The 121,896-nt window shown below is 45.6% G+C and overlaps 2 protein-coding genes across 2 annotated transcripts; both read left to right on the forward strand.

Annotated features, from left to right (window-relative positions):
* The first annotated feature begins 13,895 nt into the window (after window positions 1–13,895).
* Window positions 13,896–33,432, forward strand: LOC123725648 (uncharacterized). Its single transcript, XM_045692120.1, has 5 exons — window positions 13,896–14,100; window positions 24,643–24,862; window positions 27,160–27,304; window positions 28,817–29,835; window positions 33,339–33,432. The coding sequence occupies exons 1-5, from the start codon at window positions 13,896–13,898 to the stop codon at window positions 33,430–33,432; spliced, it is 1,683 nt and encodes a 560-aa protein (XP_045548076.1).
* Window positions 33,433–36,808: 3,376 nt separating this feature from the next.
* LOC106565300 (ERC protein 2) lies at window positions 36,809–121,159 on the forward strand. The gene is made up of 23 exons (XM_045692121.1): window positions 36,809–36,960; window positions 48,010–48,849; window positions 78,460–78,624; window positions 78,897–79,163; window positions 81,094–81,168; window positions 83,499–83,654; window positions 84,968–85,135; window positions 85,695–85,862; window positions 87,864–88,001; window positions 88,097–88,237; window positions 88,457–88,597; window positions 94,133–94,168; window positions 101,295–101,536; window positions 102,338–102,496; window positions 108,528–108,734; window positions 109,306–109,438; window positions 109,621–109,781; window positions 110,264–110,411; window positions 110,825–110,901; window positions 111,414–111,483; window positions 115,830–115,897; window positions 116,043–116,251; window positions 116,492–121,159. Exons 2-21 carry the CDS (start codon window positions 48,169–48,171, stop codon window positions 115,854–115,856), a joined length of 3,360 nt encoding a protein of 1,119 aa, XP_045548077.1. The 5' UTR covers window positions 36,809–36,960; window positions 48,010–48,168; the 3' UTR covers window positions 115,857–115,897; window positions 116,043–116,251; window positions 116,492–121,159.
* The last annotated feature ends 737 nt before the right edge of the window (window positions 121,160–121,896 follow it).

Here is a 121,896-nt window from a genome sequence, read left to right on the forward strand (position 1 = left end):
TCCAGAATAGCCTACTCTCTCACTTTGACAGTTGGGGCTGCTATCCTTTCATCCTCCTCCATGGCTGTTAGCTAGCTACCTACAAATGCATTTGGAGTTAGTTTTCTTACAGTGATAAATACATCAAGATAGCTAGCTAATATGAAGTTAGGTAGCTGATGATATTTAATTCACTTAGCTAGCTATCTATACAGTATGTGAAGTTGGCTAGATAGCTAGCTAGCCAACTAGTTAGCTCATTTAGCAGCTTATTTGAGTTAGCCTGCGCCTTAGCTAGTTAGCTAATAATACATCTTTTTTTTACATTTTCGAAATATATTTACTTACTTGAATAGGTTCTCCCAGCCATGTGGAAATTGGAAACAGGGCAGCAAAGTTTGTTTGTCATCAGAGCGTTTTACAGGTTATTACTATTGAACTATGTACCCATGTAATAACCAGACCGTCATACAAACTTGCTATGCTGAATTCTTGACACACAATCGAACGTGCTGCTATATGCTGCCAGCACGCCCACAAACAAGTCACAATGGGTGGCCTAAGCGGCACGCGGAAATTTACCGCAATCTAGTGTACATGCACCGTGAGGTCTCTAACCTTCTTACTGTCAATGTTTTTCTTGCTGAGATCTCCTTGGATCGGATTCTGCACCAAGAGGTTTCGAAACGTCTATTTCCAAAGGGGTGCTTTTGACAGATACCCCTCATTGTCTCTAGAGACAAAACCTCTCTCATCGTCACTCAATGCCTAGGTTTACTTCCACTGTATTCACATCCTACCATACCCTTGTCTCTACATTATGCCTTGAATCTATTGTTCCATACCCAGAAACCTGCTCCTTTTACTCTCTGTTCTGAATGCACTAGACGACCAGTTCTTATAGCCTTTAGCCGTACCCTTATCCTACTCCTCCTCTGTTCCTCTGGTGATGTAGAGGTTAATCCAGGCCCTGCAGCGCCTAGCTCCACTCCCATTCCCCAGGCGCTCTCATTTGTTGACTTTTGTAACCGTAAAAGCCTTGGTTTCATATATGTAACATTAGAAGCCTACTCCCTAAATTTGTTTACTCACTGCTTTAGCACACTCTGCCAACCCGGATGTCCTAGCCGTGTCTGAATCCTGGCTTAGGAAGGCCATCAAAAATCCTGAAATTTCCATCCTAACTATAACGTTTTCTGACAAGATAGAACTGCCAAAGGGGGCAGAGTTGCAATCTACTGCAGAGATAGCCTTCAGAGTACTGTTATACTATCCAGGTCTGTGCCCAAACAATTCGAGCTTCTACTTTCAAAAATCCACCTTTCCAGAAACAAGTCTCTCACCGTTGCAGCTTGCTATAGACCTCCTTCAGCCCCCAGCTGTGCCCTGGACACCATATGTGAATTGATTACCCCCCATCTATCTTCAGAGCTCATACTGTTAGTTGACCTAAACTGGGACATGCTTAACACCCTACAATCTAAGCTAGATGCCCTCAATCTCACACAAAATATCAATGAACATACCAGGTACAACCCCAAATCCGTAAACACGGGCACCCAAATAGATATCATCCTAACTAACCTGCCCTCCAAATACACCTCTGCTGTCTTCAACCAGGATCTCAGCGATGACTGTCTCATTGCCTGCGTCCGTAATGGGTCTGCGGTCAAACGACCATCACCGTCAAACACTCCCTAAAACACTACAGCGAGCAGGCCTTTCTAATTGACCTGGCCCGGGTATCCTGGAAGGATATTGACCTCATTCCGTCAGTAAAGGATGCATGGCTATTCTTTAAAAGTGCTATCCTCACCATCTTAAATAAGCATGCCCCATTAAAAAAATGTAGAACCAGGAACAGCTATAGCCCTTGGTTCACTTCAGACCTGACTGCCCTTGACCAGCACAAAAACATCCTGTGGCATACTGCATTAGCATCGAATATCCCCCGCGATATGCAACTTTTCAGGGAAGTTAGAAACCGATATACACAGGCAGTAAGGAAAGCAAAGGCTAGCTTTTTCGAAGAGAAATTTGCATCCTGTAGCACAAACTCCAAAAAGTTCTAGGACACTGTAAAGTCCATGGAGAATAAGAGCACCTCCTCCCAGCTGCCCACTGCACTGAGGCTAGGAAACACTGTCACCACTGATAAATCCACGATAATTGAGAATTTCAATAAGCATTTTTCTACGGCTGGCCATGCTTTCCACTTGGCTACCCCTACCCCGGTAAACAATGGCATACAACTCTCCTTCCGTGGACTCCAACTGCTCTTAAATGCAAGTAAAACTAAATGCATGCTCTTCAACCGATCGCTGCCTGCACCTGCCCTCCCGTCCAGCATCACTACTCCGGACGGTTCTGACTTAAAATATGTGGAGAACTACAAATACCTAGGAGTCTGGTTAGACTGTAAACTCTCCTTCCAGACTCACATTAAGCATCTCCAATCCAAAATTAAATCTAGAATCGGCTTCCTATTTCGCAACAAAGCATCCTTCACTCATGTTGCCAAGCATATCCTCGTAAAACTGACTATCCTACCGATCCTTGACTTCATCAATGTTATTTACAAAATAGCCTCCAACACTCTACTCAGCAAATTGGATGCAGTCTATCACAGTGCCATCCGTTTTGTCACCAAAGCCCCATACACTACCCACCACTGTGACCTGTACGCTCTCGTTGGCTGGCCCTCACTTCATATTCGTTGCCAAGCCCACTGGCTCCAGGTTATCTATAAGTCTTTTCTAGGTAAAACCCCACCTTATCTCAGCTCACTGGTCACCATAGCACCACCCACCCATAGCATGCGCTCCAGCAGGTATATTTCACTGGTCACCCCCAAAGCCAATTCCTCCTTTGGCCGCCTTTCCTTCCAGTTCTCTGCTGCCAATGACTGGAACGAATTGCAAAAATCACTGAAGCTGGAGACTCATATCTCCCTCACTAACTTTAAGCACCAGCTGTCAGAGAAGCTCACAGACCATTGCACCTGTACATAGCCCATCTGTAAATAGCCCATCCAACTACCCATCCCCATATTGTAATTGATTAGTTTTGCTCCTTTGCACCCCAGTATCTCTACTTTGCACATTCATCTTCTGCACATCTATCACTCCAGTGTTTAATTGTTAAATTGTAATTTCTTCACCACTATGGCCTATTTATTGCCTTACCTCCCTAATCTTACATCATTTGCACACACTGTATTGTGGCGTACAGCAGGTCAGCCACCAGGGGGAGACTCGTCGAGGCCTGGTGACAGACGGTGTATACATCACGAGGCGATGGCTCCATCTGCTGGACGTGCCAGGTCTCGACGGGTTCTCCGGCCAGGACTAATTGGGGCTGATTGGGAGTTGGTGAGTAATCAAGGGCTGATTGCAAGGCCCATAAAGCTGCCAGAAGGGCAGCACACAAGGAGAGCGGGGGAAGAAAGGACTCCCATATAGTTGGGGATGGTTACAGAGGTAACAGGAATGAGTGCAGTTGTGATCCCGACAGGATACAGCAAGACCCGGAGCCCAGGAGATGGTATCCCAGAGAGTGTCTCATAGGGGAGACCTATCCTTTTTTTCTTTTGATTTATTATTTAAGTAAACACCCCTGAAACCAAGTTCGTCCGTGTCTGATCTGTGTAAACGTCTTGAACAAACCCCCTGGTCTGCCACAGTATATAGACTTTTCTATTGTGTTATTGACTGTATGTTTGTTTATTACATGTGTAACTGTGTTGTTGTTTGTGTCGCTTTGCTTTATCTTGGCCAGGTCTCAGTTGTAAATGAGAACTTGTTCTCAACTGGCCTACCTGGTTAAATAAAGGTGAAATAAATAAAAAATAAATGGATGACTGCATTGCAGCTAGCGTTGGGGGAAAACTGTGTTGTCAGTGGAGAAGGCACTGTGTTCATATAGCGAACAGCACAAAAATAAACACATCTATACACTGAGTCAATGAAATTGAACATTGGCTACATAACTGCAAGTACAAAAGCTTTAACTCACAGCAAATTTTCTTTCACCCTTGTCAGCCTGTTAAGGAAGAGTCATAGCATAGCTACTTCAGAGTAACCAGTAAGTAATTACCACTAGTAAACCAGTAGGCGGTGCAGTAACTCACTGCTCTCTGCCATCTTGTCAATGATGTCATCTTTGTCAAGTCCCAAAAGGATCTCCTTCTCTGTTGCCATCAAAAGGAACGCTTAAAGGTTCTCTTGAGTGAGGGAGGATCTTAGGTGGTTCTTCACGAATTCCAGGGTGGAGAAGGTCCTCTCACAAGCCACAAGTACCTCTCACAAGTGATGGATAGGGTGAGGAGGAACTTGTAGCCCAAACCAATGATGTGATACGCATCCGTGAGCAGATTGTACTGAGACAGGAGAAGATAGCAGCATATCGGGCAGTTTTTACATGTGGAACAATTTCTGCTCATCACCTCCACACTTTCATCAGGATCCTCAAAGCCTTCCCCTGATTCATCACTGGTGGCGGAGGCCCTGGTGTTGTAATCCTCCAATGCTGAATGTTTCAGTCTTTCCCACTATTGTGCAAGGCTGATCAGTTCAGCCTGCAATACCTCAACAGTGGAATGTTCATCAAATTCCAGTAAGCATTTGCTGAGCTCCTTCATGGCTGTCTTTGGAAGGCCCTTTTCTCTGATCTCAGGAAAATGCTTCGGATTCATGCAGGAGACATCTGCACACAGCACTGCATTTGCTGCATAACGGCGGTGAATACTTTCAACAACAGTGTCCAGTACCATATTGTGGATCTTGATTTTGTAGTCCACGTCTGCATTAGCAATGTGCTCATCTTCTGCCAACTCACCTGGCTTTCTCTTCTTTTCTTTTGTTCTCTTCTCTAGGAGAACAGTTGAGCTTCGGCATCACAGTCCTGCTGCTCCTCCAGAATGCCATTGGCCCACTCAACAAAGTCCTAAGCTGCCCTCTTCACACCCTCAAAGTCTCAGGCACACTTTCTCAGGTTATCCTCTGTTCCCGTCACCAAGTGCTGTGCTGTTACGATATCCATGCCACTTGTTTGCAAGTATTTAGTGAGAGGGGACATCTGCTCAAAAATCCTGAGAAAAACCTCAGCTGTAAGTAAGGTTTCATACTTTAGGAGAGCATCCTTGAACCCTTGGGCCTTGCTTCAGATGACAGGTTTTATAGTCACATCCTTTTCAATTCTTTCCATGGTGATGACCACATCCGGGTAAAGTGCACGGTCAGGCTTAGCAAAGCTTCCAAATACTTTCCTCAAAGCCTCATCTTTGGTCCACCAGCGCGTTTCACCAATTACATCAAGCCGTCTGTGTCTCCTGTCCTCACTGGTTTCCTCCCATAGCTTCATGCGGTTGTAGGAATCTTGAACGAACACTGCAATGTCATTCAATAGTGAGAAAAGGGATTCACTTGCCACAACAACCTCAGTGGTGTCAGTTAGCACAAGGTTGAGGACATGTGAGAAACACCATATGTGTACTTGGTTAAGAGACTCTCCTGTGAGCAATGCAGAGAAGCCCCTGTATTGTCCCTGCATGTTAGCTGCTCCGTCTGTTGCATTACCAACACACTGTTTGATATCTATGTCCATCTTCTCAAGGGTCTGTTTCACAAGATCCACAACGTACTGTCCAGTCGATGACTCACAGTCAATGACCACAATGAGTCTCTCGTGGACAACGTCAGTGACATATCGCAGAACTACTGCACACTGGTCTTTAAATCCTGTGTTTTGTCCATTTGTATTGAGAACATCCCTGCCTTTCTCACTTCAACAGCAATTGTCTGCTGTATCAACATTCTGATGACTTCAATGACCGTATTTGCTGTTGTATTGGACATCATGGTTACCAAGGACCCTCTTCCTTTACTTCCCATCTTCTTCTTGCTCTTCTCAATGCAATCTCTTGTAGGCAGACATCATATTTGCTTAGCAACAATAGAAGCTCAAGAAACTTGCCATGATTGATGGCCATGTTTTCCAAATTATATGTCTGTGTCCTCTGTAGCTGACGTTTACCAATAACTTTAAATTCATCAATCACACATTCCATAACCTGCCTCCTCTTTCTGACCTGGTCTCACTGAACTGACATTTGCTTATGACTCAGAAGGGTACAGATGTCTGCTTTACTGGCTCTGATGAAAAAGGCTTCTGCACTTTCTCAATGGGTCTTGCTTCTCTCATGTTCCTGTACTCTCTGATGGGCATGTTTCCAGGCCTGCATGCCTCCTTTGACAAATGCACTATCACTGGCTGAAGGTTTTGCGAATGCAAGACGTACTGAGCAGAACAAGGAGTGAGTTATTTCATTGAATGTCAGCCATTTTCTGTTTCTGCCATCTTTGGAGTGGAATACATTGGGAATGACTCTGAGGGATTTGTTTTGGGTGGTACTGAAAAGACAAGTCAAAATCCTTGGACTGATGACGGGCAAAATAATCAAATGGATTTTTAGTGCTTTCGCTGTACCTTTCTATTTTCCCTGTACTGGGCTCTGAACCTCTCTCTCTGCACATCTGGTTGCACTGCAGAATGAGATTAACATTGTAAATAACCTAAACCTAAACTTAAACTTGTATTACTTGTGCAGTCATCGATTGTATGCTCCCCGATTACAGTCCTACTGATAATCTCATAAATAAAGCACATATTAATCTAAAATCATAGCCTACATGTTTAGGTTTGTGCTCTTAAGTTGCACCTGAAGGTTCCTGCTCTGAGTCTGACTCTGAACTGACCACCATCTCCAGTTCTGCAGGAGCACCTGAAGCTCTAGTGCTGCTGCTGCTTCCTTCTCCACCTTAGCAAATTATCATACTCACTCTCATTAGTGTATCAGTAGGCTACATTAATACAGCTCTGGAAAAAATTAAGAGTGGTCTCTTAATTTGGAGTGGTCTCTTAATTTTCCCAGAGCTGTATGTTATTGTAGTAACTTGTAATGCTGGTACTAATGGTGCTAATGATCTTTGTCATTGCCTGTGCTGTGTCACACAGGCTACGTTCATGAATGTATTATGGTTACATACTTTCCCTAGCTTATGTGGCATGAGTCATGACCGAATGCTGGCAAGTCCATAGTCTAGGTTTACTATTTTTTACTAGTTGAAACGTATTGCCTTCAATGCCATATTATGATCGCTATGTTGCACTCATTGCTATGATATAATTCCTCCACGAAAATGTAAGACGTGCAAACTGTTTAGCCTACCGGTCGTTGTGTCACTATTATTAGCTAGGCTACTTAGCTAGCCATGATGGGTGTTGTGTGTGTGTTTGTCAGTGTGTGTGTTTTAGCTAGTGTTTTTGACTGACCTGGTCCCTACTGGCGAACATGTCGCTTATTTTGCAGCATTTAGCTGCGTCTGTGGCAAGGGCCATTCTCTTTTTCATTCTCTCCCTCTCTGCTCCACCTTTCCTTTTCTGACCGTCCATTTCGCCGTGCGACTTGTCTAAAATGTTATCGGTAGAGAAGCAGGTAGACGGTTGATATGTGCGTCGCGGAGAGACCTGAGGTCATTTTCGGCGCACGCACCCTCGCGCGGCGACGCTGCAGCGAGAGAGTGAGAGTCGCGCCTGGTGCGTGGATTCTCTGTCAACTCATTCCTGCTTGCTATAGTATCGCTGGTCAAGTTGACTATTCACGGCAGGCCAAAACGACCCTCAGGCCACCGGGAAACGTAGTGAACAGGTCAATTGTAGCGGTAGTCGTTTCGATGGCAACGTACTTTACAGTTATTTCAACTGTGGTGGTTATTAGAGTTGTGGTTTCGTGGTAGAAACAGTTGTTGTGTGCCATCTCTCAACGCTCCAATACCTGATAATGCACCCTCTAATTGGAGTGAGTGCTCCTGGTCAAACTTCAAAAGCCATCCAATGCGTCCTCTATATCAGCTAGGAACGTCTCAGTATCGTTTGGCTGACCTGGAACGTGTTCAAAGTTTGGGACATTTTTGACGAGTTTGTCAAGGCATTCCCTGCCAAGCCGGTGGAGAGGGTTGGCTTCATCCTGTGGGGAAATTGTGGCCGAAAGGCCAAGAGGAGAAGCAAAGCTTTGGCACTGTTGGCGAAGAGGCGCCATATTATTCAGTGCCTAATGGCCAAGAGGAGAAGACTGAGGGACACATGATGGAGGCAATGTCTGAAACCTTCTATCGTATTCACTCCTTTGAGTACCGGGCTCCGGTTGCTTGGTTGGTGACCGTTCTGGAATTCCACCAGATGGTACCTAAGGGTGGTATACTGGTGCATAGCAGAGTCCACTTGAGCGCTTAGAGTACAGATTTTAGACACGTGAGTGTCGCACTTGCTCCATTCGGTCTCATACTTATCTGTCATGGTTTGCAGATAGAGGTCTTGAGTACGGAGTGAGCGATTCAGTGATGAGATTTCCTGCGCTTGCTTAGAAATCAATATTTCCATCTCCATCACTTGAGTTGTCTCATCATTCATTAGGTCAGTGACTTCAATGAGTTCTGCTGATTTGTCATCCAACTTAGTCATTGTGTTCATTAACTGATCGTCTTTGGTTTGCAGCATTTGGATTAGAACATTATTGCTTTGAATAACGTCCATCAAAACTGCATGCATGTTATCAAATTGAACGCTCCTGTTTGTAGATAACTTGACAGATTTATCTAGTTTGGAGAGGACTACATCGTATTTAGTTTTGGCTAAATTTAGTTGTTCATTAAGAAAACAATTTTGTTGAAGAGTTTGTGCTCGTTCATCATTACAAGTATTTGCAATTACTTTTAATTGTTCTGATTTCAAACGCAGTTCCTCGGCTAGCAGAATGTTTTCATTTCCTGCTTTTGTCAATAGTTGCTCGGTTCTCTCCACCTGTCCCTTCATGTCAGCCATGCCATGCACGTGCTTCTGCTGAGCACTGTGGTACTGGACCGATGCCCATCTTTGATGGTGATACATAAGGGCTAAAGTGAAGAGAACCGTTACAAAGCCTGCGTTCGATGGTTGATTTAGGAGTGCGTTGTTTGCAATTTCTGCAGTTTTTCCGCTAATGGCATAATTAGGGTTTGTATTGCTGCTGAGGTCAATGATCAATCCTTTTATGGGTGAGGATCCACTAATTAGCGGGGGAGTGGGGACCACTCCCTCTGTGTAACGGTTGTCTTCATGAATGGACCAAGGCGCAGCAGGTATGTGAATACTCATGGTTATTTTATTACCAAAAAAAGAGTAAAGCATCCACTTGAAAAAAACAATGACGGTGACAACAGTAGCAGTTTTACAGGCTATACACGCAGTGTAAAAACAACTACCCACAAACCCAAGTGACAAACATACTCCTACATATATGACTCCCAATCAGGAACAACGATCCCCAGCTGTTCCTGATTAGGAGCCACAAGACCAACACAGAACACAAGACTGCCACGTCCTGACCCCAAAACTACAACAACAGCTCCATCTGCTGGTCAGGACGTGACAGTACCCCCCCCTCAAGGTGCAGACCCCGGAATGCACCTAACAATGAAAAAACACCAACAAACAAAAATCCCCAACAAAACCCATAAACAATAACCCCTAAACAATAAGGGAGGGAAGGGAGGGTGGCTGCCGTCACCGACGGCACTGTGCTACACCCTCCCTCCCCAACCCACCTATCCTGGAGGTGGCTCCGGTGCAGGACGTGGACCCTGCTCCACCCTCGGCGTCGCCCACTTTGGTGGAGCCGATAGCTGCACCAGGCAGACGGACCCCTCGAGCCGGGCCGGAGGACAGGAGGGCCCCTCGGGCTGAGCCGGGGAACAGGAGGGCCCCTCGGGCTGGGCCGGGGGACAGGAGGGCCCCTCGGGCTGGGCCGGGGGACAGGAGGGCCCCTCGGGCTGGGCCGGGGGACAGGAGGGCCCCTCGGGCTGGGCCGGAGAGCAGGAGGGCCCCTCGGGCTGGGCCGGAGAGCAGGAGGGCCCCTCGGGCTGGGCCGGAGAGCAGGAGGGCCCCTCGGGCTGGGCCGGAGAGCAGGAGGGCCCCTCGGGCTGGGCCGGAGAGCAGGAGGGCCCCTCGGGCTGGGCCGGAGAGCAGGAGGGCCCCTCGGCCTGGGCCGGAGAGCAGGAGGGCCCCTCGGCCTGGGCCGGAGAGCAGGAGGGCCCCTCGGGCTGGGCCCGAGAGCAGGAGGGCCCCTCGGGCTGGGCCGGAAGGCATGCGGGCCCCTCGGGCTGGGCCGGAAGGCATGCGGGCCACTCGGGCTGGGCCGGAAGGCATGCGGGCCCCTCGGGCTGGGCCGGAAGGCATGCGGGCCCCTCGGGCTGGGCCGGAAGGCATGCGGGCCCCTCGGGCTGGGCCGGAAGGCATGCGGGCCCCTCGGGCTGGGCCGGAAGGCATGCGGGCCACTCGGGCTGGACCGAAGGGCAGGAGGACCACTCGGGCTGGACCGAAGGGCAGGAGGACCCCTCGGGCTGATCCTGATAGGCCGGGCACCCTGGCAGATCAGGGCAGGCGGGCACCTCTGGCAGAACCGGGCAGTCCGGCCACTCTGGCAGAACAGGGCAGTCCGGCCACTCTGGCAGAACAGGGCAGTCCGGCCACTCTGGCAGAACAGGGCAGTCCGGCCACTCTGGCAGAACAGGGCAGTCCGGCCACTCTGGCAGAACAGGGCAGTCCGGCCACTCCGGCAGAACAGGGCAGTCCGGCCACTCCGGCAGAACAGGGCAGTCCGGCCACTCCGGCAGAACAGGGCAGTCCGGCCACTCCGGCAGAACAGGGCAGTCCGGCCACTCCGGCAGAACAGGGCAGTCCGGCCACTCCGGCAGAACAGGGCAGTCCGGCCACTCCGGCAGAACAGGGCAGTCCGGCCACTCCGGCAGAACAGGGCAGTCCGGCCACTCCGGCAGTTCAGGGCAGTCCGGCCACTCCGGCAGTTCAGCGCAGTCCGACCACTCCGGCAGTTCAGCGCAGTCCGACCACTCCGGCAGTTCAGCGCAGTCCGGCGACTGTTGACTGGCGGGCAGCTCCGACGACTGTTGACTGGCGGGCAGCTCCGACGACTGTTGACTGGCGGGCAGCTCCGACGACTGTTGACTGGCGGGCAGCTCCGACGACTGTTGACTGGCGGGCAGCTCCGTTGACGACTGTTGACTCCTGATGCGTGGGGCAGGTATTGGACGTACCAGCCTGGAGACACGCACCTCCATGCTAGTGTGTCTAGCGGGAAACACCGGACCGAAAGGGCGCACTGGCGGTCTTGAGTGCAGGGTTGGCATCACCCCTTCCGGCTCGATGCTCCCCTTGCCCTGGCACCTGCGGGCGCTGGTACTGGGCGCACTGGGCTGTGCGTCCGTATAGGCGAGATGGTGCGCACCTCAGCGTAACATGACGCCCTCCACCTCGTACGCACCGCCCTGTAGTCACGGGTAGCTGGCTTACGGCTCTTCCCTGGCCTGGCCAAACTACCCGTGTGCCCCCCCCAAAAAAAATCTTGGGGCTGCCTCTCGGGTTCCCTTAGCTCCCTTAACTTGTCCGCCCAGAATTTTCTTTCGTCCTGCCAGGTCCATTCTTCCATTTCCTTCTCCTGTGGCTTCCTCCTCTTCTGCTGCTTGGTCCTTTGGTGGTGGGTAGTTCTGTAATGGTTGTCTTCATGAATGGACCAAGGCGCAGCAGGTATGTGAATACTCATGGTTATTTTATTACCAAAAAAAGAGTAAAGCATCCACTTGAAAAAAACAATGACGGTGACAACAGTAGCAGTTTTACAGGCTATACACGCAGTGTAAAAACAACTACCCACAAACCCAAGTGACAAACATACTCCTACATATATGACTCCCAATCAGGAACAACGATCCCCAGCTGTTCCTGATTAGGAGCCACAAGACCAACACAGAACACAAGACTGCCACGTCCTGACCCCAAAACTACAACAACAGCTCCATCTGCTGGTCAGGACGTGACACTCTGATAGAAAAATTGTCCTATTTTTTCAAAGTTTGGGTTTGGATTTGTCGGAAGCTGCAAAAACGATTTTAATCTATTTATGGACGCTAATGAACCATCAATAGTGTATCAGTAATGTGGGAGCTGGACGTGAATGAATTTGCAAAAGCAAATCGAAATGATTAATCAATGATAATGATTAATCATACCTGGATAGGCTATCTGGGAATTAAACTTTAATTAACCTGAGAAGTTGGTTCATCTAGGCTAATATGGGAAAGTTGAAAATGTCTCATTTAACTAATTGGAAGAACATGAAAAGGTATGTTTGACAATTTAACTTATTAAATTGAATGAGACAATGACATCCAATCAATTGAGATTGGCTGGATCATCATGAGTGTAACCAGTAGTTTAAATGTGAGGGTACATTCACCACCAGGGTCACTTATCCCTAAGGCCGAAGCCACATGGGATTCCCGCGCAGGCGGGACTTCCGTTAGTACTGGGTAGTACTGGGGGTTTGTACTCAATGAGCTCTGCAAAAGCAACATTTATTGATTAATCAATGTTAATGATAAATCAAACATGTTTAGGCTATTTGGGAATTAAACGTTAATTAACCTGAAAGCGTAGCTGTATCAAGGTTCATGTGGAAAAGTTTAATTTGTCTCATTGGTTAGAACAAATCAGTTTGTGTATTATCCCAATAAACGACCTGAAAAGGTAGAATGGCAATTTAACTTATTTATTAAATTGAACGAGACAATGAAATACAATCAGTTGAGATTGGTTGGATACCATACAGTGTAACCTGAATTATTTAAAACAATTACTGGTGATTCTTCACCACCAGAGGTCACTGATAGCACAAGCTGAAATCACATGGGATTCCCGCCCGGCGCGGGATTTCACTTTGAACAAAGGGGGAAACAAAAATGTCTGCACCCCCTTTGTTAGCTTAGCATCTGGTGCAATGCTTAGCTTCACTTGTGCGGGAATTCCACTTCCCAGCACAAGGAAAGTTCCCTCCAACAAGGGAACAGGTTTACTAAGTGACGTCTCACATGCAGAATGCGCGGAGAACAAAGAAATACACCGTTGGTCTGGAGAGGTAATTAACCGCTTCGGTGAAGCAATATATCTACTCAAATTTAAATCGGCTGGCCCTTTGTCCTTGCTCGAAATTAATTATGACCGAGTCTACTCGCTCCTGACTGCGATAGACAGAAATAACACTACGTTGTGGCCCAACGCATCTATTCTATTCGAATACCTAAACATCGGCCGGTTCATATGCCCTGGCTCATAGTATTTGTTAAATCCCCTACAAACTGACTTTCGTCAGATATAAAACACGGAGGAAACCTCTGTATTGTTCAAATGGAAACACACACATCAACAAGTCATGTCAACGACTCCCATGGTGTATAACAATCTGGGTGCATGATGTAATCTGCTTTTCAATTTTATATATGCTGAATCAAAAATGAATGCCTCTGCCATGACTCCTACCGAGGGTTTGCTCCTCTCCCTGTTCGGGTGGCGCTCGGCGGTCGTCGTCACCTGCCTACTAGCTGCCACCGATCCCTTTTCCTTTTCTGTTTGTTTGGTCTAATGAGTTTCACCTGTTTTGTATTAGGCTTGTTAGTTGGGCTATTTTAGCCCGTAAGCCCGCCTGCTCTTTGTGCGGGCTTAATTCTTCCTTCCACGGTGTTCTGTGTGGTGGATATTATTATTGGGCGTTTGTATTTTGGTGCGCCCAGCATTTTGGGCAAATTACTTTTGTGCGTAATTAAAGCGCTACATTGAACTTTTCTGCCTCCTGCGCCTGACTCCGCACCCACTACGCCCAGACCGTTACAGAAGCCCGCACCCTAGAGCATGGAGTCAGCAGGAGCAGCCGCCACCCCTCTTCCATCAATGGAAGAACGTGTCCTCCATCACACCAACGTCCTCCATCGGATTGGGTCGGCGATGGACCAGATGATGGAGAGAATGGACCGATGAGAGAGGAGTGGTCTCCTCACTTCACCTCCGGCTCCCCCTACGAGTCCACCTACTCCTCCCCCCTCCACGTCTGGCTCCGGCGCACTTCGTCTTGCTCCCCTGAGGGAGTACGATGGAGCGGCGGCTGGGTGCCAGGGATTTCTACTCCAGCTCGAGTTGTACCTGGCTACCGTGAGGCCAACTCCCTCGGGGGAGGAGAGTGTGAGCCTCCTCGTCTCCTGCCTGACGGGTCGAGCTCTGGAGTGGGCCAACACTGTCTGGAATGGCCCAGACTCGGCGAGGGCCCACTATCCAGAGTTCACCTGCCATTTCCGGGCCGTATTCGACCACCCCCCAGAGGGCAGAGCGGCGGGTGAGCGACTATTCCACCTTAGGCAGGAGACGAGGAGCACGCAAGACTTTGCGTTGTAGTTCCGGACCTTGGCCGCTGGGGCCGGGTGGAACGACAGGTCCCTAATGGACCACTACCGGTGTAACCTCCGGGAGGACGTCCGCAGGGAGCTAGCGTGTCGGGACACCACTCTTTCCCTCGACGAACTGATAGACATGTCAATCCGACTGGACAATCTGCTGGCTGCCCGCGGGCGTTCAGACAGGGTCCTGTCAGTTCCACCTCCTAGCCCTCCCGCGCCCATTCCTATTGAGTTAGGGGGGGCTGCGTCGAGGGGAACCGGAGGAGGGCGCTCCTCCTGCACCAGCTGTGGTCGGAGAGGACACACGGCCGACCGGTGCTGGGGGGGCTCCTCTGGGACTCGAGAGGGCAGGCAGAACACTTCTCGGTCATTCCAGGTGAGTCAGCATCAAACTCACCCAGAACCCCCTGTTGGTCACGTTTGTATTAATTTTTTTTCTTGACTTTTCTCCCTCTTCCCAGCATACGGCGCTAGTCGATTCAGGCGCAGCTGGGAACTTTATGGATCGCGGACTCGCCCTCAAGCTGGGGATTCCGCTGGTGCCAATAGATCCCCTTCCCCGTGCACTCCTTAGATAGCCGGCCATTAGGGTCAGGGCTGGTCAGGGAGGCCACGGTTCCACTGGACATGGTAACACAGGGGAATCATAAGGAGCGGATTAGTCTCTTCCTTATCGATTCACCTGCGTTTCCAGTGGTGCTGGGGGTGCCCTGGCTGGCCAGTCACAATCACAGTATTTCGTGGAAACGGGGTTCTCCAGGGGTGGTCAGAGGAGTGTTCAGGTAGGTGTATGGGAGTTTCCATCGGTGCCACGTCGGTGGAAAGTCCAGACCAGGGTTCCACTGTGCGCATTCCCCCTGAGTATGCCGATTTGGCTCTCGCCTTCTGTAAGAAGAGGGTGACTAAATTACCACCCCATCAACAGGGGGATTGTGCGATAAATCTCCAGGTAAATGCTGCGCTTCCCAGGAGTCACGTGTACCCATTGTACCCACTCAGGAGGAGACGTTGGCTATGGAGACATATGTCACGGAATCTCTGGGACAGGGGTACATTCGGCCCTCCATTTCACCCGTCTCCTCAAGTTTCGTGAAGAAAAAGGAGGGAGGTCTGCGTCCGTGCATTGATTATAGAGGTCTCAATTCCATTACAGTGGGGTTTAGTTACCCGCTACCTCTCATCGCTACGGCGGTGGAATCATTTCATGGAGCGCGGTTTTTCACGAAACTGGACCTCAGGAGTGCGTATAATCTGGTGCATATTCGGGAGGGAGACGAGTGGAAAACCGCGTTTAGTACCACATCGGGCCAATATGAGTACCTCGTCATGCCGTCTGGGTTGAAGAATGCTCCAGCCGTCTTTCAATCCTTTGTGGACGAGATTCTCAGGGACCTGCACGGGCAGGGCGTGATTGTGTATATCGGCGATATCCTGATCTACTCCGCCACACGCGCCGCGCATGCATCTCTGGTGCGCAGAGTGCTTGGTAGACTGCTGGAGCATGACCTATACGTCAAGGCTGAGAAGTGTGAGTTCTCCAAACGTGCCGTCTCCTTCCTGGGTTATCGCATTTCCACCTTGGGGGTGGTGATGGAGTGTGACCGCGTTAAGGCCGTGCGTAATTGGCCGACTCCAACCACGGTGAAGGAGGTGCAGCGGTTTTTAGGGTTTGCCAATTACTACCGGAGGGTTATCCGGGGTTTTGGCCAGGTAGCTGAAGGGGGGGCTGGTGCGTTTACGGTGGTCGACAGAGGCGGACAGAGCCTTCAACCAGTTGAAGGCGCTGTTCACTGATGCTCCTGTCTTGGTGCACCCGGACCCCTCTTTACCGTTCATAGTGGAGGTGGACGCATCCGAGGCTGGGGTGGGTGCCGTGCTATCACAGCGCTTGGGTATGCCACCGAAACTCCGCCCCTGCGCTTTCTTTTCAAGGAAGCTCAGTCTGGCGGAACGCAACTATGATGTGGGGGACCGGGAGCTGTTGGCTGTGGTAAAAGCTCTGAAGGTGTGGAGACACTGGCTTGAGGGGGCTAGACACCCTTTTCTCATCTGGACGGACCACCGGAACCTGGAGTATATCGGGACAGCTAGGATACTGAATCCGCGTCAGGCTAGGTGGGCCATGTTCTTCACCCGATTTAGGTTCACCATTTCGTATAGACCAGGTTCCCTGAACACGAAGGCCGACGCACTGTCCCGTCTCTATGACATGGAGGATCGGCCCATCGATCCTTCTCCCATCCTTCCAGCCTCTAAGCTGGTAGCACCAGTGGTATGGGAGGTGGACGTGGACATTGAGCGGGCATTACAGGTGGAACCCGTGCCTCCTAAATGTCCTACAGGCCGCAAGTACGTGCCGCTTGGTGTCCGTGATCAACTGATTCGGTGGGCTCACACACTACCCTCTTCGGGTCATTCTGGTGTGGCGAGGACAGTGTGGGGCCTTAGGGGGAAGTATTGGTGGCCCACCTTGGCTAAGGACGTGAGGTTCTATGTCTCTTCATGTTCGGTGTGCGCCCAGAGTAAGGCTCCTAGGCACCTTCCTAGAGGGAAGTTACAACCCCTCCCCGTTCCACAAGGGCCGTGGTCTCACCTGTCGGTGGACTTCCTTACGATCTTCCCCCGTCTCAGGGGAACACCACGGGCCTGGTTGTTGTGGATCGGTTTTCTAAGTCCTGCCGTCTCCTTCCGTTGCTCGGTCTCCCTACGGCCCTACAGACTGCGGAAGCTCTATTCACCCATGTCTTCCGGCACGACGGGGTACCGGAGGACATCGTCTCTGATCGGGACCCCCAGTTCACGTCCCGTGTGTGGAGGGCGTTTATGGAGCGTCTGGGGGTCTCGGTCAGCTTGACCTCCGGTTATCACCCCGAGAGCAATGGGCAGGTGGAGAGAGGGAACCAGGAGGTGGGTAGGTTTCTGCGGTCATATTGCCAGGACCGGCCAGGTGAGTGGTCCAGGTACGTCCCATGGGCAGAGCTGGCACAAAACTCACTCCGCCTCTCCTCCACTAACATGTCACCATTTCAGTGCGTGTTAGGCTACCAGCCGGTCCTGGCACCGTGGCATCAGAGTCAGACCGAGGCTCCTGCGGTGGAGGATTGGGTGCAGCGCTCCAAAGAGACCTGGAGGGCTGTCCAGGAATCCCTCAAGCAAGCAGCTGGATGGCAGAAGAGGAACGCTGACCGCCACCGCAGTGAGGCCCCCGTATTTGTACCGGGGGACAGGGTCTGGCTCTCAACCCGAAACCTGCCCCTCCGCTTGCCCTGCCAGAAGCTGGGGCAGCAGTGTGTGGGCCCTTCAAAGTCCTGAGGAGGATAAACGAGGTGTGTTACAGATTACAACTCCCTTCCTATTATCGTATTAACCCCTCGCTTCATGTGTCTCTCCTCAGGCCGGTGGTAGCTGGTCCCCTGCAAGAAGGTGAGGTGCCGGAGGTCTCTCCGCCCCCTCTGGCCATTGAGGGGTCCCCGGCGTACACAGTACGTGCTGTTCTGGACTCGAGACGCCGGGTGAGGGGCCTGCATTACCTTTGTGGACTGGGAGTGGTACGGCCCGGAGGAGAGGTGCTGGGTACCGGTGGGGGACATCGTGGATCTGTCACTGTTGAGGGATTTCCATCGCCTCCACCCGGATCGCCCTGCGCCTCGCCCTCCGGGTCGCCCCCGAGGCCCGTGTCGGTGCGCTGCGAGAGCCGCGCGTCAAGGGGGGTACTGTCACGACTCCTACCGAGGGTGGCTCCTCTTCCTGTTCGGGTGGCGCTCGGCGGTCGTCGTCACCTGCCTACTAGCTGCCACCGATCCCTTTTCCTTTTCTGTTTGTTTGGTCTAATGAGTTTCACCTGTTTTGTATTAGGCTTGTTAGTTGGGCTATTTTAGGCCTTAAGCCCGCCTGCTCTTTGTGCGGGCTTAATTCTTCCTCCCACTGTGTTCTGTGTGGTGGATATTATTATTGGGCGTTTGTATTTTGGTGCGCCCAGCATTTTGGGCAAATTACTTTTGTGCGTAATTAAAGCGCTACATTGAACTTTTCTGCCTCCTGCGCCTGACTCCGCACTGTCACGTCCTGACCAGTAGAGGGTGTAGTTGGGTCAGGACGTGGCAGAAGGGAGTAAGTGTTTTATTGTTTCATTTAATTTTGGCCGTGTGACTTCCAATCAAGCACAGCTGTAGAGGGTTGTGGTTGATTGGGAGTCACACATAAGTTGCCTACGTTTCCGTTGTGTGGTGTGGGTAATTGTGCTTGTCACTGTTGTTGCACCTGACAGGACTGTGTTGGCTGTCAGTTTTGTTGTTTTGTTAATTGCATAGTGTTCGTAACATTAAAAATGACGAACCCTAACTCCGCCGCATTTTGGTCCACTTCTTCCGTAGACAGCCGTTACAGAATTACCCACCAAACCAGGACCAAGCGGCGGAAGAGGAAGGAGCAGCAGGACTACTGCGTTATGGACAAATGGACATGGGAACAGATCCTGGACGGAGAGGGACCATGGACTCAGGCTGGGGATTATCGCCTCCCGCAGTGGGAGATTGAAGCGGCGAGAGCGGAGAGGCGATACTACGAGGAGAGAGCGCAACGAGCGCGAGAGGCAGCCCCAATATTTTTTTGGGGGGGGCACACGGGACAGTCGGTGGAGCTGAGGTCGGAACCAGAGCCAGTCGGGATGACATTGGAGGTGAGCGAGGGCTATGAGACAGAGACTGTGACGGGGTTAATGGGAAAATTAGGAGAGAGAGAGATGAGAGAGCTGCTAGTGTGGTGCATAAAGTACGGCATTCGCCCTAATGAGCGTGTCGTGGGTATGATGTCACCTGAGGCAGCTCTCCATACTCGTCCTGAGGTGCGTGCTGGTTGTCTGGTAAAGACTGTGCCTGCGCCCAGAAACAGGCCTCCTCCATGTCTTCCCAGCCCTGCACATCCTGTACCTACGCCCAGAACCAAGCCTCCTGCATGTCTCTCTATCCTGGTCAAGCCCGTGTCTCCTCCACGGACCAGTCCTCCAGTGGGTCTCCCTATCCTGGTCAAACCCGTGTCTCCTCCACAGACCAGTCCTCCAGTGGGTCTCCCTATCCTGGTCAAGCCCGTGCCTCCTCCACGGACCAGTACTCCAGTGGGTCTCTCTATCCTGGTCAAGCCCGTGTCTCCTCCACGGACCAGTCCTCCAGTGGATCTCCCTATCCTGGTCAAGCCCGTGTCTCCTCCACGGACCGGTCCTCCAGTGGGTCTCTCCACACTGGTCTCTCCTGTGCCACCTCCTCAAGCCAGGCCTCCGTTATGTCTCCCCAGCCTGGTGAATCCTGAGTCGGAGCTGCCCGCCAGTCAACAGTCGTCGGAGCTGCCCGCCAGTCAACAGTCGTCAGAGCTGCCCGCCAGTCAACAGTCGTCAGAGCTGCCCGCCAGTCAACAGTCGTCAGAGCTGCCCGCCAGTCAACAGTCGTCAGAGCTGCCCGCCAGTCAACAGTCGTCAGAGAGGTCAGACTGCCCTGAACTGCCGGAGTGGCCAGACTGCCCTGAACTGCCGGAGTGGCCAGACTGCCCTGAACTGCCGGAGTGGCCAGACTGCCCTGTTCTGCCGGAGTGGCCGGACTGCCCTGTTCTGCCGGAGTGGCCGGACTGCCCTGTTCTGCCGGAGTGGCCGGACTGCCCTGTTCTGCCAGAGTGGCCGGACTGCCCTGTTCTGCCAGAGTGGCCGGACTGCCCTGTTCTGCCAGAGTGGCCGGACTGCCCTGTTCTGCCAGAGTGGCCGGACTGCCCTGTTCTGCCAGAGTGGCCGGACTGCCCTGTTCTGCCAGAGTGGCCGGACTGCCCGGTTCTGCCAGAGGTGCCCGCCTGCCCTGATCTGCCAGGGTGCCCGGCCTGTCAGGATCAGCCCGAGTGGTCCTCCTGCCCTCCGGTCCAGCCCGAGTGGTCCTCCTGCCCTCCGGTCCAGCCCGAGTGGTCCTCCTGCCCTCCGGTCCAGCCCGAGTGGTCCGCATGCCTTCCGGCCCAGCCCGAGTGGCCCGCATGCCTTCCGGCCCAGCCCGAGTGGCCCGCATGCCTTCCGGCCCAGCCCGAGTGGCCCGCATGCCTTCCGGCCCAGCCCGAGTGGCCCGCATGCCTTCCGGCCCAGCCCGAGTGGCCCGCATGCCTTCCGGCCCAGCCCGAGTGGCCCGCATGCCTTCCGACCCAGCCCGAGTGGTCCGTCTGCCAGGGTCAGCCCGAGTGGCCCGTCTGCCCGGCGCAGCGATCGGCGCCAACAGAGTGGGCGACGCCGAAGGTGGAGCGAGGTCCACGTCCTGCACCTGAGCCACCTCCAGGATAGGTGGGTTGGGGAGGGAGGGTGTAGCACAGTGCCGTCGGTGACGGCAGCCACCCTCCCTTCCCTCCCTTATTGTTTAGGTGTTCCTTTTGTTGGGGATTTTTTTGTGTTTTCCTTTTTTTAGGTGCATCCCGGGGTCTGCACCTTGAGGGGAGTACTGTCACGTCCTGACCAGTAGAGGGTGTAGTTGGGTCAGGACGTGGCAGAAGGGGAGTAAGTGTTTTATTGTTTCATTTAATTTTGGCCGTGTGACTTCCAATCAAGCACAGCTGTAGAGGGTTGTGGTTGATTGGGAGTCACACATAAGTTGCCTACGTTTCCGTTGTGTGGTGTGGGTAATTGTGCTTGTCACTGTTGTTGCACCTGACAGGACTGTGTTGGCTGTCAGTTTTGTTGTTTTGTTAATTGCATAGTGTTCGTAACATTAAAAATGACGAACCCTAACTCCGCCGCATTTTGGTCCACTTCTTCCGTACACAGCCGTTACACGCACCCACTATGCCCAGACCGTTACAGCCTCATTCTTAGATTCCTCACAGGGGGCACTAATATGTCGTAACTTGACTATCATTAAATGTGAAGACTGTTGTATTATCAAATCAATTCTCTATGTGTAGTTATTCCTTACATGATTAAACTAATCATGTAAAGTTTAATTAACTAGGAATTCAGGGCACCACGGGAAAATGTTTAAAGATTCCCTATTTCCCGAATTAACTCTTCAGATATATTTATATATATTTGATTTCAGTCACTTATTAATGTATTATTACCTCATCAGTCTCATTTTACCCTTGGATATCTGCATGAACCCTAACATAAATCATGAATCAGCGATATACAAATTAGATTAATTATTTATTTACTGACTAATTAATCACACAATTACATAAACACACACAATAGGTCATACATTGGTTACTAACATGACACAAAGAAAAAGTCCCTAGTGTACAAAACCGATATGACAGCTTGGTAGACAAAGGAAAGGGGCGGGACAGATAAGAAAGAGTGGGAGAACAGAATGGACCCACTCATACATAGTGTTGAATACGTTCATCACAAATATGGACTTTTAGCACCCTAACAACCGCTCATTTGGATTTTAGAAATGCAATTTACATATTTACGAGTGTATGCCTTTGTTGTCCCTCTCTGTGATCGCCGGTCCGTCTGCTGGATAGATTGTCGACAGAAAGTCTCTGGTTTGTCCACCAGAGATCAAAGTCTTTCATAGTTTTAGCGTGTTATAATGGATACGTCAACGTACCTTTGGTCGTTTGATTTCATAACCATTTCAGCAAGTAGCTCCCGCTACATGCTCTCTGGTCTTGTCCTTTGGTAGGGTAGTAATTTAAACCACTTTGCAACATCCGGCTCTGCTTGGTCTATAGAGTGGTAGCCATTTCAACGTGGAGACCCATCCCTGCGTTATCTTGCCTAAATGTAAATTTTGTCACAAGTCCTTTTATTAACTCTGTGGAAAGGGGCGTTCCATGACGTTTGGGTATAATGTCTGTGCGCACGTGGGCGTAGCCACTGACTGATCATAAGTTACCAGGAAAACTATTCTTATTTAGAAGACTAAGATCACATTGTTGTCTTTCCAAAAGTATTCTTATGCGTAATCATTTATTTTATACAACATTCAGACATAAACCCCATAACTGAGAAGTGTATACTAACATAGAGACGGTAATGTGTGTCTCCTGTCCTTCATGAGGTCACCAAACTCAACATGACTGTTCCTTGATTTCCCACCCACCGGTTCCACATACTCAAAAGTCAATTTTGGGGATGTAGGAGATTTGGCAACTCTCTCTCTGTGTCCCACGGTCACACATTCCAATCCCAATACTACAGAGCCCAGAGGCAGAGTATTTATGACCGCCATAAAGCGGCCTCCTCCACCTCTCCCCCTCTGCGGGAGAGAGAGGCGCTGCAGAGCGGACCCACTGTAACCTGATCATTCAGATCACAGGAGAGTCATGACAATGTATATGAGTAAGTATGAGTTTGCCTGGAGACAGTGGCTGAGTGTGTCTAAATGTGTGTCATGGGCAACATGTGTGAGTTTCTGCATACATCTGTGTTTTTGCTATCTTTCTCTGTTGGTCTCCCAGTCCCAGTCTGTCCAAATCAAATCAAATCAAAGTTTATTTGTCACGTGCGCTGAATACAACAGGTGTAGACCTTACAGTGAAATGCTTACTTACAGGCTCTAACCAATAGTGCAAAAAAGGTATTAGGTGAACAATAGGTAGGTAAAGAAATAAAACAACAGTAAAAAGACAAGCTATATACAGTAGCGAGGCTACATACAGACACCGGTTAGTCAGGCTGATTGAGGTAATATGTACATGTAGATATGGTTAAAGTGACTATGCATATGATGAACAGAGAGTAGCAGTAGCGTAAAAGAGGGGTTGGCGGGTGGTGGGTGGGACACAATGCAGATAGCCCGGTTAGCCAATGTTGCGGGAGCACTGGTTGGTGGGCCCAATTCAGGTAGTATGTACATGAATGTATAGTTAAAGTGACTATGCATATATGATAAACAGAGAGTAGCAGCAGCGTAAAAAGAGGGGTTGGGGGGGCACACAATGCAAATAGTCCGGGTAGCCATTTGATTACCTGTTCAGGAGTCTTATGGCTTGGGGGTAAAAACTGTTTAAAAGCCTTTTTGTCCTACACTTGGCACTCCGGTACAGCTTGCCATGCGGTAGTAGAGAGAACAGTTTATGGCTGGGGTGGCTGAGGTCTTTGACAATTTTTAGGGACTTCCTCTGACACCGCCTGGTGTAGAGGTCCTGGATGGCAGGCAGCTTAGTCCCTGTGATGTACTGGGCCGTACGCACTACCCTCTGTAGTGCCTTGCGGTCAGAAGCCGAGCAGTTGCCGTACCAGGCAGTGATGCAACCAGTCAGGATGCTCTCGATGTTGCAGCTGTAGAACCTTTTGAGGATCTCAGGACCCATGCCAAATATTTTTAGTTTCCTGAGGGGGAATAGGTTTTGTCGTGCCCTCTTCACGACTGTCTTGGTGTGTTTGGACCATTCTAGTTTGTTGTTGATGTGGACACCAAGGAACTTGAAGCTCTCAACCTGCTCCACTACAGCCCTGTCGATGAGAATGGGGCGTGCTCGGTCCTCCTTTTCCTGTAGTCCATAATCTCCTTAGTCTTGGTTACGTTGAGGGATAGGTTGTTATTCTGGAACCACCCGGCCAGGTCTCTGACTTCCTCCCTATAGGCTGTCTCGTCGTTGTCGGTGATCAGGCCTACCACTGTTGTGTCGTCTGCAAACTTAATGATGGTGTTGGAGTCGTGCCTGGCCATGCAGTCGTGGGTGAACAGGGAGTACAAGAGGGGACTGAGCACGGACCCCTGGGGAGCTCCAGTGTTGAGGATCAGCGTGGCAGATGTGTTGCTACCTACCCTCACCACCTGGGGGCGGCACGTCAAGAAGTCCAGGATCCAGTTGCAGAGGGAGGTGTTTAGTCCCAGGATCCTTAGCTTAGTGATGAGCTTTGAGGGTACTATGGTGTTGAACGCTGAGCTGTAGTCAATGAATAGCATTCTCATGTAAGTGTTCCTTTTGTCCAGGTGGGAAAGGGCAGTGTGGAGTGCAATAGAGATTGCATCATTTGTGGACCTGTTTGGGCGGTATGCAAATTGGAGTGGGTCTAGGGTTTCTGGGATAATGGTGTTGATGTGAGCCATTACCAACCTTTCAAAGCACTTCATGGCTACAGACGTGAGTGCTATGGGTCTGTAGTCATTTAGTCAGGTTGCCTTTGTGTTCTTGGACACAGGGACTATGGTGGTCTGCTTGAAACATGTTGGTATTACAGACTTAATCAGGAACATGTTGAAAATATCAGTGAAGACACCTGCCAGTTGGTCAGCACATGCCTGGAGCACACGTCCTGGTAATCCGTCCGGCACCGCAGACTTGTGTATGTTGACCTGTTTAAAGGTCTTACTCACGTCGGCAACAGAGAACGTGATCACACAGTCGCCTGGAACAGCTGATGCTCAGGCTGAGGTGGTGACTCGCAGGGTGCTAAAGTGGAGGCCTCAGTCCTTGTTCATAGCTGTCCTCGCCATTACCGGAGCTCTGCTGATGGGCAGCCTGAGACTGCTGCTCTGGAAGTGGAGGCCTCAGTCCTTGTTCATAGCTGTCCTCGCCATCACCGGAGCTCTGCTGATGGGCAGCCTGAGACTGCTGCTCTGGAAGCTGTACATATAGTACCAGTCAAAAGTTTGGACACACCGACTCATTCAAGGGTTTTTCTTTATTTTGACTATTTTCTACATTGTAGAATAATAGCGAAGACATCAAAACTATGAAATAACAAACCAAAAAAGTGTTCTTCAAAGTAGCCACTCTTTGCCTTGATGACAGCTTTGAACACTCTTGGCATTTCCTCAACCAGCTTCACCTGGAATGCTTTTCCAACAGTCTTGAAGGAGTTCCCACATGCTGAGCACTTGTTGGCTGCTTTTCCTTCACTCTGCGGTCCAACTCACCCCAAACCATCTCAATTGGGTTGAGGTTGGATGATTGTGGAGGGCAGGTCATCTGATGCAGCAGTCCATCACTTTCCTTCTTGGTCAAATAGCCCTTACAAAGCCTGGAGGTGTGTTGGGTTATTGTCCTGTTGAAAAACAAATGATAGTCGCACGAAGCCCAAACCAGATGGAATGGTGTATCGCTGCAGAATGCTGTGGTAGCCATGCTGGTTAAGTGTACCTTGAATTCTAAATAAATCACAGACAGTGTCACCAGCAAAGCACCCCCACACATCACACCTCCTTCTCCATGCTTCACGATGGGAACCACACATGCGGAGATCATCCGTTCACCTACTCTGCGTCTCACAAAACACGGCGTTGAAGCCAAAAATCTCAAATATTGACTCATCAGACCAAAGGACATATTTCCACCGGTCTAATGTCCATTGCTCGTGTTTCTTGGCCCAAGCAAGTCTCTTCTTATTATTGGTGTCCTTTAATAGTGGTTTCTTTGCAGCAATTCAACCATGAAGGCCTGATTCCCGCAGTCTCTTCTGAACAGTTGATGTTGAGATGTGCCTGTTACTTGAACTCTGTGAAGCATTTATTTGGGCAGCAATTTCTGAGGTTGTTAACTCTAACTTATCCAATGCAGCAGATGTAACTCTGGGTCTCCCTTTCCTGTGGCGGTCCTCATGAGAGCCAGTTTCATCATAGCGACTGCACTTGAAGAAACTTTCAAAGTTCTTCAAATGTTCTGGATTGACTGACCTTCATGTCTTAAAACCTCTTATGGATCCCTTCACACGCCAATCCCTTTAGCGGGATTGATTTGACAACATCCAGTGAAATGGCAGCGCGCCAAATTCAAAACTACAGGAATATCAATATTCAACATTCACGAAAATATATGTGTAATACATCAAAATAAAGCTTGACTTCTTGTTAATCCAGCTTCATCATAGAGCTTGTTGGTTTTTGCGACTGCACTTGAAGAAACTTTGAAAGTTCTTTAAATGTTCTGGATTGACTGACCTTTGTGTCTTAAAGTAATGATGGACCGTCGTTTGTTTTTGCTTATTTGAGCTGTTCTTGCCATAATATGGACTTGGTCTTTTACCAAATAAGGCTATCTTCTGTATACCAACCCTACTTTATCACAATACAACTGATTGGCTCAAACGCATTAAGAAGGAAATAAATTCCACAAACTAACTTTTAACATGGTATACCTGTTAATTGAAATTCATTCCAGGTGACTACCTCATAAAGCTGGTTGAGAGAATGCCAAGAGTGTGCAAAGCTATCATCAAGGCAAATGGTGGCGACTGAAGAATCTCAAATATAAAATACATTTTCTGATTTGTTTAACACTTTTTTGGTTACTACATGATTCCATATGTGTTATTTAATAGTTTTGATTCTTCACTATTATAAAAACCATTGAATAAGTAGGTGTGTCCAAACTTTTGACTGGTACTGTACGTATGTACACATACACACGCAAACACACACAGACAGACAGACAGACAGACAGATAAACACCTAACTGCCTATTACAGCTTCTATTCTGTCTCTCTCCGTAGTTTAATGTCTCTCTTTCTATTTTTGTCAGGCTCTCCTTCTACACACACACTCCTTTTAAACATGACCCCAACTCTCTTACTAAACATGTGAGCAAAGGTATTTTGTTATTGTATATGTTGTGGTCTATGGACCATTCTGGCTTGGACAAGGCTTACTAACTTATGTAGTAGAATAATAATATATTGTCCAAATTGCTCTATCAGAGTTAAGTGTTCTGGCCCAGAGGTTTGACCCAGGTATGACCCAGGTTATGGGCATACAGTAAGTGTTTCTGAAATGCCTTAACATGGTGATGTTTGAGTCATCATAGCCAGTTCCTGAAACCCAAGGGACACAATCAGGCTCATGTTTGTTACCGATCAGCCCCCCCATGCTCTGTGCTGATAACCCCACTGGGGGATGTTGTTGATGATGTGTTGTGTTCTGACTCGCCCTGTCTGTAGTGATGATGGGAAAGGTGACCTCGGACAAGCAGAGGAGGCAGAGGAGAAGCCCAACATACCCTCAGAGAAGGACCCCGAGGAGGAGGAAGCTCTAGAGGAGAACCCCTTTACCATGTTTAGTCTGACAACGTCTAACTGTCTACCCGTCAGTGATAACACTTCACCAACCATGAAAAATACTTTTGCAGGTCTCACCTTCAGGAAAGAGGTCTTCTGACACAAAATAAGAATGTGTCATAGCACACACAATCTGACGTTTGATTGATTGTAAATGTGAGGCCACGGTTCCAAGCATCTCACTGCCTGGCAGTAATGATGTCACTTTATTGATTTACTGACGGATTTACTCATCGAAATGGAAAGATAATTCCTTTTAAGTCTATGGATTTACTGGTTATGACTGAATGACTAAGACAATTATTTTTGTCATTCACGCTCAGCGGTTCAACAGCAGAGCTCACGATCCAGGTGATGATTTGTCTTTAGATTCCGTTAGCCTGGTCCCAGATCTGTTTGTGCTGTCATGCCAACTCCTATGGTCATTGTCGTGTGACAGCATAAAAAGATCTGGGACCAGGCTAATAGCTACACCCTTTCTCTTTATATGTCTCTGAGGTACCATCTCTAACATTGTCTTTCTTTCCTGTCTGTTTGCTTGTTATTTGCTCAGACACTGGGAGAGCAGACCTCTTTATCTCAATCTCTTCGTTCAAAGACTCAATCATGGACACTCTTACTGACAGTTGTGGCTGCTTCGCATGATGTATTATTGTCTCTACCTTCTTGCCTTTGTGCTGTTGTCTGTGCCCAATAATGTGTGTACCATGTTTTGTGTTGCTACCATGTTTTTGTCATGATGTGTTGCTACCATGGTGTGTTTTCATGTGTTGCTGCCATGCAATGTTGTTGGCTTAAGGTCTCTCTTTATGTAGTGTTGTGGTGTCTCTCTTGTCGTGATGTGTGTCTTATATTTTTATAAAAAAATTATTTTTAATCCCAGCCCCCGTCCCAGGAGGCCTTTTGCCTTTTGGTAGGCAGTCATTGTAAACAAGAATTTGTTCTTAACTGAACTGACTTGTCTAGTTAAATAAAGGTTGAATAAAAAATGTAAAAAACAACGAGACGACGGAGAGATGCTGGCTGGGATGAGAACAGATGCATAAACAGAAACCAGGACGATGTGTGACTGTTTGTGTGTGTATCCTATCATTATCACTGATTAATGAAGATAATTACTACCCAAGAGAACCTGCTGAGAATGTTCTGTGAAGAACGCTGTATTCAGGGGAGCTCATCGTCAACCACCAGAGGCCAGCAGAGAGCTAATTGAAACAGTCACAGACATTGAATCAGCCAGCAGCCCTAAATATGTCCACATGAATTACACTAACTTTAGTAAGCAAAAGGGAGGGGATGATAAATGAAAAAGTGGACGAGAGAAACAAAGGTTTGTCTCTCCCGCCTGTCAATCACAGACCCCGGCTCGTCCGATGTGCTTGCCTTGCGTGAGATTCCTTTAGACTGCATAATGTCTGTGCCTCGACCTAGGTTGGGCAAACCTAAACATGGCGGTGTTCGCCTTAGCAATCTCACTAGAATAAAGACCTCCTCCATTCCTGCCATTATTGAAAGAGATCGTGATACCTCACATCTCAAAATAGGGCTACTTAATATTAGATCCCTCACTTCAAAGGCAGTTATAGTCAATGAACTAATCACTGATCATAATCTTGATGTGATTGGCCTGACTGAAACATGGCTTAAGCCTGATGAATTTACTGTGTTAAATGAGGCCTCACCTCCTGGCTACACTAGTGACCATATCCCCCACGCATCCCGCAAAGGCGGAGGTGTTGCTAACATTTACGATAACAAATTTCAATTTACAAAAAAAAATATGTTTTCGTCTTTTGAGCTTCTAGTCATGAAATCTATGCAGCCTACTCAATCACTTTTTATAGCTACTGTTTACAGGCCTCCTGGGCCATATACAGCGTTCCTCACTGAGTTCCCTGAATTCCTATCGGACCTTGTAGTCATAGCAGATAATATTCACATTTTTGGTGACTTTAATATTCACATGGAAAAGTCCACAGACCCACTCCAAAAGGCTTTCGGAGCCATCATCGACTCAGTGGGTTTTGTCCAACATGTCTCCGGACCTACTCACTGCCACAGTCATACTCTGGAACTAGTTTTGTCCCATGGAATAAATGTTGTGGATCTTAATGTTTTTCCTCATAATCCTGGACTATCGGACCACCATTTTATTACGTTTGCAATCGCAACAAATAATCTGCTCAGACCCCAACCAAGGAGCATCAAAAGTCATGCTATAAATTCTCAGACAACCGAAAGATTCCTTGATGCCCTTCCAGACTCCCTCTGCCTAACCAAGGATGTCAGAGTACAAAAATCAGTTAACCACCTAACTGAGGAACTCAATTTAACCTTGTGCAATACCCTAAATGCAGTTGCGCCCCTAAAAACGAAAAACATTTATCATAAGAAACTAGCTCCCTGGTATACAGAAAATACCCGAGCTCTGAAGCAAGCTTCCAGAAAATTGGAATGGAAATGGCGCCACACCAAACTGGAAGTCTTCCGACTAGCTTGGAAGACAGTACCGTGCAGTATCGAAGAGCCCTCACTGCTGCTCGATCATCCTATTTTTCCAACTTAATTGAGGAAAATAAGAACAATCTGAAATGTATTTTTGATACTGTCGCAAAGCTAACTAAAAAGCAGCATTCCCCAAGAGAGGATGGCTTTCACTTCAGCAGTGATACATTCATGAACTTCTTTGAGGAAAAGTTCATGATCATTAGAAAGCAAATTACGGACTCCTCTTTATATCTGCGTATTCCTCCAAAGCTCAGTTGTCCTGAGTCTGCACAACTCTGCCAGGACCAAGGATCAAGGGAGACACTCAAGTGTTTTAGTACTATATCTCTTGACACAATGATGAAAATAATCATGGCCTCTAAACCTTCAAGCTGCATGGACCCTATTCCAACTAAACTACTGAAAGAGCTGCTTCCTGTGCTTGGCCCTCCTCTGTTGAACACAATAAACGACTCTCTATCCACCGGATGTGTACCAAATTCACTAAAAGTGGCAGTAATAAAGCCTCTCTTGAAAAAGCCAAACCTTGACCCAGAAAATATAAAAAACTATCGGTCTATATCGAATCTCCCATTCCTCTCAAAAATGTTAGAAAAAGCTGTTGCGCAGCAACTCACTGCCTTCCTGAAAACAAACAATGTATACGAAATGCTTCAGTCTGGTTTTAGACCCCATCATAGCACTGCGACTGCACTTGTGAAGGTGGTAAATTACCTTTTAATGGCATCAGACCGAGGCTCTGCATCTGTCCTCGTGCTCCTAGACATTAGTGCTGCTTTTGATACCATCGATCACCACATTCTTTTGGAGAGATTGGAAGCCCAAATGGGTCTACACGGACAAGTTTTGGCCTGGTTTAGATCTTATCTGTTGGAAAGATATCAGTTTGTCTCTGTGAATGGTTTGTCCTCTGACAAATCAACTGTAAATTTCGGTGTTCCTCAAAGTTCTGTTTTAGGACCACTATTGTTTTCACTATATATTTTACCTCTTGGGGATGTCATTCGAAAACATAATGTTAACATTCACTGCTATGCGGATGACACACAGCTGTACATTTCAATGAAACATGGTGAAGCCCCAAAATTGCCCTCACTGGAAGCCTGTGTTTCAGACATAAGGAAGTGGATGGCTGCAAACTTTCTACTTTTAAACTCGGACAAAACAGAGATGCTTGTTCTACGTCCCAAGAAACGAAGAGATCTTCTGTTGAATCTGACAAATAATCTTGATGGTTGTACAGTCGTCTCAAATAAAACTGTGAAGGACCTCGGCGTTACTCTGGACCCTGATCTCTCTTTTGACGAACATATCAAGACTGTTTCAAGGACAGCTTTCTTCCATTTACGTAACATTGCAAAAATCAGAAATGTTATGTCCAAAAATTATGCAGAAAAATTAAGCCCTTCTTTTGTTACTTCTAGGTTAGACTACTGCAATGCTCTACTTTCCGGCGACCCTGATAAAGCACTAAATAAACTTCAATTAGTGCTAAATGCGGCTGCTAGAATCCTGACTAGAACCAAAACATTTGATCATATTACTCCAGTGCTAGCCTCTCTACACTGGCTTCCTCTTAAGGCAAGGGCTGATTTCAAGGTTTTACTGCTAACCTACAAAGCATTACATGGACTCCTACCTATCTTTCCGATTTGGTCCTGCCGTAGATAGCTACACATACGCTACGGTCACAAGACGCAGGCCTCCTAATTGTCCCTAGAATTTCTAAGCAAACAGCTGGAGGCAGGGCTTTCTCCTATAGAGCTCCATTTTATGGAATGGTCTACCTACCCATGTGAGAGACGCAGACTTGGTCTCAACCTTTAAGTCTTTATTGAAGACTCATCTCTTCAGTAGGTCCTATGATTGAGTGTAGTCTGGCCCAGGAGTGTGTAGGTGAACGGAAGGCACTGGATGCACGAACCCCACCTACTGTCTCTGCCGGGCCGGTTCCCCTTTCTCCTGTGGGATTCTCTGCCTCTAACCCTATTACAAGGGCTGAGTCACTGGCTTACTGGTGCTCTTCAATGCCGCCCCTAGGAGGGGGGCATCACTTGAGTGGGTTGAGTCACTGACGTGGTCTTCCTGTCTGGGTTGGCGCCCCCCCTTGGGTTGTGCCGTGGCGGAGATCTTTGTGGGTTATACTCGGCCTTGTCTCAGGATGGTAAGTTGGTGGTTGAAGATATCCCTCTAGTGGTGTGGGGGCTGTGCTTTGGCAAAGTGGGTGAGGTTATATCCTGCCTGTTTGGCCCTGTTCAGGGGTATCATCAGATGGGGCCACAGTGTCTCCTGACCCCTCCTGTCTCAGCCTCCAGTATTTATGCTGCAGTAGTTTATGTGTCGGGGGGCTTGGGTCAGTCTGTTATATCTGGAGTATTTATCCTGTCTTATCCGGTGTCCTGTGTGAATTTAAGTATGCTCTCTTTCTTTCTTTCTTTCCTTCTTTCTCTCGGAGGACCTGAGCCCTAGGACCATGCCTCAGGATACCTGGCATGATGACTCCTTGTTGTCCCCAGTCCACCTGGCCGTGCTGCTGCTCCAGTTTCAACTGTTCTGCCTGCGGCTATGGAACCCTGACCTATTCACTGTGATTACTATTATTTGACCATGCTGGTCATTTATGAACATTTGAACATATGGCCATGTTCTGTTAAAATCTTCACCCGGCACAGCCAAAAGAGGACTGGCCACCCCTCATAGCCTAGTTCCTCTCTAGGTTTCTTCCTAGGTTTTGGCCTTTCTAGGGAGTTTTTCCTAGCCACTGTGCTTCTACACCTGCATTGCTTGCTGTTTGGGGTTTTAGGCAGGGTCTCTGTACTGCACTTTGATATATCAGCTGATGTAAGAAGGGCTATATAAATACATTTGATTTGATTTGATAATCAATGCCTATCGCTATGATAATTAAACAATCCTTAACCCCCGTTCTCCCCGTTTCTCTATGCTTTCTTAAGAGGCTTGTTTTACCCCAGAAATGGGAATCATTGCTGTCTGGACTGCAGGGGGGTTTAATGGCCCTCTGCAATGTATTGATTGTCAACTCTGGGAAGAGAAAAATAACTGAATTAACGGGGCCGGTGACAGAATGTGGACGGGGATACATTGCAAAATCTCACTGTCTACATCCCAAATGGCCCTATGGGCCCTGGTAAAAAGTACTACACTATATAGGGAATAGGGTGCCATTTGGGATGCACACACTGAATTACTCCATAGGGCCTGTAATAGATTGGAGCTAAATAAAGTTCTGACCTGACTATATACAAACAGTACAATGTTATTACACTATGTTTCCTGATTAAGATTTCATTATAGATTGTGACCAGCGTGCCTTTTACTGTCAGCCTGTGAGCTGTCAGCTCTGTTTTGATTAATTGGTTCTAATAGATTAATGAATGTGTGATTAATGAACAGGTCCCTCTCCACTTCTGTGGTGTGTGTGTGTGTGTGTGTGTGTGCGCGTGTGTGTTTGCATGCTCGCATGTGTGCGTGTGTACGTGCATGTGTGTGTGTGTGTGTTAAACTCTGATGCTGCTGATGCTCCTCTCTCCTAGGCCTGTCCCTGTCACCGCCATTCATCATCAATGTTTGCATCACAGCTATAGCCCTCGCGCCTTCCAGGCCCTAGCATATCGGGACAGCTCATAAAGAGAGAGAGAGACAGAGAGAGTGTGTGTCTGTGAGTGTGTGAGTGTGTGAGTGTGTGTGTGTGTGTGTGTGTGTGTGTGTGTGTGTGTGTGTGTGTGTGTGTGTGTGTGTGTGTGTGTGTGTGTGTGTGTGTGTGTGTGTGTGTGTGTGTGTGTGTGTGTGTGTGTGTGTGTGTGTGTGTGTGTGTCTGGCTGTATAGGAGGGGTGAAGGTGGTTGTATTTTAGGCTGTATTTTGTTTTCAACATCAACATATCTCACATTGTCCGGAGAGCCAGGAAGGTTCAGTTATAGTGATGTCATTATGTGTGATGTAAGTGTAATGCACTCAGATTGATTTAACGTGTGCTGGGTTGCCGTGGCGAAGGCAGCGTCGTTTCTCAGTCAGTCCTGGATGTACACAGGAAAGAAGGAACCTGGGCTGACATCACCATGACGATGGGAGAAGCCATCATGTGATTAACGATGCCAAGGCAGGGCTGGGAGAGAGAGGTACTGGCTGATTCACTGGCTTAAAGGACAAGGACAACCACAGACAGGAACAACCTCCAACCCAACCCATGAGGAAGAATCTATTTAATCATCCTATTACACCTTGCACGCACGTTAACGACCACCCATGCCTCATAAACAAACAACCCGATTCTATTGTGTGTTGATTGTGATTCCTTGGCGTCGTAAAAAGATAATCCTCCTATCCCAACAAGATGTTTCATCTCCTCCAAGCAGGGGTTGCTTTGAGAACATTCCTGTCCTTCACCGCATCTCTCTCTTCTCCTGTTCCATTTTCTCTCTCTCTGCTCTCCCTGCTAAAGTGGGTGGCCAAACATCTGTCTTCGCCCCACCTCCATCCATTCCCAGCACAACTGAACAGTTTCCCGAAGGGACATGGCTTATTCCATTCACTGAGCAAAAGACTCATATCTCCAGAGGCATTTTCCCACCGTGAGGATTCGCCCAAAACCTCCACACAGAGCCCCACTGGAGCACGTGGGTTTGGACCCTAAGGGCCCTGGTCAATAGTAGTGAACTATATACAGTTGAAGTCGGAAGTTTACATACACCTTAGCCAAATACATTTAAACTCAGTTTTTTTTACAATTCCTGACATTTAATCCTAGTAGAAATTCTGTCTTAGGTCAGTTAGGATCACCACTTTATTTTAAGAATGTGAAATGTCAGAATAATAGTAGAGAGAATGATTTATTTCAGCTTTCATTTCTTTCATCACATTCCCACTGGGTCAGACGTTTACATACACTTAATTAGTATTTGGTAGCATTGCCTTTAAATTGTTTAACTTGGGTCAAACGTTTCCGGTAGCCTTCCACAAGCTTCCCACAATAAGTTGGGTGAATTTTGGCCCATTCCTCCTGACAGAGCTGGTGTAACTGAGTCAGGTTTGTAGGCCTCGTTGCTCACACACACTTTTTCAGTTCTACCCAAATTTACTATGGGAGGTCAGGGCTTTGTGATGGCCTCTCCAATACCTTGACTTTGTTATCCTTAAGCCATTTTGCTACAACTTTGGAAGTATGCTTGGGGTCATTGTCCATTTGGAAGACCCATTTGCGACCAAGCTTTAACTTCCTGACTGATGTCTTGAAATGTTGCTTCAATATATCCACATAATTGTCCTTCCTCATGATGCCATCTATTTTGTGAAGTGCACCAGTCCCTCCTGCAGCAAAGCACCCCCACAACATGATGCTGCCACCCCGTTCTTCATGGTTGAGATGGTGTTCTTCGGCTTGCAAGCCTCCCCCTTTTTCCTCCAGGCAAGTTGAGAACAAGTTCTCATTTACAACTGCGACCTGGCCAAGATAAAGCAAAGAAGTTCGACACATATAACAACACAGAGTTACCAGTAAGATATTTTTCCCTATGTGCAGTTGCAAACCTTAGTCTGGCTTTCTTATGGCGGTTTTGGAGCAGTGGCTTCTTTCTTGCTGAGCAGCCTTTCAGGTTATGTCGATATAGGACTCGTTTTACTGTGGATATAGATACTTTTGTACCTGTTTCCTCCAGCATCTTCACAAGGTCCTTTGCTGTTGTTCTGGGATTGAGTCGCACTTTCGCACCAAAGTACGTTCATCTCTAAGAAACAGAATGCGTCTCCTTCCTAAGCGGTATGACGGCTGCGTGGTCCCATGGTGTTTATATTTGCGTACTATTGTTCGTACAGATGAACGTGGTACCTTCTTGCGTTTAGAAATTGCTCCCGAGGATGAACCAGACTTTTTTTTCTGAGGTCTTGGCTGATTTCTTTTGATTTTACCATGATGTCAAGCAAAGAGGCACTGAGTTTGAAGGTAGGCCTTGAAATACATCCACAGGTACACCTCCAATTGACTCAAATGATGTAAATTAGCCTATCAGAAGCTTCTAAAGCCATGACATCATTATTTGGAATTTTACAAGCTGTTTAAAGGCACAGTCAACTTAGTGTATGTAAACTTCTGACCCACTAGAATTGTGATACAGTGAATTATAAGTGAAATAACATGTCTGTAAACAATTGTTGGAAAAATTACTTGTGTCATGTACAAAGTAGATGTCCTAACCGACTTGCCAAAAATATAGTTTGTTAACATGAAATTTGTGGAGTGGTTGAAAAACGAGTTTTACTGACTCCAACCTAAGTGTTCGTATTCTTCTGACTTCAACTGTATATGTATATGTATTGGGAATAGGGTTCCATTTAGAATGCAAAAGGTAGCCAAGCCAATCAGAACACTCACAATGCAGGAGCTTAGGATAAAATGGGCCTGAGATCCTTCAGCCAATCACCACAGATTATTCTGCGACATTTAGAAAAGGTCATATAATTAAGCACACAAATGATAAGAGTTATAGGGGATGGCACGCCTTGATGAATTGCAATCTCTGGTTGAACACAGTTAATGATGGTGCTTAATGGTAGATGATGGCACAGTGGCTGTGAAATTAGACTAGAGGATGACTTACTAAGACTGTGATATGTGATTGTCTTACCTATAGCTACCTTTATGCACTAACTGTAAGTCGCTATAAATGAGAGCTTCTGCTAAATGACTAAAATGAAATGTAAATGTAATCATGAGGGGTGTTGGGGGGGGGGCAGATTTTGTCACATTTTCCACCTCTCAGATACCTAATACCTCAACCAATTAAACCTGAATTTAGGCTGGATTTATTTTCAATGCTGAAACTCCTGAAACCTACACCATCCATACAAACGTGAGGACTGTGACCACAAGGAGCGAGGACGATAAGGATGGAAGTCTGAGTTTGTGAGTTGAATTATGAGATTTCGATGTTGTGATTCCACACTCAAAGTCACGTTTCTAGGATTGATTCCATCCATTCTGCTCGAGACCCTCTTGGCTGTCCCTTTAACAATCAGACTGTGCAGCTCCCTAGCGTGTAGGGGGAGAGATCGCGTGTCCGCTACCCAATGACAGTGCAGGATGCTGAGACCGGTGTGAATGGAGGCTGGAAGACGCTGCTGTCTCTGGATGGTGATGGAGAGGAACTAATGGTAGAAAAAGGTACATTTATATTTTTGATTAATTCAAGATCAACGCAAATACGTATGATAGAGAACGGCACCGAATCACCTCATGCAGAAATAGTGAAGTGTTTTCGATATTATGGGGTTGGCCGTTCTCTTTCGATTAGACGGATTGAGGGAATGCATCTGTGCGTAAAATATCACTCCCAATTCATTCGTTGGATTGCATAGTAGATGAATGCATGGGGAAAACATACTGTAGACTAATCTGTAGAAGTCAATATGTGTTTGTATCTTGTATATTTCAGTCATTCGATTCGGTTGAAAATCGAATTGGTTTTTGAGTTCATTTAGAGTAGAATTGGTATCAAGGAAAGGTGAAACGAATTACATATCTCTATTTAATTTTCAATATAAAAGATTTATAGGGCTTTAGAGTCGTATTTCATCCTAAAAGCGCCTAATCCTCTGGAATGTATGTGATGTTATCTATAGTGGCTAGCTGTCATAGATTCTCACATTGCATTGGAGAAGAATGATGTATTCCCATGAAACACGAGACATCAAGGGCACTAACAATTCGACATAAGAAACGTCTGTAATGCCTCAGGCTTACATTATGTCATATATTTCCTTATTAGGGGAATTCAAGAGGAACATTTTGGGAGATGCTGTCATTATGAATAAGAAATATTAAGCAATATCGACACCATGATCATATTTATAAATAACTGAGGCTATTCGGCTACTAAACATTAGCGTGTTATGTTCCAATAATTTCAATAATCGATTGAGAAGAACCCGAAGAACCCTCTCAGCTACATGTGTCCCCCTCAAACGAACGAAACCCCCTTCAGAAATTGACGTTTCATTTTGGCTAACTGACAGAGGCGACAGCCACTAGGAAACGCGTGTTTGTACTATCTGATCCTCTCAACCAATCATGAAAGGCAAGGGGAGGGATTTTAATTGTGGGGTGTCTTGTCAGCAGCAGGGCTGGAAGATGGTCATTCAGTCTTTTCTACTTAGTAAGTGGACCATATGCATCATTTCGCCCCGCGTTATTATGGTCAAGCGACAACCTGCTGCACTGTCTCATTGGAACGATTGATCTCCAAACATGTCCCTGCCTCCGCTCAGATAGGATTTCTTTCATGACCGTTCTGCACACTTGCCAATGCAGCTGACCTTTTGCCGCAAGAGTTGTGCCGATGTGGAGTGAATTCGAAATTATGTTCAGGTGTGCGTGCTCAAGTTTGTTTTCGCACTCTAGCCCATGACACTGTATTGATGTATGAAAGATTGACCATTTGTGACTGCAGCGATGATGCCACATTGATGTGTATAATTGACGTGTATAATTATTGATTTAAAATGACATTTAGAGAGACACTGCTATGATCTTATGTGGATTTCGATTCCAATCAAGATGGCAAAGATAAAGGACACTGTAGGCCTAATAAAGGGTTTCTAAGGGATGGACTTAAAGGTTGCATGTGGGTGATTAAAGGGAAATGACATGGACTTATGGAAATGCAGCCAGCACCAGAACCTAAAGCACTATTAATCGGCACAGAAAGGGCGAAAGTCATGCTTTCAGAGCACCTGTAAGGCCTATCTGCGCGAGAATGTCCATGCCGCTAGGCCTATCTAATAGTTATGTTGCCCCTCCCAGTCACAGCTGCTTGCGCTTATCTGCCCCATATTTAGGCCTCCCACGTGCATTTACTAGTCTAACAATATTATCCTCATTGGGCAGGTTGATTGAAGCCAAAAAAAGTTGTAAAGATACAAATACCAGTAGGCTAGTGGTGCGCGGATCAGCTGTTTTTTTTCACCAACAGCTGCCCGCAATTGCAAGTAACCCATCTGCACCGCCCGACTATACACTGATCATATAGGCCTACAAAACATTAGGAACAGCTGCTCTTTCCATGACATAGACTGACCAGGTGAATGCAGGGGAAAGCTATGATCCCTTATTGATGTCACTTGTTAAATCCACTTCAAGCATTGTAGATGAAGGGGAGGAGACAGGTTAAAGAAGGATTATCGAGACTATTGAAATATGGATTTTGTGGGGTGGTGGGAAAAAGTTTTTGTCCCCGCTGAAGACATCTATATCGGTCCGCTCATAGAGCACTATTAAAGGCCCAGTGCACTACTTTTGTTATTTTTTATTTTTTTATGAATTAAAAAAACAAACAGATTTTTCAGTGGATGGTGCAGCACCCTCAGCACCCATACTTCCCGTGGCTATTCATATTTTATGTGGTTGAAATACTATCAGACGGTATCTAACTGCGCAGTCGCATTCTCTCAAGATGCTGAAAGAATCTTGATCCCGAGTATCATATTACTGCAAGAAATGCTTATTTTTGCAAGAGTTAATGCTAAGGCTATGTGAGAGGGTATAGACCTAGAGTCAGTGTCCAGATTTCAGTTTCCATTTAAACCATCTGAACAGTAGGCTACAGTTCTCTTAACGTGCCATAGGCCTATTTGAGGCCCCCATCCTGTGACTGTCGAATTTGTATAGCGCTTCACAATCATCACACATAACATATAATCCTCTTTTACCACTTCACCAACTCTTTCCCAAACATTACTTTTCTGGCCCTCCCTTCTCTTTTATTTTCAACTCTCAATTTCGCAGCTTTTCTCTTATTGAATTTAACTCCAACATTGTCCTTTTTGCCTCCATGGATCAACTTTTTCTGCCCATTCCAAAAAAAAATTGACGATTGGCCTGTAGGTTGTTTGACGGAGTACCGTTAGGCCCTGAAGTTTAGGCTCGCGCCCTAACGCCAGATAGCCTACAATAAAAACCTCAATGTAGCCTATAGATATAAATTACACAAGAATGATACATTTCTGGATCTTTTAAGGTATTGTTATGAAACAGGCAGGGAGCAGGTCTCGAACCCTCGACCTTCTAGCCCGAAGTCCAGCGTGCTATCGACTGTGCCGCAAAAGCATGCTCGTGCGGCAGAGTCAATATCCGCGCTTATAAACCCAGGGTGTTATGTCTTTATTCAACCGACCCGCCCTTCATCCACAAAATGTATATAAGCGCGGGGATGGCGGTTACTACGGTAGGCTACTATGCAATGTGTTGATTGAGTCTTACTTCAGCACCATGGACAGCACCACAATTGGTGGATTCAGCACTATTTATTTATTTTATTTTACCTTTATTTAACTAGGCAAGTCAGTTAATAAAAACAAATTATTATTTTCAATGACGGCCTAGGAACAGTGGATTAACTGCCTTGTTCAGGGGCAGAACGACAGATTTGTACCTTGTCAGGGCAATTCAGCACCACAGCCCTGGACAGCAATACATGAGAGAGGATGTATGCACCAAGGGGCAGACCAGCCATCCAGCATTTCTTGAAAATGCCAGATGGGCTGGTCCATTTTTTTGCCAGGTGGGCGGGTCTAACTTTTTTGTTGTTTCGCAAAATGATAATTATCTTGCTAATAATGGGGGCCTCGAGGGGAAAAAAAATGGGCCAGTGTGTTAGAAATGCCAGGGCCAATTTATGGTCCCAGTCCATCACTGTGTTGGTGTGGCTTCACAGACAGAAAGCCTAGACTCTTAGAATTTGGGGTGACTCGAGGAACCCTGGAGATTCTCAAGGAACCATTGCAGTCAATGGGTTGATTTTTGCACTATTGGTTAGTCGAGGGGTTCTTGGAGGAACCTTTCATGTTGTCAATGTTTCCTGGAGGAACATTTTTACTGGCACATGCAAAGCACTGACTATAAATCCATATATACTGCTCAAAAAAATAAAGGGAACACTTAAACAACACATCCTAGATCTGAATGAAAGAGATAATCTTATTAAATACTTTTTTCTTTACATAGTTGAATGTGCTGACAACAAAATCACACAAAAATAATCAATGGAAATCCAATTTATCAACCCATGGAGGTCTGGATTTGGAGTCACACTCAAAATTAAAGTGAAAAACCACACTACAGGCTGATCCAACTTTGATATAATGTCCTTAAAACAAGTCAAAATGAGGCTCAGTAGTGTGTGTGACCTCCACGTGCCTGTATGACCTCCCTACAATGCCTGGGCATGCTCCTGATGAGGTGGCGGATGGTCTCCTGAGGGATCTCTTCCCAGACCTGGACTAAAGCATCCGCCAACTCCTGGACAGTCTGTGGTGCAACGTGGCGTTGGTGGATGGAGCGAGACATGATGTCCCAGATGTGCTCAATTGGATTCAGGTCTGGGGAACGGGCGGGCCAGTCCATAGCATCAATGCCTTCCTCTTGCAGGAACTGCTGACACACTCCAGCCACATGAGGTCTAGCATTGTCTTGCATTAGGAGGAACCCAGGGCCAACCGCACCAGCATATGGTCTCACAAGGGGTCTGAGGATCTCATCTCGGTACCTAATGGCAGTCAGGCTACCTCTGGCGAGCACATGGAGGGCTGTGCGGCCCCCCAAAGAAATGCCACCCCACACCATGACTGACCCACCGCCAAACCGGTCATGCTGGAGGATGTTGCAGGCAGCAGAACGTTCTCCACGGCGTCTCCAGACTCTGTCACATCTGTCACGTGCTCAGTGTGAACCTGCTTTCATCTGTGAAGAGCACAGGGCGCCAGTGTCGAATTTGCCAATCTTGGTGTTCTCTGGCAAATGCCAAATGTCCTGCACGGTGTTGGGCTGTAAGCACAACCCCCACCTGTGGACATCGGGGCCTCATACCACCCTCATGGAGTCTGTTTCTGACCATTTGAGCAGACACATGCACATTTGTGGCCTGCTGGAGGTCATTTTGCAGGGCTCTGGCAGTGCTCCTCCTGCTCCTCCTTGTACAAAGGTGGAGGTAGCGGTCCTGCTGCTGGGTTGTTGCCCTCCTACGGCCTCCACGTCTCCTGATGTACTGGCCTGTCTCCTGGTAGCGCCTCCATGCTCTGGACACTACGCTGACAGACACAGCAAACCTTCTTGCCACAGCTCACATTGATGTGCCATCCTGGATGAGCTGCACTACCTGAGCCACTTGTGTGGGTTGTAGACTCCGTCTCATGCTACCACTAGAGTGAAAGCACCGCCAGCATTCAAAAGTGACCAAAACATCAGCCAGGAAGCATAGGAACTGAGAAGTGGTCTGTGGTCCCCACCTGCAGAATCACTCCTTTATTGGGGGTGTCTTGCTAATTGCCTATCATTTCCAACTGTTGTCTATTCCATTTGCACAACAGCATGTGAAATGTATTGTCAATCAGTGTTGCTTCCTAAGTGGACAGTTTGATTTCACAGAAGTGTGATTGACTTGGAGTTACATTGTGTTGTTTAAGTGTTCCCTTTATTTTTTTGAGAAGTGTATAATATTATTTCGTCATTGGATTTGTTGCGCTGCCAGACTCAGAAGAAAATGGAAATATGTGGCTTTTGGCGATGGCTTTATGGGATAGCTAGCAACTTGTAAACAATAACCCATTCCTATTTGAGTACTATTTTAATAGCAATGTTGAATAATACAACATTGGCTGTCAAGCCAATTGTATTATATGATTGTAGCCTCCTGTTTTAATTCCGAAAAGTTTATTGTGATGGTAATGTTGTTTGTTTATGATGATAATTATTAGGTGTTGGCTTAGGTCACCAGTTAGCTACAATATCTTCAACCTAGCCTACACACTTAAAAATGCTTGGTTGTTTGGATGACCTATCTGGGTTGCAGGCATTGTTTCACTTAGTTGTGTTGTTTTCTTTAAAAATAGCCAGGTTGGGTGGTTGATGCTGGGTTATTGATGCTGGATTATTAACCCTGCATTCATAACCATGTGGGAAGGTGGTATTTACCACAAACGACTGGAAAACATCCACTTGAACGCCCCTCCAACTGGTAATCACTAGTGGGAAACTGACCTTTGACATCACCTACTAAGGAAATTACCTAGAAAACAGCATATTCGGCAAGCAATCTATTAATACAGTTTTTTTAACATTATAATTTGTTTGCAAGCATGATAGCTGTACTTTTAGTTTATGGTTGACACAGCTTGTTTTCCATTAGCAAATCGTTGTATATCATCAAGTTCAAAGCACGTGAATGCATCCAACTTGTATTTACTACTTCACAACTGGAAATTGCCACCTTCCCACTTGGCTATAAACAGCATTAGATATGACTCAGCGGGTCAGATGAGAAGAATGGGGTGTTGCTTAGTAAGGGCGTGGCATTCACATAATTACGTTTGGCCACCGGTGAGAGTAACCATCATTCCTGTTCATCTTTTCTGTTGTATTGTCATCTCATGTTAAGGTTGAACACTGATATTTTTGTAGCTTCAATGAGGCTTTTAGACATGTATGAGTTCTTCAAGAGCCTATGCAAATCCCAATGTTGGATTTGTTAACACTTTATTACTATATATAGAAGTTATTGCGTTTGGATGACTGTCAATGCTCTATATGATATGTAGTCAGCAATGTTAATATTAGATTATGTAATATGCATAAACATTCAAGGAAAATAGACATTTGTATTGTACGAAATTTCAACTTTATATGATAAACAGAAATGACATTTACTCTTACCAGTAGCCAAAAATAACTATCTGAAAGCCGTGCCTCTAATCTTCTGATAGGCTGCTGCTGCAATATTTTATTAAAAAGGTAAAACATTTAACTTTTCCCATCACAAAAAGGTTCCTCTTTGAACCTTTACAAAGGCAGCCCAGTATCAGCATATAAACGTCAGTCTGTGACATTTTAGCGAAAATATATGCATCAAGTCACAGGGGTTCCTTGTGACCGGAAAAGGTTCCCCCCTGAGTGGCAATTTACCGATTCACGAAAGGTTCTTCCAGGCTCCTTCACTTCTAAGAGTGTTGGCTTTAGCTCAGCGGGATTGAAAAATCCTGTTGGGCCCAGGAGATCCGGTGTCTAAACTCAGCCGGCCACATGCAGTTCTTGCTTTTCCAACATTTTCACTCCGGACTTCACAAGCACTGCAGCCATTGCCAACCAATTGAAGATAATAATTGCAGAACTTCCTGATACAGTATGTGTGTTGTATAATTCGTTTGAGTCTAATTAGCTACAGTCTCTCAGAGGGACTGGCTACTGAAAAAGCAACTTGTTTGGCTAATGTTACACCCGCTCCACTTCTTTCAGCTAATGTAGGCTGTAACACTCCTGTCCCATTTTAAAGTTTCTTGTTGCAGCAAACTGAAATTATAGTTATTACTGAACTCCCTGTCTGCTCTCGCCTGTCATTGTATCATTGTAATTGCTTCTGTTGAAGTGTTTTCTCGCAGGTATTTCTTCAGCATTTCTTTCTTGTCCCCAAAATGCTTAGCCTGGTCCCAGATCTGTTTATGCCATCTTGCCAACTCCCATGGTCATTGTAATTGCCAAACACCAGGCTACAAAATGCTTTCCTTACCTCAAATACCCTTAATAGACCGGCGTGTTGTCCATATCACAAAGCTATCTGACTCTGAATGGTGGCAGATTGTTCCTGTAAAGATATTGTCAGGTATTGTGTGAGTTCATAGACAGCCATTCAGCCATGTCACATAGTTGATTCTGAAAGGGAAAGGTGGCACAGTGCTATAGGCAAAGTCAGGTCTGGCTGTAGGGCATGCGGATAATGGCTCCAAAAAAGCTAGTGGCCATCTTGTCCCCACCCTCACCCTCACCCTGGTCCTGGCATGGAGACAAGAGTGTATGGCACCGATGAGCAGACCATCTGTTGTCAGTCACTCATCACTTTTCCTTTTAACTTCCTCTATCCACCCGCACCGGAATTCACAGGAATACATTTTTTTTCTCCCCTTTTGAAACTTAAGTTAGAGTTATGTAAGAGGACTGCCAAAACCAGGTGCTTTATCTCTATGAGCCCAGACACCGCAGTCTCTATGGAAACCGTGTCTTCTGAGAAGGCGATCCAAGGGTGGCCCGGAAGGAAGGAAGAATACAGCCCAGTTTTCCCCTAGACACACTGCACCACCACTATCCGTTTAAAAACAGCCGTTCATCTTTAGGTTTCTTTCAACAGAACCCTCCTGTACTATCCCCGTACTATCCTGTACCATCCAGTACCATCCTGTACCCTCTTGAGTCCTCCTCTGATAACACTGGGGTTTTATCCCAAAGGGCAGCTATTCCCTATGTAGTGCACTACTTTTAACCAGGGCCAGGTTAAAAAAAAACCCGAAAGAAAGTATTCAGACCCCTTGACTTTTTCCACATTTTGTTACGTTACAGCCTCATTCTAAAATGTATTAAATTGTTTTTTTCCTCATGAATCTACACACAATACTCCATAATGACTAAGCAAAAAACTTTTTTATACATTTTTGCAAATGTATTACAAATAAAAAACGGAAATATCACATTCACATAAGTATTCAGACCCTTTAATTCAGTAATTTGAAGCACCTTTGGCAGCGATTACAGCATCGAGTCTTGGGTATGGCGCTACAAGTTTGGCAGACCTGTATTTGGGGAGTTTCTCCCATTCTTTTCTGCAGATCCTCTAAAGCTCTGTTTGGTTGGATGGGGAGCGTTGCTGCACAGCTATTTTCAGGTCTCTCCAGAGATGTTCAATCGGGTTGAAGTCCAGGCTCTTGCTGGGCCACTAAAGGACATTCAGAGACTTGTCCTGAAGCCACTCCTGCGTTATCTTGGCTGTGTGCTTAGGGTCATTGTCCTGTTGGAAGGTGAACCTTCTCCCCAGTCTGAGGTCCCGAGCACTCTGGAGCAGGTTTTCATCAAGGATCTCTTTGTACTTTGCTCCATTCATTTTAGCCTCAACCTGACCCTTCTGCCAACACCATGCTTCATCGTAGGGATGGTGCCAGGTTTCCTCCAGATGTGACGCTTGACATTCAGGCCAGAGAGTTCAATCTTGGTTTCATCTGACCAGAAAATCTTGTTTCTCCGTCTTTAGGTGCCTTTTGGCAAACTCCAAGTGGGCTGTCATGTGCCTTTTACTGAGGAGTGGCTTCCGACTGGCCAATCTACCATAAAGGCCTGATTGGTGGAATGCTGCAGAGATGGTTGTCCTTCTGGAAGCTTCTCCCATCTCCACAGAGGAACTCTAGAGCTATGTCAGAGTGACCATCGGGTTCTTGGTCACCTTCCTGACCAAGGCCCTTCTCCCCTGATTGCTCAATTTGGCTGGGCAGCCAGCTCTATGAAGAGTCTTGGTGGTTCCAAACTTCTTCCATTTAAGAATGATGGAGGCTACTATGTTCTTGGGGACATTCAATGCTGCAGACATTTTTTGGTACCCTTCCCCAGATCTGTGCCTCGACACAATCCTGTCTCGGAGCTCTACGGACGATTTCTTCGACCTCATGGCTTGGTTTTTGCTCTGACATGCACGGTCAACTGTGGGACCTTATATAGACAGTGCCTTTCCAAATCATGTCCAATCAATTGAATTTACCACAGGTGGACTCCAATCAAGTTGTAGAAACATCTCAAGGATGATCAATGGAAACAGGACGCACCTGAGCTCAATTATCGAGTCTCATAGCAAAGGGTCTGAATACCTATGTAAAATAGGTATTTCTGTTTTTATTTTCTATACATTTGCAAAAATTTCATTTTTTTTTCTCACTTTGTCCTTATGGGGTATTGTGTGTAGATTGCTGAGGATTTTATTTTATTTAATACATTTTAGAATAAGGCTGTAATGTAACAAAATTTGGAAATAGTCAAGGCTTCTGAATACTTTCCGAAGGCAATGTATGTGATGGCCAGAAACGTGAGTGCCATTTTGAAGTCTCTGGTGTTTAGTGACTCCACAGGGAGTTGACTCCTACTGGGCAACACAATCTGGCCATCCTTAGCAGTAGCCTACACAATAAGTATTATACACACGCTGCTCTGTACTGTTTCCTGGATGGGAATTACAATTTATTTGCAATACACATACATGTAGCTATATTAGCTGTAACATAAGAGGTGGATGCTATATAAGGCACACCTGTATGATGTAGGTCTATAGATGGACAATGAAAATGCAGTTGTTCTGCCCTTTGATGATAAGGAGTCAATACAACAGCATAAGTTCCATTTGTATGTACAGTATACTTTCTGCCTCCCCTTAGGTCATATTCATTAGTGCAAAATGTAGCAAAGCGTTTTGAAACGGAAAATGAAAATGAGTGTTTCTTATTGGACATGATCAAGGTAGTCCCTCCCTGTTTCAGTCCCTTCGCTTCCTTTTGGGGTCTAGTGAATATGACGCTGGTGTCTGGAGTGATAGGAGTGATTACATGTGGCTGAGTGCTCCAGAAGAGGAAATGGAAGCATGCACAGCTGAACTCTGGGGGATGTATTCTTGAACCAATACCCATTCCGGAGGTTCCTGCTTATTGACATGTATAATATATGAATATAGTGTTTGTATTAGTGTATTGGTAGAGAGCAATCCTGGGATTTAATAGTACTGCATTTGAAATCTCTTCAAATACTTTGAGCATTTGCTTTGGCATGCCAGATGGGCATGATACTTGGTTCTATGCATAGAGTATATGTGATATTGTGGTTGCTATACTAGATGTACTAAATACTATGCACAGTGAGGTAGGTGTTCTCTGCTTCCTGATGGGGTCAGCACTAATAGGACTGGGATGAGTGCCTGGGCCGGGGGAAGCCAGGGCGATGCTGCGATTCCCAGTGGGTTCACTTAGAATTGGAATCCCTCCCTGCAAAAGAAGCCCACAGAGCCACAGGCTAGTGTGACTCATTCACCCAGCTCTCAATGTGAACAGGAGGAGAGGAGCTGCTTCTTATGACACTACACCTACCAAACCCTGTAGAAGGAGTGTGGGATGTGTGTGTGTGGGTGGAGTGTGTGTGTGTGTGTGTGTGTGTGTGTGTGTGTGTGTGTGTGTGTGTGTGTGTGTGTGTGTGTGTGTGTGTGTGTGTGTGTGTGTGTGTGTGTGTGTGTGTGTGTGTGTGTGTGTGTGTGTGAGAGAGAGAGAGAGAGAGAGAGAGAGCTGTGTGTATGTTTTTGGCAGATAAAATATGCAGCATATTTCTTGTCATTATTACAAATTCCTCTTTGACAAATTCCTCTTTCCCCAGATCTATCGATGTCGAGGTCCTTCACCCACACAGGCATGCAGTGAGCCGCCCATGTGTGTTGCAGAGTGAGGGTGCACTGTGATCGTCGCAGCGTGCCCCTGGTAAGGACCCCGTGGCAAGCGTCCGGCCGGCCCAGGCCACACCTCCCACACCCAGGACATGTACGGCAGCGCCAGAGCGGTCGGCCACATCGAGAGCAGCCCTGCACGGTCCCCGCGCCTGCCTAGGTCCCCCAGGCTGGGCCACCGGAGGGCCAACAGTGGGGGCGGGGGCGGTGGAGGGGGCAAGACGCTCTCCATGGAGAACATCCAGTCACTGAACGCTGCCTACGCCACGTCCGGGCCCATGTACCTAAGCGACCACGAGGGAGTGGGCTCAACCGCCACCTACCCTAAGGGCACCATGACGCTGGGGCGCGCCTCCAACCGGGCCATGTATGGGGGCCGCGTCACGGCCATGGGCAGCAGCCCCAACATCGCCTCGGTGGGGCTGGGCCACCACGCTGACCTGCTGTCCTACAGTGACCTGGGCTCCCTGTCCATGCTGCAGCACCACCACCACCACCCTCAGGGGGTGCCGTCGGCCCTGCTGCGGCAAGCTGTGAGAGGCAGTGGGGGGGAGCTCCTGGAGATGCAGGCCACACTCCGGGACATGCAGCGGGAGAACGATCTGCTGAGGAGAGAGCTGGACCTGAAGGACAGCAAGCTGGGCTCGTCCACCAACAGCATCAAGAGCTTCTGGAGCCCCGAGCTGAAGAAGGAGAGGATGATACGCAAGGAGGAGGCGGCGCGCACCTCCGTCCTCAAGGAGCAAATGAGGGTGACTCACGAGGAGAACCAGGTTAGAACACAACATGTTTTCTCCCCTCGTCTCCCCTATGCTGCTACTTGATAGTGTACACTTCGTAGTGCACCATTGATAGTGTGTACTTGGATTAAAGGAAAATCTTTTGGTATTTGTTTCATTAGTCCATTGTTGATTGTCCATTGTTGTCAGCAATCAAGTTTTGAAGATATATAACTTTCAAAATACAGAAATACAGCCGGTATGATGCTTTTTGCATCATATGATGCAAAACGCAGCATCATACTGGCTGTATTTCTGTATTTTGAAAGTTATATACACTACATGACCAAAAGTATGTGGACACCTGCTTGTCGAACATCTCATTCCATAATCATGGGCATTAATATGGAGTTGGTCCCCCCTTTTCTGCTGTAACAGCCTCCACTCTTCCGGGAAGGCTTTCCACTAGATGTTAGAATATTGCTGTGGGGACTTCCACTCAGCCACAAGCGCACTAGTGAGGTCGGGCACTAATGTTTGGTGATTAGGCCTGGCTCACAGTCAGCGTTCCAATTCATCCCAAAGGCGTGGAGACCAGTCAAGTTGTTCCACACTGATCTCGACAAACCATTTCTGTGTGGACCTCGCTTTGTGCACGGGGGCATTGTCATGCTGAAACAGGAAAGGGCCTTCCTCAAACTGTTGCCACAAAGTTGGAAGCACAGGATCGTCTAGAATGTCATTGTATGCTGTAGCATTACAATTTACATTCACTGGAACTAAGGGGCCTAGCCCGAACCATGAAAACAGCCCCAGACCATTATTCCTCCTCCACCAAACTTTACAGTTGGCACTATGCATTGGGGCATGTAGTGTTCTCCTGGCATTCGCCAAACCCAGATTCATCTGTCGGACTGCCAGATGGTGAAGCGGGATTCATCACTTCAGAGAACGCGTTTCCACTGCTCCAGAGTCCAATGGCGGCGAGCTTTACACCACTCCAGCCGACCCTTGGTATTCCGTATGATGATCTTAGGCTTGTGTGCAGCTACTCGGCCATGGAAACCCATTTCATGAAGCTCCCGACTAACAGTTCTTCTGCTGACATTCCAAAGGCAGACGATTTTTACGCGCTTCACCATTTGGCGCCGTTCTGTGAGCTTGTGTGGCCTAACACTTAGCGGCTGAGCCGTTGTTGCTCCTAGATGTTTCTACAACAACGGCGCTTACAGGGCAGAAATTTGACGAACTGACTTGTTGGAAAGGTGGCATCCTATAACGGAAAGTCACTGAGCTCTTCAGTAAGGCCATTCTACTGCCAATGTTTGTCTATGGAGATTGCATGGCTGTGTGCTCGATTTTATACACCTGTCAGCAATGGGTGTGGCTGAAATAGCCAAATCCACTAATTTGAAGCCATGTCCATATACTTTTGTATATGTAGTGTATCTTGAAAACTTGATTATTGACACGCAAAACATTTTGGGACAATATCAACAATGGACTATTGAAACAAATACCAAAAGATTGTTTTTGGGTGGAGTTTTCCTTTAATGTCCGCTACTAGTCAATCTCCCTTTTACAACTCACACAGACATATGTCTCCTCTCTCTCTATCTCTCTCCCTTCCTGTCACAGTCTCTCACTGTTCTCCCTCCTGTCTTGTCACTCTAACTATTCTATTTTCCTCCCAAGGTACTGTCTCCACTCCGTGATGTCGAAGAATTATCCCACTCTCATGTTTATTTAATACATTTGGAAACCTTTTTGGAAAGAGGTGTTGGTGGTCATAAATGTTTCATCATCCACTCGTACTATACCTCATTTCTAATAGTCCCCAGAATGAAAGGGAGATGGGGAGGGAATGAGGGATGGAGGAAGAGAGGGAGGTTGAAAAGAATACCGTAAGAAGCATACATGAAATATTCATGGAATTTTTCAAATGATCTAGATTCTACTGTGTCTTACTGTGGTAAAAATCATCATTCAGTACAACTTCGCAACTCTCCCGTCTTAGTGCGGCACACCGCACAGTGTATTAACTGTATTAACACATCAAATGCCGCCCTTTGTAAAAGCGTAATGCTTACCCCGGTTGATCCTTTAGGTGGCTTATTTAGATTGTGTCCCCAAGTGATATGTGAATATTACAACAACAATATTACAAGTGATTTGACAACAAGTGGCTGACAGAAAGGCCAGAGGTGATTTCAGGGCTATGGCCACCTCAGTGGTGGTTGGTGGGCGAAGATATAGGAAGACATGCTGATTGTAATGGAATGAATGGAACAGTATCAAACACATTATTTTCAATACATTCCATTCCAAGCCATTACGATGAGCCTGTCCCCCTGTATCTTTTCCCACAAGCCATCACTGGGCCACAGGTCGATCCTGTTCGGACTGTGTCCACAGTCACATGCAATTTCATTTTGTTTCTGTGCCTTTCCCCCTGCGTCTCTGTTTGTTACTTGTAAGGGGGTGGAGTGAGCGGCCTAGTTAAATCACTCACACGTCTCCAGTCTGCAGTCTGCAGGAGGTTCAGGGCCTGGAGAGGAATGTCAAGGACAAAGCACTGTCTGAGAGTCTCTCTCTCTCTCTGTCTCTCCCTGTCTGCCCTTCTCCCTCTCGATCTATTTATCGTACTCTCACTCGCACTGTCTTTCATTTTCTCTTCCTGTCTACCCCTATCTATCTCCCTCCCATTCTCTTCTGTCTCCGTGTCTGTCGCTCTCTCCCCCTCTCTCTCTCTCGCCCCCTTCTCTCTCTGTCTCCCTCTCTTTCTCTCTCTCGCTCTACCACTCTATATCGCCCCTTCCCCTTCCCCTCTCACTCTTTCTTTTCTCTGTGTCCTGCAGGGCACCATATGGGATTTCTCTGACATACATTATCAAATGAAGGTTGATTAGATGGAAATAGATAGATCTGTATACCTAATTAGGCAGGCAAAGCTAGATGGTAATTACATAATATCTACCATACCGGATAGGATGTCTTGTCTTGATACAGTGCTTTGAGGATGGACATGGTGACCTTGTCAGTATAGCATTAAAATGCAAGTGGACAAGGGAGGCACACTTGTATGCTGTATAGATTTAACTCATACATAAGGCACAGTATAAGATGAATGGGGTCCATTATGGTAGAAGTTAGGCTTACATACAATGTGTGCTGTATAGTTAAACATTAGTAACATCCACAATGTGTGACGTGTAGTGTGTGTGTGTGATGTATAGTATGTGTGTGTGTGTGTGTGATGTATAGTGTGTGTGTGTGATGTATAGTGTGTGTGATGTATAGTGTGTGTATGTGTGATGTATATTTGTGTGTGTGTGTGTGTGTGTGATATATAGTGTGTTTGTAATGTATAGTGTGTGTGTGATGTATAGTGTGTGTTTGTGTGTGTGTGTGTGATGTATAGTGTGTGTGTGATGTATAGTGTGTGAGTGTGTGTGTGTGTGTGTGTGTGTGATGTATAGTGTGTGAGTGTGATATTTAGTGTGTGTGTGTGTGTGATGTATAGTGTTTGTATGAGATGTATAGTGTGTTGGTGTGTGTGATGTATAGTGTGTGTTTGTGTGTGTGTGTGTGTGTGTGTGTGTGTGTGTGTGTGTGTGTGTGTGTGTGTGTGTGTGTGTGTGTGTGTGTGTGCGTGCGTGTGTGTGTGATGTATAGCGTGTGTGTGTGATGTATAGTGTGTGTGTGTGATGTATAGTGTGTTTGTGTGTGTGATGTATGCCTATTCACTATTTCATCTGACTGCGCAATCCACTGTCCCATCAGCCCAGCCAGGCAATTTATAAACTTGATCTCCACTTTAAAAAGCATCTACACATTTTCTCACATTTCTTTTAGTCTGGCGTTTGGTTTTCAACATCAGAGATTTGTATTAACCTGGCTGTCTGTCTCTCCGACCTTTGTAACATTGTTTCAATATTGAAATTCGATCTCCAGCTTTCCCATAGTAATGAACGTGTAAGGAGTTGGGACGAGACAGACAGGCAGGCAGCATGAATCAGCATCATTTTATTGTATATTTTCAAAGAAATGCCAATAGAAAAACCCAAAATGCGGCTAGATTTCTGTCATTCCAGCTTCAATTTGAAGTGATTGTGTTAGCTGTGTAGTTGGCTAGCTCCTTTGAACAGTGTCCTGGCGAGAGAGCAAATGTTCTATGCCAGTCGAAATCGCGAATCATTAGCTCATTGTTTGTGGATGTACAGAAAAAAATCACTTGAAAACAGCTGAAACAAACGCAAAGGCAACAACTTTTCTGTTATTCAGGCTGCACTGTTTGACGTGACCCTGTTAGCCGAAGATGGCTAGCTAGCAAGCAAGGGATAAGAACGTTGCCAGCCATCATGGTAACGGAACATTTAGAACAAACGTCTGTGTCACGTCCATTGATTTATAACAAAAAGACTTAACGACTGGGTCACGGCTCTGGCAACTGAACCGATAGAATGAACGACCAGCCGGCTTGGGTAGCAACCCTAGATTTCTGTCGGGACTATATTTTATGGAAGGATGAAATAGTATAAATAAATTCATCAAAATAACAGGTTTAATGAAAATATGTAAATCATTATTTGAATATGTTGGTAACCCGTTGTATAAAAGTGATAATGCCCTTGAAGCCGGTGTTTGGAGGGTATATTTGCCATACCAGAACAACGCCCGTGCCAATATATCCTCCAAACACCAGCTTATCACATACTAGTGAGGCCCACCTGGTCTTGTCTGTGGTCAGTCAGTCAGTTAAACGGCACCTTATTCCCTATGAAGTGCACTACTTTAAAAATGGCCCATAGGCCTCTGGTCAAAAGTAGTGCACTATGTAGGGAGTAGGTTGCCATTTGGGACGCAACCCTGGGTGACCACGTTTAAAATACCCAAATGTGGGAAGAATTGATGATTTTGCGGGACAGCTTACATACATCTTTTGGGAAGCACCCCCTCCACCACACAAATATCTCCTTCTCTCTGCACCGAACAAGCTAATTGAAGTGCTCCGATAGGCTATTCTTTTGCCTTACGACAAATTTGTGATGCAGAAATGAGAGACCCAATGTGTTTTCTGATAATCTGGGAATCTTTGGCCAAGGAAACATTTCTGGTTGGTCTCAGGGAAGGTAGAACAGTTCGGAAGGGAGACTTTGAAAACTGGATTGAATGAAGTAGCAGCAAACATGTTGAATGACCAATGAGCATGGACAGCCTCACAAGTTTGACGAAATCACCTTATATCTTACAGTCTAATACAGCTATTTACTTACTTTTGTATATCTCTTCATCAGAAGCACGCTTTTTGTGAGTAGTTAACTGTCCTCTCCAAGTTTAGCTGAAATTTAGCCCGAAAGGATTTTACAAATGTGATTGGTTGCGATATGACATTGGCCTACGTCTCATCTTGCCCTGCACAGAATATCAGATCTCAACAATGATTGGAGAAGTGCTTAACTTCCCCAGTACCACATTCATATGATACATATCTTGTCAAAAGTGCAAGATGACTGAAAAACAGACAGGTTGGAATGTCTAACTGAAATACGGGACATATCAACCTTTTTTTGTAAATGAATGGTGTTTGAATTTGTTGATAAAATGCGGGACATGATTGTTTGGTTGCGGGACAAAGGGCCCGCACAATCCAGGACATGTGGTCACCCTAGACGCAGTGTGTGTCATTGTGAGCTCCTTTGATGCTCTCTCCTAGCGGCCAACAGGTCCCTCCCTCATCATTACTCACAGACAGGATACAGCCACACAGTCTCAAGGTTACAGCAGGACGCTGTCTGCATGTCTCCCACTGGCTGGGGCTCCAACCTGTGTGTTTGTGTGTGTGTGTGTGAATGCGCGTGCTTGTGCGTTTCTGTGTGTGCCTTGTGCCCAAATGAGTTTGCGTTTCTGTACCCATTTAGTTTAACCTCTAGTGTTGTGTGATTGTCTTGTGTGTGTGTGTGTGTGTGTGTGTGCGCGCGTGCGTGCGTGCGTGTGTGTATGTGTGTGTGTGTGTGTGTGTGTGTGCTATAGTATCCCATTGAGGTTGAGATTGAAACTGAAGGAAGTCTCTTTGTGCTGTTCAGTGGAGCCAGGAGAGTCTGCAGTGCCCTGGCTCAGTGGCTCCATGGTTCTCTGGAGCTGTGCCACGCTGCCACGCTGCCTGGGGGAGAGATACCCAACATCCTGGCCTGATGGTATCACCACCCTCCACCTTCAGTCTGGGATCACTAGAGGGGAACTGGAGGGGAGAGGGGGTAGGGGGTAGTTGAAGATCTTTTCATTTGACCCACCCAAGTATAAGAGGACCATGTCTGTGTCCCAAATGGCACCCTATTGCCTACCGAGTGCACTACTTTTGACCCCAGGGCCCTATGGTGAGAGGGGAAAGTCCCGCTGCACCTTCCATAGAGAATGTGAAGAGAATGGAGCACGTGTGGTAATATCAGGTTTGGTCGGTGTGACTGAGTAACACGAGAGAAGAAATACAGTGTGGGGGGGACAGGAGTCCATTTTGATTCTCTGCCTTGCCCTCACGACAGTCAGGTCTTGCTCTGATTGCTGTGAATGATATCTCCCACCCTAGAGGCAGAACAAGCCTACATGAATACATGTGCGTTTGGCTAATACAAAGCAGCTGTGTCTTGCCACTCTAGCTCTTACTGTAATTGCTCACTTGTATCTCGATTCACAGGGTTGTCGTCGGGGCATCATTTGGGCGTAGCTAGGGCGTTGTGAGGCAAACACCCACTCAGACACACGTGCACGCGTATGTGCATAGGAGGAATGCACAGGAACATGCCCACACACACGCACACACACAGACACACAGACACAGAGTACGTTTACATGCACACTAATAATTGGATATTAAAATTAGATTATAGCATTAGGCAAATTGTGTAATAGACATATAAACACCATACTCTGCTTATCGTAATCAGTGTAAGGTCATAATTGTAAGTAAGCACGCGTCGATTTAAACTCCTGGTTTTCTGAGCAATCTTTTGAATTATTAGGACACGTACACGCCCTCATCGGCGTTCCGGCGGCGCATTTGACCTGCGCGCGTGCCAGCGCCAGCCGAGCGAGCCTCTCTCTTTAGCGCGCGTGAAGTGTGTTCGGAACAACTGAATGTATGCGTCTTAGCAGTCGTTTTCACAGACTCATTTTATATGTCCTGACCCCAAAACATCATGTTCGCTGTGGTAGAACGTTTATTTTCAATGTGGTTTTTCTACCATCAGGTAGCCGGATTTCAGATGTGTCCATGTAAACAGGATTATTAGGGAAATTGTTCTTGCCAATCATGTGCATGTTTTCATCAAACTATTATATTAATCTGACTATCCACAATAGTTGTGTTATTGTGTGCATGTAACTGCGCTCACACACGCACCAATCCGATGGTTCTGGAGAGGGGAAGGTTTCCTCACCCCAAATAATGATAGGCTTGTTGAGCCTCTGACTGAAGAGAAAATTACTTTATTAATCATGAAGTATTCATTTCTGACCCGTCTGCGTCTAGCTCAGTCTGTCTACTCTGGCAGCAGCCCACTGCAATCGCCCCAGGTGCCGACAGCCACTGTTAGCCGAAGCAAATATCCGACATTATTTATATACTGAAAATATAGCAAGAGTGTGTTCTCTCCTGCGTGACGGTTTCAGTGGAGAAAAGCCACTCAAACGACTTAGCGCAAGGTTCAAACCGACTCAAACGACCCGACGCAAGATTCAAACCCCCTTAAACGACTCACAATTAGCCTACATCTGTTTCTTTGAGCTGCTAGTTTTCTACTAACGGTATCTTATCATTAAAACATGCAGTTGGCTGATGGTCTTAGCTGACCTGAAGGCACTGCTATTGTAGCTGCTTTGGCCACGGCATTTTGAACACTGACCACTGTGGTCGTTGTTTAGCAGCGGCTTGGTTGACTGTCATCCAGTTGAGTTGAGCACGCTGTCAAACACTGCCATCCCAACTCATAACGGTGTGTGCGTGTTTTTGTGTGCGCGTGTGAATGTGTGTGTATGCGATGTGATAGCTGGGCTGGAGGCTGCTCTCGGCCTTAGCGTGTGATATCCGACTGAGTCAGGAGCAGTCAACAATCATCACCACAATCCCCGAAAATGGAGGCATAGACTCACATCCCCATATCACTGCTGTGTTTATGCTCAGACATGCCACAGAGACGCGGTTTCCACAGATGTGAGATTGTTGGTTCCTGCTAAACAGCCATTTTTCTGATCTCTGATCTTCTGTTAGTTGTCTCATCTCCACACACGCACACGCACACGCACACACACACACACACACACACACACACACACACACACACACACACACACACACACACACACACACACACACACACACACCTATCCAAAACCCTATCCAAAACCTTAACCCTTACCTTAACCATTTGGAATGAGTGCCTAAACTTCACCCCTAACTTAGAAATGTGGTGTTTGGAGAAATGGAATGATATAGAGCAGCAGGAGCAACAAAAACACTTCGAAATTTGGAGCAACTTTAAAATGTTGTGTTTGGGGAACGTGGATGAACGTCTAATTCTGTAGTGAAACTGTGAGAGCTTGTTGGTTCTCTCACTCCTGTTGGGAGTTCTGCATTCTAATGGCCAGCCAGCCCCCTAGCACAGCCTCAGAGCTCCTTAGATCCAAACAGCCTGTATCCTCCTCCCAGGCTGTGAGAATGTGTATCTGTGTGTGTGTGTGTGTGTGTGTGTGTGTGTGTGTGTGTGTGTGTGTGTGTGTGTGTGTGTGTGTGTGTGTGTGTGTGTGTGTGTGTGCGTGTGCGTGTGTAGGAGCAGGTTGGTGACAAATGTGTTGCTGTGCCCACTGTTTGCTTGGGAAATATTATGTGGCCAATTTCTCTCTGAGCTTTAGAGGAGAGGCCTTATTAGAGTAACATATTGGCCCCATATCACAGACAGGGTTTTACTGTAGATCAGAGGAGTGGAAGATGGATGGAGGAGTGGAGGGGAGGGGATGAGTGGAGAGGAGGGGATCAGTGGAGAGGAGGGGAGGGGATGAGTGGAGAGGAGGGGAGGGGAAAAAGTTGACAGTTCACTAAGGATGATATATGAGAAGAATGGAAATAGGGAGAGAGAGAGAGAGGGGGAGAGAGAGAGCGGAATGAGAGATATACGAGATAAATAGGCTAGATATATAGACTGGATATAAGACAGATTAGTCCAAGCAGGCCAGATCAGCTTGTGTTAGCTGTACAGCATCTCCTTGTCCATCTATCCAGTCAGTATAGCTGAGACATGAGAAAATTGGACTGAACAGTATATTCCTAGAGCCAGTAATCCCGGTCTGGGATTATCAATCCTGGAGCGGCACTCGGCGTTCCCAGAGCTCCCTGGCTTAACGAGGTGGAGTGGAGCTGTCAGTGTGTTCCGGATGGTAACGTTCTCCGGTGTCTGGTCCAACGCTCTAGTCGGCTCCTAGCGAATGATCAGCCAGCCGTCGCCACAGCAACGCGTGTCATGGCTTTTAGGCTAATTCAGCCATTTGTGTGTATACAAAATGTGTCATCTCACTGATTACAGATATCTAGTTTTAGTCAATTTCTTTGAGCTGAGCCAAGGCAGGGAAATTACTTGTATTTTTGATTCCTTCCGCTGGCGAGGATTATACTGCTGAGTAGGACGTCAAGTGGTAAGCATGAATAGCTATGTGGAAGCAGATGACTGTGTCTTTCACCTGATCCTCAAAGGCCTCTGCTTCATCACACCTTCCTCACATCAATGACGTAAATGAGGTGGGAGCCGAGCGCTCGCTATAGGTGTCGAGGGATGTGTGAGTGAGATGATGATTTTACACTTAGTGGGAGGCAGAGATATTAGTGTTTGTGTATGCATTCGTCTAGTATGACAGTGTGTGTACGTGTATATGTGCGTTTGTGTGGTATGACAAACGGTTAACCCGGTCTGCCCAGAAATGGAGTGTAGATGATGGCCATGTCATGTAGCATCATTTTTCTGCTACAGTATATCCAGGACAGGAGTCTTCAACCTTTTCTAGCATCAGAGCTACTTTTTTTAAAATTCAACATGTCGCGAGCTATTCATTTTTTTCCCTAGCTTTCAAACAGGCACATTCTTGTCACGTCCTGACCAGTAATAGGGGTTATTTGTTATTGTAGTTTGGTCAGGACGTGGCAGAGGATATTTGTTTTATGTGGTTCGGGGTGGTGGTTTGTTTAGTAGGGTATTTGATTTATGTATTCCGAGGGTTTTTGGGCACTGTTCTATGTTAGGGTATTTCAATGTTCTATCTAGTCTTTTGTATTTCTATGTTTTGTTAATTGGGGTTGGACTCTCAATTGGAGGCAGGTGTTTTCTAGTTGCCTCTGATTGAGAGTCCTATATATAGGTATGTGTTTGTTGTGTGCTTTGTGGGAGATTGTTCTGTGTATAGCCTTGTGCCTTATTAGCATGTATATAGTCGTTGTGGTTTCTTTGTGTACGTGTTTATTTTGGTTCTCCTTCTTCACCAAATAAAAGAAGATGAGTGCACATAACCCCGCTGCGTATTGGTCCACTTTCTCCGACGATGACTTATCTATATCTTCAGATGAAGAAGAGTTACAATTCTTCTCTTCTCCTCTCCCCTTCAACTCTTCCCGGGTACTTAAGGTACAAGAGGAAGTAGTGCACTATGTTTTCTGTCAATATACCTGGTCAAATAATGCTTAAAAAGCAACTCAAAAATTCTGTTTGATATTTTCCCAAATGTTTTCTCTGTTTTATTCTTCCTGGTTTTTCGATTGTTTTTGTTTTTCACTCTCAAAATTACAACTGTGAGTGGAGAAACAACGGAATTGGATGTTCTGAGTCCATGTCAATGGTTAAATCACATCAGAAGGTCTGGAAGAAAACGAACACATACATTTCTTTTGTGTAATATCCCTTTAGTTGCGAATCTGGCCCTTTAATTGTCTAGTGAGTGAGGAATGTGCTGTCTAATGGGCCAGTCGAGCGATGGTTCTGTACTGCTGCTGCTCATTTCATGGTAAAGATGCAAATAACGAGTAATAGATACAAATGATACACTTCTGCCAGCCTACAATGCAGTTAACATTTAATTGAGAAGGTTTTGGGGGAAAGTATTACTGTCAACCCACAAGACGGTTATCACATCAACTGGCTACACACACAGTGATAGACAAATGTGGGCACCACACAGAGGGACAGGGGCCATATTGCTGAAAATGAATTGGCAGATATTGTGTTATGTCTTTTTAATCCAATAATGGCTAATCGGGGGTGGGATAATGACAATGCTAGATACTAGCCGGGAGCTTGCGTTGTCGGATACTTGTGAGTTTTGTTTATGACAGTTTGCGATGGAACACATGAAAAATTGCATATACCTTCGGAATTGATTGGCGAGCTACTTATTGGTGGGCTGCGAGCTACTGGTATCTCGCCATCGACCTGTTGGAGACCCCTGATCTAGGACATATAGGCCACGATCCCTTCAGTGTGAGTCCAACAGCCAGATTCCGAAAGGGATGCACATTTTTGTTTTTGCCCTTACACACCTGATTCAAACCAAAGGCTTGGCGATGAGTTGATTAATTGAATCAGGTGTGTTAGTGCTAGGGCAAGAACAAAAATGGGCACCACTTTGGGGCACCCGGACCAGGGTTGAGAAACACTGTCCTACATTATGGTTTAGGTACAGTGGGGCAAAAAAGTATTTAGTCAGCCACCAATTGTGCTCCCACTTAAAAAGATGAGAGGCCTGCAATTTTCATCATAGGTACACTTCAACTATGACAGACAAAATGAGAAAAAAAAATCCAGAAAATCACATTGTAGGATTTTTAATGAATTTATTTGCAAATTATGGTGGAAAATATGTATTTGGTCAATAACAAAAGTTTATCTCAATACTTTGTTATATACCCTTTGTTGGCAATGACACAGGTCAAATGTTTTCTGTAAGTCTTCACAAGGTTTTCACACACTGTTGCTGGTATTTTGGCCCATTCCGCCATGCAGATCTCCTCTAGAGCAGTGATGTTTTGGGGCTGTCGCTGGGCAACACGGACTTTCAACTCCCTCCAAAGATTTTCTATGGGGTTGAGATCTGGAGACTGGCTAGGCCACTCCAGGACCTTGAAATGCTTCTTACAAAGCCATTCCTTCATTGCCCGGGCGGTGTGTTTGGGATCATTGTCATGCTGAAAGACGCAGCCATGTTTCATCTTCAATGCCCTTGCTGATGGAAGGAGGTTTTCACTCAAAATCTCACGATACATGGCCCCATTCATTCTTTCCTTTACACGGATCAGTCGTCCTGGTCCCTTTGCAGAAAAACAGCCCCAAAGCAGGATGTTTCCACCCCCATGCTTCACAGTAGGTATGGTGTTCTTTGGATGCAACTCAGCATTCTCTGTCCTCCAAACACGACAAGTTGAGTTTTTACCAAAAAGTTATATTTTGGTTTCATCTGACATTCTCCCAATCCTCTTCTGGATCATCCAAATGCTCTCTAGCAAACTTCAGATGGGCCTGGACATGTACTGGCTTAAGCAGGGGGACACGTCTGGCACTGCAGGATTTGAGTCCCTGGTGGCGTAGTGTGTTACTGATGGTAGGCTTTGTTACTTTGGTCCCAGCTCTCTGCAGGTCATTCACTAGGTCCCCCCGTGTGGTTCTGTGATTTTTGCTCACCGTTCTTGTGATCATTTTTACCCCACGGGGTGAGATCTTGCGTGAAGCCCCAGATCGAGGGAGAATATCAGTGGTCTTGTATGTCTTCCATTTCCTAATAATTGCTCCCACAGTTGATTTCTTCAAACCAAGCTGCTTACCTATTGCAGATTCAGTCTTCCCAGCCTGGTGCAGGTCTACAATTTTGTTTCTGGTGTCCTTTGACAGCTCTTTGGTCTTGGCCATAGTGGAGTTTGGAGTGTGACTGTTTGAGGTTGTGGACAGGTGTCTTTTATACTGATAACAAGTTCAAACAGGTGCCATTAATACAGGTAACGAGTGGAGGACAGAGGAGCCTCTTAAAGAAGAAGTTACAGGTCTGTGAGAGCCAGAAATCTTGCTTGTTTGTAGGTGACCAAATACTTATTTTCCACCATAATTTGCAAATAAATTCATAAAAAATCCTACAATGTGATTTTCAGGATTTTTTTTCTCATTTTGTCTGTCATAGTTGACGTGTACCTATGATGAAAATTACAGGCCTCTCATCTTTTTAAGTGGGAGAACTTGCACAATTGGTGGCTGACTAAATACTTTTTTGCCCCATTGTACATATGGTTAGATTACTTGTTAGATATTACTGCATGGTCGGAACTAGAAGCACAAGCCTTTCGCTACACTCGCATTAACATCTGCTAACCATGTGTATGTGACAAATAAAATTTGATTTGATTTGAGAACATGTACATACCAGAGAGCGTATATTGGAGAGGGAGAGGATGAGGGAGTGGTGGAACGAGAAGGAGGAGAAGGAGAGGCAGAGGGAGAGAAAAACGGAGAGAGAGAGTAAGAGAGAGAGGGGGGATACTATAGTATTCAAATACTTACAGTACAGTACATCTACAGCTGAAGTCGGAAGTATACATGCACTTAGGTTAGAGTCATTAAAACTCGTTTTTCAACCACTCCACAAATTTCTTGTTAACAAACTATAGTTTTGGCAAGTCGGTTAGGACATCTACTAAGGGGCACGACACAAGTAATTTTTCCAACAATTGTTTACAGACAGATTATTTCACTTATAATTCACTGTATCACAATTCCAGTTGGTCAGAAGTTTACATACACTAAGTTGACTGTGCCTTTAAACAGCTTGGATAATTCCAGAAAATGTAATGGCTTTAGAAGCTTCTGATAGGCTAATTTACATAATTTGAGTCAATTGGAGGTGTACCTGTGGAAGTATTTCAAGGCCTACCTTCAAACTCAGTGTGTCTTTGCTTGACATCATGGGAAAATCAAAAGAAAATCAGCCAAGACCTCAGAAAAAAAATTGTAGACCTCCACAAGTCTGGTTCATCCTTGGGAGCAATTTCTAAACGCCTGAAGGTACCACGTTCATCTGTACAAACAATAGTATGCAAGTATAAACACCATGGGACCACACAGCCGTCACACCGCTCAGGAAGGAGATGCCTTCTGTCTCCTAGAGATGAACGTACTTTGGTGCGAAAAGTGCAAATCAATCCCAGAACAACAGCAAAGGACCTTGTGAAGATGCTGGAGGAAACAGGTACAAAAGTATCTATATCCACAGTAAAACGAGTCCTATATCGACATGACCTGAAAGGCCACTCAGCAAGGAAGAAGCCACTGCTCCAAAACCGTCATAAAAAATCCAGACTATGGTTTGCAACTGCACATGGGGACAAAGATCGTACTTTTTGGAGAAATGTCCTCTGGTCTGATGAAACAAAAATAGAACTGTTTGGCCATAATGACCATCCTTATGTTTGGAGGAAAAAGGGGGAGGCTTGCAAGCCGAAGAACACCATCCCAACCATGAAGCACAGGGGTGACAGCATCATGTTGTTGGGGTGCTTAGCTGCAGGAGGGACTGGTGCACTTCACAAAATAGATGGCATCATGAGGTAGGAAAATTATGTGGCAATATTGAAGCAACATCTCAAGACATCAGTCACGAAGTTAAAGCTTGGTCACAAATGGACAATGACCCCAAGCATACTTCCAAAGTTGTGGCAAAATGGCTTAAGGACAACAAAGTCAAGGTATTGGAGTGGCCGTCACAAAGCCCTGACCTCAATCCCATAGTAAATTTGTGGGCAGAACTGAAAATGCGTGTGCGAGCAAGGAGGCCTTACAAACCTGACTCTGTTACACCAGCTCTGTCAGGAGGAATGGACCAAAATATACCCAACTTATTGTGGGAAGCATGTTGAAGGCTACCCGAAATGTTTGACCCAAGTTAAACAATTTAAAGGCAATGCTACCAAATACTAATTGAGTGTATGTAAATTTCTGACCCACTGGGAATGTGATGAAAGAAACGAAAGCTGAAATAAATAATTCTCTCTACTATTATTCTGACATTTCACATTCTTAAAATAATGTGGGGATCCTAACTGACCTAAGATAGGGAAGTTTTACAAGGTTAAAATATCAGCAATTGTGAAAAACTGAGTTTAAATGTATTTGGCCAGGGTGTATGGAAACTTCCGACTTCAACTGTATCTTTCGTACTTCCCTTGCCTTCACTCTACTGGGCCTCCACTATCTCAGTACCCTTTATGTCATTCAACATTTCTTCTCTCCTTAGCTCTCCCTCACTTCACTATCTCCTCTTCCCCATTCCACTGCCATTCCCTGTTGGCCAACGCAGGCTGAATGATTATTCATGCAATGCTTACATGGCAGGGTTGATGGTGGGTGTGAAACACACATGCATGCACACGCACACACGCACACACACACACACACACTGCTGTGAGCGGTTTATTTGTGTTTCTCTCTGACTCAGCGCTTTAGCTCCAGTCCATGTGTCAGATATGAACAGAGGGAGAACACACACACACACAGACACACACACACACACTACCCCCCCACACACTCTCAGGGGGACGCAGCTGCTACTGCCTCTGATGCCTGGCACAACCATGTCAGTGTGTTTATGTGTGTCTGCCCCCTTAGCCCATGTGCAAACTTTAACCAATCATTTACACTCCATTGCCAATTATACGCAATCATCAGCCGTTTTTAAGTAGAAATGTTCTATCTCTATTTTTGATGATCACATTGGCTCAAAAAGGTGCTATAGAAAAGCACCCAGACCCAGTAAAGTAGTAATACTAATAATAATAATAATAATAATAATAATAATAATAACAATATATGCCATTTAGCAGGTGCTTTAATACAAAGCAAAAACACATTTTATGGGTGGCCCCAGTAGGAATCGAACCCACAATCCTGCTGTTGCAAGCACCATGCTCCACCAACTGAGCCGTAGTAAGGTGTTTGTTGATATGCCTCCTCCCTGTCCTTTGCTCCTTGGGGTATTTATGAGAGGTATGGACAGCCAATATTACTCCCTGACCCCAGGACCCCAGACCTCAGAATCTCCCTCACAGACTTTTCTGCAGTGAAACAGAAGCCCTCTCTGGAGACAGACAACCTCCCCCTTCAGCCTACCCCCAAACCTCCCCGTTCAACTGCCCCTCCACATCCTTCTCCCTCCCCCAATATCTGCTGAGTCATGACTGACAGGCCAGGGCCCCTGTGTGTAATCAAAAGAGGACCATTGCGCCCTCCCAGAAGCTTGGCTGGTTCGTAAAACCTCCAAATTCAGACAAATAACAGGTGTAATGGGTCTGCACTCAAAAGTATGTTGCATAACGCTTACATCATTCTTTTTATTTTTTTTGTGTGATTTTCCCTGCATCAGGGATAGCGTACACAGACATTTCGGCTTTGCATCCTGCTTCAGCGTGTAGGTACACATTTTCATTCAAAACAGCATATGTATGGAACACAGATGAGCAGCAGGTGCTTCTAATCAGGTTTGCCACTCATCTGCCAATCAGGGATGTGGCTTCTCTGGTCTACCTGTATTGAAGTTGGCCCTAAGATAGAGCCCGGAGTAGAGAGGAAGATGGGGACAGGAGAGGAGGATGGGGACAGGAGAGGAGGATGGGGACAGGAGAGGAAGATGGGGACAGGAGAGGAGGATGGGGATAGGAGAGGAGAATGGGGATAGGAGAGGAGAGGAGGATGGGGATAGGAGAGGAGGATGGGGACAGGAGAGGAGGATGGGGACAGGAGAGGAGGATGGGGACAGGAGAGGAGGATGGGGACAGGAGAGGAGGATGGGGATAGGAGAGGGGATGGGGATAGGAGAGGGGGATGGGGACAGGAGAGGAGGATGGGGATAGGAGAGGAGAATGGGGATAGGAGAGGAGGGGAAGGGAAGGAGAGGATGGGTGGAGTAGAGGAGTGTAGGATAGGATGATGAATGGAGGGGAGAATGGGTATAGGAAGGGAGGATGAGGAGAGATGAGGGGGGGAGGATGGGGAGGATGGGGAGGAAAGGAGAGGAGGTTGTGTATGGGAAGGGATGATGGGGAGAGGAGAGGAGAGGATGTTCGTTTTAACCCTGTGTGTAACCTTAATTATGAAAAATGTTTTATTGGACCGCATCCTCCAATTCTGTTCCAACAGGTCAGAATATTGATCATGAGGGAGAGAGATAAGTAAAGAGAGCTAGAGAGATAAAGAGCAAGAGAGAATGATATTGAATGAAATAAGAAATTACAAAGTGGAGGGAGGGAGGGAGGGAGAGCGAGCGAGGGAAGGAGAGATAGAGAGAGAGAGAAAGATAAATGTGCAATGGCCCTGCTGAACCCCCTGACAGAGAGAAATATAAACTCTTCTGGCTTTCTGTGTTTCTGTGTAGTTGTGTGTGTTTATTTGAGAATTTCTGTGTGAGTCTGTACTTGTGTGGTAGGAGAATCATGACTCTGTGTACAGAGGAGGTCTGCGTCTTTCAGTGTTCAGGTGGATGGGAGTGATGTTCATCCAATATAGTATGTGAATGTGTAGTCCATTGTTCAGCTTGCTTTCGTAACAGCCTGTGGTATAATGCATAATCAGAGAAAGCAAATGGTCACAGACAGTCATACTGTACAGTCATAAGTGATGCACATAATGTGTGTGTGTGTGTGTTTGTGTACGTGTGTGTGTGTGTGCGTGTCATAGATTATGATTCACATTGCTGCTGCAGTGACTCCAGGCTTTGTTGCTTCGCTGCAAGGCCACGACTTCATCAACCTCTTTCCCCCACTAATACATCATGTTACTGACTAGCTGGGAATATTAATATGAATTAAAAAAACGTCATAAATCAGGAGAAATTAATTTCAACTCAGCGCGTGAGTGTTACTTACCATGTATTTGGAAAGCATTCAGACCCATTCACTTTTTTCACATTTGTTACGTTACAGCCTTATTCTAAAATGTATAAACATTTTATTTTTCCTCTACAATCTACACACAATACCCCATAATGACAAAGCAAAAACAGGTTTTTAGAAAATTTAGAAAATGTATATAAGAAACCCCTTGAAATATCACATTTACATAAGTATTCAGACCCGTTACTTAGTACTTTGTTGAAGCACCTTAGGAAGCGATTACAGCCTCAAGTCCTCTTGGGTATGACGCTACAAGCTTGGCACACCTGTATTTGGGGAATTTCTCCCATTCCTCTCTGCAAATCCTCTCAAGCTCTGTCAGGTTGGATGGGGAGCGTCGCTGCACAGCTATTTTCAGGTCTCTCCAGAGATGTTTGATCGGGGTCATGTCCGGGCTTTGGCTGGGCCACTCGAACATTCGGAGACTTGTCCCGAAGCCACTCCTGTGTTGTCTTGGCTGTGTGCTTAAGGTCGTTGTCCTGTTGGAAGGTGAACCTTCGCCCCCAGTCTGAGGTCCTGAGCACTCTGGAGCAGGTTTTCATCAAGGATTTGTCTGTACTTTGCTTCGTTCATCTGTCCCTCAATCCTGACTGGTCTCCCATACCTGTGGCTGAAAAACATCCCCACAGCATGATGCTGCCACCACCATGCTTCAGGGATGGTGCCAGGTTTTCTCCAGATGTGACGCTTGGCATTCAGGCCAGAGAGTTCAATCTTGGAGTCCTTAAGGTGCCTTTTGGCAAACTCCAAAAGTGGCTTCCGTCTGGCCACTCTACCATAAAAGCCTGATTGGTGGAGTGCAGCAAAGATGGTTGTCCTTCTGGAAGGTTTTCCCATCTCCACAGAGGAACTCTGGAGCAGAGTGACCATCGGGTTCTTGATCACCTCCATGTTCAAGGCCCTTCTCCCCCGATTGCTCAGTTTGGCCGGGAGGCCAGCTCTAGGAAGAGTCTTGGTGGTTCCAAACTTCTTCCATTTAAGAATGTTGGAGGCCACTGTGTTCTTGGGGACATTCAATGCAGCAGAAATGCTTTGGTACCCTTCCCCAGATTGGTGCCTCGACACAAACCTGTCTCGGTGCTCTACGGACGATTCCTTCGACTTCATGGCTTGGTTTTTGCTCTGACATGCACTGTCAACTGTGGGAGCTTATATAGACAGGTGTGTGCCTTTCCAAATCATGTCCAATCAATTGAATTTACCACAGGTGGACTCCAATCGAACTGTAGAAATCTCAAGGATGATCAATGGAAACAGGGTGCACTTGAGCTTAATTTTGAGTCTCATAGCAAAAGGTCTGAATTCTTATGTAAATAATGTATTTCTGTTTTTTATATTGTATAAATTTGCAAATATTTCTGAAACTATTTTTGCTTTGTCATTATAGACTACTGTGTGTAAATTGATGAGGAAAATATATAATTTAATTTATTTTAGAATAAGGCTGTAATCTTACAAAATGTGGAAAAAGTCAAGGGGTCTGATTACTTTCCGAAGGCATTGTAGTTAATAACATGCAGCATTTTGATATGTTGAATATTCAATGGATGATTATTGAGCACATGACTACATACATAAATATAAATCTTATTTACCACTCTCTCTACATATTTACTTTAATTGTCCCCTTTAATTGGCATTTTAGCAACAATATAGAATCCATATTACGTCTATTATGGTGTCTGCTGCCTTGTGTGTTTGTGTATCAATGTTCAAAAGAGAGAAAAAAGAACATAGGGAGAGAGAGAGGGAGGAAAAGAGGGTGAGAGAGATTGGGGGAAATAAAGAGAGTGAGTAAGAGAGGATGGCAGAACGCAGGGTGAGCGTGTGTGAATGTGGTTTTGTGAGCATGAGTAAAGATTTGAGAGGCTTTAAGTGGTTTGAGCGTACTGGCCCAAAAAGACTGTGATGCTTACATAAGTGAGTGTTGCCCAATGCAGTGGAAGTAAGAGGCACTGGCACAGTCCAGTAGAGACAGACTAAGAGACAGCACCCTGCTAGAGTGATCACTGCCCTCTGCTGGGTGGAAGAGCACACTACCACAGCACAGGATATAGGGGCTGTTGCCCAGACACAGATTAAGCCTAGCCCTGGATTTAAAAGTACTTTCATTGAGCTTTATTTTAATCCAGGGCTAGGATAAATCTTTTCCCCGGAAACCGTGCTCCATAGTACCACACCTATTCTTTATAAATCACAGTACTGTGTAATGATTCACCTGGTGTGTGGTTACTAGTGTCAATTTGCAATGCCTTGTATGTGTTCCAGACTGGAATATGTTCTGGGATTCATCTCATTAATAAGTGCATTGACGACTTCGTCCCCACAGTGATCGTACGTACATATCCCAACCAGAAGCCATGGATTACAGACAACATCCGCACTGATCTAAAGGCTAGAGCTGATGTCGTTGATATCAGTACTGCTGTACTTTCTGTCTGCTGTACTCTGTTTTATTTATTTTTATAAAGCTGCCGCTTTCAAGGAGTGAGACACTAATCCGGACGCTTATAAGAAATTCTGCTATGCCCTCTGATGAACCATCAAACAGGCAAAGCATCAATGCAGTACCAAGATCGAATCCTACAACACCTGCTCTGACGCTCGTCGGATGTGGCAGGGCTTGCAAACTATAACGGATTACAAAGGGAAACCCAGCCGCGAGCTGTCCAGTGAAGGGAGCGTATTAGACAAGCTAAATACCTTGTATGCTAGAAACACTGAACCATGCATGAGAGCAACAGCTGTTCCGGACGACTTTGTGCTCACGCTCTCCGTAGCCGATGTGAGTAAGACCTTTAAACAGGTTAACATTCAGACAGATTACGATGACGTGTACTCAGAGCATGCGCTGACCAGCTGGCAACTGTCTTCACTGACATGTTCAACCTCTCCCTGACCCAGTCTGTAATACCTAAATCAAATCAAATCAAATTTATTTATATAGCCCTTCGTACATCAGCTGATATCTCAAAGTGCTGTACAGAAACCCAGCCTAAAACCCCAAACAGCAAGCAATGCATGTGAAAGAAGCATGGTGGCTAGGAAAAACTCCCTAGGAAAAACTCCCTAGAAAGGCCAAAAACCTAGGAAGAAACCTAGAGAGGAACCAGGCTATGAGGGGTGGCCAGTCCTCTTCTGGCTGTGCCGGGTGGATATTATAACAGAACATGGTCAAGATGTTAAAATGTTCATAAATGACCAGCATGGTCAAATAATAATAATCATAGTAGTTGTCGAGGGTGCAACAAGCACGTCCGGTGAACAGGTCAGGGTTCCATAGCCGCAGGCAGAACAGTTGAAACTGGAGCAGCAGCACGGCCAGGTGGACTGGGGACAGCAAGGAGTGCCAGGTAGTCCTGAGGCATGGTCCTAGGGCTCAGGTCCTCCGAGAGAAAGAAAGAGAGAAAGAGAGAATTAGAGAGAGCATATTTAACCTCTTACATCTAGACTTTCCGCTAGCGGAACACCTGCTCCAATATCCAATGATAGGCATGGCGCGAATTACAAATTCCTCAAAAATACAAAAACTTCAATTTTTCAAACATATGACTATTTCACAGCATTTTAAAGACAAGACTCTCCTTTATCTAACCACACTGTCCGATTTCAAAAAGGCTTTACAGCGAAAGCAAAACATCAGATTATGTCAGCAGAGTACCCAGCCAGAAATAATCAGACTACCCATTTTTCAAGCTAGCATATAATGTCACAAAAACCCAGAAGACAGCTAAATGCAGCACTAACCTTTGATGATCTTCATCAGATGACACACCTAGGACATTATGTTATACAATACATGCATGTTTTGTTCAATCAAGTTCATATTTATATCAAAAAACAGCTTTTTTCATTAGCATGTGACGTTCAGAATTAGCATACCCCCCGCAAACTTCCGGGGAATTTACTAACAATTTACTAAATTACTCACGATAAACGTTCACAAAAAGCATAACAATTATTTTAAGAATTATAGATACAGAACTCCTCTATGCACTCGATATGTCCGATTTTAAAATAGCTTTTTGGTGAAAGCACATTTTGCAATATTCTAAGTACATAGCCCAGCCATCATGGGCTAGCTATTTAGACACCCGGCAAGTTTAGCCTTCACCAAAATCAGATTTACTATTACAAAAATGTTATTACCTTTGTTGTCTTCATCAGAATGCACTCCCAGGACTGCTACTTCAATAACAAATGTTGGTTTGTTCCCAAATAATCCATTGTTATATCCGAATAGCGGCGTTTTGTTCGTGCGTTCCAGAAACTATTATTTTTTTTATTTTTTTTTTGTCATTTTAGCAGACGCTCTTATCCAGAGCGACTTACAGTAGTGAATGCATACATTTCATACATTTTTTTTCCTGTGCTATCCGAAATGGTATATCAGGGTCGCGCGCATGCCGCAATTCGTGACAAAAAAAATCTAAATATTGCATTACCGTACTTCGAAGCATGTCAACCGCTGTTTAAAATCAATTTTTATGCAATTTATCTCGTAAAAAAGCGATAATATTCCGACCGGGAATCTCCTTTTCGGCAAACAGAGGAAAAATCACAAAGACGGGGGCGGCCAGGGCACGCGCCTAAGCCCACAGTCCCTTGATCGGCCACTTGAGAAAGGCGATAATGTGTTTCAGCCTGGGGCTGGGATGACGACATTCTGTTTTTTCCCGGGCTCTGAGAGCCTATGGAAGACGTAGGAAGTGTCACGTTAGAGCAGAGATCCTTTGTAATTGAATGAGATGGCAAAGAAGTTCAAGAAATGGTCAGACAGGCCACTTCCTGTAAAGGAATCTCTCAGATTTTGACCTGCCATTTGAGTTCTGTTATACTCACAGACACCATTCAAACAGTTTTAGAAACTTTGGAGTGTTTTCTATCCAAAGCCAATAATTACATGCATATTCTAGTTAGGGCAGGAGTAGTAACCAGATTAAATCGGGTACGTTTTTTATCCAGCCGTGAAAATACTGCCCCCTAGCCATAACAGGTTAAATTCACACAGGACACCAGATAAGACAAGAGAAATACTCCAAATGTAACAGACTGACCCTAGCCCCCCGACACATAAACTACTGCTGCATAAATACTGGAGGCTGAGACAGGAGGGGTCAGGAGACACTGTGGCCCCATCCGATGAAACCCCCGGACAGGGCCAAACAGGCAGGATATAACCCCACCCACTTTGCCAAAGCACAGCCCCCACACCACTAGAGGGATGTCTCCAACCACCAACTTACCGTCCTAAGACAAGGCCGAGTATAGCCCACAAAGATCTCCGCCACGGCACAACCCAAGGGGGGGGGCGCCAACCCAGACAGGAAGACCACGTCAGTGACTCAGCCCACTCAAGTGACGCACCCCTCCCATGGACGGCATGGAAGAACACCAGTACGCCAGTGACTCAGCCCCTGTAATAGGGTTAGAGGCAGAGAATCCGTACATGTTTCAAGCAGACCAGCATAGTCCCTGTGCCCAAGAACACCAAGGTAATCTGTCTAAATGACCAACACCTCGTAGCACTCACCTCTGTAGCCATGAAATTCTTTGAAAGGCTGGTCATGGCTCACATCAACACCATCATCCCAGACACCCTGGACCCACTCCAATTTGCATACCACGCCAACAGATCCACAGACGATGCAATCTTTATTGCACTCCGCACTGCCCTTTCCCAACTGGACAAAAGGAGTGAGAATCAGTGGCGGTCGGTGCCATTTAAGATGTGGGAGGATGATCATTTTTTGCATGAGCATGGCCTTATTTTTATTACAGTACATTGGATGACTGTCATTCATATTCGATTCACCCAGCTCAGTGTAAATTCGATAGGTTTGGGCTAGGTGCAATGTAAGTGCACAGGTCGAGAGAAATTTGAGTAATCAAGGTGACAGACATTGACACATTCAGTACCACCTTGCACAATCTTGCCTGTGTCTAGTTGATCTAGGGTGTAGTCATTAGTCCAACAGTTGTAAACAAGAGTTTCTATTGGACAAATTCAGGTATGTTTATTCATGTTTTGTTCCGTTTGCTTTCAATTAAGAAAATGTTCGACAGAATCAGCGTAATGATCACTTGCAAACATAGTTCCCTTTCATAGCAGCCACATACAAACAGCTCGTTGTACATTGTGGCGGATGAATCAGAATTAGTTGGGTAACATAGATAATTAAGATGTTTTATTTGCATAATATGCTTATGTGAGATAATTGTCATTAGAATGTATCCCTTTGGACACTGGTGTCTTTCAGTTGCACTTTTCCCTCAGCTGGGGCTCAGTCACTTGGGGCCAGAGAGGGGAGAGGTCGGAATGGAACATTGTCTTCATATGTGAATGTGTCTTTACCTATTCTTAAACCATGTGAAGGGATGGCGTGATTAATGGGGAACCAATTACTTGTCTCCACAATGTCTGTGCGCAAGTCACTCCCTCCTTTTCCATTTTGTGGGGAGGTGTATGGCAGTGTCTTTAACCATGTATGTGTGTGTCCTCTCTTAGATCTTGCACTTGTCCTGGGATAGTGTATAACCTAGATGAGCTTGTCCAGGAGTGGGGTCAAGAGGGGGTTTGCTTGAGATGGGAGTATCTAGAGTTGACAATTGATATATGCCATTGGATGAGCTAATGGTTCTGTTCTATACCGTACCAGGGAGAGACGGTTCCAGTTTGGGGTAGGAGGACCAGACACTGGTCTACACAATGAAAACTGTTGACACAGCAGTTGCTGTCTGCTATGTTTTATAGATGTCTTTCATACAAAACGTAACCTTGTGACCCATTCTATGTATCTGTGGTTTGTCATGTACATTGAGAGGGGTGTATCTTGGCTATAAAAGATCTTTGTACTTTTGTGTAGTCACTTTTCAATGGTTCATTGAAAGTCAAAGTGCTTTTGAAAAAGCATCTTAATTATTAAAGATGTAGTTTTAAGTATAACTCTGACTGATGTGTGAAGTTTGTAACTCTCCTAATTTGGTAATGCAGAAATTAGCCACCACCACATATAATTCCTTATCTCATTTATCTACGCCCTTTCCTCCTCTTACCTTTTCCTTTCACTTGTGGACTTCAGTGCACAATACACCAGCTGTCTGTGACCAGGCAAAAAAACCTTTCCAAGCCAAACTTTCATTTCCTAACCGCTAATTGCTACACACAGCCTACATTGTTGTCATCATGTTAGCTAACGTCAAGTCAACACAGCTACTAGAACTAACAAGTAAGTCAACCCCGCTACAATCATTAAATGCTTGTAACATAAGTAAACCTGTTACAAGCATTTCGCTACACTTGCAATAACATCTAAGAACCATATGTATGTGACCAATAAGATTTGATTTGATTTGATCATGGAGTACATTGTACAGTTATAAAGCAGTTTAGCAGTTACGCCGGCGGGCCCCGGTGGTAATCCATTTATAAAACCAAAAGCTTACCTTGACTTGGAAGAGTTCCAGTGTTGGATAGCCATAGCCCGCTAGGTAACATAGCATCCCTCTCTGTTTGAGCCATGTGTTTGAGTAGGCTAAACTAGCTAGCTGCATTCACTAGCTAAGTAAGTGAAAGCAATTCAAAATCTAGCTAGCTCTCTCTCTCTCTTTCTCTCTCACTCTCTCTTGCTTCTCCTTTATTTTTGAAGACATTTATTTTTTCAGACTACCCATTTTTCAAGCTAGCATATAATGCCACAAAAACCCAGAAGACAGCTAAATGCAGCACTAACCTTTGATGATCTTCATCAGATGACAACCCTAGGACATTATGTTATACAATACATGCATGTTTTGTTCAATCAAGTTCATATTTATATCAAAAAACAGCTTTTTACATTAGCATGTGACGTTCAGAACTAGCAAACTTCCGGGGAATTTACTAACAATTTACTAAATTACTCACGATAAACGTTCACAAAAAGCATAACAATTATTTTAAGAATTATAGAACTCCTCTATGCACTCGATATGTCCGATTTTAAAATAGCTTTTTGGTGAAAGCACATTTTGCAATATTCTAAGTACATAGCCCAGCCATCACGGGCTAGCTATTTAGACACCCGGCAAGCCTTCACCAAAATCAGATTTACTATTATAAAAGTTTGATTACCTTTTGTTGTCTTCGTCAGAATGCACTCCCAGGACTGCTACTTCAATAACAAATGTTGGTTTGGTCCAAAATAATCCATCGTTATATCCGAATAGCGGCGTTTTGTTCGTGCGTCCCAGAAACTATCCGAAATGGTAAATCAGGGTCGCGCGCATGGCGCAATTCGTGACAAAAAAATTCTAAATATTCCATTACCGTACTTCGAAGCATGTCAACCGCTGTTTAAAATCAATTTTTATGCAATTTATCTCGTAAAAAAGCGATAATATTCTGACCGGGAATCTCCTTTTTAGGTAAACAGAGGAAAAAACAGAAAGACGGGGCGGCCAGTGCACGCGCCTAAGCCCACTGTCCCTTGATCGGCCACTTGAGAAAGGCGATAATGTGTTTCAGCCTGGGGCTGGAATGACGACATTCAGGTTTTTCCCGGGCTCTGAGAGCCTATTGGAGCCGTGGGAAGTGTCACGTTACCGCAGAGATCCTAAGTTTTGGAAAGAGATGTCAAAGAAGTTCAAGAAATGGTCAGACAGGCCACTTCCTGTAAAGGAATCTCTCAGGTTTTGACCTGCCATTTGAGTTCTGTTATACTCACAGACACCATTCAAACAGTTTTAGAAACTTTGGAGTGTTTTCTATCCAAGGCCAATAATTATATGCATATTCTAGTTACTGGGCAGGAGTAGTAACCAGATTAAATCGGGTACGTTTTTTATCCAGCCGTGTCAATACTGCCCCCTACCCCCAACAGGTTAAACACCTCCCTATCTGCATTGACCCTTTTGTATTGACCCTCATCATGTATGCTGCTGCTACTGTTTATTATCTATCCTGCATAAACATTGTATCCCTACCTATACAATCATATCGACATCATTTACTTCGTACCACCGCACATCGACTCGGTACTGATACCCCATGTATATTCCTTCTGTTATATATATTTTTTTAATGTTTCTATTTTTTATATTTGTTTTAATTATCTTTGCATTGTTGGGAAGGGCCCGTAAGCAAGCATTTCACTGTTAGTCTACACCTGTTGTTTACGAAGCATGGGATAAATACAAATTTGATTTGATTTAGATTTGATTTGGTGAGACTTAATGCCGAAAGTGTTCACCACTAAATAACCTCACCTTCTTTTCCCACGAAGGTTTCCATTATGTTTTAGACTGATTAGACTGATATGTCTTTGTGTGAGTTTGTGAGGGTCCTCACCATACCATGAGGTTCTCTACTGTACCATGAGGTTCTATACTGTACCATGAGGTTCCTTACCATACCATTTCCATCGGAACAGATAGTGATAAATGATTTGAGGGTTGGATGGATGGATAACCAGACACATCCTCACATGTTCCTCACACATTTTTTCTCGTGTTCTTCACGGGAGCTCTCACTGTAGCTCACGTTCTCCACGTGCGCTTCGTGTTTTGTACTGTTCTGACGCTGTGTTCTCCGTGCGCTATGTCTTTCTTCTGTTGGTTCCGCCCGTGCTACCGCAGCTGCTGGATGCCAGGAGAACCAAGGTTTGTCCCTATGTTTGCAACCGCTGCCCCTGGCTGCCGTGTCTGCACAACATAGAGTCACCACCAGAGTGACGTCGTCGTGTGTCTTCGGTGCCCCCAGAGACCTGGCAGTCCTGTTCCTCTGCCCCCCCCACCCCCCCACCCCACACCCCCCTGGGCTGTGTCGGAAATGCACCCTATTCCCAATATAGTGCACTACATTTGACCAGAACTTGTGTGCTCTGGCTAAAAGTAGTACACTAGGCCTATGTTAGGAGTAGGATTGCCATTTTGGACACACTCCTAATTGGACCCCCGTACACACAACAGAAAGGAGTGTGATTGGTTTAGCCTGCACCGTTCCCTAAGCCCTACCCGCGTCCGTCAGACCCTCTCCCTGCTCTTACACACTGCCAAGTAGAATTCTTCTGTGTTCTCCCTTTACTGGGTGTGGCTCTACTATAGGGGTGTGGCTGCTGTGTGACCCTTGTGACCCTATAGTATACTCTAAAATAGGCTGTGTTTTGTTCAATTTCCCCGCCCCCTAAACCTCAACACCCAGGCTACGTTCCAATATACATACTAGTGTACCACTAAGAATGCATGGCCCAATCAGTGTATAGTGGCATGCTAGGGTGGATATTGGAACAGAGCCACATTCTCCTTCTTATTTCTTCCTATAATGGGTGTGTGTTTTTTTTCTCTCAAGTAATGTATTTGTCTCTTTGTATGCACACACATGCATATGCCACAGGAGGTTGGTGGCACCTTAATTGGGGAGGACGGGCTCATAGTAATGGCTGGAAGGGACATAATGGAATGGTATGGAACTCCATGTTTGACACCGTTCCATTGACTTCATTGCAGCCATTACTATGAGCTGTCCTCCTCTCAGCAGCCACCAGTTGCACACGTACACACGCGCGCTCACGCACGCACGCACGCACTCACTCACCTCCCTAACACACAGCATAATGGATGGGCATGGACCCAGAGGTCCACTGAGTCTAGTGCTGTTGGTTGGCTTCCAGCTCTCAGTGGGAACACTGTTTACTGCGCTGTGCACGGATCTCTGCTGCTCTCCACTCAGCAGTACGGACAGCATACACCCTACAATAATGATAGATAATGATCCATAATGCTGCAACAATCATACACGATGACAGCGCAGCAAAGCAGACTTTTGAAAGTGCAAGCTGTTGAACGCAGCCATCCAACTTTGAACACTCGACAGGGATCGTCAAACTGTTATCGAAGGATCACGGTTCTACAAGTTCGTCACATTCCTACTATACAGGGAACAATTGTGCACAATCGGTTTCTCCCAGCAACACAACGATTCAGTCATTCACCGGATGGCTTTGTTTAAATGTGTCTCTCTTAGTATTCCTACCGTCAAAGCTTCAAGGGAGATTCCTACAGATTAGATTGCTGATGCACGGTACTGCACATAGATAACCATTTACAGTACACCTTACTCACCCTGAAAATAGTTACAGAAGATGGAAAGCAATGGGCCGTATAGTCGATCACGAACAGTTTGTAAAAACACTTGCCTTTTATTTAACTTCTTCTCATACTGCCATACTTTGTGTCATTTGCATTTTCTCTATTTGTCTTTCATGCCATAGTGAGGTAAGTCCTCAGATTCCTCTCCAAGTTTGTTTGGCAGGAACTGTATTTCCCCAGAGGATGAATAGATTACGGTGTGTGTTTCTGAGTTTGTGTGTGTTCTTCGTAATACACATCTCCTTTCCGCAGGGCCGCCTTCAAAATGCCCCTCCCCACCCCCTCTCTGTAAGATGTATTGGTGTCTGTGAGTTTGCGTGTGTGTCTGAATATGTCCCTCCATATGTACATATTCAGTGACCCATCCTAGTCTGATCTGTCATTTAATTGAATCCACCCTAGACTACGTGCTGTGACCCTACCGGATTGAGACCCCTTGATGTGTGGGTGTGTGTGTGCGCGCGTGTGTGTGTGTGTGTGTGCGTGCTTGCATGTGCTTTTGTGTGTGTGTGTGTGTGTGCGTGTGTGTGTGCGTGTGTGTGCGCGTATGTGTGTGCGTGTGTGTGTGTGACCCCCCACAGCACCTGCAGCTGACCATCCAGGCCCTACAGGACGAGCTGCGGACCCAAAGGGACCTGAACCACCTACTGCAGCAGGAGAGCGGCGGCCGCTCTGGGGACCACTACACCAACATCGAGCTGACCGAGGAGAACTTTAGACGGCTACAGGCCGAGCATGACCGCCAGGCAAGGAATCTTAATAAATTACTCATGATAAACGAGTGATTAAGTCAATGACTTTGGCGTTAGTTCCAGGTTCTTATAACCAGGGTGTTGGTTGTAGGATTTTGAATTCCCTGATGATTCCCTCTGGGAATTTAGAGAATCTTCCAACCGGGATTTCTGTATCTTCTTCCGTTCTGGACATTTTGGTAGTTCTGTAATTTTAGCTACCGTAATAATGACCCAATTGACACTTCCTTCCTTTAAATTCCTTCAAATTCCTTGCGTTCCGGCAGGCCAAGGAGCTGTTCCTCCTGAGGAAGACCTTGGAGGAGATGGAGCTGCGGATCGAGACCCAGAAGCAGACGCTGGGGGCCAGGGACGAGTCCATCAAGAAGCTGCTGGAAATGCTCCAGAGTAAGGGTCTGCCTGGGGGGCCAGGCAGGGTCAACGAGGAGGAGGAGCAGGAGAGAGCCAGGCGCATTGCTGAGGCCGAGGCTCAACTTGGACACCTGGAGGTCATCTTGGACCAGAAGGAGAAGGAGAACATCCACCTCCGAGAGGTACAAGAGTATATATGTCTGTCCCAAACGGCACCATATTCCCTTTATATTGCATTACTTTTGACCAGGGCTCTGGTCAAAAGTAGTGTACTATGTAGGGCTTATGGTGCTGTTTGGGATGCATATTATGTAGTGCTTACGGTTAGTATATGCCCTTATACTACTGTATAGCTACTGTAACTGTATGGCCACAGCAGACTCAGAGTATATGTAGTGCTATTAAATGGCTACTAAATGTCAAGTCCTCAGAAATCCCACACTGCGTCATTTAAATACAATACCGTAATACCGTAATATATGCTATTTCTCGGAGCAGACACTTTTATCTAAAGTGACAAGAGACCACACATGTTGGTATGTGACCCCAGTGGGAATTGAACCCACAACGCTGTGGTTGCTAGTACCGTGCTCTTATGAACTGAGCCACCCACAGGATGACTACAATACCTAACTACAATAGAATACTGCAAAATACAATGCACAATTACAAAACAGGTGGAAGATGTAGGATTGCCATCCCTATGAGCGTGCCACCCTCCTTCAGGCCGTGGATGAGGCATGCAATGATTTCAATCCAGACCTATGTCAGGCTTGGATTCGCCATGCCAAAAGTTTTTCCCCAGGTGCATGAACAATGAGGACCTTTGGCCAAATGCTCAAGACAGGTTTGATGCAAACTAATGCCTGCTAAACATGCTGTTTCTTTCATTTGATTACATTATGAAAGTTGTCTTCAATGAACACACCTTTGATCACACATGGGATAGAAATGATGGATATTTTGCATTCCTTCAATTTGAATGGGTAGTGCAAGTGTGTTGCTTGCTGTTTGGGGTTTTAGGCTGGTTTTCTGTTTAGCATTTTGTGACATCGGCTGATGTGAAAAGGGCTTTATAAATACATTTGACTTGACTTGAATTGATTGCCTAATGTGAAAACAGTGTAATGTACTGCAATTTACAGTACTGTAGCATACTACATTCAAAGGACAATTTTAAAATATGTATCTTTAATATTTTGCTATTGGATTAACTGATTGTTAAAATAATGACATTGAGAACATATCATTATGTTGTTTTTTGGTGATTAAACCAATGTACTCAATACATTTCACAGTAAAATGTTGGACCGATGGTTGTGTGTTAAAAGATGTCTACAAACAAAATGAATGCACAATGAAAAGTTTTGAATGTAAGATTGGCTGTGTTACAAGTGTTACCAGTTTGGAGTTTAGAAAATTCACGAAATACTACCAATGTGATAAAAAAAACTGGAAATAGCCAAAACTATATAGTTACTATATGGCCACAGTAGACCTGGTCTACTTGGCCAGGTAGGCTCTGTAGGCACTGGTCTCACCTGTGTTTGAGGTGTTACTGATACCGCCGAGTCATGTTGATTGTTCGATTCTGGTTTTAAAGCATACGTTTTTTTGGACTTCCAGGCAATTTCCCCAATTTTCTTCTAACCTACAGTGTATGCCCATCAACACTAGAGGGCAATACTGGCCTTCTCTTTGTGTACCTACTGTGCTCTGACTGCAGTGAAAGGAGCAGTGTTCAATCTGTGTACGGTATTATTGCCAGGGGAGAAGTATATGACTGATGTAATGGTAGTGCAAGTAAATGTAACTCATTTCAATGCTGTCGCTCTAGCATTGAGCTAAGTTAAGCCAAGTCATTACCCGTGCATTTGGAGAGATTCAGGGCTCATATTTATAAAGCATCTCAGAGTAGGTGTGCAGATCTAGGATCAGGTTCCTCCTGTCCATGTGATCTTATTGATTGTGATCTAAAAGGCTAAACTGAACCTAGATCAGCACTCCCAATTCTGAGATGGTTCATAAATACAGGCCCATTGCACTAGGTCCTAAAAGAGGCGACATTTGATGCTTGTCTTGTCCATTTCATATCAACTGGTGTTCTCCCAGGAACTGCACAGGAGAAACCAGATGCACCAGGACCCTGGCAAAACCAAAGCCCTCCAGACCATCATAGAGATGAAGGTAAGAACCATTGGGAATTATGGGTAGTGTAGTACACCTGGCTGGCACCATTGCTGAGACCAACCATGTAATCAGATGAAATACGAAAACCTTAAGAGTTCGGAAAAAACAGATTTTGCTTGTATTGAATTAACTTTGAGTCTGTCGATAGCTTTCGGACGCCCAGGCTCATTCAACGACACAAGATTTGGAAGGATGACCTCGTGAGACTAGTCGGTGGATGATGTTGTAATGTTACATCACATGCAAAAGCTATGAAAAATGGATTCAAAGCACTAATTGAGCCACTGTAGAGCCCAAAGGCCCACTGCAGAGCCCATCGGCCCACTGAAGCTGCAGAGCCGTGATATCACTTCTAAATATAAAGCATGCGCTCACAGCCCGACAGCATGCCACTCGCTCACACACCACATCATCAGACGGAGCTGGATTGGTGCTGAGCAAACCCCAGCATCCCCTAGCACGGTCACGTGACTCTCATCTAGCATGGTCACATGACATGCTGGCTCCTGGAGGCTCTGGATTTTCATCCAGAGCAGAGCCCCTCTCCCTTCCATCCTCGGTGGAGGACCTCCCCGCTCCTCTCTGCTCTCTCCTATAGACGTGTTGGTGCTGATGTTAGCATGAGTAATGCTAACCCCCCTCTCTCTACTCTCTCTGTCTCTAGGATCTCTTTCTCTCTCTCGATTTCTTTCTCTCCTTATCTCACTCTGTCTTTCAATCTCTCTCCCTCCCTCCCTCCCTCACCCACCAGGGAGAGCACATTCTGCCTGCTGCTACCATGGAAACAGGTGTGGTTGTTTACGACAGCGAGGCCAGTGGCACAGGGAGGAGAGAGAGAAAGGGATTCAGATAGAAAGAGAGAGAGAGATAGAGAGAGAGTGTTCATGAGAGCGTCACATCCTCTGCTTGATCAGCTTGATCTGCCGTAGCAGTGAAATCATTTGGATGGCATAGCATCTCTCTGACCCATTAAGCTACGGTATGTTGTCGTCTACACTATGTCGTCTCCACTGTATACTATGCTATGTTCTCTCCGGTGGTTAGTTAGCGTCTTGCTACAAGTCATAGAATAGCGATGCATTGACGAAGCACATGGCCATGATAACAGCGTTCACACACTCACGTTAACCCCTTAGATCCAGGACCATCTGTTGTTAACTGTCAGTCGTCCTAGGGAGAGCCTCGCATACAGAGCTGGATTTCCTAGTTTTCCACTGCCTGCTGGATGACCCTGCTAAAGCTCGAGCCACAGAACCACAAGTTCACAAGTTCAGAACCAGTCAAAGGTGTAGATAGAGAGAAAGAAGGAGGAGAGACAGAAAGGAGAGAGAGGGAGTGAAACGAGGTTCTTGCTCGTTGCTCTGCAGGTGAAGTGCATGTGAGATGGACCATGGCTAATCTTAAAGACGTTGTATTATTTATTTAAAAACTCTGCAAAGCCAAAGCTCCACTCGGAGGTGCAGTCGCAGTCCACTGACTGGCTCCTGCATTGATGTGCGAGCGACTACAGAGCAGCACGGCTCCTATTCCTCTTCCTGCTTCTGCTTCTTCTCCAGACGTTTCTCTCTGGGCTGGTCCCTCTCAAAAGGGCTGGCTGTGATGTGTGCCGCTCAGTATTTCCAAATGGTGATTAATCCACCGAGAGGCTGGCTGTGAGGGAGCTAGAGCTGCTGCAGCCGTTGAAGGAGGAGGCTTTTGATTTTACCCCAAGATACTGCAGAGGCTCTCCTCCGTACTACCTCAAAGAGCTCTTCCTTTCTCCCTCTTCCATCTGTCTCTCTCTCTAGCCATCTTCTCTCTTTCACTCTTTCTTTCACTGTCTTTCGCTCTCTCTTCTCTCTCTCCCTCTCTTTCAGGTGTTTTGTGTTTTGTTCACTGGTCAAGCTTTGGAAATGTTCTAGTACTGAATTATAAGTGTGGCTCAGCAACAGTGCAGCACAGCTGGTGTGGGTTGTGCAGGACACCAAGATAGCGTCTTAACAGCTGGTGCGTGTGGGTTGTGCAGGACACCAAGATGGCATCTTAACAGCTGGTGCGTGTGTGTTGTGCAGGACACCAAGATAGCATCTTAACAGCTGGTGCGTGTGTGTTGTGCAGGACACCAAGATGGCATCTTAACAGCTGGTGCGTGTGTGTTGTGCAGGACACCAAGATGGCATCTTAACAGCTGGTGCGTGTGTGTTGTGCAGGACACCAAGATGGCATCTTAACAGCTGGTGCGTGTGTGTTGTGCAGGACACCAAGATGGCGTCTTAACAGCTGGTGCGTGTGTGTTGTGCAGGACACCAAGATGGCATCTTAACAGCTGGTGCGTGTGTGTTGTGCAGGACACCAAGATAGCATCTCTGGAGCGCAACATCAGGGACCTGGAGGATGAGATCCAGATACTGAAGGCTAACGGCTTGCTGAACACCGAGGACAGAGAGGAGGAGATCAAACAGATGGAGGTCTACAAGAACCACTCAAAGTTCATGAAGACCAAGGTACACACACACATACATGAAAACACAGACACACTATATGCACAGGAAAACATGCAGACACGCACGCACACACACACACACACACACACGCATACACTACTGTAGTAGTCTATAATGTGGCAAACACAATCACTCACACAATCTAGGGTTTGCTGTGCACGTTCAAAGTGAACAGAACAGATTAGAGCTGTCTGTCTGGCTGACAGTAAATGAGCTAGCTTTAGCATTACATTAACTGGTTTCATCAGGGAAGTGCTTCGCTGGCAGCTATACCTGACTGGGAGATGCTTACGCGTTGTTTTGTGACTGTACACTTAGCAGAGAGAGCCGAGGAAGACCATAAACAAAACCATTCCTGTGTTGTTAAAATGGATATTTTTTTGTCCTCCGTAGCCTCGTCAATATGTTCGTATCCATCTAGCGTGATTGATTGTAAAGCATTACCATTGGATCCCACTGTCAGAAACTCTGGTTACATTTCATTTCCTCATCAACCGTTGCACATCTTATCCAGTCGGTCCAGCTTTGAATTGCTCAGTCATATTATACAGTCCGTCACCAGTCGTCTTATGGTCAGGATCCCAGCCTCGCTCCCAGCCTCCATGCCTCTCTGGAGCATTGTGTCTGTGTGTTTACATCCATGTGAGGATAAAACCAGCGGGAGTTTTGTTGTTTTATTTTTAGAAAATTATTCATCAATCATAGATAGGGTCTGATGTATAATACATGAATAATGCAGGGAGCCAGATGCATCTTTAATGAGAGGAGAGCCTGGCTACAATGAACACAGTGGATAAAGGTTTACTTTACCCACTGTCCCTCTGTTATGGTGAGAGGCGTTTCTACCAAGTGTCCACCGCATAAAGTTCACCCGTGCACAGATGCCTGATACAAACGCGCAGGTACAAAGGCACAAACACACCTGCCAGGATTTAATTTCTTCAGATGCCCATTAGCTGACGCCAATGGCGACAGCTAGTCCTACTGGGGTCCGACACGTAACGAAAAAGACATTGCAGACAAAAAGACATGAACATGTAATGTGTGTGTGCATCTATCAGTTACACATACATGTCAGTACATACACACAACAAGCAGGTCACATGGGTTGGAGAGGGGTTGTGCCATGAGGTGTTGCGTTATTTGTTTTTTAAACCAGGTCTGCTGTTCAATTGCGCTATATGAGCAGGAAGGGAGTTCCATGCACTCACGATCCTACTTTTTACCTGCCAACCTCATACGAGAGTTAGTTGTGACAAAACCTGTGTGTGTGTGCGTGCATTCGCGTGCGTCTCTCTCCCCCCCCTCGACAGATCGACCAGCTGAAGCAGGAGCTGTCTAAGAAGGAGTCTGAGCTGCTGGCCCTGCAGACCAAGCTGGAGACCCTGAACAACCAGAACTCGGACTGCAAACAGCACATAGAGGTGCTCAAAGAGTCCCTCACTGCCAAGGAGCAGCGCGCCGCCATTCTGCAGACAGAGGTGGCTACAGCACACACACACACACACACACACACACACACACACACACACACACACACACACACACACACACACACACACACACACACACACATATGCATATATGAACACACCCGTGCACACACATAAGCACACACACACATTCCTGCACACACGCATATGAACACACGCACGTGCATGCGTACAAAACGCATGCACAAAATGTCCATGTATGTTTGTCCTTGTACACTGTTTTTTTACACATTTAAGGAAACACTGTGTCACCGTCTCCCTGTATTCTGCTGCATACACTTACATACCCCCTCCCCTCTTGCTTTCTACCCTTTAGTTGAGCATGAAGCTTGTATTGCAAATGCCAAGTATCTCAGAGAGAACTCTAGTTCTTCAATTTGACAATAATAATAAGTTGAACTTTGAACTGTGCCCTTCAGGGTTTATGCCGGGTCACTGGAAAAGCACTTTGGGTCAACTGCTGATGTAAAAAGGGCTTTATAAAACACATTTGATGGAATTTCACCTCCGAACTGTGACATTTGAACTATGGCCGCTCCCCTCCCAGGTGGACGCCCTGCGTCTGCGTCTGGAGGAGAAGGAGTCCTTCCTGAACAAGAAGACCAAGCAGCTGCAGGACCTGACGGAGGAGAAGGGCACGCTGGCCGGAGAGATCCGTGACATGAAGGACATGCTGGAGGTCAAGGAGAGGAAGATCAACGTCCTGCAGAAGAAGGTTAGGGGTCAAGGGTTAAGGGTCAGGGGTTAAGGGGTTAAGTGTCAAGGGTGTATTTAGGTAGAAAGTAGTTAAGGGTAGCCTGGGCATGGTCACAAGTTTGTTTAATAAATTGATTTTTTAAAAAGCATCTCTGACGAACACTGTGTTCTCCTACCGTTGCTTACAGAGCTATAGATGGGACAGCCTAGCTCTGCTGTTCCACGCTAAAAGCTTTTAGGCATAACATGTTTGGTAGTAAAAATACTGGTAACGGATGCTGACTCGGGGGCCTCAGCGACTCGCCTAAGAGCAAATCTGAGGGAAGCACTGAGAGCTTGCTGTGTGTGGTTATAGGTTAGGTTAGGTATAGTAACACACACACACACACACACACACACACACACACACACACACACACACACACACACACACACACACACACACACACACACACACACACACACACACACACACACACACACACACACACACACACACACACACACACAGACACACACACACACATACTTTCTCTAGTGTGTGCTACAAATATACAGTGTGTTACTCTCTCACCCTGACCTCCTCACTTTCTCCCTCTCTCTCCCTCTCTCTCTCCCTCTCTCTCTCTCTCTCTCTCTCTCTCTCTCTCTCTTTCTCTCCCTCTCTTTCTCTCTCTCACACACTCACTCTCTCTTTCTCTCCCTCTCTCTCTCTCTCTCTCTCACACACTCTCTCTTTCTCTCTCCATCTCTCTCTCTCGTCACTTTATATTTCTCTCCGTCTCTTCTTCTGATGTTTCTCTACTCTGTCAGTGCACTGTGTCTCTCCCCGTCTCTTCTTCTGATGTTTCTCTACTCTGTCAGTGCACTGTGCCTCTCCCCGTCTCTTCTTCTGATGTTTCTCTACTCTGTCAGTGCACTGTGTCTCTCCCCGTCTCTTCTTCTGATGTTTCTCTACTCTGTCAGTGCACTGTGTCTCTCCCCGTCTCTTCTTCTGATGTTTCTCTACTCTGTCAGTGCACTGTGCCTCTCCCCGTCTCTTCTTCTGATGTTTCTCTACTCTGTCAGTGCACTGTGCCTCTCCCCGTCTCTTCTTCTGATGTTTCTCTACTCTGTCAGTGCACTGTGTCTCTCCCCGTCTCTTCTTCTGATGTTTCTCTACTCTGTCAGTGCACTGTGTCTCTCCCCGTCTCTTCTTCTGATGTTTCTCTACTCTGTCAGTGCACTGTGTCTCTCCCCGTCTCTTCTTCTGATGTTTCTCTACTCTGTCAGTGCACTGTGCCTCTCCCCGTCTCTTCTTCTGATGTTTCTCTACTCTGTCAGTGCACTGTGTCTCTCCCCGTCTCTTCTTCTGATGTTTCTCTACTCTGTCAGTGCACTGTGTCTCTCCCCGTCTCTTCTTCTGATGTTTCTCTACTCTGTCAGTGCACTGTGTCTCTCCCCGTCTCTTCTTCTGATGTTTCTCTACTCTGTCAGTGCACTGTGTCTCTCTTTGTCTCTTTGTATTTTTGATCTTTCTTTCTCAGATATCCCTCTTTCTCTTTCTTTATCTCTGGCTAGACTATCTTGTTTTATTTCTTAATATCTTTGAGAGACATCGAACTATCTATCTGCTTGTCTTGCCCACCAACAATGAGCTCATAACCTTCTACCATATGTTTCTCTGTAACTTTTATAGTCCCACGTGAAAACAGACACTACATATAGCCATTAACGTCGAAACACACTACTGTCTCCTCTCCTCCCCTTTCCTTGCTTCTCTCGCTCTTCCCCTCTCGTTCTCCCTCAAATACCAGACAATCTAAAAAAGCTTTAACTAGATGAGATCAGAATGTATTTGATGTATTTTGCTAAAATAATAAAGGCTTCCTCTTCCAGGCTTCCCTTTAAGTAGACACAACTACCCTGCAAACATCACACACACTAACTCCTAACTCACACTCCTAGCTTTTAATGCAGTTTCTCTATCTACAGTTCTTTTGACCTCATGCTAATTCCCTCCCACCCTCCGCTACCCCAGATTGAGAATCTGCAGGAGCAGCTGCGTGATAAGGACAAGCAGTTGGGAAACCTGAAGGACAGGGTGAAGTCCCTACAGACTGACTCCAGTAACACTGACACGGCCCTGGCCACCCTGGAGGAGGCACTCTCTGAAAAGGTACAGAAAGACTCAGAGCTTTACACCCGGAGGACTTAGAACCAAAACCCAAACAATGAACTTTGAACTAATGTCCATGTGTGTGTGTCTCTAAGGAGCGCATTATAGAGAGACTGAAGGAGCAGAGAGCGAGGGAGGACAACGAGAGGATGGACGAAGTGGAGTCTTATAAGAAGGAGAACAAGGACCTCAAGGAGAAGGTCAACACCCTGCAGCTGGAATTAACAGAGAAGGAGGTCAGTGTAAAATAAGATAATTGATTTTATTATCCCCACGGGGTACATTTTTGTTGCGGCTCTGAGCGTGCATAAAAACACAAAGACATTTCAAATACATGGGATGCTGTTCTCTCTGGAAGTATGACCCAGTTTGGCCTGTTCTGTTATTTTTCTACTGTGCTGTGCCTCCTGGTCTGGTACTGACTGTCCTCGCTGTTCCTGTTTGTCCCCATGTAGTCCAGTCTCATTGACTTAAAGGAGCACGCCTCATCCCTGGCCTCCTCCAGCCTGAAGAAAGAATCCAAGCTCAAGTCTCTGGAGATGGCCATCGAGCAGAAGAAAGAGGAGTGTAGTAAGTTGGAGACACAGTTACAGAAGGTAGGTCTCCTAACACTTCATCATTTAAAAGTGTTAATGGAAGTGGCTGGGATTCAAAGATGCACTGTAAATAATTACTCTTTGGGTCAACCTAAAAAGTACAAAAAACAACTGATTGCAAGTAAATGACATTTGTTGAAACCAAATGTATGATTCAATAGCAATTGTTAGATTTGATCATTAAACAAACCTATATTTCAAGTTGAGAACTATTTCTTTCAACACTCAAATTACTTTCCCTCTTTGGTTAAACTTAATAAATAACATAAATAGAAATGAATATACATTGCATTTGGAAAGTATTCAGGCCCCTTGACCTTTTCCACATTTCGTTATGTTACGGCCTTATTCGAAAATGGATTAAAATGTTTTCCCCCCTTATCAATCTACACTATACAACGACCCTAAGCACACAGCCAAGAATGGCAGAAACTCCCTAAATACAGGTGTGCCAAGCTTGTAGCATCATACCCAAGAAGACGCAAGGCTGTAATCACTGCCAAAAGTTATTCAACAAAGTACTGAGTAAAGGGTCTGAATACTTAAGTAAATGTGATATTTCTGTTTTTATTTGTAATAAATTTGCAAAGATTTCTAAAAACCTGTTTTTGCTTTGTCATTATGGGGTATACTAGGTGAACCTTTGCCCCAGTCTGAGGTCCTGTAGCAGGATTTCAAAAAAAGGATCTCTCTGTACTTTGCTTCGTTCATCTTTCCCTCGATCCTGACTAGTCTCCCAGTAGGTGCCGCTGAAAAACATTCCCACAGCATGATGCTGCCACCACCATGCGTCACCGTAGGGATGATGCCAGGTTTCCTCTGTTTTTGTACCCTTCCCCAGATCTGTGCCTCGACACAATCCTTCAACCTCATAGCTTGGTTTTTGTTCTGACATGCACTGTCAACTGTGGGACCTTATATAGACAGGTGTGTGCCTTTCCAAATCATATCCAATCAATTGAGTTTACCACAGGTGGACTCCAATCAAGTTCTAAAAACATCTCAAGGATGATCAATAGAAACAGGGTGCACCTGAGCTCAATTTTGAGTCTCATTGAATACTTATGTAAATAAGGTATTTAAAAACATTTATATATATACAGTGGGCTCCAAAATTACTGGCACCCCTGAATGGCAATCCACAAACAATGCTTAAACAAATATAAACAATATAATTATAGAGATAAACTCAAAATACCAACATGTGAGAACTTTATTAATGTTTCAATGGAACCAACCAAAATCATTTTTTATTTAATTAAAAATCAATGTCTTCCAAATCAAGGTTTCACAATTAGTGGCACCCTTAAAGATTATTGTAAATAACATCTACCAAAATTAAACCACAAATTAAATTCCAGTTATTTAAGTTTATCTAAGTCTTAAGTAACTATATTGAGACATTACATCACTTCCTGTTTCACTAGGGTATAAAAATTTGGTAACACACATGCAATATCTTTTTATATATATATTTTTTTGCAAATATATATATATATATATATTGCAAAAAATGTCAAAAACCTGTTTTCGCTTTGTCATTATGGGGTATTGTGTGTAGAATGATGAGCCTTTAAAAAAAAAGTTTTTCAATAAGCCTGTAACGTACCAAAATGTGGAAAAAGTCAAGCGGTCTGAATACTTTCTGAATGCACTGTATATACAACCCATTTTTATCATGTTGTACCAAGTAGATTTGTCACATTGGAATTACCTATCCAAATGTCTTAAATTGTGTTACAAGCAATTAAATCAATTTCCTGTTCATCAAGATATTAAGTTGGTTCCATAGCATGAAACAACGACTCCAAACACTTTCTTTTCATAAGATTTTCACATTACAACCAAATAGTGACCATCTCATCAATAAGAAACCTTTCCAGGTTCTTTAGTATCACAGTACTTATGCAGATATTGTTTAAGATTCAGTGCTGGCAGTGAACATTCAATCATACAAAATAAAAAAAACGGAACACATTACATGTAATGACATTCACTGCACGCCCACAACTCTTCTGATAGATTGCCGCCTCTATATTGCACCCACCGCAATGCAATGCGAATGCGCATGAGGTGTTGAAAGCAATTTAGAAGCTTTCATTCAATTAAATAAATCCCAGTGATCTGTCAAATTCATTATTTGATTTCAAATTGAGGTGGTGTCACTACAGACACTACAGACCCGGGTGTGTCGCAGCCGGCCGCGATCGGGAGACCCATGAGCTTGGCGGTCCGGGCGCATGCACGCTGACTTCGGTCGCCAATTGTAAGGTGTTTCCTCTGACACATTGGTGCGGCTGGCTTCCAGGTTAAGCGATCAGTGTGTCAAGAATCAGTGTGGCTTGGCAGGGTCGTGTTTCGGAGGATGCATGGCACTCGACCTTCACCTCTCCCGAGTCCGTACGAGAGTTGCAGCGATGGGACAAGACTGTAACTACCAATTGTGGAGAAAAATGGGTAAAAAGTACAAAAATAACGAACCAAAGTGACATTTTGGACCATACCAATCAGAAAAAGCACTTCAGATGAACAGCAGTGCTGTCCCACTTTTTACAGTGTGCAGCACAGGACGTTGGTGGCACCTTAATTTAGGAGTTCGAGCTCATAGTAATGGCTGGAGCGAAATTAGTGGAACGGTATCAAATACACCATTTGATAACATTCCATTCGCTCCATTCCAGCCATTATTATGAGCTGTTCTCTCCTCAGCAGCCTCCAGTGGTGTACATTATTCTCGTTCTGATGTTTATTATGTATACTAGCGATGACAACCTGAACAACTCATTTGGGACGGCCTCAATGTTCTCTTTTAATTTACCATGCATCAAGTCCAGCTGGCAGGCGTAGTCACATTAAAGGTAATGTTCAGTATTGCACAGTTGCCCCTATCACTTCCATTCTATTTTTTTTTCGGCTAGCTGTGGCCAAGTTAGTGTAAGTTTGTAGTGGCTTTTTAACCTCTATGGGCTAGGTGGGACGCTAGCGTGCCACCCGTGGTGCACTCCATCAACAGCAGGTGCATTTCAAGAGCGGCAAATTTGAATCCAAATAAATGTCAAAATTCAAATTTTTCAAAAATACAACTATTTTACACCATTTGAAAGATAAACATCTCCTTAATCTAACCACGTTTTACGATTTCAAAAAGGTTTTACGGCGAAAGCATAAATTTAGAGTATGTTAGGACAGTACATTTACAAGAGTTGTGTGTAATGTTTTGTCAAGTCAAAGACAGGGTCACCAAAACCATAAAACCAGCTAAAATGATGCACTAACCTTTTACAATCTCCATCAGATGACACTCCTAGGACATTATGTTAGACAATGCATGCATTTTTAGTTCTATCAAGTTCATATTTATATCCAAAAACAGCGTTTTACTATGGCATTGATGTTGAGGAAATCGTTTCCCTCCAATAACCGGCAGTCAAGTCAGCGTCACAAATTAAATAATTAAAATTAGAAAACATTGGTAAAATATTATATTGTCATTTAAAGAATTATAGATTTACATCTCTTGAACGCAATCAACTTGCCAGATTTAAAAATAACCTTACTGGGAAATCACACTTTGCAATAATCTGAGCACTGCGCCCAGAAAAATACGCGTTGCGATACAGACTAGACGTCATGTTGGGGAGATCTAAAATCGAAAATACTATGTAAATAATCCATTACCTTTGATTCTCTTCATCAGATGTCACTTCCAGGTATCACAGGTCCATAACGAATGTAGTTTTGTTCAAAAAAGCTCATCATTTATGTCCAAAAATCTCCGTCTTGTTAGCACATGATCTAAGCCAGCCGGACTCTCGTCATGAACGAGGGGAAAAAATATATTTCCGTTCGTTCAAACATGTCAAACGTTGTATAGCATAAATCATTAGGGCCTTTTTTAACCAGAACATGAATAATATTCAAGGTGGACGAATGCATACTCTTTTATAACGTATTGGAACGAGGGTACCCAACATGAACTCGCGCGCCAGGTGTCTAATGGGACATCATCGTTCCATGGCTCTTGTTCGGTCAGATCTCCCTCCAGAAGACTCAAAACACTTTGTAAAGGCTGGTGACATCTAGTGGAAGCAATAGGAAGTGCCAAAATATTCCTCAGCCCCTGTGTTTTTCAATGGGATAGGTTTAAAGTCAATACAACACATCAGGTATCCACTTCCTGTCAGAAAATGTCTCAGGGTTTTGCCTGCCAAATGAGTTCTGTTATACTCACAGACACCATTCAAACAGTTTTAGAAACTTTAGAGTGTTTTCTATCCATATATAATAAGTATATGCATATTCTAGTTACTGGGTAGGATTAGTAACCAGATTAAATCGGGTACATTTTTTTTATCCAGACGTGCAAATGCTGCCCCCTAGCCCTAACAACCGAACCATGGATTACAGATTCTCCTGGCCCATAGACGACTTTCAGTATTAGGAACCATCTAACATTAAGTTGGAAAATACTTAATTCCCCCTTTAAATCACTTATTATTCAAGCTATATCCAATTATGGAAAAATTGCTTCACTAATCTTAATTGCTACTGTATAATACAGCAACATCCTCAATTCAAGATCATTTTGGTTTAAATCTGGTTATATGTGCTATCCCTGCTGGTTATTGGACTTGAGTGTGGTAAAAGCTGCCATGTTTTATCTGTCATGGAGGATAACTCCGAAGCATTCTCTACTAATAAGCATGTCTGATATATACCCCAGTCCCTGTCAACACACACCCTTTTAACAGTGCTGCTGCTACTATAAGCACACACATACACAACGCTGCAGCAACATTGTGAAAATGTCCAATCCCTCATTTGAAAATGCTGCTTGTTAAAACCCTCTCATCAGCGACAACAAACACCTGTTCATATAAATTCCTATAGTGACAGAATGTGATAACTGGATCAGAGTTAATAACGTTCAGATAAGGTTCCTACAACACCGTAGAACCGCTGAGATGGGGAGCAAAGATGTCCATCAGATCTCCCCCGTGTGTCTCTCTGTCCCATAACCACCCATACTGTGTCCTCCTCCTCCCTCTGTTCCTCTCCAGTGGTCCTGGCTGTCTCAACCATAGAAATAGAATTACTAGAACGGGAATCCCCTTTCAAGTCAATGTTCCACGATGGGTGGTCCGGCGGCCATATTGTGTGTAATTCTGTTTCTATGGTCTCAACATACTGTTCAACATATACAGTAAACGTGTTCTCTGTATTGATACTGCTTTAACATGTAACATTTAACATGTAACATGTCTGTTCTTAGCTTGGTCCAGGAGCAGTTTGTGCTGTCTCGCCAACTCCCTTGGTCATTGTCTGTTTGGAATGACATTGACCATATAGGATTTTACGAGAGAGCACAAACAGATCTGGCACCAGGCTAGTCTGTTCTACCCTGATCCTGCTGTTTCCACTCTCCTCTGGCTAATGGAGCTACATGCTAACGCTATCTTCCCCCGGGTCTCCCCCCTCCCCCTCCCACCTCGTTTCCCCCGTCTCCCCCCTTCACCACTTTCCTTTGCAATGTAGCAAGCAGAGCAGCTGTTCAGTCAGATGAACAACCCTGTAAGTCCTTCTCCGCCCCGGAGCTCTCTGTGGTGGCACATATTGAAAGCATGAGGACACCCTCCGCCCACCAAAATCCACCTTAAAATCCTGGAACGTGCTATCTAACTAGTGGGTGATCATGTCATGGTCACATGGACCCAGTTACACTGTCACTGGTGTATCTATCACATCATGTATTATGCATGTTGACCTTTGCACTTAATGAGAATTATTTAGCTTTCCAACTACACTCATATTATGAGTTAGGCATTTAATATTAATGTAAAAAAGTATATTTTTTGGGGAGTTGGATATTCGCCTCTGTTCTTGGTGAGCTTAACATTAAAGTGGAACTGACAGCATTTTAGCAACATGAAATCGTATTAAAATCAGTTCATATACACATTTTCTATAGGATTGAGGTCAGGGCTTTGTGATGGCCACTCCAGTACCTTGACTTTATTGTCCTTAAGCTATTTTGCCACAACTTTGGAACTATGATTGGGGTCTTTGTGCATTTGGAAGACCCATTTGGGACCAAGCTTTAACTTCCTGACTGATGTCTTGAGATGTTGCTTCAATATATCCACATCATTTTCCTACCTCATGATGCCATCTATTTTGTGAAGTGCACCAGTCCCTCCTGCAGCAAAGCAACACCACAACATAATGCTGCCACCTCCGTGCTTCAATGGATGGGATGGTGTTCTTCGGCTTGCAAGCCTCCCCTTTTTTCCTCCAAACATAACGATGGTCCTTATGGCCAAACAGTTCTATTTTTGTTTCATCAGACCAGAGGACATTTCTCCAAAAAGTACGATCTTCAAATCAAATTTTATTTGTCACATACAATGATTAGCAGATGTAAATACGAGTGTAGAGAAATGCTTGTGCTTCTAGTTCCGACCATGCAGTAATATCTAACAAGTAATCTAACCTAACAATTTCACAACAACTACCTTATACACACAAGTGTAAAGGAATGAATAAGAATATGTATATAAAAATATATGGATGAGCGATGGCCGAACGGCATAGGCAAGATGCAGTAGATGGTATAGAGTACAGTATATACATATGAGATAAGTAATGTAGGGTATGTAAACATTATATAAAGTGGAATTGCTTAAAGTGGCTAGTGATACATTTATTTCATACATTTTTTCATTATTAAAGTTTGCCCACATGTGCAGTTGCAAACCGCAGTCTGGCTTATTAATGGTGGTTTTGGAGAAGTGACTTCTTCCTTGCTGAGTGGCCTTTCAGGTTATGTCAATATAGCACTCGTTTTACTGTGGATAAAAATACTTTTGTACCTGTTTCCTCCAGCATCTTCACAAGGTCCTTTGCTGTTGTTCTGGGATTGATTTGCACTTTTCGCACTGTTTCCAAGCTGTTTAACCTGTTGAGGACAGACGTTCTGCTAGCGGAACCCCGTTACGCCTGCGGAACCCCTAGCCAACAGCCAATGGCATCACACGGTGCGAAATACAAAACCAACTAAAATACCACAATTCAATTTTCTCAAACAATCAACTATTTTACACCATTTTAAAGATAAGACTCTCGTTAATCTAACCACATTGTCCGATTTCAAAAAGGCTTTACAGCGAAAGCAAAACATTAGATTATGTTAGGAGAGTACCTAGACACAAATAATCACACAGCCATTTTCCAAGCAAGCATATATGTCACATAAACCAAAACCACAGCTAAATGCAGCACTAACCTTTGATGATGATCTTCATCAGATGACACTCCTAGGACATTATGTTATACAATACATGCATGTTTTGTTCAATCAAGTTCATATTTATGTCAAAAACCAGCTTTTTACATTAGCATGTGATGTTCAGAACTAGCATACCCACTGAAAACTTCCGGTGAATTTACTAAATACTCATGATAAACGTTGACAAAATACATAATTATTTTAAGAATTATAGATACAGAACTCCTTTATGCAATCGCTATGTCCAATTTTAAAATAGCTTTTCGGCGAAAGCACATTTTGCAATATTCTGAGTACGTAGCTCGGCCATCACGGCTAGCTATTTTGACATCCGCCAACTTCGGGGTCACCTAAACTCAGAATTACTATTAGAAAAATTGGATTACCTTTGCTGTTCTTCGTCAGAATGCACTCCCAGGACTTCTACTTCAACAACAAATGTTGTTTTGGTTCCAAATAATCCATAGTTATATCCAAATACCTCAGTTTTGTTCGTGCGTTCAGGTCACTATCCGAAGGGTAACGCGCGAGCGCATTTCGTGACAAAAAAAATCAAAATATTCCATTACCGTACTTAGAAGCATGTCAAACGCTGTTTAAAATCAATTTTTATGCTATTTTTCTCGTAAAATAGCGATAATATTCCAACCGGGCGACGTTGTATTCATTGAAAGACTGAAAGAAAAACATGGCGAGTTCTCGTGACCGCGCATCTCCAGTCTCACTGTCCCCAGGCTGACCACTTACAAACTCTGCTGCTGTACTTTGCCCAGAGACAGCAGACACCCCATTCCACTTTCTGGCGGCTTTAGAGAGCCAATGGAAGCCTTAGAAAGTGTCACGTTACAGCACAGATGCTGTAATGTCGATAGAGATGCAACAGAATGACAACAAATTGTCAGACATGGCACTTCCTGTATGGAATCTTCTCAGATTTTGGCCTGCCATATGAGTTCTGTTATACTCACAGACACCATTCAGACACCAGTTTTAGAAACTTTAGAGTGTTTTCTATCCAAATCTTATATGCATATTCTAGTTTCGGGTACGTTTTTCATCCGGCCGTGAAAATACTGCCCCCTATCCCAAAGAAGTTAAAGGCACAGTCAATTTAGTGTATGTAAACTTCTGACCCACTGGAATTGTGATACAGTGTATTGTAAGTGAAATAATCTGTCTGTAAACAATTGTTGGAAAAATTACTTGTGTCATGCACAAAGTAGAAATTTGTGGAGTTAAAGCATTTGTGAAAATTCTATAGTAATATAGAGTGGGAAAGCGGCCGTGCGTTTGGACAATTAACAGACACCTCAGTAAATAAAACCAAATAAAAACATCCATCTCGTCCAGGACCGGAGTCTACGCAGATCGGAGCACCATGGCCAATCAGAGCTACAGTAGGCCTTTGTGCAAACAGGCCTACCCTTATTCTCTTTGAACTGGACTGTGTGTTTACAGGCAGTTGCAACAGTGCAACTTTAGATCATTAGAACGCATTCGCCAAAAGACACAAAATACACCTGAATGGATTTCTGCAAATACGTCAATACCACGGGAGTCCTCTTACATTTGGGTACTTACAGTCCTATTGGTCAAACACATCAAATCAAATCAAATTTTGTTAGTCACATGCGCCGAATACAGGTGTAGACCTTACAGTGAAATGCTTACTTACGAGCCCCTAACCAAAAGTGCAGTTTCAAAAAATATGGAAAAGAATTAGAGATAAAAGTAACAAGTAATTAAAGAGCAGCAGTAAAAAATAACAATATATATATAGGGGGTGTCGGTACAGAGTCAATGTGTGGGGGCACTGGTTAGTTGAGGTAGTATGTACATGTAGGTGGAGTTATTAAATTGACTGCATAGATGACAACAGAGAGTGGCAGTGGTGTGGAGAGGGGAGGGGGGGTAATGCAAATAGTTTGGGTAGCCATTTGACTAGATGTTCAGGAGTCTTATGGCTTGGGGGTAGAAGCTGTTTAGAAGCCTCTTGGACCTAGACTTGGCACTCCGGCACCGCTTGCCGTGAGGTAGCAGAGAGAACAGTCTATGACTAGGTTGGCTGGAGTCTTTGAACATTTTTAGGGCCTTCCTCTGACACCGCCCGGTGTAGAGGTCCTGGATGGCAGGAAGCTTGGCCCCAGTGATATACTGGGCCGTTCACACTACCCTTGGTAGTGCCTTGTGGTCGGAGTCCGAGCAGTTGCCATACCAGGCAGTGATGCAACCAGTCAGGATGTTCTCAATAGTGCAGCTGTAGAACCTTTTGAGGAACTGAGGACCCATGTCAAATCTTTTCAGTCTCCTGAGGGGGAATAGGTTTTGTCGTGTCCGCTTCATGACTGTCTTGGTGTGCTTGGACCATGTTAGTTTGTTGGTGATGTGGACACCAAGGATCTTGAAGCTCTCACAACCATTAAAAGGTAGTCTCTCTGTCCTTCAGTTAGGCACATCAACAACAACAAGATCAACAACTAATGCTCGCCAGAGCAAGAGGAGCTAAAATATAACGAAGGAACATTAGATAAACCCTCTCAAACTTTTTCAGCTAGTTGGCCGTCAAAATCGCACTGATAAACGATGTGGAATTATAGCCTACTCGTCCTTCTGCAGCTTGCCTGCCTGGCTAAAGTTGGCTAGCTTGCTAGCTATCTACTTCCAGACAGAAATGACGAACACCTCACTCTGACCATTTTACTCACCTCTAGCAGTGCTGGTTAGCTAGGCTGTTTACATGTTATCTAGAGCATTCGTGACTACTTGTTTTGCCTGCGTTTACTGACACCGGTCATATTCAGCGTTTATTGCGTAAATTAATCAGTTATTCTGTGCTCTGGCACACTCATACGAGAGCGCTCTGAAATCGGAGTAGAAAGCCAGAGTGAATGTGCGAATGCAAGAGATATGCAATCTGGATAACAGTCGCTCAAGTTCTTGATAGCTAACCAAATGACACCTGCATCTCTAGCTGTGTACAGCCACCGAAAAACAATATGAGGGGAACAAGTCAGTCACTCACCCACTCCTCCAATGACAGGACATCCTCCTAGCAACTAGCTAGCTATCTAGCTAATGTTAGGCTGCGTGTTTTTAGCTTGCTACATAAATAGATACGCTAGCCTATTTACCAAGTTATGACTGACTTGTGGTCATTGCCCTTGCTAGTTTGATTGTATTGACATTCCCAGCCTTAGTTACATTCATTTTTGTCCAAAATAGAGTCATTAAAACTGAAACAGTGCATCCCAAATGGAGGCAGCAAACAATGTACCAGGCCAGCTGTGATATATAAATTAATAGCAATATTTTTTGGACTACTAAGCAGTGTATTGGTGAATTCTATGAATCATGCATTGAACAACATCTGTCTATTCTGCCAGGAAGGCTTTAGTGTACGTCATTGGAATTTTGAGTCAAATAGAACCTATTTTTCAAAACCTCTTATAAAGTTGGTTTTGTAGCATAAATTGGGAATTTGATATTTTTTACTGATATTATGATTGTCTGTTTGTTTCATCTGTAAAGTAGTTAAAAAGCTGTCAGTTCCACTTTAAGCTTAGCATTTAACTTAGCATTTAGCTTACCCTTTTGCTTAGCTAAGCATAGCTAGATGTCTGTATGACTATACAGTTTGGGCTAGTTTTTTTGTGTCTTGATAGTAGGCCTACTCTATTGTTGATGCTCAACCCTTGGTCTCTGTAAGAAATAATTGTTTTAAGACCCGTGCAATGGTGGTATAATATGATTTTCTTACAAATATTCCTAGCAAAAAAAAAAAAGTTTCTTCTTCTTCTATCGTGTTCTCACATCCGGCATCATGACTTATGATTAATAGTAAAATACAAAGATATCCATCAGCTCTGTACAGCTTTGTTTAAACAAACTTGGATTTAATAATTAACCAATGTTAGTGTAGCAATAGGCCGTGCATACCTGTTTAGGGCCTATAAGGGTGTGTTCCAAACAGCACCGTTCCCTATACTGCACTACCCGTGTCCAGGGCCCATAGGGTAGTACACTGTAGGGAATAGGGTGCCATATCAGTTGAGGTACGCAACAAACCCCACCCGCAGCTAAGAGCATTAGATTCCCCCAAACTATTAGTTCTGACCTTACTCCTCATGCTTGAAATATGTCACTTGTTGTCACTGCTGGATTGACCTGACTCTGTTCATGGGGAAAGCATTGCAAAGATTGTCTTCCCTGCTGTGTTGGACTTGCTTTGCATGCTGTGATTGGTCCTCCTGATTATCGCATGCTTTGTTTTATCGTCACAGTGTGGCTCGCTTCACTGTCTACACGTTGATAAGTGGTCAATTTAATAGAGGCATAATATTATCCTTCTAACATTGGCAGTGGTTGAAGTGGCTTACTGTGGTGGTGTATATTTGTCTAGATACAGTATGCTCTCTCGTTGCATTAGCTCTTGTGCTGGGTCTGTGGTGTTGCTCTGTGACTGTCAGCGTGGCCATATGATATTTCAGAGGTGATGTGTACTTCTGATCTGTTTTGTGTGTTTAGAAGAGGACTCAAGCTGTTCAATTTGTACTGTATGATGGTCAAAACCCTATCCTAGTTCAGTGACTTGGACACACTACAGGTGATACGGTGTGATTATCCAGAGGGATATTAGAGGAGAGATGACAGTGATTATACCTAGTGATTATAACCAGGGCCTAAATTCCCAAAGCATCTCAGAGTAGGAGCGCATATCTATGATCAGTTTAACCTTTGAGATGATAAGGAATAAGATCGTATAGACAGGTGAGGAGCCTAGATCAGCACTCCTACTCAGAGATGCTTTGTGGATACAGGCCCTAGTCCTTCCTGTACATGCAGGGCCTGTTTCCCCCAACCCAGATTAAGCTGACTCCTGGACTAAAAGGAATTCATGCTAAATGTTGAAAGTGCTCTTTTGTCCAGGACTAGGCTTATTAATCTGTGTATGGAAAACAGTCTGCTTTGGCTCCTAAAAAGTTAATGTCATGAGGTCAGCGAGTCTGTAAGGAGGCAAACTATTGACACTAATGACAGAATTGCGAATCTCAACTTTTCCATATCGCTTGTATTTCCTGTTAGCGTTAGCATATCGTAACAGGCATAAGCAGCCTTCAGTTGCGATCACGGGACTGTTTAATGGAACAAATGACAGTCTCAGTCAGAGCTAATGAGCCAGTAGTGGTTCTGATGCCACCAGTTCGCTATGCTCTGTTCAAATAGTACAGAGAGAGAGAGAGAGAGAGAGAGAGCGAAAGAAGAGAAGTGAGGAGAGGGAGAGGAGAGGAGACGAGTAGTTCATATAAGAAACTGACTGACTGTGGAGCTTGCCTGTTCTGTGTTCTCTCCCCTCTGTGTGTGTGTGTGGTGTGTGTGTATGTGTCTGTTTCCCCCACGTCTATGACCATGCAGAAGGCCCACGAGGTCCACGAGGTCCAACAGCAGCAGCAGATGGCGGGGCTGGCCTCCAGGGGGAACCCAGACTACGTGGAGCGGGAGCGGGAACAGCGGGTCAAGCTCCTGGAGAAGGAAGGGTCCTACTACAAGGAGGAGTCTGGCAAGGCCCAGGCGGAGGTGGAGAGGCTACTGACCATCCTCCGAGAGGTAGAGAGCGAGAAGAACGACAAGGACAAGAAGATCGCCGAGCTGGAGAGGTAATACCGTTGCTACGTTTTGTTTCTGTTACTCTGTGTAAGTGAGCTTGTATGTGCATGTGCTCTTGTGCAGTTGACGTAGTCGCTCATCCTGTTGTTGTTATTGTTGGTGTTGATGGTATATTGGGTGTTACATCATCCTGTGAGTCTGTGACTGTACTGTGCTGCTCTGGTGTCCATCCATGCCCTCCTATGTTTTGCCCTGCTTGGGTCCTGTACTAGTCAATGGTGGCAACCTGCGTCCTACTTATAGTTCATAGAGCATTAATGAACCAAACATTTCATCTTTAGACTTTGGATTGGCCATTTTAGTAAGAACCCAAGTGGTCATGTAAAATACTGCAGAAAAGGGTCTGTCCTGACATTCAAGGTGGGTCAAACTGTAAATTATTGTCTCATGAGCACCCCCTGGCAGTGATACGGTGCCATTATATTCCGTGTGCCAAACTCATGATGTGACTGTTGGATTAATTAACAGTGTTTTTGTTCTTCTTTACCATCTTTTCCCAAATCTTCCTCTTTTAAATTTTCCTTGTTCACGCCAACCTCTCCTTTTTCCTCTCTCCATGTCTCCATGTCTTCTTTCCTGCTGCCCTTCACTCCTGGCAATCCACCTCCTCTCCCTTAAACATTTTCTTTCTTTCTTTCTTTCTTTCTTTCTTTCTTTCTTTCTTTCTTTCTTTCTTTCTTTCTTTCTTTCTTTCTTTCTTTCTTTCTTTCTTTCTTTCTTTCTTTCTTTCTTTCTCTGTATCTACCCAACACTTTACACTTCTCATCCTCCTCCTTCTACCCTTGGCCCAGCCCCCCTCACTCTGCCCCTGTCCCTCGCCCCGGCCTCGGCCCTGTCCCTCGCCACGGTCCCGGTGGCAGAGCCCCCCCTGACCCACTCCCCCCTGTGTCCTCCGCTGCCCCCGCTGCCCCCCAGCAGATAGGGGGAATGGTGTGGGATTTCCTGGGAAAGTGAGTGCTCTGCCCCTGGCACTTCAGCTCGGCTGCCCTCGTGGTTTACGTCTGCGACTGCGACTGCACCTGCATCTGGTCTCACCTGTCCGTATGTCTGTCTGTCCGGGTCTGCCTGCTTTCAGTCTGTACGACTGAGAGATCCACAGATCTTTATACCAATGCTATGGGCTCTCTGCTGCTCTCATCTGTTCATTTCTTTGGTTTGATTTGGAAGCCCATCAGCTCGTCCATGTTATGTAAAGATCACTGGATCTGTTTTGCAACTTTCATGCCAGCAGTTTTGCAAAAGTCTGCATCTGTGTGTGTGTGTGTGTGTGTGTGTGTGTGTGTGTGTGTGTGTGTGTGTGTGTGTGTGTGTGTGTGTGTGTGTGTGTGTGTGTGTGTGTGTGTGTGTGTGTGTGTGTGTGTGTGTGTGTGTGTGTGAATGTGTGTGTGTGTGTGTGTGTGTGTGTGTGTGTGTGTGTGTGTGTGAATGTGTGTGTGTGTGTCCGTGTGTGCATATGTATTTGTGTATGTGTGTGCGTGTTTGCGTGCATGCTTTGTGTGTGAGTGTGTGTTATGTTGTATGTGCGTGTTTGCATCATTGTGTGCATGTCTTCAACCTGCTTCTCCACCCGTATCTGCACACCCTTTATGATTCAGTAACTAAGGTGAGAATGGGAAATTGAAAAAAAGGAATGTTATACAGTGCCTCCAGAAATGATTCATATCCCTTGACGTATTCCAAATTGTGTTGTGTTACAGCTGGATTGTGCAACATTTGCCCATTATTCTTTTCAAAATTCTTCAAGCTCTGTCAAATTGGTTGTTGATCATTGCTAGACAGCCATTTTCAGGTCTTGCCATAGATTTTTTTGCAGATTTAAGGCAAAACTGTAACTTGGCCACTCAGGAACATTCAATGTCTTCTTGGTAAGCAACTCCATTGTAGATGTGGCCTTGTGTTTTAGTTATTGTCCTGCTGAAAGGTGAATTCCTCTCCAGTATCTGGTGGAAAGCAGACTGAACCAGGTTTTCCTCGTGGATTTTGCCTGTGCTTAGCTCCATTCAGTTTCTTTTTTTATCCTGAAAAACTTCCCAGTCCTTAACACTTACAAGCATACCCATAACATGATGAAGCCACCACTATGCTTGGAAATATGGAGAGTGGTACTCTGTAATGTATTGGATTTGCCGTAAACACAATACTCAGGTCAAAAAGTTTATTGTTTTGCCACAGTTTTTGCATTATTACTTTAGAGCATTGTTCCAAATAGGATGCATGTTTTGGAATACTTTTTTTTTGTACAGGCTTCTTTCTTTCTGTCCCCATTCCTCTCCAGCAACTGATTTAGGAAGGACGCTGTCACGCCCTGACCTGAGAGAGACGGTTTATTTCTCTATTTTGTTAGGTCAGGGTGTGGGGTGGGCAGTCTATGTGTTATATTTCTATGTTGTTTTTTCCTTTGATTGGCCGAGTATGGTTCCTAATCAGAGGCAGCTGTCTATTGTTGTCTCTGATTGGGAATCATACTTAAGCAGCCCTTTTTCCCTCCTTCAGTGTGGGATCTTGTTTTTGTACAGCTCAGTAAGCCTACAGAACGTGATGTTTGTTTTTCGTTGTTTATTATTTTGATTTAGTGTTCTGAGTTACAATAAAGAAATATGAGCACTTACCACGCTGCACCTTGGTCTACTCCTTTTGACGATCGTCACAGAAGATCCCACCACCAAGAGACCAAGCAGCGTGGTCTGGAGAAATGGACCTGGGAAGACACCCAGGAGGAAATGACATCCTGGTCTATTGAGGAGATGAGGAGGAGTATATCCAGGGCTTTGGAGGAATTAGGGGCAGGAAAAAAGCGCCTCCCATGGGAACAGGTGGAGGCAGCGAGAGCACGGCAACGAGGGAAGCACGAGAGGCAGCCCCCAATTTGTTTTGGGGGGGGGGGGCACATGGGGAGATTGGAAGAGTCAGGTTGGAGACCTGAGCCAACTCCTCGTGCTTACCGTCGGGAGCGAGTGACTGAGCAAGCACTGTGTTATGCGGTGATGCGCACAATGTCGCCAGTGCGCATTCACAGGCCGGTGCGCTCTGTGCCTGCCCCCCGTACCAGGCCTGTTCCTTGCACTTGCCCGGAGGTGTGTGTCACCAGTCTGGCGCCACCTGTGCCAGCCCCACGCATCAGGTCTCTAGTGCGCCTGCCCAGTCCGGTGTGTCCTGTTCCTGCTCCTCGCACTCGCCCTGAGGTGCGTGTCACCAGTCTGGCGCCATCTGTGCCAGCCCCACACATCAGGCCTCCAGTGCGCCTTCCCAGTTCAGAGCTTCCGGCGACAGTTCCCAGTCCAGAGCTTCCAGTGACAGTTCTCAGTCCAGAACTTCCAGCGACAGTTCCCAGTCCAGACCTTCTGGTGACGTCCCCCAGTCCGGAGCCTCCAGCGACGTTCTCTAGTCCGGTGAGACCTGTTCCGGCTCCACGTAAGAAGCCTCCAGTGATGGTCCATGGTGTGAAGCCTCCAGTGATAATCCATGGCCCGGGAGCCTCCAGTGATAATACATGGCAAGAAGCCTGTAGGGATGATCCATGGCCCGGAGCCTGTAGAGATGATCCATGGCCCGGAGCCTCCAGTGATGATCCATGGCCCGGAGCCTCCAGTGATGATCCATGGCACAAAGCCTCCAGTGGTGATCCATGGCACGGAGCCTGCAGTGGTGATCCATGGCATGGAGCCTGCAGTGATGGTCCCCTGTCCGGAACCTCCTGAGACGGCCCACAGTCCGGAAACCAACTGAGACGGCCCGCAGTCCGGGACCTCCTGAGACGGCCCGCAGTCCGGGACCTCCTGAGACGGCCCGCAGTCCGGGACCTCCTGAGACGGCCCGCAGTCCGGGACCTCCTGAGACGGCCCGCAGTCCGGGACCTCCTGAGACGGCCCGCAGTCCGGGACCTCCTGAGACGGCCCGCAGTCCGGGACCTGCTGAGACGGCCCGCAGTCCGGAACCTGCTGAGACGGCCCGCAGTCCGGAACCTGCTGAGACGGCCCGCAGTCCGGAACCTGCTGAGACGGCCCGCAGTCCGGAACCTGCTGAGACGGCCCGCAGTCCAGAGTCTTCAACGACGCTCCGCGGCCCAGAGCCTCCGGCGGCGCTCCGCGGCCCAGAGCCTCCGGCGGCGATCCATGGTCCAGTGGCACAAAATGCAGAAGGATCAGTGGGCGGAGTGGGGGCTACGTCCCGTACCGGAACCGCCACCATGGGTAGATGCCCACCCAGACCCCCTCCCCTATAGGTTCAGGTTTGCGGCCGGGAGTCCGCACCTTTGGGGGGGGGGGGGTACTGTCACGCCCTGACCTGAGGGAGACGGTTTATTTCTCTATTTTGTTAGGTCAGGGTGTGGGGTGGGCAGTCTATGTGTTATATTTCTATGTTCCTTTTTCCTTTGATTGAACCGAGTATGGTTCCTACTCAGAGGCAGCTGTCTATCGTTGTCTCTGATTGGGAATCATACTTAGGCAGCCCTTTTTCCCTCCTTCAGCGTGGGATCTTGTTTTTGTACAGCTCAGTAAGCCTGCAGAACGTGATGTTCGTTTTTCGTTGTTTATTATTTTGATTTAGTGTTCTGAGTTACAATAAAGAAATATGAGCACTTACCACGCTGCACCTTGGTCTACTCCTTTTGACGATCGTCACAGATGCCTGTATCTTTGTACTCACTGGGTGTATTGATACACCATCAAAAGTGTAGTTAATATCTTCACCATGCTCAAAGGGATATTCAATGTTGACTATTTTTTTTTTACCCATCTACCAATAGGTGCCCTTCTTTGCGAGGCATTGGAAAACCTCCCTGGTCTTTGTGGTTGAATCTGTGTTTGAAATTGAATGCTCAAATATAAAAAATGAGCTGGCGCACAGCCAGAGAAAATTATTTTATGTAGAGGTGCTGACTAACGGCGAATAAGCTATAAAAATAAAGAGTCGCACACTCTATATATAAACTCCCAGTAATTGTTCCACCATTGGCCTGCTCACCTCCCTACCTCTGAGGAAGCACAGTTCCCGCTCAGCCCAGTCAAAACTGTTCGCTGCTCTGGCACCCCAATGGTGGAACAAGCTCCCTCACGACGCCAGGACAGCGGAGTCAATCACCACCTTCCGGAGACACCTGGAACCCCACCTCTTTAAGGAATACCTAGGATAGGATAAAGTAATCCTTCTAACCCCCCCCCCCCCCCTAAAAGATTTAGATGCACTATTGTAAAGTGGTTGTTCCACTGGATATCATAAGGTGAATGCACCAATTTGTAATTTATTGAGTAAATCACCAACGTTTCGGCGTCACTGTGCATTCTTAAAGACATTGGAAAACCTCCCTGGTCTTTGTGGTTGAATTTGTGTTTGAAATTAAATGCTCGACTGAGGGACCTTACAGATAATTGTATGTAAGTGGTCCACAGATGAGGTCATTCAAAAATCATGTTCAACACTATTTTTGCACACAGAGTGAGTCCATGCAACTTATTGTGACTTATTGAGCACATTTTTACTCCTGAACTTATTTAGGCTTGCCATAACAAAGGGGTTAATTAAGTTGTAAAAATGTTGAAAAGCATAATTCCACTTTGACATTATGTGGTGTTGTGTGTAGGCCAGTGACAACAAAACGCCATTTAATCCATTTTAAATTCAGGCTGTAACACAACACAATTTGAAAAAGTAAAGGGGTGTGAATACTTTCTGACGGCACTGTATATGACTAAACTAACTATATCACAAACTAATCAATCATCTGCAGCAGTACTGTATGAATGAACATAAACATACAGTATATTGTACTAATAATGAACTTGTCCATATGTTTTAAAAACACATTAAACAAATACAATTGTACATATACAAGCCATAATAACATCATATATTTGTCATATATGTCAGGTTTGACATATATAACATACGTATTCCTTTTCAATTATACATGCCCTGTTCCCATCCTTTAACATGAGCTCTCTCATTACAACAGCATACCATTATTGGATCTGTACTGTAGAAAATGCACATATTGTACATGTACCTTACACATATACCATAACCACACACACACACACACACACACACACACACACACACACACACACACACACACACACACACACACACACACACACACACACACACACACACACACACACACACACCTTTTTATGTGTTATTGTGTGTGTTGGCTGTTTGGTGTAGCTTGTGTACATCAGGAAGGTCTTTAGAGCTGTGTCCTTCCCCTGCCATGAGCACGCTGCTTCCCCTGCTCATTCCAACTCCCCATCTGCCCGCCTGCCACCTCATCCTCCCCCACAACCACCCTCACCCTTTCATACTTCAATACCTCCAACCTCCTACTCACAGTGAAACCCATCCTCTCTACACTGACCTCTCCCCTGGTCTCCCTGCGCTCTCCCCTCCCCTGCCCTGCCCACCTCCCTGCCCAGCTTGCTGTGCCAGATGTAAAGGCTAGCGCTCAGCCTAGTAGCCTGGCCTGCATGACTAGAGCTGCTGTGCTCCAGGTCAACTGTGCTCTGCTCAATGAGTGAGCTGCTTTAGTAGGTAGGGTCTGTATGTCCTCTACTCAACCCTCCCAGAGTCTGGTTTTGTTTGGTCTCCAGGGGTGTCAGTCAGTTGGTTGGTCCCCTCTGTCTGTCTGTCTGCCATGGCACCCTATACTGGTTCCCTTGCTGCCTTGCCCACTTGGGCTCCTCTCTGCCTTGCTGTCTAGCTATACTAGCTCTATTGTCCCCTTCCCTCCTCCTAGCCTACCCCCGCTCGCTCCCCCTCTCTCTAGCCTGGCTGGTGTCCTGACTAACTGCATGCCCGGCCCGCACTCACAGGCTGTGCAGCCAGCAGCTAATACACAGGCAGGGTTCTAACCTGGCTGTCAGAGGAGAAGATGTATCCTGTGCATCCTGCATTAGCTTTGTCTGTCAGGCTGCTGTGTCCTTCAGTGACTGACTCTCATTGGTACTTCTGATGATGATGATCTCTCCCTGTCTGTCTCTGAATACACTCCAACCTCTTCTGGTTCTGTCCTCTGTTGTCGTTCTTCTTTTCTGTTATGATTCTAACGTTTCTATGGTTTCTTTTACTCTTCTCCTCTTTTCCTCCTGTCTCCTGTGTGCGCTGCTGCTTCCTCTTGTCGTGGCATCCCTCCTTCCTCCTCTTCCTCCTCCTCTTCTTTCTCTCCTCCGCCTGCAGCCTAGCTCCCAGGTAAGTAGCAAACCCCTTTTGGCATGCCCCCCCACCAACACCCTCCACCTCCACCTGAGAGGTGCAACTACCCCCCCCCATTCTAACTCTTGCTGCCTAAACCTGTGAGTCATTTCTGAACATATTAACATGGACTTGTCTATGTCTCATCTGTGTCTCATTTATGTCTCCTGTATTATATTTCCTGTATGTCTCCTGAATGTTTTTCATCGATATTATATCAAAATGTCAGTGTAATTTACAGTACCTGTATGTCTAACCTGAGTTTCCTGTAGTATGTTGTGTCCGTCTCTACGTGTTTCTAATGAGTCTCACAGTCACCTTGTATTTAACATTTATATGTGTGTTATGCTGTTGGAGTTCTGTGTGTCTTGTTCATGTGTTATACTGTATCTACAGACAATGTGCAGTAGACAAAGTATTAGTAATGCCTCAAAAGTTGTTTCCCCATCCCAAAGGGACATAATCAGGAACGATTGGTATCGGTAGTCCTGGTAGTGGTGCAGTACAAAGATGGGTAGTATAACTGTAGAGGGTTGAACTCTGACCTCCTCTGTGGTACTCCATCCAGGCAGGCCAAGGAGCAAGTTACTAAGAAGGGGGGTCCCAACCTCAAACTAGGCCCCCAGGGGGACAAGAAGCCTGGTCAGATAATGGGGGATCCTCGAAAGGACAACACCATGGACTCAGGCCAGCATGTAAAGGTGTGCTTATTTATATATATATATATATATATATATATATATAGTATGTGTGTGTGAGACAGAAAGAGAAAGATTTCTCATCATAGTTTAACAAGGTAGTGCATGTAGAAGAGCGAAAGAAAGTGAGGGAGAAGGAGAGGGAGAGAGAGAGAGAGTAATCACATCCTCTGTTTGTGTATCAGCTGGAGGAGATGATGAACACCCTGGAGAGGACTAGACAGGAGCTGGACGCCACCAAGCAGCGCCTCTCATCTACCCAGCAGTCCCTGCAGGAGAGAGATGGTCACCTGACAAACATGAGGCAGGAGCGCAGGAAACAGTTGGAGGAGATCCTGGAAATGAAGTATGTCACAGGAAATCATACTGTACATTAGCAGAGCAATGAAAACTATTGATATTCTTCATATTCATGTTATATTCATTCAGTGTTTTCAAGAGGGGCTGCGGTCAAATCATTCATGTAGTACAAGAATATAAAGCAGAACTTGCTTGGCCTTGTGAATGCTTAAACGCCATCTCATGATCAATCTTTGGATGTGGAAAGAGGCATGTTATGCCTCTCTCTCCCTTCCTCTCTCTCTCTCTCTCTCTCTCTCTCTCTCTCTCTCTCTCGCTCTTCCTCTCTCTCTCTCTCTCTCTCTCCCTCTCACTCCCTTCCTCTCTCTCTCTCTCTCTCTCCCTTCCTCTCTCTCTCTCTCTCTCTCTCTTCCTCTCTCTCTCTCTCTCTCTCTCTCTCTCTCCCTCTCTCTCTCTCTCTCTCTCTCTCTCTCTCTCCCTTCCTCTCTCTCTCTCGCTCACTCTCTCACTCTTCCTCTGTCTCCTTAGGCAACAGGCCCTGCTGGCAGCGATCAGTGAGAAGGACGCTAACATCGCTCTGCTAGAGCTGTCTGCCTCTGGGAAGAAGAAGACCCAGGAAGAGGTTTTGGCTCTGAAGAGGGAGAAGGACAGACTGATGCACCAACTCAAACAGCAGGTCAGAACTGGAGACACAATGCAGGTGGACCTTGTATTCAACCTTTATTCAGGGTTGTTGTCAATTACATTTCAATTAAGTCAATTCAGTAAGTAAATTTAAAATTCCAATTCCCTTTCTTTCTCATTGAAGAGTATTTTAAATTTAAATTTCAGTTATCTTCCTGAATTGACTGAATTGAATTTGAATTGACCCCAACCCTGCCTTTATGTATACAGGAGATACAAAAAGTGTATTTTGCAGGAAGGACTTGCTCACGATAACAGCAATGGTCCATTCTAACCTTATTTCAACTACTTAGTTGCTACTCTCTCCCTTCTAACTAGATCAATTCCTAGTCATAATGACTAAGTCAGTGTTTGGGTCTCTCGTGTTAAATTGTAGCACTGACATGTTTGTGTTTTGTTCAACAGACACAGAGCAGGATGAAGCTGATTGCTGACAACTATGAAGACGACCACTACCACCCTCATCCTCCTCACCACACCCAACCCCAGCAACCCCACCCGGGCCCCCAGGCTCAGCTCCCCCAGCCACAGTATCAGCACCCTCCTAACCCCCAGCAGCAGCAACAGCCCCCATACCCCCATGCCCCACACTCCCAGCAGCCCCAGCCCCCACCCCAACAACACCCGCACCCCCAGCAGCCTCAACAGCAGTACCCCCCTCATCCACAGCAGCATCCACAGGGGCATCCCCAACAGCCCCCACCTCAGCACCAACAACACCAACCACGGCCCCAGCACCCGCAGCAAGCGCAGCACCCACACCCACAACAACAACACGCCCACCTAGGACAGCACCCCCATGGGCCTCCACCACAGCAGCAGCACCCCCACCTACAACAGCACCCCCAACAGCACCCACAACAGCATCCACAGCAGCACCCCCACGGCCCCCCTCAGCAAGCCCCCACCCCCAGCACCCACATCCCCAGCAGCACCCCCACCACCCTCCACACGCCCCGCAACAGCACGGCGGGCACCCCCGCCACCCGCCCCCACACCACCGCGGAGGACCAGGGCCTGGCAGAGGACCCCCCCATGCCGGCCATCGCCCCTCCCCCGACCAGGTCAGATGTCTCCCTCTGTTGTGTTTACAATCAGGGCCTGGAACTATCCTCTCTGTGGTGTGGTGTGTTGCATTGTGCGTCTAAATCTACACGGTGTCTCAAATGGCACCCTATACAGTAGTGAAGTACTTTTGTGCATTATTTCCCTATACCACATGGTACATCAGCATGGTAGAGTTCAATGGTTATAGTTCATTCTTACTTATACAACGGGTGGGTCTAATCCTGAATGCTGATTGGTTAAAAGCGCATTCCAGCCAGTGTCTTGCACAATTTACCACCGGCAAAATCTAGGACGTTAAAATGTGTATTTACTTTGTTCCTTCTGACTGCGCAATCCACTATTTCATCAGGTAGGGAAATTATAAACTTAATCTCCACTATAAAAAGCATCGAGACATTATCTTACATTTTTTTTACAAAAATTTTGTTTTCAACGGCTGAGATTTGTATAAACCTTACTGTTTCAATATTCAAATTCGATCTCCAACTGTTCCATAGTAATGAACGTGTAGGGGTTGGGAGTCGGTACGAGTGAGGCAGGAAGCGTTTCTCAGCCAGTCAAAATCATGAATCAGCTGGCATAATTTTCATGGATATATATACAGAGAAATGTGAATTGAAAAAAAGCTACAACGAAGTGCAACTAGTTTGCAGTCTTCCCAGCTTTTCATTGTGTTAGCTGTGTTATTGGCTCTTCAGAACAACAGTGTCCTAACGAGAGAGCATATTTTCTATGCTTGGCGAAATTGTGATTCATTAGCTCATTGTTAAGGATGTATCCAAATAAATGTCACCTTAAAACAGTGTAACCGATGTGAAATGGCTAGTTAGTTAGCGGTGGTGCGTGCTAATAGCGTTTCAATCAGTGACATCACTCCCTCTGAGACTTGAAGTAGGGTTGCCCCTTGCGTTGCAAGGGCCGCGGCTTTTGTGGCGCGATGGGTAACGATGCTTCGTGGGGTGTCAGTTGTTGATGTGTGCAAGGGTCCCTGGTTCGAGCCCGGGTTGAGGCGAAGAGAGGGACGGAACCTACACTGTTACAACAGCTTAAACAAATGCACCAACTGTTGTTATTCTGTCTGCACTGTTTGACGTGACTGTAAGTTAGCCGTTGTTGGCTAGCTTTCAATTAATGGACAAGAACGTTACCAGCCAGTATGGCAATGGAACATTTAGAACGAGCGACTGGGTCGCATCCATAGATACAGAACAAAAAGACTGAACGACTTGGTCGCGTCTCTGGCACCCGAACCAACGACCAGCCGGCTTGGGTAGCAACCTTAAATTTGTTTCGGGACTATATCTTGTGAAAGGATGAAATAGTATGAATAAATTCATCAGAATTACATTTTTTATTAAAACATGTCAACCATTATTTGAATATGTTGGTAACATAAAATCGGGACAAACAACACCCGTGCCAATATATCCTTCAAACACCGGCTTCTCGGGCATTATCACTTAAATATTCTATGTTTGAAAACATTATTGGCATTGTGGAATTGGATTTTTTTTTTAACTTTGGCATTGTGGAATTTCATTTTCATAATAGCAAGCGTGGATTTATGGTTTGGTTTGCTAAACTAGCAAGTCTGTTTGTTTGGTTACCAAGGCAACTACTGTATCTATCTAGTAAACCTGTTAACTACTTAATTGGATGTTTCTAGTGGCAAATGTGTTACTGCATATCCTTGGACATCCTGCAATAATTTGCTATTGAGACTGTTCTGTATATTTTTGTTTAAATTCATGGTAATTCACCCTTACGAAAAAAATATTGCAGTCAGAGAGCAGTATAACTGCAGTTAGAGTGCTGTATATATTTTTTTTTACTGCAGTAATTTTGCAGTTTAACTGCATTTACAGCGCAGTATAACTGCTGTTCAACTGCAGTTATTCTGCAATTGCTGCGTCCAAAATACCACAGTCGAATGCAGTTACTGCGCTTTTATTCAGAGACAGACAGGGAGAGATCAACATCATCAGAAGCACATTACATTTACATTTAAGTCATTTAGCAGACGCTCTTATCCAGAGCGACTTACAAATTGGTGCATTCACCTTATGATATCCAGTGGAACAACCACTTTACAATAGTGCATCTAAATCTTTTAAGGGGGGGGGTTAGAAGGATTACTTTATCCTATCCTAGGTATTCCTTAAAGAGGTGGGGTTTCAGGTGTCTCCGGAAGGTGGTGATTGACTCCGCTGTCCTGGCGTCGTGAGGGAGCTTGTTCCACCATTGGGGTGCCAGAGCAGCGAACAGTTTTGACTGGGCTGAGCGGGAACTGTGCTTCCTCAGAGGTAGGGGGGCCAGCAGGCCAGAGGTGGATGAACGCAGTGCCCTTGTTTGGGTGTAGGGCCTGATCAGAGCCTGAAGGTATGGAGGTGCCGTTCCCTTCACAGCTCCGTAGGCAATCACCATGGTCTTGTAGCGGATGCGAGCTTCAACTGGAAGCCAGTGGAGAGAGCGGAGGAGCGGGGTGACGTGAGAGAACTTGGGAAGGTTGAACACCAGACGGGCTGCGGCGTTCTGGATGAGTTGTAGGGGTTTAATGGCTAAGGCAGGGAGCCCAGCCAACAGCGAGTTGCAGTAATCCAGACGGGAGATGACAAGTGCCTGGATTAGGACCTGCGCCGCTTCCTGTGTGAGGCAGGGTCGTACTCTGCGAATGTTGTAGAGCATGAACCTACAGGATCGGGTCACCGCCTTGATGTTAGTGGAGAACGACAGGGTGTTGTCCAGGATCACGCCAAGGTTCTTAGCATTCTGGGAGGAGGACACAAGGGAGTTGTCAACCGTGATGGCGAGATCATGGAACGGGCAGTCCTTCCCCGGGAGGAAGAGCAGCTCCGTCTTGCCGAGGTTCAGCTTGAGCTGGTGATCCGTCATCCACACTGATATGTCTGACAGACATGCAGAGATGCGATTCGCCGCCTGGTTATCAGAAGGGGGAAAGGAGAAGATTAATTGTGTGTCGTCTGCATAGCAATGATAGGAGAGACCATGTGAGGATATGACAGAGCCAAGTGACTTGGTGTATAGCGAGAATAGGAGAGGGCCTAGAACAGAGCCCTGGGGGACACCAGTGGTGAGAGCGCATGGTGCGGAGACAGATTCTCGCCACGCCACCTGGTAGGAGCGACCTGTCAGGTAGGACGCAATCCAAGCGTGGGCCGCGCCGGAGATGCCCAACTCGGAGACGGTGGAGAGGAGGATCTGATGGTTCACAGTATCAAAGGCAGCAGATAGGTCTAGAAGGATGAGAGCAGAGGAGAGAGAGTTAGCTTTAGCAGTGCGGAGAGCCTCCGTGACACAGAGAAGAGCAGTCTCAGTTGAATGCCCAGTCTTGAAACCTGACTGATTAGGATCAAGAAGGTCATTCTGAGAGAGATAGCAGGAGAGCTGGCCAAGGACGGCACGTTCAAGAGTTTTGAAGAGAAAAGAAAGAAGGGATACTGGTCTGTAGTTGTTGACATCGGAGGGATCGAGTGTAGGTTTTTTCAGAAGGGGTGCAACTCTCGCTCTCTTGAAGACGGAAGGGATGTAGCCAGCGGTCAAGGATGAGTTGATGAGCGAGGTGAGGAAGGGGAGAAGGTCTCCGGAAATGGTCTGGAGAAGAGAGGAGGGGTTAGGGTCAAGTGGGCAGGTTGTTGGGCGGCCGGCCATCACAAGACGCGAGATTTCATCTGGAGAGAGAGGGGAGAAAGAGGTCAAAGCACAGGGTAGGGCAGTGTGAGCAGGACCAGCGGTGTCGTTTGACTTAGCAAACGAGGATCGGATATCGTCAACCTTCTTTTCAAAATGGTTGACGAAGTCATCCGCAGAGAGGGAGGGGGGGGGGGGGGGGGGGAGGAGGATTCAGGAGGGAGGAGAAGGTAGCAAAGAGCTTCCTAGGGTTAGAGGCAGATGCTTGGAATTTAGAGTGGTAGAAAGTGGCTTTAGCAGCAGAGACAGAAGAGGAGAATGTAGAGAGGAGGGAGTGAAAGGATGCCAGCAATGACCATCAATCACCAAGCACCAATGAGAGTCAGTCACTGAAGGACACAGCAGCCTGACAGACAAAGCTAATGCAGGATGCACAGGATACACCTTCTCCTCTGACAGCCAGGTTAGAACCCTGCCTGTGTATTAGCTGCTGGCTGCACAGCCTGTGAGTGCGGGCCGGGCACTGCCGGCGCGTTGTGGAACACACATTCCACGTCATTCATTATTATTTATTTATTTATTTATATATTTTTATTTTTGTATTTTTTTTACCTTTGACTTATACTAACTTCTTTCTACTCTCTTCACTTCCTGCTGACCTTTTCTGCCGGCCATATAACACTGTCACCGATAGGATGACGAGGAGGGCATTTGGGCGTAATCGTGTCCATGACAACCAAAGCTCTGACGTTGTTCTGAGGGGTGAGATGTTTTGAAACAACGTCCTGCCTTTTCTCTTTCTCTTCCTTTTTTTCTCTTCTGTTCTCTCTCTGTGTTAGTGTGCTGTGGTAAAAAATGTTTTGCTGACTGATAAGTAACCCTCCCTCCCTCCCCCTCTCGTTTGTAGATGATACAGTTACTATTGGAGGAGCACAGCCATTCCATGATGCTGAAATACATTGACTACCTACCAACTTTTTGTTACCACCATACAATCTACACTTCAATGGGGCCTTTATTTTATTTTTTTACTGAGGATGAGGATACGGAGGAGGAGGAGGTGGAGAGGAGGGATGAAGCAGGTGGGCGGGCCAGACGAGGAGACTGATAGTTGAGGTACAACCCACTTCTAGGTTCAGACCAACTTAATTTGGAGAGTCCTCTTTAGGGTTGCAAAATTCCCAGGTTTTCCAGAAATGCTTATTCCTTCCTGATTCCAGGAATGTTCCAACCGGGATACATTTATTGATGTAGAATAAAGCACTGTGAGTTACAGGTTAGTGTTCAGTTGACAATCACTGTAAGCGGACAGCAACGACCGTACTGCTGATTGTACTATTGTGTGTGTTTTTACAGGTGACTGAAGAGCCATCATGTGAAGAGAGGCAGCTGCAGCTCTTTGAGAGTGACTCTGGGGAGGAGGAGACTTCCTACAGACACGTAGGTGTGGTCTGTGAAGTTAGACTGGGTTGGACAGACTGGGTCCCACTCAGACAGACAGACAAACAGACATCTGCGCTGTCTGGTCTCAGCTCTGTGGTTCTGCTCACACAGCCAAACTCACACAGACACTCTGGTATAGTTGTCAAGATGCTCAGCTCACCTGTCTGTCACCTGACGTCCCTACAGAGCCCCGCCCACTCTCATAAGGCTAGCTGCACCCCCTCACCCACCTGGCTAAGATCTAACGACTAGCTCTGCCCTGTTTACATGAGGTGCGTTCAGTTCAATTGAACATTTGCTACTTTGCGGAACGGTTTGTAATGAACAAAACGTTTCCCCAAAACATTCTTGTACGTTCTTGAACAGACTTCTAGGTACGTTTCCTCCCGTTTGGGTGGGTGTGGCTGGGTGTGGCTTGAAGCAATGAGTGACGTTTATAAAGGGCAGTGGCCATGCTGACAGCATTCCCCAACCCACAACCCAACCCCTCCCCGTTTTTAACTGGTCATTCAGTACAGCACTGTTTCTGTTCATTTGAATGTTCCAGAATGTAAAAATGTACTGAACCCAGCCCTGGCGTGCTCCCCCGTTCTCACCAACCTGCGTCTAATTGGTTCACTATCCTGTCTCCGCCTGCTTTGCTTATCTGAGCTTTTCACCTGATAAGTTCCTCTGTATCAACAGTCCTTTCTCTGATTGGTTCACCTGACTGGCTGCTGACCCTGCTGACCCCCGGCTGGCTGTGATTGGCTCCCCTGCCTGGCAGTCTCCACCCTACTGACAGTCTAACACAGCAGCTTCACAGTGCTTCTTTTACAATGTTTTTTGTTGTTGTTTTGTCTTTGTCAGAGAGAGCATGCTCTCTTTCCACATATTTAATGAAGTGCCATACAGTTACAGCTTTAGTTCACATTTACATATGCGTTAACAACTAACCTATTTCAGAGGAAGTTCCTTTGCTGTGTCTCTAAAAGGGAAGTTGTGCTACTTATTTACATTTTTTAATCTGTTGAGTGTGTTTCATTTGCAGTGCTTGACCATGGCTATGAGTGCTTTTTGCAAAGTGAATCAGAACAAGGAAGAGGAAGAGCTCTTATCTGAACAAAACAGCCACTAGAGCTCTTATCTGACCAATGGGCAGCCAGAGGCCTTGCCTCGCTACTGAAGGTTTCCTTGTGCCGTTCATGTGCAGTCTGGCATGGCCTTATGGGCAGGGCCCTGTACTGGGGGAGTTGCAGGGCCTTTGGGCTTAGGGCTGCCATCTGTGTATCTCTCCTGTTACCTCAGTTGATAACCAGATGCAGTCAGAACTCCAATCTATGCAGACATCAGAACTAATAATGCCACTTTGAATCCAGTCATGAAACAAGGGCACCAATCAAAACGTGTTTAGATGTATTAAAGCAGCATGAGTACCAATCAGAATGGTCTATTCAGAACATACACCAATCAGCGTGATATGCACCTATGCACCTCCTCCTCCCCTGTTGCAGGGATACTTCTAATGGTGCTTTTAGATCACTGGTGCTCACACAACATGGTGTCCAACCAGAGAAACAGCTGAGAGACATGGCCATTGGACATTGTACATCCATGTCATTCAAAAGGGAGTTGATCCCAAAACCTGGTGTGCTTATAAACTGTAGAAGACTGTGTTGTACATAGGATCAGCTGGAGAGACTCTGAGGAAATGGTGCATGGAGGGTATAGATTTGATATGTTTGATGCCATCCATGGACACCCAGGAGATTTCCTGCCATACCTTTACAGCCGTCTCTCCTGCTCATTGACTCCCTCCTTCCTACTCCTCATCTTCTTCATCTCCCCTTTCTTCTATCTTCTTCTCTTTCAGCAGTCTGTGCTAACCCAAACCTAGTGACTCGTTTTGTCCTTCTCAACAAGGTGGCCTGTGCCTCGTTCATATCGTATACATAAGATATATAAATATAAATAAAAAATAAAAATAAAAAAATATATATATAGAGAGAGAGAGCGAGAGAGACAGAAAGATCTATGGAGTGTGTCTATGTGTGGTCAGAATATTGTCAATAACAAAAAATATTGAGGATAAAAATACATGTTTTATTTAATTTTCTTAACTGGCCAAAGGATAGAGAAAACCCTTATTCAGTGTGTGGAGTGACATGTGACTTTCCTCTGTTTTGTACATTACAAGAAAAAACTCCTTAGCAGCAAGCAACATTCCCTGTCTGTGGTTCTCATGAAGGATATTCTGGCCTAAGAAACCTTGAGACACAGCCCAAAGGAAAGGAGTGAGAAAATGGTTCCATTCTCATTTAGAAGAGCTAATGTTACATTCCTGTTGCAGTGTGAGAAATCTATTTAGAGACTCTCACACAGACACACACACACACACACACACACACACACACACACACACACACACACACACACACACACACACACACACACACACACACACACACACACACACACACACACACACACCGTTGGGTTAGAGTGAGACCTTAGTCTTCTCACAGAGGGGAAGACATCCTGTTTTTGCAGCTCACTAAAGTAGCAAAGAGACTATTTTGAGCAGCACAGCGGATAGAAACTTGCACTTGTGAGTGAGGACTATCACTACCTTTGTTAAAGTGGAGGTTTGGAGTGACTCTGTCGTTGCAGATGCATTGTCCAGCCAGTCTCTGTGTTGTGTGTTTGTTTGTTGTCGTCTTCAATGCCGTTGTCCTGGTGTAACCAGATGTGGTGACATATGTGACAGTTGAGTGTGTAGAAAACCACACAAACCCTTCTAGTGGGAAAACATCCAAGACTGTTACACCCCCCCACTCCCACCACCACCTGCCCCCCTCCGTCCTCCGTGTGTGTGTGTGTGTGTGTGTGTGTGTGTGTGTGTGTGTGTGTGTGTGTGTGTGTGTGTGTGTGTGTGTGTGTGTGTGTGTGTGTGTGTGTGTGTGTGTGTGTGTTTCCCTCCTTGTGGCTGATATCGTGACTGTTGTAGAAAAGTGCCCCATCCTCCATTGGAATCCAAACAGAAGTGATCCCTATACGATGGTCACCTCTGAGTCAACTTCAACACAGAATACAGACAGGACAGTTGTCTCACAACTCCTCCTCCCATTGACCAACAATCACCAGTTCGGATTAAATCAAATTGAAGAAAAAAATAAAGACGTTGTGTGGATGTTGTGTTTGTGTTTTCAATGTCAGAGATTGGTACTAATGATCTGTAAGGAAAGGCAATCCAGAAGAGCACACGGATGGAGGCGTGAAGAACCTCTCACTTTACCATCATGGGGAACGGATTCAGAATCCTCAATTTTCAGGTCATTTACTACTGAATACTTGAAGTAGGGGGTTCTCCTACAATGAGAAGTGAAGATACAGCACCTGGTGTATAGAACATGGTAGAAAACATGGAACACTTCATTGTGTTTCGATGCATGCAGATTTTAACGTAATGTGCCAACTGAGAGTGAAAGGTTGGAGAGAATCTCCTATCCTCTATGCAGAGCAAGATCTTGATGTGCAATCAAACTGTTAAGGATTCATCAATGGCCTATCAGTTAACATACACCAGGGTTGTGTTCATTAGGGCACGCAATGTTTTAAAATGTTTTGCAACAGAAAATGAGAATGAGCGTTTCTCATTGGACAAGTCCAAGTAGTCCTTCCCTGTTTCAGCGCATCTTTCTTCTGTTTGGTACCTAATGAACACGACCCAGGAGTTGAAGGCCAACAGACATCACCAATAGTAATATAAAGGAGTAAAAGACCTGATTCAGAGTATGAGATGCCTAATACAGGCAGACACATTCACTTACTTTGTCGTGTACAAGTTGCATTTGATTTATTGTATTATATTGAAAATGCAAACCTTTGGATGAAACAAAACACTGTGACCAACGCCAGATTATTATTTTTTACTTAAAAATTGTGTTAATCTTTTGTATTTAAGTTATTCTTGATTACATTTTTTTTAATCAGTTTGGCTTATTGAATATGTCAGGTTGGGACTGTACTATTTGTAATAGTAACTGTTTTCTGCTGTACAGTAAAGATTTAGGAACAAGTTAAATGTGTGTCCAGCATGCTGAATGATTACTTGTGTGAACGTGGGCTTATTTCCCATGATGCTCCAGTCCTCATACATGAATTGCCTCTGCATCGTGACAGTGTGATGTTGTGTTTGAGAGTGGTGTGTGTCTCCTCACCTATCGTGTCCCTCTAGTAGACAGCCTGTGCAGTGTTATGAGAGAGGTGGCATAATTTTGGGGTGTTACACGTGTAAATCTGTCAGAAGTGTGTGTGTGTGTGTGTGTGCGCGCACGCATACGTGTGAATGTGTACTGTAGGCGTGTGTGTATGTGTAAGAGACAAAGAAAGAGAGCGCGAGAATCAAAATTCTCTGTTGCAGGAAACCCCCTGAGAGAAAGAGAGAGAATGTTCTGTTCAGCATGGATACTGTGTTTTAAAACCTACTGTAGGAGGCTGTCTCCACTGCCCCAGACGTTTGCTATTGTATGTGCTGTATCAGAATATTACTATTGTTGGCCAGCTTGTTTATATTCATTCAATAAAGGTGACTTTCTTTCAGACTTGTATGAGGGCTGGTCTCTATGTAAATAGTACTGTATGTCTGGTTATAAACTACACATGAAGAACTGAGATCACATGCATACTTTCACTATGTATCATAGCTATGATTACTCTCCTATAGTATAATATCCACCTCTCGTCACCTAAGAAAACTGACCTGCCGGTTGGTTGACCATGCTGTACAAATGTTCATTTATGGTACTGTATATAAAACAATTAAAAGATCAGCATGTGGAATGTAAGTCATTATGTGCTGTGTGATTGAGTTGTTACTGCTAATGAACAGTCTCCATTTTACTAATGTACTGCATCTGTATAAATGCACTGTAAATGGACAACAGAAGACACAAAGACATTTGAAGGATGTTTTTTTCTCCCAGAATGAGTAAGATGCTCGTTTGACTTTTTGTCATTGCTAGATGCTGTTTCATCCCTCCAAGCTCAAGGTTAGTGAGATAACATTGTTAAAGGTGACATAGTAAGATGTTCACACACTTTAGTTTTAAAGTAGTTTTTCAATTTTAACGATTTCAGTTTCCCCATTAAATGAAATGTGCTAACAATATTTTAGTCAGTCACCGTCATCTGTTTAGTAAAAGTCTAGTTAACTTAATATGGAGATGTCATTCACTGACTCTCTGTGTTCTCTATTTGTGGGTACAATGATATTGATTAAGGGAACATAAGACTTAGACAATATTCGAGACTTAACACATCGCCGTAGTGTGAAATAT

Source organism: Salmo salar, chromosome ssa12 (assembly GCF_905237065.1).
Source record: "Salmo salar chromosome ssa12, Ssal_v3.1, whole genome shotgun sequence".
Lineage (NCBI taxonomy): Eukaryota > Metazoa > Chordata > Actinopteri > Salmoniformes > Salmonidae > Salmo > Salmo salar.

Bases quoted from the DNA above. Each gene is read 5' to 3' on its own strand.
- LOC123725648 (XM_045692120.1), top strand. From the start codon at position 13,896: ATGAGAGAGGAGTGGTCTCCTCACTTCACCTCCGGCTCCCCCTACGAG. The intron at 24,863-27,159 runs GTACCAGTCAAA...CCCTGTCTGTAG, and splicing joins CTCTGGAAGCTGTACATATA to TGATGATGGGAAAGGTGACC. The intron at 27,305-28,816 runs GTCAGTGATAAC...TCACATCTCAAA, and splicing joins CAACGTCTAACTGTCTACCC to ATAGGGCTACTTAATATTAG.
- LOC106565300 (XM_045692121.1), top strand. From the start codon at position 48,169: ATGTACGGCAGCGCCAGAGCGGTCGGCCACATCGAGAGCAGCCCTGCA. The intron at 85,136-85,694 runs GTGGCTACAGCA...CTCCCCTCCCAG, and splicing joins CCGCCATTCTGCAGACAGAG to GTGGACGCCCTGCGTCTGCG. The intron at 88,002-88,096 runs GTACAGAAAGAC...TGTGTCTCTAAG, and splicing joins AGGAGGCACTCTCTGAAAAG to GAGCGCATTATAGAGAGACT.